Genomic DNA, 139,657 nt, shown 5'->3' with positions numbered 1-139,657 from the left:
CACACACACACACACACACAAACACACACATAGGCAATTTTCTCAAATGACCACAGAGAAAGTACTGTACCCTGCATATTAAAAAACCAGTAACATCACAAACTAACCAGTTTACACAACAAGTACCTATAAACACACACAACTGGGCATACCTGCACACTAAGCTAAAGTCAACACAGACGAAACCACCCTCTAGGAGAAGGGACATGTGTATGTATATTAGCCGAGACCAATGTGCTTGTTCATCTCAGCCGTTGGGATTAAAGTGAAGGCAATAAAACGTGACATACTTCACTTGAACTCCATGTAAAGTGAACTTCACATCTCCTTCTCAGGCGTTGCGGCCAAGATTGAAGAGGAGAGAAGGGGACGTCTCCATAAAGCCGAGCTCCCACCAACTCCTGCTTGGATCCACGTCTCCTTTCAACCCAAACACCAGATTGATAAGGCATGATGTCATTCCTCGCGAAGCGGGCAACCGCATGCCCATATAGGCTCCAGGTGTGTGGGACCAATCCGTGGCCATCCCAAACCTGGGGAACCTGAGCTTCCATTGGCTAAAGCAAAGTCAAGTCTGTCATAGATGGGGTCAGCGTCAAGGGGTTACTGGCCTGCTGACACTCATTCATTCAGCCTCTGTAACTGTACATGTCTGTTACCAAATATAGAGGTCGTTTGGCACAAAAATGTACACGCGGATCGGACAGCCAGTGGCGAGGCAGTTCCCGTTAGACGTGTCGAGCGCCAGCCAGACGTTGATGTGTCATCTGGTAGCGGCCATGTGCAGGAGGGGCGGGGCCAAGCTCTCCAGCCAGGAGAGCTGTGATGTGCTGACATGCGGCGAGGACACTTTTATGTGACTTTAATGAAGGTCTGTGGACACAGGGCTTGTTTATACTGTTGAGTGACGGTAGACTGAGCCTTGCCTGGCACCTCTTGCATTCCCGCACGCACACACGCACCCACGGACACACACACGGACACACACACCACAGTCTGCATGCACACGAACGCACACAGGGTTGGGCACACGCACGGTACGCATCCACACGTACACAGCCACACACGTGCCAGACGCATGTTGGCGCGCGCACACACGTTGTACATAGACAAGGTCGCACACAGGTGGCACACACACACACTCTCTCTCTCTTACACACACACACATAAGGAGTATAACCTCCCGTATAAATCAGAGCAAGCAGCATGGGCCAGTACAGTGACTCATTGACTGGTTTATCCATCCTTTATACAGGGTACCATGGAGGAGGCAGCATCAGACAGACAGACAGACAGACAGACAGAGAGACAGACAGACAGACATGGACCTGGACAGACTGACAGACAGACAGACATGGACCTGGACAGACTGACAGACAGACAGACAGACAGACAAACATGGACCTGGACAGACTGACAGCGCCACAGGCACCACAACATCATCACTCCACTAATGACGGCGCTGTACATTCAGGAAGTCGCAGCCACACCAAAATCAAACGAGCCACAAGTCCAATTTGTATTCCGCTTCTCGGCGCTTACAGAAACGGGGTTATTTCCAGAGCACAGCAATAACACGGTGTGCTTCCTGGAGGAGGAGAACGACGGTATAAATAGACGTGCAGAGCGGCAACAAACAACTGGTTCGTGGGACACTGCCATGCCACGCATGACATCACTGGCTGGGAAAGACGCGTCAGAATCTGGACCCCAGGCCCCTGTGAAGGCCAGCACAGGCTCTGACAATGTTCTGCTTTCACAGGCCAAACATCCTTGGGCCTGTCGTTCCCTCTCTCATTTTTGACTTATTTTCACTCTGTATTTCTCTCTCTCTCTCTCTCTCTCTCTCTCTCTCTCTCTCTCTCTCTCTCTCTCTCTCTCTCTCTCTCTCTCTCTCTCTCTCTCTCTCTCTCTCCTCTCTCTCTCTCTCTCTCTCTCTCTCTCTCTCTCTCTCTCCCTCTCCCTCTCCCTCTCCCTCTCCCTCTCCCTCTCCCTCTCCCTCTCCCTCTCCCTCTCCCTCTCCCTCTCCCTCTCTCTCTCTGTGTAGCAAAGCTGCCGTCAGACAGAGAAGACAAGCAGCCCTGAATGGTAGGACGAGGAGAGGGAAGAGGAGGGGAGAGGATGTGCAGACGAGAATGCTTCAGTACTAGTGCTATCCACTTGGCGTGTGTTGTGTGTGGGCTTGTACATGCTTGCGTGGGTTGTGTGTGTACATGGGTGTGTCTCTGTTTGGGTACGTGTGTGTGGTTGTGAAGAGGATGGCGAGGAGTGCAAGGAGACAGACCAGACAGGGCACAGGTTTAGGGACGTCTGGACGTCTGCAGCTCAGACAGACACCTTCAGTCTCGACCAGTCAGACACAAAGTATAGTGGAGGGGAGAACAGGCAGACACACACAGACACACACACACACACACACACAGACACACACACACACACACACACACACACACACACACACACACACACACACACACAGCCTCCCAGCCCATGTGGTTTCCATAGCTCTGTTCCCCATCTCTCCCCTGGCCCCTGGGTCCTTCTCATCAACGTTTACTGTGTGAATGCAGCCATAAAGGAAAGCAGGTTGGCCTGGGGAATAGCAACATAAACCCAGTAGGGCAGGAAGATCCAGGATCCAGCCGCTGAGATCTCAGCTCTTATGAGATTTGAGTGATTGTAATGGAACCACAGCGTTTATATGCAAATCTATAACAAACTGTTACTGTGTGTATCTGACAAGTTGGCTGGATTCAATCAAGTGTGTGTGTGCGTGTGTGTGTGTTTGTTCAACCGATGCCAATGGTACATATCAAGCTCTCGGGGGGTTTTGACCTGAGAGTGCAGCAGACTGCCAGGGTAGGCTGTTACTGTCTCAGCAACCGCTGTGTGTGTTTATGGGTTAATACCGTAAAACACACAGAACAACATTCTGTGTGTGTGCGTGTGTGTTTACATTACACAATTACAGTATATACCCCAATGCAGCAAGCCTGAAATCCACACGGGTCAGGAACAGGGTGCCACACACACACACACACACACACATACACACACACACAAACACACAATCAGTAACTGTTCTGCCTTGTGGTTTCCAAAATTGTGCGATCCACCTAACCCTAACCCTTACCTCTCCATACCCTACACATCTTCCCCCTCCTTTCCCCCATCCCCCTTCCCTGCCAACATTAGTGCTATTTATGCAATGTTCCAAAAGTCAGGTTGATTTAGTCTCTTGTGTTTTTCTGGTCCGCTTCGGTGATCTCTGCTCTGTGCAATGGCTGTCTTTGTAATTCACTCGCTCAACCACTAATAACTTATTCCACACCAAAATCCTGTTATATCTTGGACACAAAGCATGTTTTCTTAATCCGCTCAATGACTTTGCGACTCCTAATCGGCTGTGAAAACACAATCATCTCTTCACTCTAAACGGCTGTTGAGGACTGTCTGACGAGGCGCATTTTTGACGTTGTTGAGAAGAAACTGTAGGAGGTTATTCACACCGGTGCAATGGCGAACGGCCGGGGTACCGCACAGTGAACGCAACTCTTCAGCCTCCGATTCGCCTCAGTCAAACGGTTTGGAGAACAGGGTGGTGACTGTATGCACGCGTGCGCGAGTGCGTGCGTGCGTTCGACTCCGAGATGATTAGTGAGCTTCTAGAACTGCATGTTCCAATTCCATGTGGTGTTTGTGAATGCACCACAGCCTGTGGCTTCTCTGGTTTGGCGGAACGTAAACGGCAGGAGAAGAGCCCCCCACACACACACACACACACACACACTCACGTCGACACAGTCTCCTCATGTTCAGGAAATTCAATGCTTTTTGGAGTCCTTTGCTTTTCAAATGTATTCGAAATGCATTCGGTAGGAACTTGTAGCCTACACTTGAATTGGAACATTTTGAACATCATGTTACTCTAAAAAAAATTGATTGATACTTATACTTCACTTGATCCTGAAGAGCTTTACTGTACAGTAGGAACACACAAGTGTGTGCCCTTATGATGAAACATTGTTGCAGCAAACGACTGATGGATGGAGGGAGAGAAGGAGAGGAGGAGGGCCGAGAAGACCGAGGCGGGAGAGGGAGCCTTTAGACAGAGTGAGAGAGGGAGAAAGAGGAAGAGAGGAGGACGGGGGGACGGGGGACGGGGGGGCGACAGAAAGACAGGAAGAGAGAGCGAGCGAGCGAGAGAGAGAGCCCAGAATGAGAGGAAGGTGAGACCACAGCGGTGTTGGAGTTCCTCACAGGCGTGCCCTTCGTTCCCGGCATGAAGGCGGAGCACGGCCAGCGAGGGGCACGCACGGCCGGACGCATGCAGGGGCAGGAGGGCCTGGTTGGCCTTGTGCCCCACTCCGCACTGCTGGGGGCATGCCAGCCATTTCTGCTCCAGGCCATGGCTGTCCGCACATGGACAGCTGGGCATGAGCCCCGAGGCGTCCAGCGCAAAACACACACTCACCACGCATGGGTCAACACACGTGCTCGCGCCCACCTCCTCCCCACGCGCGCGCGCACGCACGGCCGCAGAGACACGTGCGCACAGTCGAAGGCAAACGCTCACACGCACGTCCAGGCGTGAGCACACACACGCGCAAACACACATGCAAAGCATGCACACACACATAAAACCATCCACAGAACACAGCACTACCCCCATATAAGAGGCCCCCCACACCACCACCTAACTGCTTAGTCAAGCTTACTGCTGACTAGAAGATATGATCTATTTTTATTCTGTGAGAAACCGTACCCCTCTGTCCCCTCCACTAACCCACCCACCCCCCCCCCCCCCCCCCCCCCTCTCTCTCTCTCTCTCTCTCTCTCTCTGCCACGCTGTCTGCTTCCAATCAGCGTCAGGCTGCAGATCAGGTCTGATTAGGGAGTGCGGGGGCCAGCGGAGCGTTCTGGGGGGACACAGAGCCTTCCGTGTGCTCGGCGCTCTCTGCCGGCACGCCAGGAGCAGACCTCGGCCCGGCGGCGCCCACTGCATCGCGTGGGACGAGACACGGAGCTTTTACGGCCTCGCTGGCCCTCATCTTTACGGCACATGTGTCCCCATCCCAGAGTGGGATTCCATTCCCGTGGGATTGAGCATGCACACACACACACGCACACATTGATGGGAATATTTGCACGCGTTTGCCCGTTCTCATACGGAAACAAATACATAGGGAGACATGGATACACACACATACACACACATGTTCACAATGACACACACACACACACATACTGACATGCAAATACAAAGGTACAAAAAAGATTTGACCTGACACACTTACATGCATGTATCACATCATGATTATGTTTACAACTTTATATCTTTAGATGAGAAGGTTGTCTGTGTCTGATACAGGTGACAAAGTATATAACAAATGCATTGGACGACTAGTAATACTTTTTTTCTGGCACTAGTTTACAGCCTGCCAATGATTGAAAGCTATTTACTTCCATTCATATCCTCCACGGTCTATTTTCAGCAGATGTTGTTTAAGTCTGGCTGTATCTAAAGATAGACTCTGGAGAGGAGTGCATTGTGTGGGCGTCTGTTGAGGTTGAGTGGGTGGTGTGGTTGAATGGATGAGTGTGTATGAGTGTATATGTGTGTGTATGTGTATGTGTGTGTATGTGTGTGTATGTGTGTGTATGTGTGTGTATGTGTGTGTATGTGTGTGTATGTGTATGTGTGTGTATGCGGTAGGGCAGGGTAAGATCTGACAGGAAGAATTCATACAAACGCCCACGGGTGATGTTCCGTAGTTGCATTGCGGTCTTTCAAAACTTTATCCCTGCAGTAAATCAAATAATTACTCATCCAGAGTGTTCAAATGACCCCAACAGGGGTCAGGAAGAAATTCTGTACTGTACAGCAAGCTACCAATCTAGACAAACATACTTTCCTCACTCCCTTTAATGGCTGGCTTAATGGCTGACTGGTTGGCTGGCTGATTGGCAGGCTGGTAGGTTATAAGAGTAGCTGGCTGGCTGGCTGGCTGGCTGGCTGGCTGGCTGGTTGGCAGGCAGGCTGGCTGGTTGGCTGGCTGGCTGGCTGGTTGGCAGGCAGGCTGGCAGGTTGGCAGGCAGGCTGGTGGATGTAAAGTCCCATGACAATGTCCAAACATTGTAATTTCAATTTGCAAGGCCTGAATCATTACACAAAATGAAGGTATTTAAGGTTAAATTGTTTCATTATTTTTAACACACTAATTGCAAGGCAAATGTCTTTAATTGGAAACCCAGCCTCAGAAATAAACCAGGCCGAAGGGATTTTGGAAGGGATGATTATGGTCCTGTGGCCTGATGTGGGATTGGGGAAGTTGGTGCCAAGCTCGTTTTCATGTCACTATGTTTTGAGTTCCTGCCCAACATAGACAGATTGAATCACTCATCACAACACAAGCCTTAATGGAATAGTGCTGGACTGCTCCGTCCATTTGCTCGGGTGTAGGGATGGTTAAGGGGGAATCTGGCCACCCCCATCATTCCTCCCTGGATGGAATGTTCCATACAGCGTGCCCTCCACAATTACTCTGCCCTCATGATAAATAGTGGAAAAACATGACATGACAAATAGCATCTATCAGTGCTGCTGTTTTTACCCAGAGAAAATGGTTAAAATGTTATTTTACAACCAGTGAGAATGTGCAAACCAACATATAACATGTTGTAAAGATGTCAAGGTTCTGGTCCACTGGGTTTATTGTTTTAGTGATGTCCTGAAATGATTTTCCATATGCTACAGCCAGTCCATAACTGTGGAACAGGGGAACTGTACCCAGACCACCTGTAACGGTCCAGAACCTAGCCCCAGGTTTAGCCCCAGGTAGAATACTAATGATAGGGCTAGACCCTGTCCCTATACCTGGAGCTAGACCCTGTTCCTATACCTGGAGCTAGACCCTGCCCCTATACCTGGAGCCTAAGTTGTCTTGACTTAACCAGCTCTAGATGGTCTCTCCGTGGAAGCCCAACACAACATCTAACAGCACAGGATAGGACAGCACGGCCCAGCCCTACACAGCACAGAGGTAGGTGGAGAAAGGGGCAGGAGCTGGTGGAGAGGGGGCAGGAGGGGGTGGAGAGGGGGCAGGAGGTGGTGGAGAGGGGGCAGGAGGGGGTGGAGAGGGGGCAGGAGCTGGTGGAGAGGGGGCAGGAGGGGGTGGAGAGGGGGCAGGAGGGGGTGGAGAGGGGGAAGGGGGCAGGAGCTGGTGGAGAGGGGGCAGGAGGGGGTGGAGAGGGGGCAGGAGGGGGTGGAGAGGGGGCAGGAGGGGGTGGAGAGGGGGCAGGAGGGGGTGGAGAGGGGGGAGGGGGCAGGAGCTGGTGGAGAGGGGGCAGGAGGGGGTGGAGAGGGGGCAGGAGGGGGTGGAGAGGGGGCAGGAGCTGGTGGAGAGGGGGCAGGAGGGGGTGGAGAGGGGGCAGGAGGGGGTGGAGAGGGGGCAGGAGCTGGTGGAAAAGGGGAAGGAGGAGGTAGGGGGTCCGATGTGGCCTTCTTCAACTTACAAGATTCCATGTTCCTGGGCCAGGCCTGCTCTGGACATACTCCTGCCCACTGCTAGTTCGACACAGCCCTGGCATAATGCCAGTGTTGTACTTGGCCAGATGCTGGGAGCACTGCACTCCTGGCAACACACACACATGTATGTGTACACACACACATTAATGTGCACACACACACACATTAACGTGCACACACACATATTTTGAGAGTGCCAAACCTGTCACATAGAGGGGTAATGATTTAGGGCCCAAATTAGGTTTTACACTGGGATCTGTCTGTTCCAGTCAGTTTATGGATAATTTGCTAACTACCATGCCCACTCTTATGGACACACACATGTACACACATGCACACATGTGCACACACACACACATACACAAACTATTCTGCTAGTCCTCCATTCCCAGCCCACCCCCCCATTACCTTGCTATTGCTCATTCTCTTCTCATGTCTTGGGTTAAGTGACACAGCAGATCAGATGACCTTCAGTGACTAGTTCAATTACACAAATAAATGAATCTTTGAACAGCTACTAAGCCAGCCAGTCAAGAGACTGGCATCTCAACAGTCAACTAGCCAGTCAGTCCAGAGACTAGCATCTCAAGACTTTTAAGATCCTTTCTCGTCCCCTAAGATCTTCTTCATCTTGATTGGTGGCCAGGGAGATCTGACTCTAAACTGAACTAAATTGAAACTGTTCTTGAGGACTTCTGAGCTGAACCCTGGCTATGTTTTCTCCTAACTGTCATCCAGTCTATGATTGTTTAAAGTACAGCCAGCCAGTATTTTGTGTGTGTTGACAGTCACAGTTGTGTGTCGCCCTTCATTTAACTCCCAGCCTGCAGACATTGCAACATATTCTCCACCGTGGAACCTCAGCTGCCTTTGACAAACACACACTCACAATAAATGAAGTATCAAGCAGGCTTGTACTCACGCACACAAAAACACACTCACACCAACGCACATTGTTTCTCACACACATGCATGAATGCCCCACACATACTCACTCACATTTTTGAAGGTTTATATGGGGAGGTTTATATCAAATCAAGGTGGCTCCTTAAAGTGGTGGAGCAGGTTCATCTTAGGAGAGCTATTTTTATGATGGAACACTGGGGTGCCACCCCTCTCTCTCTCTCTATCTAAACTCTCTCTCTCTCTCTCTCTTTCCTGTCTCATTCCCTTCTCTCAGTCCAACATGCGAGCCCCCTGTTTCTCCTTTTCTTGGCATCTTCTCCTCCTCCCCCCCTCCGTCCTGGCGTCCCTTACCCCCCAAATAGCAGACATGGACCCATGTATAGGGACACACAAAGCAGCCAGTCCCATTGAAAACCATTCATGGATAACATCCCCCTATTCCAGCCTCTTGGCCCCAAACCTCTATCTAGCAACTGAAAAAACACTGGGGTTTGGATTAAATAATCTGGCTGGTCAGGAATTGTAAAATATGGATATGGCATGCTGGGAAAAAAAAGGTAGCGTGTGTGTTTCTGAAGCAGAGAGAGAGAGGGAAGGAGAGAGAAACGAGAGGGAGAACAGAGAGACAGAGAAGGGGGATAAAGGGTTTACAGGCATGAAGATTACATTTGGCATGATGGTTGCACACGCGAAAGGTTTTGACAGCAGAAACCAAGAACCAGCAAGCCTCTGGTTTCCCTCGCTCTCTGTTGTCACTCGCGGGGTTTTAAATGGTCCTTCAGTTCCCACAGTGGAGAAAACCCAACGCGAGGCACTGGGAGAGCCTCTCCGACTAACACAGGCTCTGGAGGCCGTCCTCTATGATGAAGAACAATTCCATTCACTCATGCTTTCTCCCTCAGATGTTAGGACTGTCGTGAGGTTCACTCCACTTCTCACTCTCTTTGTCTCTCTCTCTCCACTTTGTCTCTTTCTTTCTCTTCTTCCATCTTATTTCCATCCATCCAAAAGTCACAGTCATGTTTGAAGGAGAAGACCTCCGGGAAGGTGATCGTGTTTCGGGAGGTGAGCTCTACGCCATCTGAGGGTGAACCGTGTCAGACAGGGCCCTTGTCTCCTGCCTCGTCAGGGGGGCAGCATCTCTCCCCGACACGCCACGGACACAGACCGAGTGACCCGGGAACGCAAGCAGCAGCTCCTTGGATGAGAACATGCTCAAATAAAGATTTATTGAAGATCCCTTGAATCTATTTTTATTCTTGCTTTTTCTTTGCCAGGGCCTTAACAGCCCAGACTTATCTACTGAAACCTCTACTTGAGACACACACACAAAAGTAGCCAAATTGAAGGAGGCATTCCTGGTCCTAGTAGATTGTGGTCTGGTTGAGATACCGAAAACTCAAAGAAAATAAATTAAACAGCTAAGTATGATAGATGGAGAGAGAGGGAGGGAGAGAAGGAATGAGAGACTGCGGGAGGATGAGCGGAGAAAAACAAAGGGTGAGAACGAGAGGGAGAGAGAGGGAGAGAGAGAGAGACAGCATAAGAAAGCGAAAGAGCGAACGAGAGAGGGAGAGAATAGGAAAGAGAGCGCGGACAAAAGAGCAAGAGAGGGAGAGAGAGAATGAGAAGGGTGCCACTGCGAGGCTTGTCATGGTGTCAGGATGAGGCCCCGGGCGTGGCGGTGCTGTTCCGACGGGCTGCGACACACTGACCACTACAACGACCCAGAGAAAACAGCGGGACTATAAATGAAGGCACAAAGGGGCTAAGAATAGCCAGACCGTGAGAGGAAGGGTGCGTGGTTGCAGTGATAAGACGTGCGCCCTACGCATGCTGCTGGGGTCACATGCGGCGGAGCACTCAAACTGGTACCAGCTGTGTGGCCCAGGGAGAATCGTGTTGGGGTTGCGAGACAGTGTCTGACTAGGAAGATGAATCACTTGCTTAGAAAATGCAGCCGCACAAGAAACCCCAGGCATTCGCGCGCGTGTGTGTTTGCTTGTGTGCGTGTTTGCTTGTGTGTGTGTGTGTTTGCTTGAGAGAGAAAAAGAGAGAAGAGAGTAAGAGAGCAAGAAACAGAGAAAGAGTGAGATAGAGAGCAAGAAAGAGAGAAAGAGTGAGATAGAGAGCAAGAGACAGAGAGAGAGAGAGAGAGGGGGGGGGGGAGAGAGAGAGCGGGAAAGAGAGCGGGAGAGCGAGAGAGCAAGAGAGCAAGAGAGCAAGAGAGCGAGAGAGCGGGAGAGCGAGAGAGCAAGAGAGCAAGAGAGCGCAGCAGCGCATTGACTACAGAAATTTAAGAAATTAAGTCAATTGCATGTCAGAGGATTTGCAAAGATGATGCTTGATTCACAGTAAATCCTACATTTCTGTCTCTGGTAGTGTTTTCTAAATCTAATTATTGTCAATGCAGTTGAGTAATGCACTAGTTCAGAAGTCCCCCCCCCCTCCACACACACACACACACACACACACACACACATACTCTCTCTCTTCTCCCTTCCACCAATTCCTCCATGGCTCCCATATGCTTTGCATCACAGTGGATATCTGACAGCATAGCAAAGATATATGTACGTGTATTTTCAAATAACTCCTGTTTCTGTCAATTCAATTCGAAGTGGAGATTTTATTTTCTAAGAATTGATTTGGCACACCTCATTTTTTGGTTAGTTCCAGATCATTATTGTTCTGTATTTTAGGAACACAATTCTGAGAATTTTCCCCACTGTGATTTGCACAGGAAAAGTGTGATTCAATTACTGAAAATAGCAGTGGCCAATATAAGTCCTTTCCAACAAATACAAGCTATTTATTGCAGTGAAAGAGCTGAGATGTCCATACATTTACCCACACATGGGGAAGAAATGCCATTGCAGTAACTTGTACACCAGCAGTTAGACTAGAAAGGTCTTTATAAATGATATAAAAAAATCTGTCATGACATATTCTAACAAACACACATACAAAGGCAAACACACACACACACACACACACAGAGACGGGTCAGAAACATTATATGTCACTACACTTTATAGACAGGGTCTGCAACAACAACACTCAGCCATGTGATGACTGGGTTCTCACATCTTGTCATACACTCACACACACACTCTCTCACTCTCACACACATGCACCAAAGCCTCTTTCAGTGGTGGGTTTATGGTCCGAGGTCCCTGTGTGTCGATGGCTGAAGTGTATGTTTGAAATGCTGTTTTTACAGGTCTGTAAAATATTAGTCTGACCAACTCAGTATGCTGTTATATGTGTGGAAAAGCCACATCTGTGGGCCACCGGTCTGTCATGGGAGTCTAAGGGGGTTTCAGCTCTAACCCTGTGGCTTGGGAAGCATCCTGGAACAACACACTCTCCCTGCAGGGTCCCACTCTCAGAGCACTGGTGTGGGCTGCACCCCAGGCAGTGCAGACTCACATACAGTAGACCCAAAGATGATCATTCAAAAATGGATTTGAGCTTGATTGATTCTGCCTGGCGCAGCAGATTAACGGGCTTAACTGGAACACATCATCGATAACTGAAACCCTGCCAAATTTATTCTGCTTGGTACACTAATTGAAAAGCACAAAAGTTACAAACCATACAGCGTTGAATACAAATGTACTACACTCAAGGCAAGAATTTCACCATCGACCGTGAATGGCCGCCAAACAAGTATTACCATTATTATTTATTTTTTCCGCTCTGCCCCCCTCTCTCGCCCCCTCATCTCTCTGTCCCTCTGTCTTTCCCTCTGTTTCTCTCTCTCTCCTGATGTCAGAGAGAGAGAGAGAGAGAGAGAGAGAGAGAGAGAGAGAGAGAGACAAAGAGAGACAAAGAGAGACAAAGAGAGACAAAGAGAGACAAAGAGAGACAGAGGGTTTAAAATATTGTGTCTTTCTTTGTCCCTGCAGTCCCACCAGCTCTCTGACAAATATTTTATTAACTTCCAACAACTACAGTACTACTCTTATAGCCTACAGGATGACAAGGTACTCATATAGCCTACGGTATGACATGGTACTCATATAAACTACAGTATGACAAGGTACTCATATAAACTACAGTATGACAAGGTACTCATATAGCCTACAGGATGACAAGGTACTCATATAGCCTACAGTATGACAAGGTACTCATATAGCCTACAGTATGCCAAGGTACTCATATAAACTACAGTACGACAAGGTACTCATATAGCCTACAGTATGACAAGGTACTCATATAGCCTACAGTATGCCAAGGTACTCCTATAGCCTACAGTATGACAAGGTACTCATATAGCCTACAGTATGACAAGATACACCAGTAAGCAGGCTTCAACAGCTGGCTATAAAGTGAGTGAATAACACATTTCTTTGCATTGGGAATAAACTGCTGGGATACAGAGATAAGAGATTGTTCCCTTCTGGTTACCAGTGAGACTAATGTGACCGGTGCTTAGCACATCATTACAAGGAAAATTTTAGGAATCCAACATATACACAACACATAAACAGAGTAAGGTTTGTTTATCCAGTGAATAGCAGCGTCTCAGAAATGTAAATAATACCCCAAAAGAGAAGCGGAATCTTATGAGGGGATATAAACCATGAAAAAACTACTTTCTGTTTATGCGTCTGTGTGTGTGTGTGTGTGTGTGTGTGTGTGTGTGTGTGTGTGTGTGTGTGTGTGTGTGTGTGTGTGTGTGTGTGTGTGTGTGTGTGTGTGAGTGTTGTTTGCTGCACAAGAGGGAAGAAGGCCTGGGGCATAAAATCTGAGACAATTCCACTTTTAACAACTGCCTCAAATTCACAACAACGCACACACACACACACACACACACACACACACACAGACACACCAGTGTATCTTGTCCAGCTCCCCAGCAGGAATGCAGGTCCAGTAAATGTGGAAGGAAAGATGACAGATGGTTCTTAGGAACACAATAATTACCACATATTTCCCACCGCCGTGCCTGTCTGCTAGACTGCTAGATCTCTTCAGCTCCCATCATCACCTAGAGCCTGGCTTCAACCAGACAGGAGGACAGAGACCCCTCTTCCATCTCTGGGATGAGCCCCAGAAAACCTCTTCCATCTCTGGGATGAGCCCCGTAAAAACCTCATCCTTCTCTGGGATGGGTCCTTAAAGACCTCTACGGCCCCAACCACCATCCCCCATAAAACCATGGAATTTAGGTTTGGTTCAACCTGCACCATGGCCAGCACCATTGTCTCTTTCTCTCCCTCCCTCAATCAGCTTCTTCCAAGCCTGGGGTAACGCCACAACTGAACCGGAGAAACCACCAGTGCCTGTGTCTCTCACCAGCCCCACCATGACCGCCTCTGCTCAGATCCATCTAGCTCCCACGGCATCTTTCTCACACGCCATAAACACCCCACCTCAATTCACTAACTCCACTGGCGCTGCGCTCCAACCCACAGATATGACCGGCGGGCCCTGGAACCATCACGAGTAACTGTCAGTAACTGTCGGCTCACAAGGGTTGGAACCCACAACCGTTTGGACGAATGGGGGGGTTTGCGATGTCATGAAAACTCCAAAGGCACGCAGGCTGCACTCCCGCTGTGCTGGCTCTCTGCTACAGCTCAAAATAGAGAAGATGCCGGCTTCTTACCCTCCCCTTCCTCCTTCCGTCTCCCTCTCTTTATTCCTCTCTGGTCCTCAGATCCAAACCGCTCACTAGCTAGCTACCGCTCAATCAGAAACGCCACTGCTCCAGCTGGCCTCGAAGGCTGAAGCACTGCTGGATTTGCCAATACTACATTTTTTGTTAGTCTACGGACACAACACACACACTCACACACACACAGCCGTCTACCTACAGCCTTCTCTCTTCCAAGGCCCTAGGTCTGTCAGCGCCAGATGAAGGATGAACTTGGGATTGTACAACCTGCAACTTTGACCGTTACAGGGATACATATACACACACACCTTAGCTTTTCACCATGTAGACCTGGCAGTGTCTAATTATACTTCATGTCTACTTGTCAAAATAATGGAAAGGTTGGGCTGATACTTTATTTTGTGAAGCTGTAATGAGTTACAGCTTAATAAATACATGCACCTGCCATGACGAGGTGCCTATTTCAGTTCAGTGCAAGGTATATTGGACTGGTTACAGTAGCAGCAATGTTAGCTAGTGCAAACAGCCCTGACAGTGCTACCCTAGTAAACACTAACACCCTGGCTAACTCACACCAGCATTGGCTAAGAGCCATGCTTTCCTAGCTAATGCTAACACCGCCATGGAGGATATTAGCTAGCTAGCATTGGCTAAGAACTACGCTAAACAGGCCAAAGCCTCCTCAAAGGTTTTATAGAGATCCCATTCTTAAACAATTGCCAATTTCTTCTTTGTGTTTGTGTTCACATACCAGTATTGTATTTTTATAGGTGGAATGACAAAGTTAATGTAAACAGAAATCTTAGAAGCAAACACATCATAAATCCATTACACCCAGTAAGTTGACATAATGACATCATAGTATCACTGTCAACGTTCCTTAAACGTAACAAACGTCTCCTGCCGAAACACACCGTTAAAGGTCCAGGTGTGTTGCAAGCACTCAAACGGCTGCTTCTCGCATGGAAGTCGGACAGTATGCGCTGTAGGCCGACAAGCTGACAAATGTCAGCAACATGGCGGCCGTGTAGAGGAATATCAAATCCAGAACCCCACGGGATTTACTGGACTTGTCAGTACCCTTGTTCCTCTTCTCCTCCTCCTATCCAACGGTTCCTCTTTCCCTAACAGCCCCTGTCTCTTTTCTTCTTTCGCCAACGCCCTGTCTCATCCTCCTGTTCTCTGTTCGTCCATCACTCGTTCTCTTCCTCGTACGCGTCCATCAGACCTTGGAGCGTGTTTTACTGGGCGAGGAAGGAGGAGGAGGGGGGAAGGAGGGGTGCGAGCACAGGCTGGTGAGAAGCGAGAGGAAAGGGAGGAGGGGAGGGGGGTTGGGGGGGTGGGGGGGGGGTAGGGTGGATGTCGAGAGCTTCCACACTCCGCGGATGTCATAATTATGAGGCAGAATTCCGGGAATTCCTGGGAGGTTTGGGGAGGAGCTTCTAGAGGTCTTTCCATGTGCTGGAGTGTCTCTGCCCCTCTCCCAGCCTCCCAGCCTCCCAGCCTCCCAGCCTCCCAGCCTCCTGCCCGCCTGCACAATCTCACAACGTGTTCCGACACACACATCGTTGCAGCAATCAATTACCTCTCACTCGAGTAACACTTATCATAAACAAACAGTACCAAACATTTGCATTCACAGTCTCATGTCACCGACGTCAACCAGGCGTCTCCTTCGTGCAAATCTTGTATAGCTCACATACACAGACAGCCCATTTCATTGGCCCACCTACACACACACACACACACACACACACACACACACACACAGACACTCATAGCTGTCAAATGGTTCAGTTCTTCATGTTCCTCACTAATAAGAGTCAGGTGGCTGAGCGGTGAGGGAGTCGGACTAGTAATCCGAAGGTTGCCAGTTCGATTCCCGGTCATGCCAACTGACGTTGTGTCCTTGGGCAAGGCACTTCACCCTACTTGCCTCGGGGGAATGTCCCTGTACTTACTGTAAGTCGCTCTGGATAAGAGCGTCTGCTAAATGACTAAATGTAAATGTAAATGTAAATAAATCAACATGTTATGTAATGTTTCAGGGAATACAGTATATTACAATAAGTTCATCATTTAGGCCTTCTCTAGGCCTATTTAATCATGGTTAATTCCTACTGTATAGCTCACATACACAGACAGCCCATTGTGTTTGTTGTAAACACAGCACCAGTATAGAAGAAACCCTCTCTGAACAGAGCACATCAGTGCCTCCTTCCTTTAATGAAATACCGGAGATTTCATTGTTCACATATGCAGAATCTTTCCACCTTCCAAAATGTGTAAGCGAGTGTTGTAAGACTGACTGGAGAAATCAAAAACAGCATTGGACATTTCAAAGTTAGAACATGATATCTGAATATAGCTCAAAACGTCCTTGTCAAATGTATTTGTTAAGTTACAAAGTTAGCATAATGTTCTTTTGGTCAGATCTCTGCAAATGAAAATGGGCCTGTCTGGATTAAACGGGATATAATTCTTTTAATTTATTTTAAAACTGTTTTGCGTCTCCTGTGGGTTGCGTCTCCTGTCGGATAGCAAGACATGCATGCCACAAGCCCTCTTACTGTTCCAATCAGTTGGGAAGATTTGCTTAGGGGTGCAGGAGTTGGAACAATTGCTGGTAGAATGAAAGAATTAATGAAAGGAAAGAATGAAGGAAGGAAGGAAGAAAGGAAGGAAGGAAGTGAGTCCTATTCCATGACCATCGATACCCCCTTGACTGGTCCTGCCAACACACCACACTCCCCACTTCCTCACTTCCTCCTACCCCCCCCCCCCCCCCCCCCGACACACACACACTAACACACACAACAAGCTTGTTGTCATGTAAATACCAGCATTACACATTGCCCCAGTGACTTTCCTTTGCATGCTTGTTCAGCAGCAGTATGGGTATCTGCTTGGGTATCCACTCCTTGTCTATGATGGGAATCGGGTGTATGTCAGGACAGAAACTCATAAAAGACCTGGTGAATCATGGGTCCAAAACATAATTATGGCTTTACTGCTATCTTCTAATCATGTCTATTTTTTTCTATGGTTTTACTACTCTATTCACTGAAACAAGGGCTCAGCCTCTCTCGATCTCTCTATCACTCTCCCTCCTCTCTCTTTCTCGCTTTCGCTCTCCTCCCAACTCCCATTTGCTTTGGGGCCCACATCTCAGCCTTGTTGTGGATGGAGCCATTGTTTGGCAGTGAGAACATGGAGAATCCTGTAAGCCAGCCTGTTGTCTGACACAATCTAATGAAGCTAACACAAACGGTTGTCCCCCCACACTCGCCTTGTTACTCTACGTGCACTTTGCTGAATATTGTCAATTATATCCCTCAAACTTTGGCAGCACTGACTCCCTGAATGTGGGTTGCAGGCTACACAATAGCCTGGTAATGACCATGAGTAATCCAGGCAGGTTCAGCCTGATGGGTTTTAATGATCTCCTGGGATCCCCGTTTCACCACAAAGGACCCTTCATCTCTAATGAGGGGTAAGTGTGTCATATTGTGTCGGACGGTCATTCTTGGTGATTCACGGGGCGACAAATATAGCATCTAGGGCTCCAATGTTATGGGATTGGGTCGAAATAAGCATAACCCAGAAAAGGCTTTGTTTGCCTCATTGCAACCCTCTACTGGCTATTACGTAATAAACCCTTTTCCCAATTCACAAAACTGACGATTAATTGCTCCCCAGTCTTTTCAGCGGCTATGACACTATGTGCCACCCAAGGAGCCCGCATGCCCTCATGTCTCACCCTCATTAAATGGGGCTTTTGTGTCCAAGCTGCTCTCTTTTGTCTCTGGCCCCCTCCTCCCCCACCACCAACCCTCCCCCCTCGTGCCCACCTACCGGAGAGGGGTCGACCTTGTACGTCTCCGTCCAGGATGACATCACCTCTTCGGGCTCCCAAGCCAAGGTGAGGGCTCACATGGAGAGCTTTGGTCCATCTCTCTCTGTTTACCGCTCAATCCCTCCTTTGTGCCGGCCAAGGCCAGGATCTCACACAGACTGTAATGAGATGGAGGACTTTGTTATCTGCCAGAACTGTAGCAATATAATTCACACAGCACCCAACTCTATAATAGCACATTGTTTGAGGCAAATCAAATGATGGGGGTTTGGGAGGTATGTGCTTTCACACTGTTTGGAGTGAGAACTCAAAGCTGGCACGTTTGTCTGGGCCAGTAAAATCCCTCTTTTCACGAGTCAGGTGAGTTAACAGACCAGAGAGTGCTTTAAAAAGAGAGTGAGAGTGAGAGAGAGTTGTGTGTGTGTGAGAGAGTCTTTTTGCTAACTCCACACTTACGCAAATACTTACATATGAGCAAATGTATTTGTGGAACATATACACACACAAACACATACTCTCACACTGAAATAAGTCAGTGCCAAGACATCATTCTTGGGTTCCTCGAAGACAACCTCTGACTGGTGTCACCTTTCCTAACATACACAAGGGCTTTGACCTCTGGCTATCTCTTACACACACAGAAACACGCACACAGACAAAGAATGAGATGTCCCTGTTCTGGTTTTAACGGTTGATCATTCTCCAGGAGGTCTAACTCAGAACACGTGTCGGCTTGCTGAAATGTTTTACTACACAAATCAATTCACGGTGTATGAATGTTTCTGGAGTCTATTTTGGGGAGTTTGTCACCGGAAAGACAAACACGCCGCCATGAGCATTTTATTGGAGTTCTAAAGTTTTGAAATGATACAGATGTAAACCCACCACACTCACGGACATGTACACTGCTGCTGCTCCGTAAGTCGGCATATGAGAGTGTTTTAAGGCAACAAAAAAAAAGGCACAATGTGTGCATGATAATAGGCTCAAGTCGAACGGTCTTGACCTCCACAGCTCTCGTAAGCTATAACAGATGTCAGAACATTCATGTTCTGAATGACATGCATCTGGTGTCGGCTCATTTCACGCCATGCTTATACTGCGGCTGCTTGCCCCACATAGTGAACGCTGCGCTCCTTTCTGACTGATAGCTCATCGTTCTGCTTCAATCGCACGCAATTCACCGTCAAAAGTCATGTGGAAGGGGGGAAATAATGCCTGTGTCTGTCTCTGAGTTTGAAGACCAAAGTGTCACACAGCACAGCTGTACCTATACTAATGTGTTCTGTTGCTGGTGCGTATTGACCGAGCGTTTCTTTCACAGCCTTGCGCTGTCATGTGCCTATTCCAGTGCCATATACAATTACTAGCCTGTCGTTCTCTAGTCTGCGCTGATTGGACCAAATCGAGGGTGTGTTCGCTGCGTGAGTAGCCATCGTTTCTTTCACCAGACTTGGATCTGAAGAAGATTCCAAGCATCGGTACGGTACAACTGACAACTCGGACTACTGTTTCTAAAGGTGTGCCACGCCTTTAGGGTGTGGGGGGTAGGACACCCCCGCCTAAAGCCACAGATAGCCACATATAGTATAGCATTTTGCCTACAACACAGTGAGTTTAATTTGTTAGCCCATTTGGCACTTTCTCTGACAACAAAAGGCTTTTTTTTTTGGCTCGCTGCGTTGCTGGTGCCCCGGAGCTATACAAACCAACGACATTCCCAGGAGCGTTTCCAAATTCCTCGAGATGGCCTGCAACTCATTGCGCCGTTTATCTCACAGATGTGGTCAATATTGCACGATTCCTCCCGCTGTGAAGCCTAATTTAAGACCATAAAAACTGGAGTCAGACGGAAATTATCTGCGAGTTAGGGCATTCTCATAACTTTGGTCAACAATTAAAAGGCGACAGTCCAGATGTGGTCGCCCTAATGTGGACCTAATTGAGGTTTCTTTAAATATAGCCTGGCTTCCTATACCGACCAACCTGAGCCAAAATATAATATACAACTGCATTTGTTGATATATTTAGAACTAACAGAAGATTCAACAGAGTTTACAAATTAAGAGATGTGGTTGTATTTGTCAAATTGAACGACTCCGTGTAGGATGCGCATGGTTCGGTAATGTAGGTCAGAATAAGCAATGTTTGAAATCCATCCATCAGACAAGATATTTTCATTCAATATGTATTTACAAATAACAAATGTAACATGACTACTTATTTGGCATACATACAGACACAAAATGTGCTCATCTTTCTACACTGTCCCAAATGTGCTGGCTTTAAAATGATGCTATCTCTGCCAACTATTACCAGTTATGTGGATGCAGCCCCGTCCTCCTTTCCTCTGTTCTCTTCCTCTCCTCCCTCCAATCCCACCACCCCTTCTATCCTTTCCTGTGATCTCCTGGTCTCCTCTCTTCCCCTCTTTGTCCTATTCTTTCTTCTCCTCCTTTTTCCTATCCCCTCCGTCTCTCTTCCACCTCTCCTCTCTCGAGTCTTGGCACATTTGTACACCTTACCATCAGAAGGCAGCCTTTTTGGGGGGTTTGACAGCATCAACACTTAAGTACAAAATATGTTTATTGGTTTGTTTGAACAACTATATGTATGTCTCTATCTGCATGCCACCGTATGCCAGCTTTGCAAAAAGAACTTTATAGGCTATAAGTTGGAACAGATGACTAACACACACACACACACACACACACACACACACACACAGTCAGCTTACTTGTCGGGGAGAAGACTCACCAGTCTCATCATAATGTATACTTCTGGCTCATTTTCTTTGCTCTCTGACTGTATTTTCTGTATTTGCCATCACTGTAGATTGTGGCTGCGGTTTTAGCTAACAAGACAGTTAAAATCTGCTTGCCCTAGTCGCCTATTGGCAAACATTAGTTGAAATCGCAAGATTCCCAAACTCACTTCGAACATTAAGCAATGCCTGAGAATGATATAACTGACTGTCATGTTGCTCAGGTGTTGACTCCTGTCATGTAATATCATCGTAAAGGCCTGGACTAACTAGGCCTATCATACACTCGAGGTGTTTTCTTTAGTTTGCTTACAACAATTATTTTCCGCCAAAGTAGACTTAAGGTTTTCATACATACACAAATACTTGTAAAAGCCACGAACATTTTTACAACTTAAGTTTTATGGCAAGACGGGACTTTCACTAGACACTCCCCTAAACCTTGGACGTGGATGTCTTCTTCGCTGATTGGTCGCGAAGCCCGACTGACAACACCTGCTTAACTCCTTCATCAAAATTGACACCCGCGCTCCGGGAAATATAGCCAGCATCCCTCCCGTCTCCGCTCTCACTCCCAGCCCAGCCCGCAGACTAGGCAACCACGACACAATAATTAGGCGAAAGGTAAGCGGCGTGTTCACATAAAGAAGTGGATCATTGTTTTTTTCAGAGGTCTGCCTTGCTCCTTGCAGATATAATGTTGGTCAAATTGGCAATAGCGCTGTTGGTTTTGTCAGTTTTTGAGCAAGTAGTGGAGACGGATAATATGGACATTCATGACAACCCGCCAGAAAAACCGGCAAGCCAGAAAGGACGTCTTTCTCTACAGAACACAGGTATGTAGAGCCATAGGTAGGCTGTACAATTGTAAATACATGACATGACTAACGTGCTGTGGAAAGTGGCTCGAGGCTCTGTATGTGCGTGTGTGTGTGTGTGTGTGTGTGTGTGTGTGTGTGTGTGTGTGTGTGTGTGTGTGTGTGTGTGTGTGTGTGTGTGTGTGTGTGTGTGTGTGTGTGTGTGTGTGTGTGTGTGTGTGTGTGTTATCAGCTCACTCTCACACACATTTCTATAACGATGTCATTGCAAACGGACTTGTGTGTGCACGTGCTCCCCCTGGAACTAAATTAATTGAGACATTGATCAATCCATATTCTCAGGCTGTTCAATAACGTTTATGAATGTAAATATTGTGCTTTGTTTTTGCAAGATTGCGTTTTCTAAATAGAAAGATATATATATTGTAAACATTTGCAGATATAAATTAAATGTTTTAGTACGGCACAAGATAAGGATAGGTGCCATTGCATAGACTACCGAGTAGGTCTAGGATAATCACCCATTGTGCGTGTGTGTGTGTTGAAGGTGTTTAAGGTTAAACTTTCTTTTCTGCCATAAGCTTGAGCATTTTACAACACAACCCACATAACATTGTGTTTTGCATTAAATGCAGCTTTGGCATTGCTAATTATAATTCCATTCCATCTCCTCTATCATCTTGGATATGTGTCTATTAAGGCCGAAGCCAATGGGCTATAAGAGTTTGCAGCAAGTTATCAAAATAAGATCTATTTTTGAAGATTTTACCATATAAAGTTAATGTTCCTGCATATCTCTATTTGGTTTGCCTGTCGCGAAATGGGGACAGCGCCGAGTGTTTCACAGTTGTAGTTGCTCAGTCGGTCACACCACTGTGTAATTCAATGCACGTTGCGGCCAGCTCGTACGATCCAAGCACATTCCCGTACAAATGCCAACACAAGCATTGCCGACAGCGGCTCACTTTTCCTGCGCACTGAAGTTCAACTCAGTGCCTACATAGTCCTCTCTCTCTCCCTCGCTCCCTCCTCCCCACACCCCACACCCCCGACAGAGGTCCCTTGTTGACAACCATCATTTCTCAAATAAAATAGCTATTTGCATTGACCCTGAGCGGCATGCATTTAATCAAATGCATAAAAATGGAAGTTCCAGTGGTGGCCCTCCCTGACAAAACTTGGCAATGCAAATCGAATTTGTTTAGGGTAATGTGTGTCACTCGTCTCATTTTAATTGTTTGTGTTTATCAACAGCATGAATCAACAACACAGTTTCCATAGGCGTCATCACAACATTTGTAAAAAATGCTCAACATTGTAATAATAGCTGGCCTGACCTGGCCTAAGATTCAACCCCACCTCTAGGATCTGGAGAACAACTATGAAAATACAACAGTCAGACTGCAATTAGATGTCCCAGGCAAGACTTTCTTAGATTTTTGCTCCGTCATTTCTGGTCTCTATCATTAGTTTTATTCCTGTCATCCTTTGCTGCAGTGGTTTTAGAGGACAGCTGAGGGCACAAGGAGGCCAGCCAGGGGACTGTCCTCAGCCAGGGGACTGTCCTCAGCCAGGGGACTGTCCTCAGCCAGGGGACTGTCCTCAGCCAGGGGACTGTCCTCAGCCCTGGACAGCCTCGCTCCGCCTTCCACACCTCACTTCAGTGAAATGACCACTGGCTCAATCACCTCCACTCTCTTTGCTTCTGAAAGGTCTTACCAGCTTAACAGTGTATAAGGGGGGGGGGGGGGGGGGGGAGGATGTGTGTTGTTCGTTGATGGAGAATAGATATGCAATGGACAAGCCTAACCTTTTTTTATCTTGTGCAACCCTTAACCCCACACACACACATGCTACACCAACATGCCAACAGACACTTGTTGATGGACACTCCTCCACAGACCATGGAGGAACCCTCGAGTGTGTCTCTCCTCCACATGTAGTCAAAGCTGTATCTGCAATGCACCATCCCATCTCCACAGCAGGCAATGCAGGAGAGGGTTTTGACGCAGTCAGAGTGACACCGTAATCTCTGTCTTCCAAGTTTTTTGTCGGCTGTCTCGCTCTAAACCCACTTAATTTCTCTCTCTCTCTCTTCTCTCTCTCTCTCTCTCTCTCTCTCTCTCTCTCTCTCTCTCTCTCTCTCTCTCTCTCTCTCTCTCTCTCTCTGTCTTGTTGTCTCTTTCTCTGGTGATAATGTGCTGCACGTTTAACGCAGAGAGATACTTTTTGGATGATTATCCTGTGGGCCTGTACCGTATGATTGGACCATTCCACTGCGGGTGTCATTGACGCATCCTAGTTACAAGTGACGGAAAGGAGATGCCTAAGCGTGCCCCCTCCCCCCGCCCCCCTGCCCCCCTCAACCTCTTCCGATCTGTGATTCAGCATTTGTTATACATTGAGGCATGAAAATGATCTCTCTCTCTCTCTTTGTCTTGCTCTTCCTGTCTCTCTCTCTCTTTGTCTTGCTCTTCCTGTCTCATTCTCCAGCTGAGATCCAGCACTGTTTAGTGAATGCGGGGGATGTTGGCTGTGGTGTGTTTGAGTGCTTTGAGAACAACTCATGTGAGATCCGAGGACTGCAAGAGATCTGCATGACCTTCCTCCACAATGCTGGCAAATTCGACTCCCAGGTAAGACATACAGTGTGTGTTCAGTCCATGTTAATACATCTATACTGTGTGTGTTCAGTACATGTTAATACATCTATACTGTTAGTGTGCAGTACATGTTAATACATGTACTGTTAGTGTACAGTACATGTTAATACATCTATACTGTGTGTGTGGGTTCTATGAACACCTTCACAGTGTAGCCCAGTCTGTGTCCTTCTCTCATGGCGTTCACATCCCTTTCCCCTGGGGACCAGGGGCAGGGCAAGCCAGCTGGCTCCGTGCCCAGCCTGCTCCTCTTTCATAAGGGTACAGAAGGCTCAGGCCTCTGCCTCTCAGGGCCAGGGCCAAGCCTGACACTCTCAGAATGTCTATCATGCTCAGGTCATAGAGGGACATGGGTGACATGAGAGCAGGCCCGATGAGGGGTTACGTTTAGGAGTTTTTTGTTAAATCACGATCGTGGAATAATGCTGGTTTGTCAACATAGCCCACCACAGTCATGTGAGCCATAACCGCTGGCACATGCCCTCGCTCACACACACTCACATTCCTGGAACGAGCTGTCTCCCTCTCACCTAAACATAGTTGGCATGACGATGACAAGCAGTGTGACAAACTAACTGGGCCTGAGGCATACGGAATTCCAGTGAGCCCTCCGTCCCTCCCCTCCTCCCCTCCGTCCCTCCCTCCCCCGCCCGCCTGCCTCCTAACGGGGTCGGGTCCGTCCTGTGTGTGCGTCTGCAGGGGAAGTCTTTCATCAAGGACGCCCTGAAGTGCATGGCCCACGGCCTGCGCCACAAGTTCAGCTGCATCAGCCGCAAGTGTCTGGCCATCAAGGAGATGGTGTTCCAGCTGCAGAAGGAGTGCTACATCAAACACAACCTCTGCTCCGCCGCCAAGGACAACGTCAACGTCATGGTGGACATGATACACTTCCAGGACCTCTTTCCCAAAGGGTGAGGAGAAGCCCCCCCCCCCGGCCGCTCACTCAAAGACCCACTTGCTTTTTCTCCCCCCCCCCCCCTCCATCTCTGTCACTCTCTCGACCGTGTCTGTCCTTCTGCCTCCGTCTGTGTTCCTCTCAACTTGTCCTCTGTCTTAACTGTCGCTGGGTCCAGGGGAGCAAGAGAGATGGAGGTAGAACGGTCGTCACACAAAGGATGAATGTCATTAATGGCATTGTATGTAATCAACGTATTTGTGTGTGTGTGTGTGTGTAGTCCGTACGTGGAGCTGGTGAACATTCTGCTGAGCTGTGGCGAGGAGGTCAAGGAGGCGTTGACGCGGAGCGTCCGGCTGCAGTGCGAGCAGAACTGGGGGGCGCTGTGCGACAGCCTGAGCCTCTGCACCTCCCTCGCCTCGCCCCCCGGCCCCCCTCCCCCCTCCCTGGACCAGCGGCGCCCCGCCCCCTCGCACCCCCAGCCCGAGAACTCCCGCCCGCCGCGGCAGGGCGAGAAGGACAAGCCCGTCAAGGGGGTCTTCAACGGACACGCCCGCTCCCGCGCTCAGAGCCCCCGACGCCAGGTCCCCGACGTGGGGTTGGTGTCCGAGCAGGAGGACCCCGAGGCGACGGACATCCGGAGGTGAAAGAGCGGGAAAACATGCCCTCCCCCCCCCCCCCCCCCCCCCCCCACAACCTCCTCCCTCGACCACCCCTCCTCACAACCCCCAATCACTATGACCACCAGACACGCTCATGCACACAGAGCAACATACTCTCACACACACACAGACTGAGCAGAAAGAGAAACAGAGCCCACCTTTCCTGTCCTGAAGCCTCACCTCTGTCGCCATTCCAGCAGTCCCAAATGCTAAACTTGCAGGGTAAATGGGTAAATGTGGTGTAGCTTGTGTTGTTACTCCAGATTGTAGGCCAAGTTTTGTGTTGTTTTACTATGTCTATCGTTGAATAATATTCTTATCGTTGTTATTTCAAGTGTTAGATTTATTTTGGCTCTAATATAGCATTTCTCAAATCGTACATATGGTAAGATTTGATTATATTTGTATTATTTATTTCATTCTTTATGCAATGTTAAAATATCAAAATGTACATAGAAATATACCTATCTATATTTATATGAACATGTATAAATATAGTCGCCATATGCAATGCTGATATACTGTCGATTATATGGTGCGCTATCTTCTTGTATTCTTCACAGTATTGAACCCATCACCCGTCTGTATGTAGATATGTAACATACATCATTTGTTTTTTTTTTCAACGTGGGAATGTGTAAGATCATTCTAGATACTTGATGATTAGATACAAACTGTACAGGTTTGAAGTCCAGTCCTGGCACATACATTGACAAATGCTCCGGTACGTTCTCTGTGGGTCTCTGCTTGCCTGTGCTTTTAACCCGTAGAGGCAGAGAAGACACTGTCTGGAGCAACACTAGGTTAGGTTTCGGTTTTAGTCTTCGTCTTCGACTCCCCCATCTTTTCTCAAATGTGAAATGACATGCATCAATGTGCCTAAACTTTGCTTGTTCTTAAGTTTACGGTTTACTGTGCATTTGACAGACTGGAGATAATGGTTGTATCATAGTGGTGAATACGAAAAGAAAATCATAAAACTGTCTCCAATGAAGTGTCCTTCAAATCTGGGGGTGTGGAGAATCTCAGTTGGGGTGGGTGTTTTGGTTCGATATCAACACTTTGTCCATTGTAACATGTTCACATTGTAACAGAGCTTGTTATCGATGTGCTATATCTCCGGGCTCTGTATAAAGCAGCTTTGACGAAGCTCTCCCCACACTGTGTCACGGTCACTGAGGTGAGGAGAGGGCAGAGAGAAGCACCACCCTGGTCTCACTAGCTGCAGCGCAGTGGCCCTTTGAAAAAGAAAACATGTCCAGTTGTTTTAATTACCCTTTAGTCACTGGAACCCTGTAGCCTGACCAGAGAGGGGGGCATGAACACCCCCCTCCCCCCTTCTCCAGAGCTGAGTTGTGTCCATGTGCGGCGGGGCCTCCGCCACTGTTAAACTCAATGTTAGATTTACCAAGGCCACTCGAGAATTCCTCTGGGCTTTGTCCAATAGCCAAGGGAATGCAGAGGACGAGAGAGAGAGAGAGAGAGGGAGAGAGGGAGAGAGGGAGAGAGGGGCAGGGCGAGAGCTCCTCTCCATGGCTCTTGGGGGATTTACTCTTTATCTTGTCTCTCCTCCTTTGCATCTCACTTCATCGTGTCGTCAGTCTCCTTTCTCAGTTGGAAGGAGACTGGGGCTACCCCAAACAGCACATGTCGTTGGCCAGTCGGGTTCTGCTTCAGGAACCATGATTCCAGTGAAGTATGAAATCCTTTGAGCACCATGTTGTGTGAATGTAGAATCATTGACAGCCTGTTAAGCTCCCTGTCCCTAGCTGTGACGTGTGTCTCTTGTTATGCGATATTGAATGGCTTAGAGGACTATAGCACATGGGCAAATCCTATTTGTTTTTTTGGTATGTTCTGTCTGTGTTCCACTCAATTTCCTTTCTCCAGTTGTTCCCACAGCCTCTTTCACCAGAATAAATGTGCAGAATAATTGTCTGGAACGGCTGTTACTCACCTGTCAGAATTTAGGTGTGCAGTACTAAGATTTTCTGTGGATTAATGAAATCAAATTGTCAAACCATGTATCTTGGTATCATAAAAAAGTATTTCTTTTCGTTTTGGACTTCCTGGCTCTTTATCCACCACTGATAACATGTCACTTTAACCAGGTGTCCAAACAATCAGAGGGCTGTGATTGACAGCTTTAGTTTAGTTTCTGGGTAAGACTAAGGATAGGAACGTCTAAATGCTCTATCAGTAAGTTTCACCTCATTGAATGCATCTCTGTGCCAGTTTATGGATGACCTCAAGGCTATTTGCAGTTGCAAAACCAAAGTAGGAAAAAAAGAGAAATGAACAAGGTTATGGTTATAAATCAGGTCACGAAGCAGGTTAGCTTAGAAGGATATCTGGCCTCAGGTATGCCTCATGCCAACAGATGCCTTGATCTCATTTGACACTCAGTGAAATACAGGCTGTGTTTAAAGTTTCAAAGACTTGGAAAGTCGGCTCTTCCACAGGAGTGCTGTGTTTACGTCAGAGAGCGTGTCGGCTCCGTTCTTGGGGCACGCTGGCAGTGTCCGTGTGTCTGCGGTGCCCCTCCCACACTGTATACACAGCGCTCGTAAACATTTAGACAGGGACAAAGATTTGAGAGGAGGAGACTTCAAAACAGCTTTTGTCTGGCCGCCATTTCTGGAGACATTTTGCAGGCCGAGGCTCGCGTGACCCTTCGAACTGTGACCCTGGTTTCACCATGGATATAGTAGAAAAAAGAGAAAGGGAGAGCTGAGTGCTCTGATAGGAGCCTTTATTTATGCAGACTAATGTATTGGGGCCCACATGAAACAGTCACATCAAACACAGCCTTAATGTGCTTCTCTACAATACAACCTTGGCTTTTTGCCGTCTCCCAAAATACGCTAACATGACATGATTGGTTCAAACTTGAACATGTAGAAATGATAACACCTGTGATGCCTCGTATGTCCCCGTTTCAGGGCACCGTCATGTTTGGGACGGAGGGATTTGTAGGTGATCACAATGGATGTGTGTTTCATCGTGACGTTATTGCGGGTGTAAGAACGTTTTCAGCATCTCGTCTTCATTGTAGGTTTTGAAAACCTCAGGAGTGTCTTGGTACTGTTTGTCCTCATAGGGACTAGAATTGTGCTAATAATGTGAAGAAAGCCATTATAAGGCTGAGAAATAAGAAGAAAAACGAGAAGATACACAGGAAAAACCTAAGCTTACCTAATTCTACTGTTTAGAACAGTTAATTAGGTAAATTCTCACCATAATGAAGAAAAAACCCAGTCCGACAGGTCAGGAACTCTCTTCAGGAGGCTGGTGTGGATGTTTTAATGACTGCTGTCCGCAGAAGACTTCATTAACAGAAATACAGAGCCTACACTGCAAGATGCAAACCAAGTCTTAGCCGAAAGCAGCTTGGCCCAGTCCACAGTTTTCCAGGAAATATTTAAAAGAGCAAGCAGAGTTCTGTAAAAATGTGTTGTGGATAGATGAGACCAAGATTAACTTGTATCATAGAGATAGCAAGAGCAAAGTATGGAGGTGAAAAGAACGCTTTAAAATGTGAGAATGTGCACTTTAACCGCTTGTGAATTGTTTGATTACTAATCTAAAACTGTGGAGTACAGAGGGGAAAAAAAGAAAAAAGGATGGGCTCTGTGTTAGTTTCCAGAAGGGACTTGGTTTAACATTTAATGACCACCGGGTGGCGACATAACTCCACCAATAAGTCAAAATGCACTCCAGGAAACCGCATTGGCTATTAACAAAAACGTAAGAGTCAGTTCTAAACTTTGAAACAGACTTGAAATTCAACTCGCGGGTCTTGTTTTGAATCAAACGGACCAATGAAGCCATTTTGAATCTAATCCGAAGAACGAATGAAAAAGGAACACAGAAAAGATTGTAGCCTGCTTGTGTCATAGAGTACTCACCACTTAGCAGTGTTTTTAGAGTGGAGGCGAGGGAAGAGATAGGGAGTGTTTGATTCGGCAGCACAGGGAGATGACAGGGGCTGCGTGAGCAACATGCTGACACTCATGCCACTGTTGCCCCTTGCTCCTCCCCCCTGTCTCCTTCTGGAACTGCAAGATAAGATAGATCAGAGGGCTGGGACTGGTATGAACCACTGACAGTGTGGCCCTGTAACTCACTGCACACACACACACACACACATGAACACACACAGGCATACACCCACACACAGCATACATGCAATCTGATGCATGCACAGAGACACTCAAGAGCCATCTGATCATGTGACACACACACAGAGCAGCTGAACTGCTTTGCCTTAGGTTACTTACTAACTAACACAACATGAATGACACACTGTAACTCTAAACATCGTCGAGCCCAACGCTGACATTAAACTAATGATCAGGTGACTAGCTGCCCCGGATCGTATATTAAAACATATTTCAAAGAGAGAAACAACATGAGCGCTGAACCACAACCAGACGGACAGGCCGGCCGGCCGCAGACAGGCAGAAACGCCAGGCGGTTGGTATGGTAACAGGGACTGACGGACAGACAGGCAGGCTTGGTGCAGAGCTGAACAGTAGCTGGACCCTCTGGGCCTGGTAAGGTTGGAAACTGGAGATGGCCGCTTGCAGGAGCCCTGTTAACTAAGATATGAATGATTGAGGGACTGGGCTCCATGGATGAATCATTAAAGACGTGGATGAGGGAGCCGTAGCTGGATCTTATCTGCTTCTGTGACAGTACGTACAGAAGCTTTCGGGTCTTGGCCTACAGTGTTTGTCTATATGTTTGCGCTAGACCCCATAGTAAGTCCTAAAAACAATACTGATGATTTTCCTTCAGTGAAGTTCAACATAAGTGGACCATACTCAAGCTGTTCTATAAATGGAACTTCTGTCGCTGGGTTTTGTTTCCATGGGGAGGACTGAAATTGACACACTCAGGGAGAAAACTGCTGACACGGCTTGTTGTGCTCAGGTTACTCTCCCCCTTTGATGGACTGCCACTGAGCAGTTTTTCTGTAGGCAGCACTCTCTTTTCTCCCTATCCTCTCACACACTCTCTAATTCTCTATCTCTCTCTCTCCTTCTCTCTCTCTCTCTCCATGGCTGTGGGGTTAGAGGCTGTCTTGGTCATGTGTTAAGGTAACTGCTGGCAGGGTGACAACAGCTGGCTAGCTTCCCTCCCCTCTCTCTCCCTCTCTCCCTCTCTCGTTCTCTCTCTCTCATTCCCTCTTCCTCTCTCTCCCTTCCTCCCTCCCTTTTTCTTTCTCTCTCTCTCATTCCCTCTCTCTCTCTCCCTCTCTCTCTCTTTCACACTGGCCAGGACACAGACTCACATGTCCAGAGAGTGCCAGAGAGCATGTCTCCGAGTGATGCCAGCAACAGCTTTACAACCCCCTTACTCTCTCGCAGGAGAGCAGAGAACCTATGACAGGGGGAGGAAGAAAGGAGAGCGGAGAGAGAGAGAGAGAGAGAGAGAGAGAGAGAGAGAGAGAGTGGGAGAGAGACAGAGCCTTAGCATAAAGAACACCCTGTTCAGTTCATCTGCAGTCAAACCTAATGAGGTTTCTGTCTTATAAACGTTTTCAAACATTTATTTAAAACAAAATTGTGAATCTGCGTTCATGGTGTGCTGTGCGGTCAGACACGGTGTCCTACGTCTGTGATGCTCACCAGCACGACCAGACAGTGACCTCGGTGCCAGCTCAGTAGCCCTGCATGAACAAAAGACAAACTCATGACCTAGGCTGTCCATTGTTTGCTAACACCCACTGCCCTAGCAGGAACTGCATCCCAGGAAGGGGGGTAGACGTCAGGCTGTGTGTGTATGTGTGCGTGTGTGCGTGTGTGTGTGTGGTTGGGGGGGGGGGCAGGCCCAGTGAGGCAGGGTGTGGCTGTACACACAGTAGAAGCGATGACATGCAGGCACAGATCATCTGAAGAGAGGTGCTGAATGACAAGCTGTTGGTGGGTGAGGGGAATCTATTTGATCAAACTGCAGAAGGGTGACAGTTTCATTTCACAGCATATGGTTCAGATGCCACAGGGTGTATGCAATGTATGCACTGTCAGTTTGCGAAATAAAATGGGTTGGTGACTGTATTTCCACCACTGTACAATCATGCTCAGTACTAAAGCTTTGGTTAGGAAGGGGCTCAGTACTAAAGCTTTGGTTAGGAAGGGCTTTATGGACATCTCTGCAGATAGAAGGGATAAATACATTGGACACAGAAAGTGTGTGTGTTGGAGGGGAGAGAGAGAGATACGGAGAGAGAGAGAGAGAGAGAGAGAGAGAGAGAGAGAGAGAGAAAGAGAGAGAGAGAGAGAGAGAGAGAGAGAGACGTTCAGATATGATAAGGCGAGATTAATCAAGCTTTCAAGCTCGATTACGAGCTGAAAATAGCGGCAGCTTATTTTAATGAGATTGCTATGCAGTTGCTATGCTGTGTGCTCAGCTTCGAGCTGTATGCCATAACAATCTGACTTTCTCCAAGTCCCCTCCACCACCCCTCAACTCCCCCCTCACCACCCCCGCCTTCCCTGTTTCTGTGTCCTCCCTCTACAGCTTTAACAGCCTTGGCGCTTGCAGTAGTTGTCTCAATTTCTCACTCTCTCTCTCTCTCTCTCTCTCTCTCTATTTCTCTCTCTCTCTCTCTCGCTCTCTCTCTCTCACTCTCTTTCTCTCTCTCCTTCTCCGGCTCTCGATTGTTTCTCTGTGTTCTTTCTTTCTCTTCATTTTCAGAACAAGGTCAACTCTGCAGCAAAAAAACATGTCACCAACACCTGTTCACTGTTTACCATCACTGTGACTCAGTACAAGGTACATGACCAAGGCGGCTTTTGATTTGCCACATCATAGTTATTAGAAAATCAATGTGTTGTAGGGTGAGGAGAGCAGGAAAATATATGTAATTTCATAATTCGAGATGTTTTCAAGAAAACTGCTTTGGGAGATAACTGTCTTAATATGTCAATATTTCAAGACTCCTCCCATGAATTTCTAAACATCCTTATTTGGGAGGAGAACGTCTGGAACGCATGTGTCATTCATTGAAAAGGAGTGAGATAGGTGTGGTCTGCTCAGAAGTATCCAATTAAATGCGAGTCATCTGTAAAAGTGGGCGGGACTGGAAAGGGAAACCCTTGCACTTTGTGGATGGTGGTTGATGGACGGGGCGGGGCTATGAGACGGAAGTGTTTCCCGACTGGCCCAGCTGTCATCGAAGAGAAGAGACCATTTACACCGGCTCCCTGGGAAATGCAGAAAAAGGAAAAAAGCTGAAATATGGCTACATCAAGAAACGATAAGGTCATGTCACCAAACTAGAGGTATATGAACGAAACATTCTCAATTACTTATATTTTATGTTAAACCTTTAGTAGCACTAAGGTTACGTTCGTACTTTGAAATCTAAAAAACGATGATGACAACGAGTGGAAGGCTGTATGACATTGAACATACAGGACACGAAACCGACGAGGTCGTTTAAAGAGCCATACACCATTTGCGGCTACTGCTATCCGTGCAAATTCTGCTGGTATACCGCTCTTGATTTTCGGGTACATTGTTTCATTTCTGATTCACTGTTGCCAATCTGCGTCAAATTGTCTGTCGATGGTTTGCAAATCTGCTACTATGTATGTGCTGTAAGCTAGTATGCTAGCCAAGCAGCTTGTATAAGGGGAACTACCCTACATTCAGAACAGACAAGAGACGTCATCAGAATTTTCCTCTATTTAAATGGTAGCGTCGGAGGAGGTCATTGCAGAAAAAGGAAGATATTCGGTATGTGCTTGTGCTTTACCCAACTATAGCATTCGAGCATACACTTATAGGCCTATTGAGATGCAGTGACCGACGCTGAAATGGATCATTGCAATCATATGATTTACGGGGCACATGTAGGGTAGCGGAGCAGCTGTTAGCTTGCTGTTAGCCACATAACGACCTTTGGAGACGTCAGCTACACTGTAGCCTGAGCTATTTGCTGCTTTCGCAGTTAGCCTACGCAGGTTAGGTTGGGTGTTTTCCGTGGTGGCTGCTGCTATGCTAGTGTAATATCTCATCTAGGCCTGCCGTGGCTCAGCGAGTCAATGATTTAATCTCATTGATTACATCACAAGACCAAGCATCCAGGGTGCAGCCACAGCAAAGTCATTGCAGTTGGCCTGGCTTGTGTTTTTGAGGCCAGATCAAATTGTGGTGTAACAGCCTTTTGCATTAATGCCCTCTTCTTCTGTGCTGTCTGTCTCTCTCGCTCTCTTCCCCCCCACAGGAAAAAGAAGACACAACCTAGAAAGACAAAAAGCCAAGCAAGGATTTACTGGGTTTTATAAATGGGGGACTACGGGTTCGGAGTCCTGGTCAAGAACAGCAGTGGTAATAAATCTGCTTTCCCAGTAAGGATCCCCCCCCACCTCCAGCCCCAGCCCCACCACCACCCCTCCAACCCCCCCAGCCCACCAGCCTTCGTCAACAACGGCTCCACTAATGGGGGCAGCGCCTGGCTGTTCCCGGCCGTAGCCCAGCACACTAACATGCAAGATGAGATTCTTGAGTCAGACAAGTCCAAAGCCCTGGACCTCCAGGACATGCAAGACAAGTCACAGGCTCAGCCTCAGGCCCTCTCCCCGGGCCAGCAAGAGACCGGAGGAGGCCTAGGGGAGCTGGATGGAGCTCTGCCCGAAGAAGGCTCTCTGGAGAAGGGCTCCCTGGAGAGCAGTGGTGGGAAGGAGAAGCTAAGGATGGAGTCACCCGTGCTGGGGGGCTTCGACTACCAGGACACCCTGGGCATAGGAACCAGCTGTGCCCAGTCCACCTCCTCGTCCTCCTCACTGACCAGCTTCAACAACTGGTCCCCCGCCGTCCCGTCCAACCCATCCCCCGTGGTGGGCGAGGATGTGGGAGGGTTCTTCAGCGCGGCCGGCTCCAACGCCAACGGACCTCCACTGCTGTTCCAGAACTTCTCCCACCACGCTGGGCCCGGGTTTGGTGGCGGAGGCAGCTTCTCGCCCCAGATCGGGCCGGTCTCCCAGCACCACCCTCCTCCCCCCCCGCCCCACCCCCACCACTATCACCCCCACAGCCAGGGGGTGCCCCAGCAACACCGCCGCTCCCCGGCCAGCCCCCACCCCGCCCAGCCCTCCTTCCCCCCTCACCCCCACCGCTCTGGAGCGTTCACCCAGCTGCCCCACCTCACCCCTGCCCAGAGCAAGCCCCCTTCCCCCTGGGGGAGCTACCAGAGCCCCTCCACCCCCACCTCTACCTCCTGGAGCCCTGGCGGGGGCTATGGAGGCTGGGGAGGCTCCCAGGGGGTTCGGGAGTACCGCAGGGGGCTCAATGGAGGTGTGACAGCCCTAAACTCCATCTCTCCTTTGAAGAAATCCTTCCCCAACAACCAGGTACGAGCGTCATAATTCCTACCCAATTGGAACATGGACAGCAGACCCCCTAAGCCCAAATAGCACAGCTATTGTGCAATAAACTTAAGTTGCAGCATGTCTTTTGTGTGCTTCAACTAGTTATCTTGTTATTCCAGGATCTTCCTTTTCGTAAATTGATTGTTCTCCACACTGAGGAGCGAGGACTTATCAGTTAGCCCAGTTAGCCACAGATTTCATTTTCTGGCACATTACCTTAGCAAGACATAGCATAGATTACATATTGTATTTGACTATAGCATTGCAGACTCTCCTGTCTGAGTAAATGCGATTCGGACACTATTGCATTAGCGTAGTGCCCACGACTCTTACAAGATGTCTTTTACCCAGGTGCCCTCCCAGAAATACCCACGTAACAGCTCTGGCTTCAACCACAAGGGCTGGATGGAAGATGGCATGGGCCGCAGTGACGGCGTCTTCCCTTTCCAGGTGAGGCCTGGATATGTTCACTGATGCAGTACATTAAACCTGGGGGCTTAGGAGAAGGCGGAAGCTTGCAGTGCAAACAAAATGGAGGACATGTGGGGTAGTTCCCCTATCTTATAACCTAATAAGCTTTGCGCAAACTAGTGCTGAGTCATGCTAGTCTTGTCATGCAGTCGGTTTAAAATAACTGTTTGGTGAAATTATCACTGCTTTGCAAATTCAAATGCCATACTAAAGTATATTATTCTCTGTCTCCCGAGATGGTACATGCTAATGTACAACAATGCTCAATGTCAACAGGAAACGGGCAATTGTGTAGAGCACCTGATAGGATTGGTGAATATTGTGTGTGTACGTGCATAGAGTATGCGTGTGTCCAGGTAATGCCTTTCTTTGAGATCATTTGACCTAGTAAGAACATGGTCTAATCTGATTATGGCACGGCCTTTCTGCCGTCCTTGTTTGGGTGGAGCTGCGTGCCTGGGAGGTTGCAGTGTTGTGTCATAACCTCCCCAGGCTCTCTTGCCTTGGTCAGATGCCCAACAAGACATATTTTCTTCCTCTTCTCACCTCCTCTCTCATAAGTTCAGTGAAAGATGATTTGGATTTAGGCGGACATTTTGTTTTCACAAGCTCCACTGAAGGACTAGCCAATGAAAAATTCATTCAGTGAGGACGAGTGTATGCTAAATGAAGGCTTGAGGGATGGACACGTTTTTTATGCTTTTAAACAGTAAGCCTGGCCCAGTTCCCGGCCCTATATACGTTTATCCCTGCGATTGCGTGCAGATCTGAGAGGCTTTGTTGGGTGGAAGCAATGCAGTTGCTGCATCTTATCCTCGTGTGTCTGTTTGGGATGGCAGCCATCTTGTCCACACCTGATCAGAAGATCTTGAGTTTCAGCAGAGCGCTCGAGGGCAGTTCTGGTTGCTTTACACTTGTCTGTCTGCTCGTATGAAATTTAAAAGCCAAAGCAATTACATGACTCATGTGGATATATTTGCTCCAGATGTATAACAATAAATTAAGAGGGTTTAGTTTTTGGTCAAATAACAGCGATGAGCCCCTGTGAAGGTTTGCCATATGGTGGTGGAGGAACACCAACACATGATCTTGAGCCGTTTGATTGTTGCGTTGCCGTCACGGCGACCTGTCAAGAGGATCGCCCAGCACCTGTGGCTGTTTTGTATCAGGCGGTGTCCTCGGTTGGAACACCAAAGGCTAATTGTCTTTCTGCCTTTTCTCAGCAGGAGAGAACCCGATCTTTTGATGGTTTCAGCATGCATTCTCTGGAGAACTCTCTGATTGATATTATGAGGGCTGAGCAGGATTCTTTGAAAGGTTGGTTTCTCACTCGCGTCTACACGAATGTAAGAATTTCTTGTTGTTGCCTGGATTATTAAGGTAGGTAGCAGCTTGATTTTGATTGGCTTAATACGGCAGGTTATGAGTGTTTCAGTCAGGAAGCCTTCTATAACATATGCACACACACACACACCTGCTATATTCCTGCTGTGCTGGCACTTTGATCTTTCTCCTCCACTCATTGTCATGAATAAAACATTTTGGTTAAGTTTTGTCACATCCTGTCTTTTGAAGTACGCTCTTTAATCTGTAAAAATCTGTTTGGACCAGTTTATTCACACTATCGAAATTCTCATCTCTGTACATTTGTATCATTCATTTCCAAATGATTAAGAACTCTCTTGATGCTTATGGATAACACTTGTTTGTTTTTAAACTTATTTCCGTATTCACATTATTTGATCACGTGTAATTAACTGGCACTGGTTCAGAGTAATTGTGGGACTTGTAGTTGGAACAGACATTGAGCTTCATGGGAGGATCCTGGCTCCTGTGTGAAACTGAATTCCTGTCTCCACCCCCCATACAGGTCGCTATGGTTTCTCACACCAGGGCGGAGACGGGTCCCTACCTATGAATGGTATGTTGTCCTTAACAAGTGACAAGATTATGTTTTTAGATGTGAGTGGGGGGGTGTATCGTGACAAAGCCCTGTACTGAAGTGTGATGCATAGTGTTCTGTCTTGTTTTACATGCAGCTAGGAGCTATGGCAGACGACGAGGTAAATCTATTGTCAATATGTTTTTATCTTGTTTTCACTTTGCCTAACTACATTTGCAAATTTGCAAAGCCAAGACGCTTTCATTCTGACTTTACGGTTTGGCCTCAGTTCTCTTCCCAAAATGCTGACTGCTTCGGGCTGCTGCTTCCTCTGTTCACCACTAAGAGGTGCTCTTTGTGTGGGGCCTGTTTGCTGCTGGGCCAAGTGTGTTTTGCGCCAGGGTCGCTTGCCATGAAGAGTGACATTCAAATAACAATTATCTTGTGATTGATGTCATACTAAATCACAGTTGATGCAGTCATCATCCACATGAAATCCCTGTCGCCTCTCGTTTATCCATGTAGCGTTATTGCTTCTGTCCACATTATGGAGACTGCCCAACCACCTTTTTAGTGATGGGTAGATTCAGAATGGAAACGAGCACCTGGGCTACAGGGTTAGATGATTCTAATAAAGGGTTCGGGAGACTCGAGATCATCTGATTGGTTGTCCATCTGCGTTTCGACAGGCCACTCCTCCCTCTTCCCCATGGAGGATGAACGCTCCTTCGGAGAGGAGGACTCAGGTGACCAGGGTCTGCCCGGCCTTGGCTCCGCCCACTGTTTCCCCCACTTGAATGGGGAGCGCGTGGAACGCTACTCACGCAAGGTGTTCGTGGGCGGGCTGCCCCCGGACATCGACGAGGACGAGATCACGGCCAGTTTCCGTCGGTTCGGACACCTGTTTGTCGACTGGCCCCACAAGGCGGAGAGCAAGTCCTATTTCCCACCTAAAGGTGAGTCTTTTATTCTACGACGACACCATTTGATCCCAGTTAACATGATAGAACGCCACAGCTGAGTGGAGACTTGTGACCCAGTGGATGGGCGTGTGTGTACAGTAAGAGGATGGGATGTGAGCGCCCCTCTCTCCTGGCCAGGTTATGCGTTCTTACTGTTCCAAGACGAGAGCTCAGTCCAGGCTCTGATAGATGCCTGTATTGAGGAGGATGGCAAGCTTTACCTCTGTGTGTCCAGCCCCACCATCAAGGACAAACCTGTGAGTTCTGTGTGTGTGTCCTGCATGTGTTTTGTAAGTTCACGTTATAGTCATGTAGCGGATGCTAAATCAACTGATTATAATCGAGCTCCAGGGAGTTTATAAACCTGTGTGAGGGGCGATCTTAATCTTCAGGGTCAGAAGTTAAGACGTTAGACGTTAAGAAGTTAAATGGGTAGTTTGGGGGTGGTGGAGTGGGGGGGGGGGGGGGGGAGTAAACGAGAGCGAGGTGAGAGGGATGTAAGTTCAGAGAGATGTAAGGTCTCAACACGTTTCCTACACTGTGGCCGTCCTCCAGGTCCAGATCCGGCCCTGGAACCTGAACGACAGCGACTTTGTGATGGACGGCTCTCAGCCCCTGGACCCCAGGAAGACCATCTTTGTAGGGGGCGTGCCACGCCCTCTACGTGCAGGTACTGGATTGCGTCTTGAGGGACATGGGGGCAAGGGAATGAAAGCTGGAAAATATTGAGGGACTTAAAAGAGGGATCTAGTACTGTTTGTGGAACCAGGTCAGACATGTGTAACTGTCTGTTCCAGTGGAGCTGGCGATGATCATGGACCGTCTGTACGGGGGCGTGTGCTACGCCGGGATCGACACCGACCCGGAACTCAAATATCCAAAAGGGGCGGGGAGAGTGGCGTTCTCCAATCAGCAGAGCTACATCGCGGCCATCAGCGCCCGATTCGTTCAGCTGCAGCACGGGGAGATTGACAAACGGGTGAGTCCGGTTGTTGTCTTCGCCTGCTCTCACCCAGCTACGGGGGAAATCAGCTGGATACCAAATAAATTCACAAAAACAAAAACGCCCACTGGCTTGTTCTTCCGAGTGAGATTCCAACCCTGGTCCTGGACAGCTTCCGTTCCTAGAGAGCTACCATCCAGAAGTATTATTTTTATTTTTTCGACAACCCAAATCTAGCACACCTGATTCTAATAATTGGCTGTTTAATATGATCAGTTGGGTTATTTCTAACTGGAGTCAAATCCCACAGGAGGGATAGCTCTCCAGGGTACAGACTCTCCACCTATCCAGATTACGTTGTTACATCTGATGTCATCTTGTTTGAGAACGTGTCTAGAGTTGGCTGTTTAACCCCAGCCCTCCCTATCTCTCTTGACTCTCACCCCCTCCCTTTCTCTCCCTCCCTCCCGCCACCTTGTCCAGGTGGAAGTGAAGCCATACGTTCTGGATGACCAGCTGTGTGACGAGTGCCAGGGGACGCGCTGCGGGGGCAAGTTTGCCCCGTTCTTCTGCGCCAATGTCACCTGTCTGCAGTACTACTGTGAGTACTGCTGGGCCGCCATCCACTCCCGCGCCGGGCGTGAGTTCCACAAGCCCCTGGTGAAGGAGGGAGGGGACAGGCCCCGGCACATCTCCTTCCGCTGGAACTGAGGATGACGAGGAGAAGGAAGGGGGGGATAGGGGAGGTGGGAGGGAGAGGGAGAGGGGGGTGGGATGCTAGGGTGGGAGGGAAGTGGACAGAATGAGGTAGGGTTAGGGGTCGGGTGGGTCTAGAAAATAAATGCACTTTTCTTTTTGCTCGTTACTTTTAGTTGGAGAAAAATAACTTAAAATCTTAATTTAATTTTTATTTTCATGTTTTAAATTGGGCCTTCTAAGATAAGTAAATGCTAAGAAAAAAAAGTGAATCCCATTTATGTTTTGAATTTAAGTTAAGGTGTGCATGAGTACTTGGATGCATTAGATTTGGAAAATAGATGTTTTCTGACTTGACTGTACTTTCTTTTCTCGCATTAGCTGGTGAAGCTGCTTACATTTGTTGTCAAGAGTAACATAATGAAATTTGAGTGAGATTCGTGTCGCACCTGAAATGGTATGTGGCTATAAAAGTTGTGTTTAAGAAGGGTGCACTTATTTTGTTACTTTTCGCATGCAGGATTCGAGAACAACTATATTGTTAACCAAAGGTTGAGTGCAACTGGTTGGGTTTAACAGGTAGAAACACTATGGCAGTGGATGATTTCCTTCTTCAAGCCGTTCAGAATACAGCATCAGGCTACTTCACAACACACAAATCTCCTCCCCTCAGTCAGGCATGCCGTTTTTTAGATTGCTGGCATGCGTTTTTAGGCCTTGGTTGAAAATGTAACACTTTGTAACCAGAATGGGGTAAAACCAAAGATGGGCCTAAAAAAGAATAAAATGATCAGAAGGAAATCTTGATCTGAGGGATGTCTGGGGGTCATCCATGTCTCCACTGGCAAGCAGAATAGGAAGGGTAGAGTGGCTTCAGTTAAAGAGATGTGGAGAAGCCGAAGAAGGGGGGAAAAAAAGAAATGTAGACCAAGGTTTCCGCTGAGTAAGACATAGCCCTCTGGGCTCAGGTATTGGCAGTAGTATTTGCTCACTTTATATTGTCAGGGATATTAGCACTGGAAGCTAACATGCTAATGTAGTACAACCTAAGGGGAATGCACGGTCCAGTCTCCCAGAGCTGTCTTCATGGTGCTCCACTGTACTCTCCACCATGACTGGAGCTTCTATCATAGAGGTTGTGGTGGGATGTGGTAGCAGCAGGAGACTCTGAAGAATTTGCTGTCACAGAGATAAAGATATTATTTTATACATGGCCTGCTGATTTTTGTACAGTGTTTTATAGCTGATTATTTTGTCATGAACATATATACATTTATTATGCACTACTTTTCTAAATATTTTTTTCAATAGTCATTTTAGGCACATTTTTCACAAGATGGGAGACTCCTTTTGCAATACCTCATTTTTTTCACTTGGTGAAAAATAATTTTGTACCTTTGTTACTAAGAGATCTGCATTTATGGTAAACTTAATTTAAAAGAAAAAAATGAATGATATTAATATAATTTTCAATTTAGCTTTTTATATATTTAAGTGCTGGTAAATCTTATTGTTGGTGCATTGGTGTGATTCTGTAGATAAAAAAAAAAGAAAAAAGGTTAACATTAACCGATCATATACAGACTTTCTTCTGTCCTATTAGACAAGTACAGGATCTTAAGGCATGACGAGACCTTTCTAAACTCATTTTGATAGTCTTGAACATATATTCAGATATTCAGCTTCTAGATAGTAGTCGGTAACGATAACATAGGGTAAACGTTTTGGCTTTGGTCAATGTTCATCCTCTCCCTTGTATTGCCCGAATGAATGACAGGTGTTGAAATATTTAGATTCTCCCTGGAGCCACTATAGGCTCCACATGTTCTTGTCACGCATGATGTAATTCAAAACACCGTGGCCTAGTGTTAACGCAGGACCTAATGTAATGTAACGCACTAGATCTCTTATTTCTCACCCTCTTTAAGTTGTTTCTTTTCCTTCTCTCTTTTGGCTCGCCTATCTCTACATGACACTGTCTGCCTTCCTCACACAGACATACTGTACATGCAGGCCACACGATTGAGAACACTTGGTTGAGTTTTGTCATGTAGAGGACACTCTATAGGACCCTTGTTGAGGATACTTGACCACTTGCCCCCCCCTTGTGATGTGGCATGCTTTGGGACATAGACTTGAATGTGATTAATGTTGCAAGTTAACTTCGAGCCATTATGTGCAATACTTATTCTTTCCTGAAACAGTCTCTGCAATGTAGATCATGTAAACAATAGAAACCATGCAAACCATAATTTCTGTTCACAGTTTCCTATAGTACATACTGGTGTCTGCGAAGAAAAATACTTTCTACTAATGTATACCTAAATTTATTTTTAAACATTAGTTTTGTGCTTATTCACTTATTTTGCTACTACCATGCTACTGTGATTGAAAACATTGTAAATACTAGGTCTATAATGTATTTAGCATTTGCTATATTTTCAATTGAAATGTATAACTATCATTTGATCAGATTTTTGTTCTATTTTTTGGGTGATGTGTTAAACTTGTTGATGTGTCTAGTTTTTCTAATTGCTGTATTGTGCTTCACCTTTTCAGATGAAAATAATATTGAAATGTCTGTTTAGTATTACTTGATTGCAAAATTTCAATAGTTTTTAATTGTATGCTGGGAAGGTTGTATTTATTGATATAACTTTTTTTTACTTGAGATATCATCTTGATTTTTATTATGTCATTTCACATTTATAAGTTTCCATTTTTATATTTTCCTCCTGATTAAGTTATGCTATGTAATACAGACAGTCAGTTTTTATAGTTGGTTTGTAGTACTGAAGTAAAACAAAGATCTAATGTCATATAATCATTTGCAGCCAACTATTTATAACTGTATGCATACATTTGAAGTATTTGTAATGTGAGATGTTGAAAGAATAAAACGACTGTGAGGAAGACACAAGTGTAGGTTATTTGTACAGGGTACAACCAAAGGCTTCTCATTTTTACTTACCCTTTTTCCTCCTTTTTGTTGCACTCTTTCTGTTGCACTCATGCACTAACACATTGACAATCAGTGTTAGTCCCTCACTCGGATGTGGAGGAGGAGAAGTAATGTGTTCTATGTGAAGGATATAAATCTGGCAGTAAAGGGAACCAGAGTGTGTTACAATATAAAGAAGCTGTAGATGTGTATAGGAAGTGTGTAGCAGTAATTTATGCTGTGTGTATCTGCGATTTGTTTATCTGAGATCTCTTCACGCACATCTGGCTGGATGAGCTGAATCAGGTCAGAGGTATTTATAGTGCCAGTCTGTTTCAGGGGTGGATGTTTTTAATGAGTGGAGAGATATTGAACCGATTCTGGTGCAGACCTCTTGCCCTCTAATATCAACAGTTTTATCAAGCACAATCAAATTCTGTAATGGCAAGTGTACCCTAATCTGCTGCAAATATAACTTTGCGTTCTCCACAGTTATGGAGTGGGTACAGTCTACCATGGTGCCCATAACACTCCACTGTTTACCCTCGCTAGGCTTACTGGTTAAACCCCATTTCATAAGCTGCTTCATAGTACTGAGTACAATTACATAAGATTTCACAAGTTCAAGATATTTTGTCATTTCACCTCAATCAGTAGGCCTAGTACAATATGTTGGCCTCACAGGCCCACAAAAGGCCTCACAGGCCCTACTGCACATAATATGACACATAATGACACATGTTGTCTGTTCAACACAAAAGCTACATTATTCATTTGGAAAATATATCACAGCTCTAGGCTTAAGCTACTTTGTTTTAGGCTGAATGCCTGTGAGCAGGTTTTATAAACACTGCCTGTTCCACATCGCCACCTGCTGGCGTGGACTTTGCTATCAAGCATATAGCTCTACTGTCTGTACTACAACTCCGTTCCCAATTGAACTACAGGTAGTTTATTTTGGACACGACACAGACGCCACTTAACTGTTGTGAGGTGTTCACTTCTTCGTTCTAACACGTTTTTCAAATTCATAACGTAAACCAAAATGGGTATTTCTCCCGCTAGGACCTCGCAGCCGCGAGAAGAGATCAGATCACATAGAAGTTAGTTAGCCAGATAAACGGTCGAGCAACAAGCTTACTATTCTGTGGGCTTAGTTAGAGAGACAGTGACACCGAAGGCAACCATCTGATTTAGCAAACAACACTTTACAACCAGAACAAGATGCCAGGCGCTAAATTCAGAGCTGTGTATGTGCCTAGGTTTGCCACTCGGTCTTGTAGCTCTACTCAAAAGAGTGGTAGACAACAAACAGATGAGTATTTAATCGAGTTGCCCAGTGAACAGAGAAAGCAAGGGCGTCTAGATCTTTCAACTAAAAAGGTTAAACTGACCAAACACACCAAGCCTGTGATCACAATGAAGAAGAAAGTGAAAGAGGCCGACATATCGAAGCCCAATAATTCCCCTATTCTAGAGGTCAAACAAATAAATCACCGGCGCATTCATTCATCTCAAAGACTAAACCTGTCAAATTCCAGAATGTCAGGTAATCTAAAACTCCCGCTGAGGAGAAGCGAGTCTAGAAATGTTTCACGCTTGCAGCAAGACTACGGCACTTCAGCCTTTAACATATTTCAAGAGATAGTTAGGCCTAGTTGATGCTAGAAGATGTTAGGCCTCACTCAATGCTCTTCCGTGGAGTGACCATGTCAAATCGGCTTTGGATGTTCCTTCTCTTCAGGTGGTAGTCCTCACACAGTGAACGAAGATGTCTTCACTTTCTCACAGAGGAACGAAGCCATGTCAACATGTGAAGCAGTAAGTCATGTTTACTACCAGAGGGGGATCGATAGAGATCTTATTAGCTCCCTAATACGTAATAGTCCAAATACCCTCTCCATACTCCCTCCTCGTATATAGAATTGTAGTGTTTGTGTTATTTATTTAACATGCACACGTTAAATTAGCTAGCATCTCTAATCGATATGTTATTGTTGCACTGTAGTCTTCTTTGTTAACCGAGCTTGGTAGCTGAAATGTAGTTACTGATGTGGCTACTAGCATACATCGTTTTGTCTACCGAAATACTGTAGAACTACGGTTAACTACTGCGCATCTTATCTTTGATATTCTGCTGTGCACTATTGTATGTAGCACTGGATAAAGGTGTGTGCCTGCTAAATGAATAACATGTGAATGTGCACATTAGGCCTACCCCTCTCTGTTCTGCCTTCTGCCCCAGGCTCCACAGCAGTCCAGGGCCAGACTGTCTGTGCTGAGAACCATCTCCCGCATGCTTCAGGAGAACCAGGGCATCAGAGAGAGACTGGTGCCTCTCACGCAGAACAGATACTGCAGACTGGAGGGACACTGAGATAGTCAGATCTAGTCAGTCACCAGCAAGGCCAGTTCAAGTGTTGCAATGGCCTCATTTTATATCTGCGATTTGACTTGGTCTTCAGTTACTCTTTTCGTCAATGGTGGTGTTTCCAAAGGATTCTTTTGTATTCGTACTTGATTGTTAACATATTGTATGTAGTTTGCATATCTTCTGAACAATGTCTGTTTGGAAGGATAGTCAGTGCTTACAAAGTTACGTTCCTTTTCCTAATGAAAATACTGAATGTTAATTAAAACACCATGTCATGGCCTCTGGGCCCTTATTCTGTATCCTTTGTCCACCAGAGGGTGCTATTTCCTCACCAGTAGTAGACAAAAGGGGACCACCAGAACTCCCCTGAGGGCAGTAAGACTACGGCAGTTTTGTATTTTAAAACGTTATCATCACGGTTTCAAAACACAAACACTATCAAACAGATGCATACATTTGGATTAGACAGAAAACCGTGAACAGCATGCACGTGCGTTTTAATTGAACCAAAAGTAACAATGACCAAATGTTCCGAGGAGCCTCCTCACCCAGGTTGACATCACCTCTGTACGTGAGCTGCACTTCAAAACTGTTATTCAAGTTATCGGCCAGGCATGTTTGTGTCGACCACTGTCTCTCGCCCCCTGTTTCTCTTGAGACATCTCCCTCTGGCTCCAGCCTTGAGACATCCTCCCTCTGGCTCCAGCCTTTCTTCCCCTCTGAGAGCCCCGTCAGCCAACATTTTAGTTTGCTGAGTGGGGAGCAAGAAAACAGTTTAAAGTGTTCTTACTGTTGGCCGTGACCTGGCCATGAGGCGGCTTGGCCTGCTGCCCCTGGTGCCGGGAGGGCTGGGAAGGATCTAACTCTCCTGGGATGTCACATCAAACATGCACACACACATATATGGATGCAACACACATACACGTTAATACTTCACACATACACAAGTTAGTATGTTCCTTGTGGCTTATGCTTCCTTATCTAAGCTGTTTATTAGCAAATTTACAACTACATGCCAACATGTGGTAAAGATTAAAAATAATTGCTGTTGAACCATGCACAATTTACTTTGGTAATTGGTCGTCAGTTTTTATAATGTTTTGATTGATGGAGCTCACTGCTTTCTGTGTAGGCTCAGTGTAGGTTGTTCCTTGATAGCATAAGAAAGCAAAATCCTTTAACTCTCCACAACAGGCTGCATCACATGATAAACTATCACTTCCTTATTGTCGAAGTCTGAGCTCCTCTGCAGCTTTTAGTGGTTTATGAAACCAATAAACAAGCAATTTTGTTGTGATTGCTATTACAGTGTTGTGGATTTAATGGCTTTTTAGGAGGTGATTAGGAGCTAAATGTGCCTTTTAATCAGAGCTGTGGTCAGAGATGGAGACGGGGAGACTATGGCTGCCCTGCTTCTAAGAGGCTCTCTGCTCTGTTTATGTGGGGGCCCAAGGCGTTGTACACGGCTTCTCTTAAACTACCAGGGTTTGAGGTATTCTGGAAAACACTGCCGTCAACAGAAAGGAGAGGCTTGTTGGAGACTGAATGGCAAGTCACCAGGGAAAACATGGCTGGTAGATCTAAAATGGCAGACTTTGTAGGCTAAATTATTAGCACAAGTGGTTGTCAATGCAAGACACTTGACCAGAAACATTGTCCATTGGATGTGTGTGTGTTTCCTGGTGCGTTTGTGTGTTTCTTGACTTGGTCTAAATAGCCCTAATTTCACAGCTGAGTACACTGTGCTAATCAGATGCTTGTCCGTGTTAAAAGGTCATAGAAATACGCTGTCGCTGGTTCTATCCGTTTCTCCGCTGACATCACAGACTCTCTGCCATATCTTCATGTCCGTGGGATGACAATCCATCCATATCCTGGACTCTTGGTTTAACAACTAATCTTACTGTTCATCAGTACTGTGCATCTGAATACTTGAAAAGAGCTTGGGGATGCTAATGATGACGCCAAAACACGAGGAATCCAATTTAATTAAGATGGCATGAACATTTAGCTCACCTAATAATATTTAAGTGTAACCTTTAGAGATACTGTAACGATAACACGAATCCTGTACTCTTGCATGTCTGTTAACCACAGGGTGCTAATGTCGGGTGCATTTGATGCCAGCTCTAGATTAGTCTGTAATTATTTTCATGGCCTACTCATTCCAGGGCCTGTGAGTTGAGACATGCAGTAACGAAGCGCTCCCACCTCTTGAAGACCTTCAGAGGTACAAGAGGAGAGTTCTATTACAGGTCCATTACCAAATGATGCAGAGGAAGAGAAGAAACAAGCCAAAACAAAAACGAGTAGTAATTACTTTTTTTCTCAGAAGGACACAATCAATGACAGATTCTCTCTAGTCACAGGGTTTATAGCCTAGCGCACCTTAAATACTTTTTGGAACTGGTTGGACGAGGGTCATGAAGAGAATACAAGTCATTTTTAGTTGTCCAGTTTCGTCTAGTCGACGTGTCTGTGCATATGCATGTGTTTGTCTGTGACCATAGGAACGGCCATGTCAAATGTCTAATAAACAGTATTCCATTTGATCTTTTTCAAATGGCGTTCACATCTGTAACCATATTTTATATCCTAAATGCTATAATTTGTAAGATTAGATGCCCTCAATCATTTAAAACGAAGCCTTTCCTCTTTTAAATAGTGAGCATCTCACCTACCTTGTAATTAGCTTAGCTTCAAATGGCATAACAATTGTCAAAAATTACAGTTCTGTCGTTAAAACACACCAAAACATGGCATACAAATTAGTTGCTTTTGGTGCAAGTTTTTTCCCCTTAAACTCCTTGTGCTTCAGAGCAGTTTGGAGTGTGTGTGTACCTGTGAGTCACCTGGAAACAGGCAGACTATAATCACTCCCCTAACTGCAGCCTGCACAGCCATGCGGAAGGCGCCAATCTCTCAGGCACTACAGATGGTGTGTGTGTGAGTGAGTGAATGTGAGGGAAAGAGATACAGCAGCACTGTGTTTAGTGAGAGACATAGAGCACTTTTAGCAAATTCTTTTTTTGTTGTCGTGGTAAATCACTTGTAACACAAATATTAAATAATACGATTGTTTGACTGACGGACGATACTTCTCTGAACCATCGCCAGCACGTAGGGTGTATCACTTTACTGTTTCTCTTGTGTGTGTCACTCAATACTCACTGTGTGGAAGGGTGTCTCCTCATCAACACACCATTCAGTTAAAGAAAGTTTAATGTTCTGTCCCTGGTGAGTCAAATAGTGTTAAATGGTTTGCTTCCATTTCACAGTAGTCTTCTGAGGTTTTTTTAAATGTCAGATTGTGAGAACCTTAATCTGCATGAATAAAATTTTCAGAACAAACTAGTCCTTTGGGTGCTCAATGTTCAAAGAAGTGATGCATATTCGAAATCATAAGCTTCTAAACCCTATTTTATAATACCCCTTTAGTTGTATACAAAGGATGTGCAATTATAGATTTAAAGAGTCTTAACAACAAGGAAATGGGAAAGTTCTAACTTCAAGGAGACACACACATTACACACATGTAGACGACTGCAATTTGGTGTGGTGAGGCGGGAATTGAACTTTAAACGCTTTCATCAATCAAGGCATTTGTTTTGTTTGGGTCTAGTACATTATTGATGGCCTTTGTGCCATAAATGATAGTATGTGAAGCTAAGGCAGAATCCCAGTGAGATCAATCAGCTAACCATAAGACAATAAATGCAAGAAAATCTAGGTTCTCCACACCCAATCAGGAGCGAGCACATCCGACCGACTCAACTCTTCCATGAGATAATTACCATCCAAATTGTAGCTTGTTCCCTCTTGGTCCACCCAAAATCTTAGCTGGTTTTCATAGCCAGTGTTTTAAGACAAGCAGCAAATCAAAATAAGCAAATGACTCAAAGGCTTTGCACTGCACAGTCCATTACACCCTACCTTTGTCCAAACACAGTAATTGCTTTGAAAATGCTTATTGGGAATTCATGTTTTCACGTCCGATGTGGGGAATTTGTGTCTGATTTTGTTGACAACATGAAGCCGCGGGTGTGTCTCTGGCCTCGCTCTCTGGACTCGGGTTCAGTTTGATAAACCGTGCCACCAGGCAAACTCTGGGGAAATGATTCTCGCAAAACAAGAACACAGTCGATTCCTTCATGAGTTGAAGATTGGAAAAAGAGGACCAAGACCCACCAAGCACACGCAAGGCTTTAAGCAAAGTAACACACGCACAGTGGAGTCCGATACACACACAATGTACTTCGTTCAGTGTGATGAGTGGTACTGTAAATCAAATAAAAATGTAGTCCCTCTATAGAGTGTTTATTCACTGTGGTCCATCTAGCAAATTGCCTTTTGGGAGTGGTGGAAGTTAATCTTTATAGCAGGGGAATTCATCCCAAAGCATGTATGTCACTGTGTGCCCCAAATGACCCAGAACGTGTTCTTCCCAGTAAAATTTCTCCAGCACTTTGGGAAAGAACTCTTCTCTGCACTTCTTTCACTCCTGAGTTCCAAAGCTATACTTTAACACGGGCTGTCTTGATGTTAACCTTTAGTCCCCTTTTATTTTGACAGTTTCCAAATGAAAAATGGGATCTACTGTCCCTTTAAGTCTTTAAACCCATGCAGTGAGAGAGGCTGTTGGGTCTGTCTGTTGAGAGTGTAGTTATTTCGCTTTGCTGGCTCCTTTAAAACCTGTCTCCAAACTTGTGATTACTCGAGACACCACTCAAGATCCCAGCCTCCGGGAGAACACAATGGGGTCTCAGACAGGATTCAGCCAGGCTATAAACCCCCCTCCTAAAGCCTTGACAGCTCAGATTGGGGGTTGTCACATGAACAGTTGGCTGCCAACGAGGACATGATGTTGGACGCCGGGTCGCCGACACAGGGCCTCTCGTTCAGCAGTCGCTACATTTGCAGTCGCATCCTTTTGTCTTGACGGGGCAAAGGTATAAACCACTGTGTGTCAATGTTGCCTTTCAAGGGGAACTGAGGTTAAGCATGTGAAGGGAGAGAGGAGCCTCTGATCCTGTCTCACGCCCCATGTCTTCTCAGCCTTTCCACCAATCCATACTTCATTACTAGGAAGGGGTTTTCGACAATGAGTGCATAAGGTGTGATGTTTTAAAAGAGGGGAATGATTACTTTTAGCACGCGCCCGCCCTCTGTGCTCTTCTCCGGCAAGCCGACATCAGTCAGCAGGTCTAATTGCTGTCTAGGGTAATCAATGAGGCGGAAGACCAGGGGGCCTGAGCTCAAAGCAGCTTGGCTGTCCACCGGTCCTCACGCCTCACGCAGGGACACTGACACGCTGACCTTTGGCTGGACGGTGGGGGCTACCTGGGGCTGTCAGCGACTACTCCCCATGAGGCTGTCCATCTACGGGTCTGTCCGTCGGTGTGTGTCTTTGAGTGCGTGTGTGTGTGTGTTCAGTCTGAAATTGTCCGGCTCCTCACAGACAGACCCCTGCTGTGCTTGGCATGTGTCTGGCTTTGCCACTCATGCAGGGTTCGGAGGGAAGGCTCTGAGTGGGATGCAAGGGCAGTGTGGACAGGAGAGGCCAGCACTAATAGGGACTCACTCAAGGTCTGGGAACTAGACAGATTACACTGTGGCAAATTACAGTGACTACTCTCTGTCATTGTGCTGCCTGTCCCCCACCCCCCCCCCCCCCCCCCACCCCACCACCAACCACTGACTTTGAGACTTGACTGTCCTGAACCGTTGTGTGGCATGGAGTCGTAGCAGCGCACATTGTTAAGGGTAAGAGAGCATCGGTACTGCAGTTTGTGTATCTTGCTTCAGTGTCTGACCTCTTTGCTCGGAATTGAAGTAATCATGGATGCGTGATTGTTTTCACTGCACCACCTAACTCATCTCTTTCTCTGTCTCTCTCTCGCTCTCTTTCACTCTGTCTCTGTCACCGCTGAATAGCATTTCTGAATAATTACCTTCTCTCTGGATATTAAAAATGTAATTATGCTCATTACCTGATTATAAATATTTTTCCACTTTGCCCCACCTTTTTCCAACAGCTCCCCAACGGAATGATGCACACAGACAAATACTCACTGCAATCATAAACATGACCTGCTCCGGAGGAAAGTGGGAGAGGCAGGGCCACCTAATTGATATGCATGTGTTTCGAGAGCCCATGCTGTGATACACACTTGATTCGTGAAGAGCCTAATGATGGCAGGCCAGTAGTGAGAGGGGAGGATGGGGGGGAGGAGAGGAAGGGGAGAGGAGAGGTGGTCTCTTGACACTGCTCTCATACTGAGTGTCGAGCCTTTCCGGGTACCTGATCATGAAGTACTGGTGTGTATGTCTGTCTGTGTGTGTTGTGGTGAGTGTGTATGTGTGCGTGCATGCGAGTGCGCAAACGTGCGCCTTTTAAAGGACAGAAAGAGAAAGAGAGGGCTCCCAATTAACCAGTACTCGACCTTGAGTTAAGTGAGCTCGGGTCTGAGCGAAACTTTGATGTTGCAACAAGCCTTTGATGTGTCGACAAGCGGTGTGTATCCGTGTGATAAAGAAATATTGATGAAATTAAGCTACTGACCCTAATACAATCAGTTAAACAAAAATGTGTCCAGCCCAAACACACGTACAGCCTTCTCTGAATTTCGGATGTCGCGTGATCCTGATTTGCACAGCCCTCAAGCGCTTTTGATGTGCCGCGAGTTGTGTAGAACAAGAGACAGGTGATGCCGTATAACCTGCTACTGTCGTTTTCCGCCTTATCGCAGCTTGACAGGTAGGCTATGCGTGTTTCGGGAGAGCTTCAAACATTCAGTCACCTGACAAATCCTGCTCTGTCTGTGTCTCTGAGACAGAGTCTAATCACAGCGGGCGCCACACACCTCAGAAAGGTAGCAATTTTCCATCATTACCGTTAAGTCCTGCTTAAAAGAGCCGGATTCCACAGGCCTAATTACAAGGTGTTAATAATAACAATGTAATGACAGTCATTTTCAAGCCTGCCTAAAACCATAATCCTTCTCCAAGTGCCTCTCGCAATGGAGTGTATTGGGTAGAAGTCTATGGGGAGATCTGAAGTTTTAAACCGCCATAATTCTTATTGATTACAATTGTGATTAGTCCTCTCTCTTAAGTGGTGTGTGTGTCAGGTCATACAAGTTTCTACATGAATCAGGTGCAGAGTCAGGCACCAGAATTGCCGTGTGTGTGTGTGTGTGTGTGTGTGTGTGTGTGTGTGTGTGTGTGTGTGTGTGTGTGTGTGTGTGTGTGTGTGTGTGTGTGTGTGTGTGTGTGTGTGTCAATAAGGAACCACAACAGCAGATTCAGATGTCACCCTGAAGTGCTTTCATCAGTGGTGTCATCGATGCCCTAAGCCAGTCTCTCACTGCCAGACCAGACCAATCAATCAGCCTAATAGCACAGGCACATATAGGAGACAGAAGGGCAGGTAATTTTCAACACACTCAAAGACTCTACAATCAGCATTCCACTGACAGAGAACATACTGTCCTATGTCTTCTGTTACAAGGCTTTCCGTCTAAATGTTAAATTTTAGATGAGGCTTGTCATTCATTGGATGAAACACATTTCCTTTTTCAATTGAATGAACTATTTATCATAGACCCATGGAAGCAGTTAGACCTATTTATGATTTTATGACTTGGGGTATAGCGCGCATTTGAATGAAAAATATTTTAAAAACCTTAGAGGTTTAGATGGTTTTCAGCACATTTTCATCTCCTCGCACAATTAGCGCTAAATTAGGCAGGTGTTTACCTGACCTCGCATTTATACGGCTGCACGGTCCCACCATAGGGTCCCACAGGGCTCCTTAACCTCAGGACCCCGCCCCATGAGTCCAGAATCACACTAGCCAATCAAGACGTTTCTCTGAGGCAAAGGTTTTGGCACACTTGTGATTGGCCAAAAGTTACAGTACTAAGCAAAAGTTCTATCCTTGCTTGTTTTACAGTTTGAAAGGCTGTGTTCGCTCTCTGCAGACATAATTTAAGAGATGCATCTACTTCTACATATCTGACCATTTTAGTTTGTCTTTGAAGAGTAGTTTATACACATTAAGAGTCATGGGTTCGCCGCTAAATACGAAAGGTGCGTTTGCGGTTGATGAGGATGTACAAACTAAACTACCGCAGCCGAACGAGCGCATTGCTCAGGTGTCACCTCTGCCTTTCAGCGTGGAAGCTCTGATGTCAGACTCAAGGCCGCAGAAAGAAGTCGTGAGACACCAGGGTGGAAAAATCCCATCCGAAGGAAACTATTCGTCTAACTCCAAAGAGTCGTACAGTCTAGAAGGGTCGCACAGTCCGACCTCTTCAGTGAAATCAGAGAGAGTATTTGGGGATTGTGCGTCTTGGATGTCACGGGTGAAGCTGTCACCACCATCCCGTAAGTATCTATTAGTTTAGATTTTCATGTTAGATAACTCACTTTTAGCTATAAGAAACGTTCAGATGTTTCGTCGTTTTCAACGCAGCATAAAATGTGCAACAGACCAAGATGGCATATTAAATAGGTTTTTGTCGGATGAAATAATTTCGTTTGGAGAATGCAAAATAGTTCTGCGGAATGAGTTGACATGATGATTTCTCATAATGCATTTATTCTATTCAGTCCAATCCTACATTTTAAAATAACCACAAGCTGTTGAAAGTCCAGTTTCAAGTTTTCAGTCTCTTTGTTGATGTGTTGGTTCTTCTGGACTGTCCGCAGGTCAGCTCAGCCCCATTCCCTGTCCCCTGAGGAAACACAAGACCAACCGCAAGCCCCGCACCCCCTTCACCACCTCTCAGCTTCTCGCCCTGGAGAGAAAGTTCCGGCAGAAGCAGTACCTGTCCATCGCAGAGCGTGCCGAGTTCTCCTCCTCACTGTCCCTATCTGAGACCCAGGTGAAGATCTGGTTCCAGAATCGCCGGGCCAAAGCCAAGCGACTGCAAGAAGCAGAGGTAGAGAAACTCAAAATGGCCGCAGGCGTTGGAACCAAACCTATGTTACATCCGGCTGGGTTTTCCCCCCTACCCTTCCCTCTCAGTGTAAGTCTTCAGGCCGGTGCCCCTTCTCTATATGGACCAGTGTACCCCTACACCCGCAGCCCACTGCTACCTGCAGCACACCTGGGGCTGTACGCCTCACCTGTAGGCTACGGCCTCTTCCACCTGGCCTGAGAGGACACCATTGACTGTGTGTGTGCGCGAGAGTTAGTGACTGAGTGTTTGAGTATGTGTGTGTCAGTGCGTGTGTGCATGCATGTAGTAGATTGGGTGGGATTGATGCACCTTACTGAAATCCAATCACACATTGTCTTCAGCTGTGTCCTGAATGAATGGACTAGCGTGGAAACCCTAGAAGAAACTTTGAATTTGTAAGGGGACTGTCCAGTGTTCCATACCACTTTATTCTGTTTCTTTTTTCAACTTTGTGCATAGTTACAACCCAGGACATTCATTGCAGAATACCTAGGGGTCCTCAACAAAGTCTAGTACATTCTAAACTCTAATTTAATTTGAGAGGGATATTGATTTATCTCTGTATCCAATTAATAAAATAAAATACAAGATTTGTTTTATGATATATTTGATTGATTTTCAGCTTTTTCACAGTGTGTATGATGTAAGGTGCTCTGAGTGGAATTAAGTTCAATACATGCTAAGCCTTCAGATCTATATATATTATTAGATTTTGTTATTTTTTTATACATTGAAATGAACAGGGTTCATAGATGTATATGGAAACATTTGAGTAGATTGTGGACCTGGATTGAATGATGAAAAGAGGAGTCTTTTCATTTCTATTTCACATCAATCTTAATTACATGCTCACATATTGGTGTATACTTGCAAATTCCATATAGAGCAATATATTTTGTAAATAAATTTAATTTATTATATTTTGTGATATAGTATGTATCTGCCTTTGTTGAGTGTAAATATTTGATTTGCTTTCACTTAACAATTAAATGCCAATTTATATCTGAACTTCTGATCAGATTTGTGCATTTCCTGCTTTTCAACAGAAAAGTATCAAGGTGCTTTTTATCTGAAAGAGTCAATTTAGATACAGTAGAAGTTTAGTAAATGTCAAGAAGTTACAGTATATACAATGCTTTTTGTTGCTGAAAAAGTACTTTACAGTTACAAATTGTTAAAAAAAAAACGAAACATGGAGAGATTTAAAGTGTAGTCACATATTATCCACTGGAATAATTCAGTTTAATAATTTCATAACTGTAATTCTATTTAGATTGTCTTTGCTCCCAGTTCAGCAGTAATCTGTGGAGAGGGTGGCCTCTGTGGCACTGACTTTCATGCCGCAGGTCTTAACAAAAATTAATTAAACGCTGTCATTACGTGACGAACCATAACATATTAGTCAATCTGCTGAGCTATTTAGCTCCCTAAACCCCTGCTGAAGTGATTAAAAATGAAAGAATGTGTGAAAGCCGGGGGTTGTACCATTTTGACTTCAGCTTAACTAACTACATTGAGAACATTAAGGAGTTTGGTGGCAATATTCACGCATGACAGGAGCAAAATGAAATTACTTAGCTGTTTACAGTTGTTGGGCAGACTCAAAATACTGTGTTGTTGGACCCATGTACCAGGGGTTCTGCCCAAGGCCCAGTTCTGGGGACATCAAGGTTAGTCTTGTTCTAAGTCTGATTACTGCAGGGTGGCCCAAAGAGGAGGCGTTGTAATGGATATTTACACAGACAGATTTACTTGAAGGGAAACACTTAAATTTATGCAGAAAATTGTGCATTTTCCGCAAATAACACGTCTCACAGTCTCTTAATTGTTAGCGTATGTTTTCATCCTGGTGGATGTCAGCAGAGACTTAATTTTGTGTTCTGAGCCGCACTCATTGCACTTAAGACCTTTAATGAACTCTCACACGCAAAACAGAAACACACATGAGCATGGCACATTTGCATGTACGCACAAACATCTCTCTCTCTCTCTCTCTCTCTCTCTCTCTCTCTCGCTCTCTCTTTCTTTACTCCTGAAAGTAGTTACTCTGCTGGATTCCAGATTGTATGTTGACCAAACCCAAACCAGGCTTAAATTGTGCTTATCCCTCTGATTCTGACTCCGGAACTGTGTGAAATTATATGTGTTTGTACTTAAGCATAATTAACTTGGTACATTATATGAGTTGGCTTAACCTACCCCCCACCACCACCACCAACCCCCCCCCCCCCCCTCTCTCTCTCTCTCTCTCTCTCTCTGTCTAAGCCAGTCAGAAGCTATTGGCAGCGTAGATCTAAACCTTGTGGAGCCTCGTTACCATTAGCACATATTTCACAGTCCATTTCCTTGCCTTCATTTTGAAATCAAACCCAGCATTAGAGCGATAGCGTGTTCTTTTGATGGCTTAGATTGCCCCGGCACCCAGTGGATAAGTAAGAAGTCTGCGAGAGCTGAAACTTAAGTTGAAGTGCCCCACACATTCTCCCAGAGTCGTTTGAATCATCTCTTGCTGGGCTCCTCTGTCCCTAGCCTATTAAGAGACAGAGAGAAAAAGTGACAGAAAGAGACTAAACCACTATGACCACACATATATTGTCATATTCAGAGCACAGCTTTGGAAACCAAAGTGGTCAGTCACAACATCCACGACTTCAGCTCAGCCATGGCAGCTTCTCAGATCAATGTAGGTATGCATGCTGTATCCTGTCGGTAGTATGCTATCTGCTTCCCTTGGGTGTTGTTGCAATGCCACACACAACACACTAGGTGGAGTACTGGGCTATTTGGTTCCCAAGCAGTTCTCATCACATTTATCGTTTTCTCAGAAGGAACAAACTAGAGAGGAACACTGAATACACGCCTGCCTCTCTGAGATGTGTCTGGAGTATGTCGTGTGTGTGTGTGACTTCTCTTAAACATCCAAAGTACGCAGAGATAGCTCGTCCTCGTAAGCGCCTCCATCAATCAACAGCGGAGGGCAGGGGAGCGTGCAGTTTGTCGTGTGCTCTGCATCACCCTACCGCTCCCACCGGTAGGGGGCAGCAGTGAGCAGAGAGGGCCTAATCAGATCCCTGAACAGCTTGCCAAGAGAGCTGTTAAGGCTCCTTACTCATGCACGACTGAGCTCGGCATCAATTAGAGACTACACAACACTCAGAACGGTACTGTGCCGGCCAGGGGAGTCCAAACGCGTTCAAATCAGGCGACCTCCGTCTCTCTCTCCTCACCTCGCAGCTTCCTTCGTCACTGCGTCAAACGCACCGTAAAAACACTGTCGAACGCTAATGAGATCAAGCGGGAACACTGCACCAAGCCGAACGTCGAGCTGAATCGAGTTCAGTCGCTTCTCCGTCGAGGCATACGGACAAATATGTTTGCAAACATCTGTGTGAGGTATATGACTTGCAGAAATGCATCAATGCCATTTTGGCAAGGCTGAAATGTCTCTCTGACATCTCTTCAGTGTGTCTGGTCTAATTCCGATGCATTAGTAACACTTAGTGACACAACAACTTTCCATCGTGAAGACCTCCTAAACCATGATTTACAAACTCATTATAAACTAATGGTTTGTAACTGGCCGTGAGTGATGGGTATACACAAAGCTGCTGCTGGCATCTCAGATTCAGTCTGACAACTGATCTGGCTTGAGGGACCCCATCTGAACATCACAACCATGACACATGGTTTAGAACTACAGAAAGCTGTCTGTGTTTCTCGCTCGCTCGTTCTCTCTTTGGCTCTCGCTGTCACACAAACACACACACACACACACACTTGAAACACAACCCTCACAGGGGTATCAGTATTTTTGTACTATAAAACATGACATAAAAGGAAATAGAGTCAGGTTTACTTTTCCAGCCCCTACCTACTCTCCAAGGGCCAGTCAGACAGTGCAGGAAGACACTGTTGTTTTAAGTGCTATCATTAGAAGAGGGGCTTTGATCTGCTCTTCAAAGCTGTCGAACAGGTGTGTTTTCACTGAACAATCCCATCTTTATCCTCCAGCGAGAGATTTGGATCCAGGCTCTCTCCTGCTGCTGTTACTCCAGTCTTGTTTCGCTCTAAAGGTGCCGCTTCTAGTGAATAACCCTCCAACCCTTCAACACAATGTCTAGTGTCACATTAGAAAACAGTGCCCTTTTACAGTATGCATCCGTGCTGACACATTTGACTGTGTCATAGAGGGAATGTACAGGATCCATACTAAATCGAGGCTGGCAGTTTGAGGTGACGATTGAGCGTCACAGCAGTTGCCTGGCGTGACCCAGAGAGAGGGAGTCACATGACCAAGTCACCGACACTTCGTTACACATTCCGTTCAGCCATGTCAGTCTTGTAGGAGAATGTTAGATTGGGTCTCGTTGGACTTGGTAACCAGGCCTGCTAAGGGTTGAGGAAGTCTCCTTTATCTCTCTACCATCTCTATATGTTCTCTGTCTCTATCGCTGTTCTATATCTCATCCATCTTTCTCTCTTCTATCTCTATTCCATCACTCTGTTTTCTCTCTATTGCTCTTTCAGTCCTCCCCTTCCATACGCACATCCCTTCTATCTCCATCTCTCTCTCTCTCCCTTCTATCTCTCACTCTTGTCTGTGACGGGGACACTGCTCCGCTCGATGGCCTCTCGCCTCGAAAGGACCCCCTCCCCCTCTGTCACCCCCGGCGACCAGCGTTCACATGTGAACGTCCTTCCTCCCCTCCGCGACATTGTGGAGGACGGCGGCGAGATCCTAGCCGGGAGGTTGCGATCGTTTATAAAAAATTCACCGACCTAAAAATAAACCAACAGTAGGCGCACGTGAGTGCGTGCGCGGCTCTCCGAGAGCAAACGGCGAAAGGACGCGGGCAGTCGGAGAACTCCGTGACCCATTGTCCGCTGCAGACAAAGACGTGAAAGCTTTTTGTCTTTGGGTGTAGGTGGGATGAAGGTGGAGATGAAGAGTCCGGCTCTGAGGAGGTGGGGCGGTGGGGGGGGGGGGGGTTTGGGCTGGCAGAGCATCAGAGCGTTGGAAACTCACCGACCTAACCGCCACCACCCCCCCCCCACTCCATCCCAACCCCCGCACACTCGCACGGACACACACAACCACTATCTCTCTCTCTCTCTACGTTTCTTGTCTCCCGTGGATTTGTCATCATGTTCCAAAGGGTCATAAAACACAAACAGTATCCCCATCCCCCCCCCCCCCCCCCCGTGGTGACAGGTCCTCTGTGCTGGTAGTCGACCCTGTCCTGTTTTTCTTTGGCATCCGCGCGTGCACACAGACTCTCTTTCAGCTCTAGCCCTGTCTTGAACCTGCGAAACCTGACAGAGCATGAAATGAAATCACGTGACTTCTTTATGGCTCAGGGCGGCCTCGGTCTTGCATGTAAAAGCAAACATGAGGTGAAATAAAAAATACGAATGCGTAACCCTTTTCATACGACTGTATGTTTGTGTGTATGTATATGTGAGGGCAGCCGAATGGACTACCTTAAAGATGAAGGACCTTGTTTGCTTGTTTGAAGATCTCTGCTGGAGGGGACAGGTCAACGTCAAGCGAATTAGTGTCATGCGGGTCCACACGTTGACCTGTAGGTGGCGTCTCTCTCGGCGGAGTCTCTCTGGGTGTGCAGCCGTGTCCGTCCTGGATGTCTGCTCGCGTCCGCGACGTCCGCTGTTGCCTCCTGAGATCACATGACTCATCGATCTCCCTCATGGGATCCATTGGACGGAAGCAGGCCTTGCCTCACGGTTTCCTTTTGAATAGCATGCACACACACGCACTCACACACACACGCACGCACACGCACACACACTCACATACACACACACATACACACACGCACACACACGCGCACATACACTATAATACATCCACAGACCCCCACCCCCCTTGGCCAGCACCCAAATCCTTACACACACAGACACACACACAGACACACACACAGACACACACACAGACACACACACAGACACACACACAGATACACACACAGACACACACACAGACACACACACAGACACACACACACACAGACACACACACAGATACACACACAGACACACACACAGACACACACACAGATACACACACAGACACACACACAGACACACACACAGACACACACACAGATACACACACAGACACACACACAGACACACACACAGATACACACACAGACACACACACAGATACACACACAGACACACACACAGATACACACACAGATACACACACAGATACACAGGCCAGAAGAAGAACAAAGGCATCTGGCATGCCTAGGTGTCGATAAGCAACAGGAGACAGAGTCTCAAAGAGCTTGTCAGAAGCAGTAATGAGAAACGATTGCATTTTAATCGAATGCTTTCTAAGTGGCTTAATCACACTTTGTTCACATATTCTGATTCAAAAGATTAGTGGTTGGATGTTTTTCCAAATTAATAGGCCTGCCGTATTTAGAGCAATCACAATGCTGGTTGGCGGTCTTTCGTGGGCACACTTCCTGCAATTACACGTCAACAAACGCAATATTGTGTAAGTGTATGTGCGTGTGTGTGTGCGAGTGTGTCTCTGGGTGTAAACTGCTAAGCATATGATTTAGCGAAAGCAGGGTAAGCCTGGGAGTTTATCACACGCTGCATTAGGGATGAATGGGGTCGTCAGATGAACACAGAGCGTCAACGGCCTGGATTAACAAGCTGCTGGGTGAACCTCTCCCCTCCTCTCTCTCCACCACCCCCTCACCCCCCACTGTTACGTCTCTGCCTGCGGATCATCAACCCTTACAAGACATAGTGTTTGTGAGTGTGTGTGTGTGTGTGTGTGTGTGCGTGTGTGTGTGTGTGTTTGAAATGATTTTTTTGGTGTGCTGGCCAATGGGGGTGGGGTTGTGGGGTGGGGCTGTAGTTGTGTGTGTGTGTGTGTGTGTGTGTGTGTGTTGTGGAGTCTCAGATCTAAGTGATGGAGGATCCTCCGGGAGGTGGGAGTGGGGAATTTGTTTTAACATTCGGGACCCGGTGCGCATCGCCTTCCGGCTATGCGCGCTCTGTGAGCATGTGTGTGTGTGTTTGTGTGTGTGTGTGCGTGTATGTGTGTGTGTTTGTGCGTGCGTGTATGTGTGTGTCCCGTGGAAAGTATGGCGCTCATCACATTCCCTAAGAGGCTTCTGCACGGCCGGACAGATACCGCACCATCACCACATCCCAAACAGACGCTGTCTGTTCAGCGTGGTAGCGCTGTGATGGACTGTTGAATGAGTCCTCCAAGATGAAGTGTAATTAACAAATGGTTTTGTGTGTGTGTGTGTGGGGGGGGGGGGGGGGGGGGGGTAAGGGGAATGTGCAAGGGGGCAGGGTTTGATCAATCGTGTGTCTGCCACTAAGCCACGCCCCGCTGCCACTGGCAGAGGGGGGTGGGGTTTGGGGCGGGGGCAAAAGGGAGAGGGGGGGGGGGGGGTGGCCCTCTTCCGAGCCAGAGGCAGACGGAGTGTCCCCCGCTTGGCTGATTCCCCATCAGCCCGCTGGATGTAGTTCGGGGCTTGTGAGTCCGGGGTCTCTTGACGTGATGCGCTGTGTCACATCGCCATTAGATCGAGCCGGCACCGGAATAACACGTGAGGTAACAGGTCATGACAAGTTAAGACGACACACTAAACACTTGGTCAACTACCACAGCTTTTTAGGGAGGTGTGTGTGTGTGGCAAACTAGCTGAGTCATACCATTTTGTCACCAAGATGTAAGTATTGTGACAGCGCTCGTTTATTAGGGCTCTGAACCTGCACCGTAGCTCTTTCAGCTTGCATCTCATTGACACGTCTTAATTTTCTTATCTTGTTTATCTGCTCTCTCCCGATCTGAAACAACCGGACAGGTGTGAGCACATTCTCATTAGACGTTGCTCATGATGTTTTATCCCTGTTGTTGTGTTTCTATTCTATTTTAAGAAGGCAAAGAAAAGGAGAGAGGCGAGGAGAGGAAAGGAAAGGAGAGGGGGGAAAGGAGAGGGTGGGGAGAGAGGGCAGGAGGACAGACGAGGGATTGAGGAGGAGAGGAAATGGAGTGAGGAGAGGAGGAGGAGGGGGAGGAGTGGAGAGGAAGAGAGGAGAGGAGTGGAAGAGAAAGAGAGGAGAGGAGGAGAGGGGAGGGGAGGATGACAGCGTGGGAGAGACAGAGAAGGCAGACAGTGAAGTGTTTACTTTACTGGATTGGAGCACATCAGGGACTGGTTCAGATATGGTATTGAATCCAAATCCTTGATTCCGACATTCTCTACAGCTGTGGCCCCAATGTGTCCTGTGTTTCCCATCTGAACCCCCTTTCTCCTTCAGAGGGTCACAGGCTCCCACTGAGCTTCTGTCAGGCAGGACTTTCTGCTGGCTCCAGAAATAGCTTCTCGTCTGCCGCCTGCCGCCATGTCTCTCATGGAATCCAGGATTTGCTCAGACACACCAGCATCAACAGCTATGATGAATGTTTGGGCTGTTTCTATTCCCAGTCCATCAAAGCTGCTCCCCTCCCTGCCTCGTACTGGCCCCCACTTCTCTCTCTCTCTCTCTCTCTCTCTCTCTCTCTCTCTCTCTCTCTCTCTCTCTTCTCTCTCTCTCTCTCTCTCGCCACCGCCACACCTCTCTCTCTATCTCCTTCTCTCTCTCCCTGTCTCTCTCTGTCTCCCTACTCTCGCCTTCTGTCCCCTCCAAGGCATACTGGCTGTTTGTTTAGCTTGTCGGAGCGGCGAAACTAAAACTGAGAGAGAGGGAGACAGAGAGAAAATAAAGGGAGAGAGAGGAGGAGAGAGAGAGCAGGAGAGAGAGAGAGCAGGAGAGAGAGAACACGAGAGAGAGAGCAGGAGAGGTGAGGGTGGGGGGGTTCTGAAGCTAGACAGCGTCTCCTGCCGCTCCGGTAGGCTCCTGTTCAGAGGCACAGAGCAGAACTGAAAACACGCACAGCTTCTGGCAATTATTCTGCCCTCGTTTAGCATGGCAACCTCAAGTGGCAGACCTCTCTCTCTCTGGGATCTGTGGACGGATGCTATGGCCATGTCTGTGTGTGCTTACATCCTATATATCTTGAATTGAAAGCCTGGTTGTCTGCTTTCGGGCAACCTCAAGAAAGAACTTTGTTTCCCATAATGCATTTTTCTCACAGGAACATTCACTGAGAAAATCCAGGGAGGGAGGCCATCTAAAGAAAGGTTGTCTCTAGGAACGAGACTGTTGAACGAGACGATTATTTATTCCAGTTTGTTTGCTGTCTGTGTCAGTCTCCCTGCCTCTGTATCTCTCCCTTCTTAACTCTATCTTTTTTTTTACCTCTCTCTTCCTCTTTTCTCCCCCGTCCCTCTCCCCCTCTTTTTCCACTCTATCTCTTCCTCTCTTTCAGTCTTTTTCCTGCCTATCTTTCTCTCTGTTTCTCTCTCCCCCCCCTTCCCTGTCTACACCAGTGTCAAATTCTCTCTGTGTCTCTCCGTCTCTGGGGTTACCATGAGTGACAGCGATGATTCATGCAACAAGGTGGCCACATGTCAGGCCTTCGTTCCTCCCCAGAGTCAACATAAGCCGGCAACAAAGGATTGCTGCGTCCGTCCGTCCTTCCTTCATTCCTTCCTTCCTACATTTCTTCCTCAGTACCTTCCTACCTTACTACCTTCATTCTTTCTGTAGAATGTTGTTCATTCTTCCTTCTTTCCTGCCTGCCTTTCTACTTTCCTGCTCCCCCCCCCCTTCCTCGTTCTTTCCTTGCTATTGATCATCAGACAGTGAGTAGCTTCCTGTATCACAGTCACCTTCAGCAGGACTGATCTGTCCCCAGGCGGCTGCTGTTTCCCTCCTCCCTCGTCGAAGGCACACCTTGAGAAGATAGCTCCTAGTTTGATAGCACGCTTCTCTCTTTCTGTCCATCTGTCTGCTTGTCTGTCGTTGGCCAGTTGGTCAGTCTGTCTGTCTGTCAGTGGATTTCAGTAGATAGTTTGGCATGATATACAAGTACAATACAGGAAGTACAGTACGAGTACAGTAGAAGATGACTTGGTCGTACTACTTCTCTTCCTACCCACCCTGTCCTCTGCCCCAACCCTTGCCCTAGCCTCAGCCCTAGCCTCAGCCCAAACCTCAACCTCAACCTGCCCCTACTTGGGGAGGTTTAATCACTTCCGCTGCTGATGTGAAGGACTAGAACAGACACATCCCTTTTCATCTGAAGCCCAACCGATCACCGTTCATCCGTGGGGAGGCGGGGTGGGGACGTAGGGGGTAGGACATTAGCACTAGCGTCATTAGCATCACCTCCACTTTAGACCTGTCACTGCCAGACTGCCCTTCTGTCTAACTGTCCTTCAGGTACGCCTGGAGTGCATCTGCACTGGATACGCGTTAATTTATCGGCCCCTCGCTCATTTGCACAACGTTTTGCTATTCATTGTATTCATCGACTTGGCTTAGTGTCGATTTAACGTGCTACAAATGATAATGGTGTTTTTATTCTGCCTCAATGACACGGTTTAATAGGCCAGAGATGAGGCCGATATGAGCAATTATGCGGCCAATACATCACATACGTCTGCATGGTCATGGGGGATGAGGCTGGTCTGGAGTGGGGGGGGGGGTGTATTCAGGTCAAGTCATTAGCATCTGTCATCTTTCGGAACCGAGGTCAACATCTTGGTCATGACTGTCTTATTCACAGCACCACAGATTTCCACAAGTCTCTATCATACAGACGGAGATCTCTTTCATTCTCCCCCCTCCCCCCCCCCCCCATGGCTCTCTCTCCTTTTTTAATCTCTCTCTTTCTTCTGCCTTCTTTCTCTCTCTCTCTTTCTCTTAAAATCCATATCAAAGCAAGTGTCAGTCGATGCCGTTAAAGACGACAGAATGAGAAGAAAAAAAAGGGGGGAAACTGGTGGATGAAACGAGGAAGGAAGGAAGGAAGGAAGGAAGAACTGAAAAAGACACAGAGAGAATACAGAAATGGAGGGCGAGCGCAGATGAAAGAGAGAAGGACAGAGAAGGACAGAGCTGAGAGGAAAAGGAAAGAGAACTGAGACTCGGCGGGCGAGTGACAGTGTGAGAAAAGAGAGGGGATGGAAGGATGATAGGGGGGGGGGGCGGTCATGAGGTTTGAGGAAGTGGATTAATGAGGAAGTTGGGGTGACATCCTCTCTGGTCTTTGTGGTAAGTGGGGCCTGTTGCTTTAACCGACATGTGACACTGCAGTAAATTCCCCCTCCTCACACACCCCTTCTCTCTTTTTCTGTCTCTCCCGATCCCTTTATGTATCTTTCTGTTTCATTCCTCCTCTTCTCTGTCTCCTTTATCCTCCCGTCCCTCCCTCCGTCCTCAGGGCAGAGCCACTGGGACACTGCGGCCCATCCTGCTTCACCCCGTCTGATGGAAGCCTGGCAAAGCGGGCAAGCCTGCAGGCAGCTGGGGTCACCATAACAGCAACAGGGATGGAGAGAGTCAGAGAGAGAGACAGAGAGAGACATAGGGAGAGAGAGAGAGAGAGAGAGAGAGAGAGAGAGAGAGAGAGAGAGAGAGAGAGAGAGAGAGACAGACAGACAGACAGAGAGAGAGAGAGAGAGAGAGAGAGAGAGAGAGGAGAGAGAGAGAGAGAAAGAGAGAGAGAGAGAGAGAGAGAGAGAGAGAGAGAGAGAGAGAGAGAGAGAGAGAGAGAGAGAGAGAGAGAGAGAGAGAGAGAGAGAGAAATACACAGAAAGCTACAGAGGAGAGAGCCAGACAGAAAAGCCAGAGAGGGAGAACCAGAGCCAGATAGAGAGAGACAAAGAGAGAGACACAGAGAGAGAGAGCCAAAGAGAGAAAAAGAAAGAAAGAAAGAAAGAAAGAGAGAGAGAGCGAGGTGTGAAGGGGTGACAAACATTTCTCATCACCAACCTTCTAGCAATGCCAGTCTATCTAATCATCTCAGCGGCATCCACCCCAGTTCCATGACATTAGGTTCAGCTGGCAGGCACATCGCATATCTAATTTGAAATCATCTCCGAACCTCCAGAGAGATCAAGAGAGAAATATTACTCGCTTGATTTGCTTACACTTTATTTATTTAAGAAAAAATCCATTAACAACCAGTTCCTTTTTTCAAAGACTGCCTGAGTACTCATTTAGAACAAAAGGAGACTATCAAAAACGTTGATATAATTCAGTGGCGGTGCAGTACTGGCTTGTTGGGTGTCTGCCTGTCCTGTCTATCCCTCCTCAGATGGAGAGAGATCCAGAGAGCCTGTTTTTCTTCTCCTCACAGCGATTAGACGGAGAACAGCAAAGGCACAGTTCTTCACAAGCCACCCACACCTGTGTGTGTGTGTGTGTGGCCTTTCAGTATGCATTGACTCCTTGGCGGGAGTCAATACCACACACACACTCTCCATCCTAATCTCGCTGTCGTTTGAGACATTAAAAATGCATTAGCTCCAACGCAATTATGATAGCTCCGCCAGTAGTGAATAATACATATTAAACAGTGACTAACTCAGATTAATGCAAACTCTTTAATTGCATTTTCATACCCAGAGAGCCTTACAGAGCCGCGTCTGAGGAGAGAGCTGCTCTGGGGAGGTCAATACATCTCACCTCTCCTCACCAGTTCACCTGTCTCCCTGCCTGCCTCTCTGTCTGTCTCTCTCTCTGTCGGTCAGTCTGTCTGCTTGTGTGTCTATGTTATGTATGGATGTCTGTCTATCTGTCTGCCCATCCACATGCCTGCCTGTCTGCCTGTCTGTCTGTCTACCTGTCTGTGCCTTCTTACCAGTCTGTTTGTGACCGGTCGGCTAGTGTGTCTTTCTGCATCGTCAGCCTTGCATGTCTGTCTGTCACGTATACCTTTTATTGGTATTTCAGCTTTGGACTCACAGATACCAGACTGTGGCTGCTGTCACTGTAGCGTACCCTCCATAGCCGTCGTTCCCCCTTCGACTGGCTGTTAGGTTCAGTCCAGTGCCCTCCTCTGACATCAAAGTTGTACGCGAGTACACGAGTTCAAGTCACTGACTGCTTATGTAAGGCCATTTCTCTTTTCCCTAGTACCCTCTTCTTACTCTTGCCATCTCTCTCCGTCTCTCGTTCTGCAACACACGCGCACAGACCCACATGCGCACAGTCGCACACGCACACATACAGGAAAACGAAAATCCGTTCCCTCAGGCCGGTCATTAACATCATCTGAGTTGTCACATCTAACTTCCCTTTTCCGATGCACTGATCTGAAAAGACAACCCTGCTTGGAGAGAGAGTCCCATCGGGGTTGAGAGAGGGAGACGGAAGAGAGAGAGATAGGGATGGAGAGATACGGGGACGAGAGATACGGGAGAGAAGGTGCGATGGGGTCGGGCGAGAGAAAGAGAACGAATCACAGCCTGGCGGAGGGACAGACAGACAGACGGAAACGACGGGATGAGAAACCAGAGAGGGAGTGGAGGAAGAGTGGAAGATTTGGGACAGATCGGATTGAGTTGCAGTGAAGAGGCAGGGTGACATTGGGAGTTCAGTGCTTCAGCGTTCGACCAGGTGATGGAGGAGCGACGCTAGCTGCTGCCCTGGACCTCAGCCATCTCTCTGAATGATGTCAGTCAAATTAATTGTCGTTCTCTTCCTGTGGCACGCTTGGGGAGCTTTGGCTGAGGCAAGGACAGTCCTGAGCTGCGGGAACACACACAGACTGCAGCCGCGCGCGTGTGTGTGTGTGTGAGCGCCCATCTCTGGATTCCACTTTCGTAACAAAGTAATGATTCTAACAAACCCAAGGAGTTGTCAGCCTTCGTCAGTGTGAGCAAGATGATCATTACCTGATTGTGTCCTCTCTCCTCTTATTAGAGACACAGGGACAGAACTGGGTTCCCGTCTTTCTTCCCTCCTCTGCGTCTGGGACAACATGATTGATACAAGCAACTAATGAACCCAAGGATCATCCACGGAAATCTCAGAGCTTTGGGGAAGATCCTTCGGCATGACACGCCTGAACTCCCGTATCGTCTTAAACGTCTGGACTTCCAGGCGGCAGCAAGGATAGACAAATGCTTCCGTCTGTGGCGGACTGTCTTCGGGTCCAGCTTATTAGCTGTGTTAACAACAGCGTAGCCTCACAGAACACTGAGGTCCAAAACGGATGAAACTTTAAGGAGTGCACGCACAAACACACTGTCCTGGTGACACACATGCACACACACAACCCCCCCCCCCACCCCCCCCCCCGTACTACACCCCAAATTCTACTGCACGCAGCTGTGGCGGAAGAAGGCTTTGACTACAATGCTCCCTTAAAGGGGGGAGTTTAATATGTCCTGTGGTATTAAATGAGCTTCAGTGAGATTTAACTGTCTGAGTTCATTGGAAAGGAAGTTTGTACACTGTATGGCTAAGGATAAACATACCCGAAAGACGACGTCATGAAAAATCAACAAAAAATGATTTTATTCAGGCGTGTACAGATACATTTTTACTGTGAGGCAGACACTTGACTATACTGTATTTCCACTGTAACTGTACAGCTACTGCGTGTTCAAGGTCTACAGATCACTTTGTCCGCGTATAAAAAGTGAGAATGGATATTGCACATTACGTTTGATGGTTGGCTACATACCACATGACATTCCCTTAAGCAAGTTCCACTGGGACATTTGACCTTAAAGCTGTTTATGAATCAAGACGCAGTCATTAAATGTTGAGGTAGGGGAACACTACGAACACTGTAGTCATCACTGAGGGTGAACAATCAAAGTCTAAATATTACTGGGAGTTGTTTTTTCTGTTATATATGAATACTGAATTTGTTTGGCTTTTGCCAGAGACAATTTTTAAATAGTGCAAAATATAATCATAATTCTAACACATCATTCTGTCTTTCCCAGCTCACAGCAATTTATTTTCATAATCATAAACTTTCATAATCATAATCATAAACTGGAGGATGTGAATTCTATTGTGTACATCTGTGTTTTTTTAAAGCAGCTTCACACGTCTCGTATGAGTGTCTTTATAGTATGAGCTGCTAGCAGACCACCTGGTCTTGTGTCAGACCGGCAACAGGACAACAGACGGGCATTCCCCCAAAAAACAGATTTGGACTAGCCATCTAAATTAAATTAATCAAATTCCAGTAAGCAATTCATGAGGTACTGCTGTTATTATGGTTCCAGCAATATGTTCCCATGCAGCCATGGACGAGAAGATAGCAAACAAAATCAATGGCAAAATGCACTCCAGATTGAAGTTCTTGAGAAAAAACACAGAATCTATTTTCAACATCCTCTGCAAGAGTGAAGTGTCCTCTATTTCAACATTCTGTGGACCCACAATGCAATGCCAGATCTAAAATGAAATCTCCATCGGACAGGCTGCAATCATTCTATCTTTGATACAGCAGGTTTTAGGTCACTTGTGGATTCATTTACATGTTCAACTGTACAGCATTTAAATGTGATTTGGTTTCACTTGACCCTGTAATGACATTTGAGATAAAGAATTTGTTGTAACACTACAACAGCCTGTGGTTGTGACTGTATGTGTGTGTGTGTGTATATGTGTGTATGACTGCGTGTGTGCGTGTGTTTGGCTTCTGAGTTGAAGGGAGCAGTGTCCTACAGTCTACGAGTATGCTGCCCAGCCTCTGGATTATCTTGTCCCAGAGGGATATCAGCACTGCTCCCCGCAATTCTACTCACAGCAGCCTTAATCTCAAATCGCACATCCTCCCTCTTCCCTACCCAGCGTCTCATCCCAGCTGGGAACAGCTCTCGCCTCTTTCCCATAACATCATTGGCAGTGGCAAGGGCACAGTACCGGCATGGGGATGCCACTGCTTTTGGAAGTACCCTTCCCCCAACCCCCACTGACCACATTGACAAAATACGGCGTGATCAAGTTCCACCGTGGGGCCCCCGGGGGGGGGGGGGGGGGGAGACAATAATACAACCTTGTGTGCCGAGGCTGAAGCCCGCCTGGGGAGTGCCGAGTCAGTTCTTGTTCAGACTAGCCGTCTCAAGGCCGTGCACTCCCGGACACAGCCTGTGGCAGCCGAGGAGGATGGAGAAGGCCTTTCTGAAGTCGGCGTTGAAGGCATAGATGATGGGGTTGAGTGAAGAGTTGGCCCAGCCGCACCACACAAACACGTTGAAGGTGGTGGGGCTGATGCAGGGGAAGGACTCCCCGCCGCCGGAGGGCGACGGCTCGCAGAAGGGCACCATGCAGTTGAGGATGAAGAAGGGCAGCCAGCAGCACACGAACACTCCCATGATGACCGACAGCGTCTTCAGGACCTTGGTCTCGCGCTTGAACGTCATCTTGAAGGAGCTCTCCGACTCGCCCATGCTGGATTCTCCGCCCATGCTGTTGTGGCGGTTCTTGGCGCTCTCCGCCGCGCGCTCCAGGGCCGAGATTCGACGGATCTGCCGGTGGGCGATGCGGTAGATCTGGGTGTAGGTGGCCACCATGATGCCCACGGGGATGTAGAAGCTGATGAGGGAGGTGGAGATGGCGTAGGTCCGGTTGAGGCTGGAGTCGCAGTTCTCTGGCCCCTGGGCCGCAGCTGTGCCGTTGGGCCCCAGGGGCCCCGCAGAGCCAGCAGGGTCCAGGATGGAGGCTTTGGTCTGGGCCTTGTGCCAGTTGAGCTGGACGGGGATGAAGGAGATGAGGACGGACAGCGTCCAGGCTACGCTGATCATCACAAACGCCACTCGAGGAGTCATCTTCCTCTCATAGCGGAACGGGCTGGAGATGGCCCAGTAGCGGTCCACGCTGATGACGCACAGGTTCAAGATGGAGGCCGTGGAGCACATGATGTCGAACGCCACCCAGGTGTCGCAGAAAGAGCCGAACGGCCAGAAGCCTACGATCTCAGTCACCGCCTTCCACGGCATCACCAAGATGGCCACCAGCAGGTCCGACACAGCCAACGAGATCACAAAGAAGTTGGTGACCTTGGAGCGCAGGTGGCGGAACTTGGTGACGGCGACGCAAACCAAGGTGTTGCCCAGCAGCGTGGTGAGGATGAGCAGAGAGAGGAAACAGCCAGTGAGGACGCGGCTGGAGGAGGCATCGTCCAATAATCCACTGTCGATGACCATGGTGAAGTTCATCAGATCCATGGCTTGGGGGAAGGGGGTTGGGGGGGGGGGGTGGGGGGGGGGGGGTGGCGTTGGGGAGGGGGCTTGCGAGTGGATAGTGGATGTGCTCAATCACCTCATTGCTTGGAGGGAGGCTGCATCAGAACCAAAGCATCAAATAACAGCATCCTCATCAGGCTGGAAGACCATTCTCCTGATTTGTGTGGGCATGCAGCTCCGGATGAATCACGAAACGCAAGGTGTTCAAGGCAACCTCTCTCTGGGAGAGACATTTTCTTTGATTCCATTTTCCAGTTTTGACATCCTGTGTTTTGTAGGGCAGGGTTAGGTGATGGTAGTGCATGTTCCCTGAAGGGAAAGAGTGGATGTAAAATGTCCTATTCCACCCTCTGTGGAGGAAGCAACATATCCCAGGGTACGAGATATTCCATAACTAGCCGTCCATTCTCTCCAAGCTCATCTCCTTACACCATTGGTACTGGGGAAGAGAAAGATTCTGTCTCAGTACACCATGTAGAAAGCTTTCATTGTTTACACATTTGTAATGGATCTCTTTTTGTGCCACATTTTATTCTATGATCAAACTATTTGTGCCTGTCTCGTGTGCTTTGCCTCTTTCAACAAGGACCTATTGAGGTTTTTCTCTAAGCGAACCGTTTTGCACTTATGCACATGCAGTAATTATTTGAAGAGTTTTGCCAATTGTAGCTTACAGTTAAACCAAAAACGCATCATCATGTAAGAGACACTCATCGTCTACTCCATTCTGTTTAAAAATATCTGCACACATTCAGTAATATAGACTTCTGTATGTTAGGAAATATGTGATTTATAGTTTACTCACATGATACTGTCAATCAGGACATGGCGTTTGAAATCCGTCTTCAAAAATACAATGGAAAAAAATAATATCCGTTATAAATTCGTGGCACAAGCTAAGAGACCGAATTTATTCTTTGGGGCCACGACTACGAAAGTAAGCCCTAGTTGTTACCAGTAGGCTACACTGCAAAATTATCATCATATACTACTGTATGATGCTTTATCTTGATGTGCCCGATTAGACGTTTTGCGTAACGCTTATCTAACGCGTTATACTCGCCAAGTGCGTCTGTCCCCTCCAACACCAAGCGACGTCTACCGTAGCCTAGACTACACCACCGGCGACCCTGTCTCACACCCGACTCCTGACGTTGACCCATTCAAAAGAAAGCGAAGTGAGGGTGATACCATGTGACGGGTTTCGCGTTCGTCCCTGCTGCGCATTAACCGGCATAGTACTGCAAAGCTAGTACCGGTTCATTTGCGCGCCCAATGCACCATAACTCATCCAGACGCTAAATATAATAATATTAGCTAAATCTAAGAGACTTCGTTTACAAACGCATAGCCTACCACTCATCCTACCACAGCATACCACAATCACTGTTGCTCGATCAATTAGTATTGGGCTCTCTTTGGGAATGCATAAAGGGACAGGCTAGCAATGAATACATGAATAAATAAGCCTACCTGTATTTAATTCACAATGGAAAGTGAGAAAATCAGGGACTGGGTCTCTCGTTAAATCTCCGATATTTGTTTGCAATGGTGAGCGGGTCGCTGGGGCCACCTAACGGAGAGAAAGAACAGCTTCGGCAACTGGCAGAGCGAAGCTGGAGAAGTGACAATAAACCCATCCCCCCATCCATAAGGGGTGACCTGAGGATATGAGCACGTGCCCATCAATCAGTCAAATGAATGGATTATGCCGCCAATATATCTACAATATAAGGCATCTGTGCCGGGAAGTTTCTCTCTCCATCCTTGTCAGGATAGCATGCCAATGTCACCTTGCCTCTTTTCGTTACAGCGAGCACATCTAAAATATTTCTGTCTCTAATGTCAAATTGTGTAGAACCACATAGAATTGGGAGGGTATCTGTCAACCTGGAATTGTTTTTCCTCGGCGGGAGCTGACATATCTCGTGCAGCGCTGCTCTATGATTGTCAAGCAAGCACAGGGAGTTCCTGTATAAAAACTCCTCTCCAACGTTTGGTTCACTCTTACAAAGAACTCTACTTTGCGTTTAATTGATTTAGATCAACTTCAAACTCACTGGAACTGGGCAGTACGGTTTGTTCAATTTTGCATAGTGGTGGTGATTTGTAGGGCCTGTCCAGGGAATGACCCTGCATGTTTTTCATCTTATTCTGACATCTGAGGATGATTTCACTCTTAAATTACTTTAAAATCGTGTCTTGTCTTATCATGTGGTGTTAGTCTTCTGCCTGTCAGAGTGAAGTGTGGTTGTGTGCGTGCCTTTTCCCGTGTGAGTGCCCACACATTGTGACAGAGGAGTGATGTGCTTCTCAAAGTAATCTGGAATTCATTTATCATCTCTGCGTGATGGCTAAGCTGTTCCTGTAGTTTTCCCTCAAGTGCCATCTATTCTTTGTTGTCCTTTCATGCCAGTGCCTGGTGTAGTGGAAGGCAAACCAAGGGACATAAAGTATACACACACCCTTACCACCATCATTGTGAAATAAAATCTTCAATTACCTTTTCAATTACTTTTTCTTTAGCCTTCCTCAACACTGGGACTACATGCTAAATATACACCTGCATGTTCACACACTCTTAGGCTCAGCTCTGTGGACAACATTGCCAACAGATCAATTTAGCTTGAAACCGACTTAACATAAACGATGGCAGGGGTGGGGGGGGTCTGACGCTTTTGTAGCCAAAATAGTAAAAAATAAATAAATAAAGTGCAACAAATACATGAGTGGTACAAATCTAGAGAGTGACAACAGTGTGCAACGGATCACAGCACATAGAGTGTTCCTACCCGGCATGGAGCCAGGTTTATAGGTGTGAGAAGGAGCAGAAGGGATGAAGCAAGAAGAACAAAACATCTCTGAACACACGTTTGGCACAACGTGTTATTGTGAGTAAAGGTGCAAAAGTCAATTTCGAGTTTGCATTTAGACTTGACCAGGAACCATGACAACGAGTCCTTCACTTGTAACCAGCTTTCATCCAGGATTCATTCAGGTCAATCCTGCATGTAAAAGCACGGACAAGGTCAAAGTAATAATGTTTATTGTCCCCGAGACACCATTTCTTGCAGAGCCAGCAGTAAATACAGTCATCATCAACAATCAACACACACCAATCTACACACACACACAGCTCTTTTTTTGTTTGTTGAATCGGATCATGTTATTCAAAAGGCCAATGGCAGCAGGGACAAAATGAGTTCTTAAATCTATTGGTCAGCCATCTTGGCATATTATATCTGTGATCAGATGGAAGCAACCTGAACTCACTAAACAAGGGGTGACGGGTCTGACTGTGCAGTTGGGAGATCATTTATATTTGTGCCTCTACTATTTTCCTGCACATTAGAATAATTCCATCTACAGTTACCTGTTACTTTGGAGCTTCTGACAAGTGTGTCTGCTGATGAGCCCATGCACAAACAACATCACAGGTTAACTTAAAGTTTACTGTTCCCAGATACTTGTACTTTTGACTGTCTTCAACAGTCTGGTCATGTTGTGACGCAACAATGTGCAGACCTGAAAACGGACTCGAGACATGTAAGGATGAGATCTCTGTCTCCAGGGGCCTGCATAGACCTATATATATGTCTATGGGGGCCTGTACTACGAATCAAGATCAACATGCTCTGGATCACTTTCAGTTACCCGGCTACGCGAAGCGTCGCAATCACGATAAGTGGTATCACGACGGCAGTTATCAACTCTCCAACTCAACTCAGATCTTTCCCATCTAGAGACGTTCGCGTTCACATAAAGGGCCGGTGTTTGCACCGTATGTCCAATCGCAAACATTGACAAAACAAGAGACGCATATTTCACGCAGGAGGAGCCGACAATAATCTTCCAAACTTTGTCTACTCCTCCTGCGTGAAATATTGTAATACAAACATATCAGGAATGCAGACATATAATACAGACAAAAATCAACAAAGTCGCTGCTGCCAAGCCGGCAGAAAATAGCAGACGCTGTAAATGCGTAAGTTATGACTTATTGATATCTTGTGGCCCAGGCACAAGATGTGACCATAATTACACGTGTGCATTCCATAACGTTAAACTTTTGTTGCTGTATTATTTTAGTTGCAACCCTGGCAGTGGCAAACGATCGTAGGAGCAAATAAAAAATAAATATAAAACCATAATTCAAAACGGTAAGTAGCAGTAGGCAATACTTGCACATATTTTAAGGCCAACAAGTACAAGGCTGAATTGCCTGAGTCAGTCCTTTTTGTAGGATATTGGTATAGCTACAAAGGGCCTATAGAACAATGAAATTGTTTCAGGTTGGAGCAGACAATGTGAGGGCCCTGTATAAGAGAACCCTGGAGCTCGATATAAAGTATAAGGGGCTTTTAATTTAAAAAAACAAGGCTGGCTTTTCTGTGTTCATAGGGAAGGGAGAACACATAAGGATGTATTTGTCAAACTTTTTTCGACGTTTTGGTCTTTTTATACCTTTTTGTGGCTTTTTTGTTGTGCATTTTGAGTCTTTTGTGGGGGTTTTCACCATTTCTTTCTTTCAATGTCCTATTTATTCTTTTTGAAAAATGCTATAAAAGTGAATGAAATATCGAAATTCAATGAAAGTAGTGAAATTATTATTTATTTAACTTGTAAAGAGCATTGTATGGTACCATACACATTGTTCTTTTTGGTTTGAAATGTTTTGGTTGAAAGAAACACACATTTCTGATATGGAAATGATTATAAAAATGCACAAAGCAACCCAAGGACAACAAAATGGGTTAAGGGGAGACACCCCAGTGAATAGGGATAACATAACATGAAACCCCCCCCCGTTTATAACTAATATTAGGTAAAATATTGTTTTCATTACTAGTTTCCTGTAAATGTATGTTTAAATGAGCAAATGATGCATTACGTTGTAAAATATGATATAATGTGCATACATTTCCAGAACGGAAATCCTGGGAGTCAGGTGGCTGAGCGGTGAGGGAGTCGGGCTAGTAATCTGAAGGTTACCGGTTCGATTTACCTTGGGCAAGGCACTGCACCCTACTTGCCTTGGGGGAATGTCCCTGTACTTACTGTAAGTCGCTCTGGATAAGAGCGTCTGCTAAATGACTAAATGTAAATCAGAACATTGCATGAAGACAGAATGAAAATCCTTGTTTCATTTTGAGTCCAAAGTTTTTACAAAGGGCACCTTGGAAATCTCTTTTTCATCACTCCATTAATCAGAATATGGTGGCAACAGCCATTGAAGAAAATCCTTTGCAAATTGCGCGGCAGACCGTGTTCTTGCTCAGGTTCTCTGCATCACCCACAATATAAAAGTAGGTAGCGAAATAACGAAACGGTATATATAGTCTGTGGGACTGTGAGCTCACGGCTTCGATGTGTCGCATTGGCAACATACGGCTCAAGAAGCTGGCAAAGAAAGTTACGTAATTCCCTCTGCTGAGAATCTATATCTTTCATAAAGATAGTTATGAGGGAATGCGAAAGGGTTTTGTCGGTCTCTAAATGTTCTGGCTCTTCTGAGCGCACCTCTCACTATCCGCGCACCAAGCTCCACAGGATCTTCTATGAACGGTGACGGTTATCCTCAAGAATGAGTTAGTGGGCGGGGATTTTATACCGGTTGATCTCTGATCTCCAATTTAACCTGCTCCCGACCAGGTTAGCCGTTCAGCATGTGTTACCATGGCGATCTACCCCGGTAACAAGTGATCCTCCGTCGTAGTACAGAAACCCCTGGGTTGAACCTGAAGTTACGGAGCGGAGCGTTGCAAGTTGGATTTTCTCAACTTTATGTAAATGAGGAGCGTGAAAACGCTAGTGTTGGCCAATCGGATTGGTTTCTTGTTTCTTGTAACGTAGCAACTATTCGTCATGGTAAACATTTCTAGGTTTGACAATTTCAAGATGGAGGAGAAACTTTTCGTATGTGTCTGCACACCCAGTTCTGTTCAGAACAAAGTTACTAATGTGACGAGCCTGAATTTAAAGAATACATTAAACTAATAATGCATGGTGCATGGTTGCCGATGTCGTCATTGTTCCTAGTGTGTTTTTATAGCCTACTTTTAAATTTAGTCTCGTTACATTACGTGACTGTTCTGTGCCACTGCTAGCTCGCTAGCCCAGCCTACAAACGACTGGTTGAGTGACCGGTGGCGTAACATGTATTCTATTGTAATCTTGCACTAGTAAAATCTTGCACTTACATAAATTTTGTGTAAAAGTGGTATTTTGATCGATATTGTGAGTACATGAACCCAAATCTGCACGCTTTGCCATGACTACAACAGTGACCTTCGAGAACTACAACACTGTATTAACTTGTCTAACACGCCCCGAGCGTGGTGTACTGCGGGAAGGGACGCGATGCAGAGCGTTAAAAAACGCTGCATTGTGTGAGATAAATTGCTTTTCACACCTCCCGCACAGTACATTTCCCCCTAGATGAGACCATGGTGGAGATAGAAAGTCTAGTCACACATAGCTTGGGTTTCCTGTAAAGGATCTCCTGGTGTTGGTGATGTCATTTCATCTCAAAAGGCCATCATACAATGAAAATGCCCATGGAGTTTCTCTGAGTCATTGGGGTTTCAACCTTTGAAGACTGCGGTCACTTGGTCAGTGGGTTGGTTGAGGGTATTGGTGGGTCAAAGTGTGGTGGTCCATTTGAATATAAATTGGACAGCACCATGTCTATATTCTTCTTCCAACTCTGCAGTAATCTTTCACACCCCATTTGAGATCTAAGGGGAAATCATGCCTTTTCAGCTGCAGCTCTGGAATAGTCTTCCGCTCCATGTTAGGTCCTCTCCCTATTGATGTTTTTAAATCATAGGCCTATCTTCAGCCTGTCTTATCTCACTGGCCGATGATCCTGTAGAAGTGCAGCAGGTGCCTTGTGTTGCCTGGCTAATTGTACAGCACTTTGACTAAGGAAATGATTGTGGACTATAGGAGGCGGCAGGAGGAGGAGCATGCACTCCTACACATCAACGGATCCGAAGTGGAAAAGGTCAGATGCTTCAGGTTCCTCATGGTGAACATCAGCAAAGACCTCGACTGGTCTTCTCACACGGACACGGTGGTCAAAGCGGCCCGGAAACGCCTCTTCTTCCTGAGGAGACTGAAGAAGTTTGGCATGGACTCAGTCATCCTTACTAATTTTTACAGATGCACCATAGAGAGCATACTGACTGGCTGCATCACAGTGTGGTATGGGAGCTGCACAGACAGGGACCGCAAGGCCCTACGCAGTGTGGTCAGATCTGCTGAGTTCATAATTAACAGGAAGCTCCCAGCTTTTAAAATAAAAGCAAGAGGAATATGAGTACATATTTGTCCAGATAGTGTATTAATGGTTGTCTGGCAAATATACTCTGCGTGAAGCTGTCCTGTCTCCAATCTTTTTTTTTTATTATTCTTATCTTGCATCTAGAAAAATGTCTGTCTTTGGTGAGAAATTAATAGACTACAATGAAAAACATTTTGTCCTTGTTTCCCCTTGTACAAATACAATGATATCATAAAAATGGACTTTATTTGAAAACATGTTGAATACAAAATAAGCTTAATTCTGTTAACATTTACTTTGACTAATTCATAATTTAAATAAATTGAATGCAGGAAATAATAAATAAATAATAAATAGATGAACAACAAATATTATAGAGATTTCATCGTAGAAACTGTCCTTGTCATAGTAAAAACTTTAAACATATTACTAAAACATTATGTAGCACATGCAATGTGCTAGCTGACATTGCATTGAATAAATAGGCATCAGAATGTTCAATGAGTACATTAGTTGTTTGACAAGACATTTCGTAAAATTTTAGCAATCCTTAGCATTCAATTCCTTGATGAAATTCTTGTAATGGCTGAAACATATCTTTATACTCTTGTTACATCGTTTGAATGGTGTGCAACTGTTCGGATGTTTGTCCTGAAATGTAAACAAATATTTTTACAACTCAACCTTAACTCCCCAAGGTCTGAAAAGAAATTAATAAGTCAGTGGAATTCTACTGGGACAAAAAAAGTGGATGGTTTAGATTCCTGTGAAACCCATAAGAAAATGTAGGTAAAGAGTCATGAGAGTGATTTTCAGGACACATGTCTAGTCTGTATTACTGACCTTTGGCACAATCAGATGGATTATGTTTCCCCGTAGCCTTTCCAGTGTATTCTTATCTTCTTCAGACCCGGGATTCAGGTTTTCCACAAACTTTAAAAGCTCCTCTTTAAATTGCGTCTGACAGCCACACTGCAATGACACACAGTTAGACTAGTTCAGTCCACACACCGTGTCCCTGTCTGATCAAACTGAGAAACCTGTATCCTTGGATGGAATGGTAATAGAATGCTAAATTACTTACAGCATACTTGTAATTGCTGGGTGCCATGATGGGCAATGTTTCATTGTCCTGTGCAGGGGAGAATTAATAACAGTTAGTACTACATCACTGTCTAACAAATGACAAACTGCATGTTTTTGGAAGCACATGTTTTCTCTGTAATGGCTGAGAAAGAGCTTATTGATATTGAACCACAGAGGTCTGAGCCATGCTTTTCTTTGAGAATGGGGCTCCCTATTGCTAGCCCTCCTGAACCCTGAAAAGGCTGTATGACAACACCAACGAGACAAGGGGCTCCAGTTACATTGCATAATTTTAGCTTGGTTTGACTCTGTTCTCCCAGTTCTGGAGGAAGACCCACTTGTTCTCTACATGCTCTGTGTCAACTGGGAACACATTTGTAAACTTGGAGAAAGTGATTACTTACCCATCTGAAGGAAGTTTCATTGAGCTTTCTCAAACCATCCAAGATCTCAGCACGTGTTGGGGTCCGAGGGGCACCACTGCAAAGTGGCAACAGGATGACAAGGACAGCGATGAACATGGTCATTTTCTTCTTTTGCTGTGTTATTTTTTCTGTGTCTCTCTGAGTCTGCATCTCTCACTCTCTTGATTGTAATCACAAAATCTACTTATAACGCTTCTGTTAAAGGAAGTTGCACAGGGGGAGTGAGAAACCATGATGTCAGTGATTGGTGGAAATGATCATCAACGGGAATTATGGGTTAGGGTTAGGGTCATGATCATGAATTTATTTCTAAACTTAGGAATTACATTCGTGCAAACAAAATACATGTATAGAAAAGAATAAGCTTGTCCTTTTCACAGACAGCAAGGAAAGATACCTATAGACATGGTGGAAGTTGTCATTGTACCCTGAAACTAAAAAGATAGTTCTTGTTTTTTTTTTTACATTCTACACCATATTCACGTGTAGTAATACCACAATAACTTTCATACACAAAACAACAAAGTGTTAAACATTAAGAAAAAGGATCTACATACGCTAAATCTGAAAATAATCCAAAACAATTATGATTATTTGGTCACAAACTGTATCCATATTTTCTTGAAATTACATTTTTAAAGGCAGATGTGGGGGTCCTGCGGATGCAATTTTCTGTTATCACCAGCATTTCTTTTAATTGCCAGGTGAAACTGAGTGAGGCTGACAACATGAGACTGGTTGATTGCTATCGGATATTTGAATAAAGTTTTGACTTTCACACAGTATGTGTGTGTGTTGCCTGTCTGAGCAATCTTTATTAATAAATTGCTATGTTTATTGCTGTTGTGTCTTGTGTGAGATAAATTGCTTTTCACACCTCCCGCACAGTACATTTCCCCCTAGATGAGACCATGGTGGAGATAGAAAGTCTAGTCACACATAGCTTGGGTTTCCTGTAAAGGATCTCCTGGTGTTGGTGATGTCATTTCATCTCAAAAGGCCATCATACAATGAAAATGCCCATGGAGTTTCTCTGAGTCATTGGGGTTTCAACCTTTGAGGACTGCGGTCACTTGGTCAGTGGGTTGGTTGAGGGTATTGGTGGGTCAAAGTGTGGTGGTCCATTTGAATATAAATTGGACAGCACCATGTCTATATTCTTCTTCCAACTCTGCAGTAATCTTTCACACCCCATTTGAGATCTAAGGGGAAATCATGCCTTTTCAGCTGCAGCTCTGGAATAGTCTTCCGCTCCATGTTAGGTCCTCTCCCTATTGATGTTTTTAAATCATAGGCCTATCTTCAGCCTGTCTTATCTCACTGGCCGATGATCCTGTAGAAGTGCAGCAGGTGCCTTGTGTTGCCTGGCTAATTGTACAGCACTTTGACTAAGGAGATGATTGTGGACTATAGGAGGCGGCAGGTGGAGGAGCATGCACCCCTACACATCAACGGATCCGAAGTGGAAAAGGTCAGATGCTTCAGGTTCCTCATGGTGAACATCAGCAAAGACCTCGACTGGTCTTCTCACACGGACACGGTGGTCAAAGCGGCCCGGAAACGCCTCTTCTTCCTGAGGAGACTGAAGAAGTTTGGCATGGACTCAGTCATCCTTACTAATTTTTACAGATGCACCATAGAGAGCATTCTGACTGGCTGCATCACAGTGTGGTATGGGAGCTGCACAGACAGGGACCGCAAGGCCCTACGCAGTGTGGTCAGATCTGCTGAGTTCATAATTAACAGGAAGCTCCCAGCTTTTAAAATAAAAGCAAGAGGAATATGAGTACATATTTGTCCAGATAGTGTATTAATGGTTGTCTGGCAAATATACTCTGCGTGAAGCTGTCCTGTCTCCAATCTTTTTTTTTTTTTATTCTTATCTTGCATCTAGAAAAATGTCTGTCTTTGGTGAGAAATTAATAGACTACAATGAAAAACATTTTGTCCTTGTTTCCCCTTGTACAAATACAATGATATCATAAAAATTGACTTTATTTGAAAACATGTTGAATACAAAATAAGCTTAATTCTGTTAACATTTACTTTGACAAATTCATAATTTAAATAAATTGAATGCAGGAAATAATAAATAAATACTAAATAGATGAACAACAAATATTATAGAGATTTCATCGTAGAAACTGTCCTTGTCATAGTAAAAACTTTAAACATATTACTAAAACATTATGTAGCACATAGTGGTAGGTGTTCTGTAGGGCTGTCATTGAACATTCTGATGCCTATTTATTCAATGCAATGTCAGCTAGCACATTGCATTGAATAAATAGGCATCAGAATGTTCAATGACAGCCCTACAGAACACCTACCACACACGATGCCTCAAGAAAGCTGGCAGGATTCCACCCATCCTTCAGTCTTTTTACCCCGTTGCCTTCTGGCAGGCGATTCCGAAGCATTCAGTCTCGCACACGCAGACTGGAAAACTGTTTCTTCCCAAGGGCCATCAGGCTTCAGAATGGACATTGATATGGACATTGATACACTACTCACTAGTGACTTTACACACTGTCACTTTATGCTACTGGTTGCACTATCAGCAATATTGCACTATTTCACTAATTGTACCCCACTGTCTCTAGGTTAGTATAGGTTTATAAGGTTAGTATAGGTTATTATGTGTATTAGAGGGTTAGTATACTGTACTGTATATTGTATTATTTTGTATATTTAGGAGGTTTATTATATTTTAGATGTAATCTATGTTAAACTGAATACTTATATGTTATGTTATGCCAGGTTGCTTTGCGTTGTCTTGTCCCAAGAATTTCAGTGTCCAGTCTGACCTTGTGTTGTTCTGTGCATCTGACAATAAAAGACTTGAACTAATACTGGTGGTTTTTCAAATGTGCTGATACATAGGACCTGACTTAAAACTGCTCACACAGATCATTGAATGGTAGATGACTCATTCAGAAATGAGGTTGGAAAGTTGTTAAGGCACACATCTCACGACGCAGAGGACGCGGTTAACTTTGTCTTGACGCCATCAGGTGCCAAGGGAAACAGATGAGTAAGAAGGTGTATCAGGGATGCTTGGAAAAAATGAAGAAATTATCATCTTTCAAAGAGGGGATTTTGCTTTGTTTGACTAAGCAGCAATGTATAGTTGATATGTATAGTCCAAATGTAACATTTCATTCTACAGAAGGTCATTGCAGAGAGAAAATTATAAACAATAATTATGAACATAAATGTTTGTGCTTGTATGGCCAGCTTTACTTATATAAGGACGTTTCATGCAATGCTTTTGCCAATAGCTAAGCTGACAATTTTTTAAGACTTGTGTGACTCCTGTTCAACCTTGACACTAAGTCACCAGGGGAAATTATATTTATCACCACACTGTGCCACGATGAGGGGACCTGAGTTACTTCAGTAACTTATGGAACTCTTGTCTCTTGTTCACGTTGCGTAGTAGAAAATGCTGGTGCAAAAATGTGTGTGTATGAGTGTGTGCGCCTGTCTGTGTGCAGGAATGCATGCGAGGGAAGGTTTTTCACTGTGTGTGTGTCTTCTTTTTCATGCACGCAAGGGAATGTGTGAGTTTGTGTGTGTGGCCGTGTGCATAAGCGAGATACATACTTACATGAGATTGCGTGAAGATAAACCTGTTCGACTTTTCCGCTGATAGTTTTTTTTTCAGACATTGTGATGAGAAATGTCTCACGCATGAACCAGATTCTAATTAAGGTAAGGATTTATGTACATGGCTTATAAATTGTTGCCAAAGAAAACAATTACATAAAAATGTACTAAGAACCTATAACTAGAGAGGATACAATTTCTGGGGAAATTGTAGGGTGTGCTTGCTTGCGTCGGTTGCACAGGGGTCTGTATATTTTATATAAAAATGCATCGGGCCTACTTATTATTTATAAAGATTACATAGATTTAAAAGCATCTTTTTTTTGCTGCTCATTTACAACTCAAAATACGAGTGAAGTGTAGAATGAAATATGATGTCTTCTCATTTCCCCTGCAAGAGGCAGCTGACAGGCTGAATCAAAACGAATACATTTGGCAGACCGGTGTAAAAATTGACCTAATCTCTATGATTTAAACGTCATTTTAAGTTTTTCTCTTTTCATGATATTTTCAGGCATTTAGCCTACTCATATTGCATTCATTCATGAATAAACAACCCCTTTGAAGATTATTCTACGACGTTACCCGGCAGTAGAAGATGGAATCGCGATTCAAACGGTACCATCTGCTAACTGAAAATATGCCCCCCAAAACGTAAATAAGCTTGACATTTATTTAGTGGAAAATTGCTCATTCATAAAAAGCTCACTGGTAGCGATCATGGTCAGTAACAACGCAAAATGCGATATAGCCCTGTGTGGAGAAGCTGCCCCGGTAAATTGTACTACTACGGTACAGTACTAGACTACTGCTGTGTTCGTCTTGGTAGCGATTGCGTTGGTTGAATTGGATTTAACGTTCCGTTGTACGGTTTAGGCTGAAATTAATTATTTTCATGAACAGATTGACAACGTTTAGGCTGTGGCAATGAAGTTCAGGTTAGTAGTTAGATAGACTTTTGATTTAAGTAAGGGGAGTGCCGAACATTTTCTGTCGCCGTTTGACTTCCTAAACAGCTGTGTACTGTAGCTAGATGTTTTTGTAGTGTGTCTCGCGTAAGCTACAGCGTTGCAGTGAGCTACACTGGTTTGAAACCACAGGTAATGGTAATTTCACCAACAAATCGTTTTCTAATGTCATAATAAATCCTACAACGAAAATGTATATGTGAGGAATGTTTATTTTAACGATTGAAAACAGATAACGCTACATCATAGACCACTGTAGTATGTGTTGCCCGGGCAACACAGGCTAATGTCATGATGCTAATACTTCAGTGAAATAGTAGACTACTGTTTCCGAAAGTAGATGTACTTCCTTAATAATATCAGCTTATATTGTACATTACACATCACAATTGTGTGTCATATCACAAAGTAAAATGAGTAAATAGTTATCACCCTGGCCTCTTTTCTTGTGGCGTTTCTGCAGCTGCCTTGCAGTAAAGCTATAGTTAGCCTAGCTATCCCCCAAGTTAACAGATGCTAAACGAATGTTCTGGCAAAGGTAGTCACGCGTGTTTTCGTGACGTTAGTGACACAGTGACGTTAGTAACGTCAGTGACTGTGGCTAGCAAATTAGCCACCGTTAGCTTCACTTTTCGCCACAAAAACTTAACTTACGCTTAAACCATGCAACGGAACGTAAATTCCAATAGAAGCAACTCAATCGCTACCAAGACGAAACTTTTGACACCTACGTTGTCTATGTAGGCCAAATATTGACTGAGTTTTAGGGGGGCAAAAAGAAATAAAAAAAATAATAATATATATGTGAGAGAACAAAGGTTGTGCTCTCGCCGAAGGCTTGAGCACACCCAATAACCTAACCTAATAATCTAATCAAAAAGTGCAATCTGCAACTTCTGTAAATCCAAAACAGTGTTGCCTAATGTATTACACATACTATATTACACATATTAAAATCAACCCGTTGGCCTGTTTAAATTAAAAATATATATATATTTACAATAATGCGCAGAATGATGCACATGATATTGTGGATACAGTCATCTTCAAGGCCTGTGCATCGTTTCCATTTACTCACAAATGTCGGCATTATGACAACTACATGTAGAAAGACTCAAGGAGAAAGTACAAACATAAGGAATACGTAATAAGGCTAGTTGTCACAGCCACAGCCGTGCCCCCCTGTTTTTGGTTTCGCCCTGCCCTAGTGTTTCCCTGTGTCTGTCGTTGTCTTCACCTGTTTCGTGAGTGGTTTCAGTTCTCGTTTGTCTTATCGTGTCCAACTGTGTCTTGTTTGGTTCTGTGTATTTAGTCCAGTTTTGTGTCCAGTCTTTGTCTTTTCCTTATCCTTGTTAGTGTGAGCTCCCTGTCTGTTCATGAAGAAATAAACCCTTTGTTTGAAGCAATGCCTGGCTACTCTCCTGCATGTGGGTCCTACCCCACCTCACACTGTAACACTGGTGCCATTTTGCAGAGAAACAGGAACTAAGTTTCTTAATTACTTAAAGCAGCCTTATTTTCACCGACTTAACAGTGTGTTTAATAGAAATGGGTTTAAAGAAAGGGACATCACCAGTGTCTACCAATGTCAAAACATCCCTCTCGTGTATGGTATGTCAAATAATTTTAGGTTGTATGTAAAATGAATGTAGTATTGTGTTATTGTCTTATGTTTGTGTGTCGATGATGGTGACGTTGGTATATTGGTTGTGCTGTTCAATAAACTTGACTTTATAATTTACCCAACTCAGTTTAACGATTGATTTTCTTATAAATTCCATAACAACATACAACATCTCTGTTATTAATTCATTTTGGGTCAGATACATGATCATGGCTTAGGGTTGTACAGCCAATAAAATAGCCCTGCCATTCTAATGTCAAGAGACACTTTAAATGTCATTTTATGATAGGGTGAGGTCATCCTGTGTCCTGCTTAGTTTCTTCTATTTGCTGTCAGTGGGGCTGTTCTACTCTGCCTCTTGGTCAATAGTGAATATGAGATGGCAAGTCTCCAGTGTGTCTAGTCTGAGTGTGTGCTCAAACTGTGGTTTCAGGTCTTGGGGACTCAAGCCATTCTCAAAGTGTTCTCTGATTTCCTCATAAAGCGAGAGGCCGACGTCATCTGAAACACAGACACACATCAATAAAAACGTCTTTTCTGTTGTTGCTTTGAAATCTTGTCATTATAAACCCCCTGACAACATGAGTACTTTTCTAGAACATCTATTCATTTCTTCCTGGCATATGAATGATGTGCTTACCCATGATGCACTTCTCCCTAAGTGTCTTCAGAGTGACGGGCCATCCCCCGGCATCTCTCAGGTGACACTCCTCCTCCAAAACATCCCCACATCCATCTGCCGTCAGCGCCAGGGCAGCACGGGCACTGTGAACAACACCCATGGCATCTTCCTCTTCCTCCTCTTCAAAGTCATCAGGATACTCCCCCCGCCCGGCTCCGTCAGGACTAACTGAAAACAGATCACCACAATTTGACAATGTGAGTATTATCGAGACAACAACATATCAGAAGGACCCAGTTTGTGACGATTACAATGCACCAGAACAGCTTGTGTGAGTTCATGTTCCAGATCAGCTCTGACACATCAGCTCATCAGAACTCATTAGACTCCTGCTAACTGAATCAGGTATGTGTCTGCGGGCGGAACAATGGGCAGGGCGCTAGGTTAAGCCCCAGGAGCAGAGCTGGTTCTCCACTACTTGAAAGCCTAGATCCCAACCAGAGGACCGTCTCAATAGTTTTCCTCTTTTTACCATCAGATTCCATAGAGAGGTCTTCCTTGGGAGAGTTCCCGGGGATGCACTGGCCCTGATCCCCGTGCTCCTCTACAGACGACACGCTCTGGTCGTCATCAAAGTCCGACGAGTAGTCAGATCTTCCCTCATCGCTGACGTCGTCCTCCGTGACTTCAGCCTTGCGGAAGCAGGGCTCCACTGGGATGCCTGTCCCTTCCTCCTCATGCTCCTCACTGTGCTGCTCAGGACCCAGTTTGAGGGGAACAGAGGCTGCTGTCCTGTCCGTGGGCCCTCCTTCCCAGGCTTTCCTCCCGCTCTCCTCAACACTGAAGGTTGTGCCTGGGGAACCACAGTTCCCAATCGAGGGCTGTATGGATTCGGAATCCACACCCATTCGGAACTCTGTCTCCCTCTCTCTGAGGAACTCTCTGAGATGCTCCTGGACGTAGGAGGTGCCCAGTATGGAAGCGGCGCTCGGTCTGCTCTCTGGAGCAGGGCAGAGCATCCTCTGAATCAGGGAGGAGATGTTGTCTGAGAACACGTCTGGCACAGGCCTGGACTGTCCTTTGATGATCTTGTAGAACAGACTCAGGAGATTAGAGGCCGTAAAGGGCGGACTGAGAGAGCAGAGCTCGAACAGTAAGCAGCCAAGAGCCCAGATGTCTGACTTGGAGCTGTATGGGACTTCCTGACACAACTCCGGGCTCAGGTAACTGGGCGTGCCAACGCACGTAAGAGCCATGTCCACTGTGTTGGTCATTATCTTAGATATCCCAAAGTCACCCACCTTCACCACATTTCCCTTTGTCAGCAGCATGTTGGAGGTTTTAATGTCCCTGTGTAGTATTTTGGCCATGTGTATGTAGTCTACGGCCATGGCGACTTGTACAAACCATCCCATGATAATATTCTCTGTGAAATAGTTATCCGTGCTTCTCTCTTTGACTTTGTCATCCAATGTTCCACCATCACAGTAGTCCATAACTATATAGATACAGTCATCCTTTGAGTTCAGAAAAGCCTCTTTGAACTTTACAATGTGGGGGTGCTTCAGTCTCCTGATGATTTCAGCTTCCTGTAGGATTGCCCCCTTTGTCCTTGTCTTGTGAGAGTCATCAGTTTGAATTCTCTTCACTGCATGCAGGTACTTGGATTCTACATGTTTCATTAGAAATACGTCTGCTGATCCCCCTCTGCCCAGACAAAGAATGCTCTCGTACATTTCCATATCAGATCAACTTTAAACTATTTTAAGGTACCATTTTATAAAGAAATAATCGAACGGGTGTAAAATTGGAGGAAGCTTTGGGTGCTAATTGCTAAATAATAAAACGTCACCTGTCTGTGTTTGGTGCCATTCCCATAGTAACCCAGTTTGGCTCATCCCCTTTATAACTCTCATTTCTATTGGTCAAAACGTTAACAGATAGAAAAACTCCTGGGAAAACAATGTCAGAACTCTATATTAGACATTCTCTGACAATGTTTTATTTTTAAGTTACTATGTAAACTTGTATGTACAGCGAAAATACGCTGATGGGTGCAGAATAGGAAACACGGCTTGTTGGCAAACGTAAAAAATGCGGTGGCGCGCTCTGCGCAGTTGTGGCGAGCTGAGCAACCGAGTTTACAACCAGTCCAACTGACAGAACAGCACAACCTGAATAGCTTGTGCCCTTTACTTTGCTTTTACACTTGTTCAAAATGCCACCAAAAGGAAAAGGCGGAAAGGGTGGCAAAGGTTACTGTAGGACTCTTAAATAATTTGTCTATTTTATTAGTAGTTTTTAGGAATATCTAGCACACTGGAGCCAAAGTATCTCGCAGAATTGTCTGGTTCCCAATCTCAGGCTAACTACTGTAGCTAGCTACTCGGCTAGTAGAAAGCTGCCAAGTTAGCTAGCAGTAGCACACATGAACAATGTTACCTACTGCCATATGTTGAATGAATGTAATCAGTGACAATTACAGTTACTGTTGCCCAGGTGCTGGTGCCTCAGGAGGCGGGGAGACAGAAAAGAAGGAGAAGACTCCAAAAGGAGGTACTGCTGTGAAGGTAATTTGTTAGCCAGTGTTACAGTCTGTACATGTGATTGTGATGTGAATAGCTTGTAAACGAACGCCAGCTCCTATAGCTCCTGGATAACCAGTATAACAGCCCAGGAAAACGGTACAGTGGGTAGTTCCCCTGGAGCAGGTTTGGCAGCCCTGATCATTGTTTGGTGTAACGTTGGGTGTCCAACGTTGTTCCTGGAGAGCTATCTACTGTACGGTAGGTTTTTGCTCAAACCCCAGTTGTAACTAAATTTAACACATCAACTAGGTAATTATTAAAATCAGATAACTGTTGAAGTGAAAACCTACAGAATGTTAGCTTACAGTGAACATGTTTGGAGACTTAGTTTGAAAACTTGCTGTTCTGTTTCCAAGTTTTATAAATAGTTTTTACTGCATTAAATCCTTTTTATAGATGCATCCCCACATTGTAAAAGTGAGGGGATATCTGGTGCTTCCGGCTGTTTCCTATCTTAAAAATAAGAATGGATCATATCATGTATTATTGTGTTTCACTCTTGTGTGGTGGTGTGTCTGTATTAGGTGCGACATATCTTATGTGAAAAACATGGCAAAAGTATGGAGGCAATGGAGAAACTGAAAGCAGGGATTCGATTCAGCGAGGTAGCATCCCAGTACAGCGAAGACAAAGCCAGACAAGGAGTAAGATTGCCAGTACTCGCATATCACACACATCCCGACGTAGGACATAGATGTTTATTCATTCTACTGTGCTACTGTACCCACGTGCACCCTGCTCTTCCTCTGCCATATCCGGATACAGCGTACGGTATCCTTGGGTGTGTGAGGAATGCACCGCACATCCTTAGAAATGAAAACACTGCATCCAGATGTTCTGCTTACCTTCACCTCCTGGTGTGTTGTGTGTAAATATGCTGCACCCAAAATGTTCCACTAGATGGAGTTACATTCCCTTTTTGTATGAAACCATATTGCATTGCGTTAACTTACAGATCATCTTGAAATAATCCGTGTTTTATTGTCTGATTGGCTTTCAAACCATGTCAATCTTTGGTCAGAGATGGGAGTGTGTGACTGTTGTTCATGTTTATGACAGGGTGACCTGGGGTGGATGACGAGGGGATCAATGGTTGGGCCCTTCCAGGACGCAGCGTTCGCCTTGCCCATCAGCTCTATGGACAAACCTGTGTACACAGATCCTCCTGTCAAGACCAAATTTGGTTACCACATTATCATGGTAGAGGGCAAGAAGTGAGAACAGAAAGACTCCACATCAGGACACCTGGATTTGGGGAAGAGGGGTTGGACTGAATCATTAATTTTTTTGAGGGCGGAAAAACGCTGCAGTTTTTCATTTCTGCAAAACATTATTGCAACGTGTGTTTTATTGGAACAGGAAGGCGGTGCTTTGGAAGGGAAACTTGTGCTTTCAGAATTCTGATGTACCATTTACATTTGGTTGGATCTAAAGCAATAAATGACACACAGTGTACATGTCAAGATTAAGAGTCGTCAGATTCAAAGAAAGTACAATAGTTTAATGCTCGCCAGCAAGGAGACAAATCTGATCGCAATACAAAGTTTGTCTGGTTCTCAAGTCTTCATGTAAGACTATTTAAACATATTGGTGAGATGTCCCCTCCCCTGCATATCAGCTGATCGATCCCAGAGGTAGAGCGCGTGTGCATGTGTGTGCGTCCTTAGCAGTAGAAACTTAGAGTTCTCTGACCCTAGGCTTGACCAGATGGTTTACTTAATACAGATAAGGTTAAACACATTTATGGCACCTCTAGTACGATAATGGTCAGCCTAGGTCGGTTTGTTTTCGTAAGCCTATTGTCTTCTATAGGTCATCAGGGGAGGGGCTCCTCTGCTGACAAGGAATGCTATAAGCACCAGTATTTTCCGAATATAACCTTACATTCTTAATTTCTCTGACAGTACATCACATTTGTTTGTCTTGTCTGCTTATCTAGAACACAAAACATTGTAATTGTGTAAGCATTACAACATAATCTGGTGTAGCTCTATTGTAGAGCTTTGAATTGCAGACCCAGATTCTGCTAAATTAATACATAACTTAATTTGAAAAAAGCGGTCATGATAAAACGATCATGGCATCAAGATATGCGTGCATGAGTAACTAGGAAGTAGGAACCATGCCTCGATTGCTGATTGGCTGAAATATATGGAATGAGATGACGTTGTATTTCCGGGTTCCCCTACTACCCGGTCTGGCGAGGTAACTTTCGGTCATTTCCCTTGACAAGACATTGGCTGATCTGTATTGGCGAACATTACCTGAGGTAAGAATTTAACCCAGCCAGATAATCCATGTATCACTGGCACGTTAACATAATCGTATTAATGCCGCTGTTATCCTTTAACAGATAAGTGGCTTTAATTGAATAGTATGCATGTGGTCTGTCAATGACGTCTTCTAACATCATCAAGGGGGCTGATAACGTTGCCTGCTGTACCGGCTAATTTGTGTGTTAGCTAAATATAATGTATCTCACCATGTTACTTCAATTCACTTCCACTCGAATATTTGGAGTCTAGCCAGAGCTATGGTGTATTGATTTTCAGCAATCTACGTACTGTAATGAACTATAAGTGAAAGCAGGATGTTCCATGCTAGTGCCTCAAATCTGCTTTCACTTTGTCGTATGACAAATTTGACAACAAACATTAAATACTGACGCTTTTTTCCGATTTTCCACTTGTTTGTTTGCTAAGTGTTCAGTACTAAATATTATGGTAATGAAGAACCGGCTGCTGCATAGGTCCAACTACATGCATTTGCCTCACTATTGTGCAATCCTTTAAATTTTTATATGTAATGGTGTCTATCCTAGAAACAGGTTTGAATTGATGGGATTACAAAAACATCGATAATTGGATCAGTGCTGTTGGTTTTCACCCGGTTGGGCTATGTATAGCTGAGACTGGATGCCCCAGAGTGGCCTATCATATGGCCTGTTAGTGGGGTGAGCTGGGAGGCTGATGTCATTGGTTGACAGGCTCTATCCTCTTCAGTCCAAAGGGCTTGGACTGTTGGCCATTGGGGTGTGTCTCAATGTTGGTACGGCTATACCTTTAGCTTACTATGACTGTTAGGTCAACTGTCCTACCTCTGCTGCAGGGGGCAAGGACTGGATGCAGGGGAAGGAAGCGAGTCAACACTTTTGAGGTGTATTCCGTGTATATGACCAGGAAAGTGAACTTGGTCTGACGTAGAAGGTGTTGATGCTGGTGTTCGGCAAGAGAGGTGGGTATGTCACTGAGGAATCTGTTTCCTTGTAGTGTTTCTGTAGTTTAAATCCCACTTGTTTGAACCTTTTCTGCAGCCTTCATTCTTATATTGATAACAGTGTGTTAAAGTGTGTTAAATCTTGCGTATGACCTTGTCTTCTCTGTATCTAGCTGTGATACTGTGGAAATGTTAATGTTAGTAATAACTAGACCTAGCGTGGATCTCTGTTGACCTCCGATTGTTGTCTTTGAGCTGAGTTATTGTGCCCATGGAAGTATGTCGCTTCCTCTTTACTGCGGCATGGATATCACATGATATTTTCAGCAGAACATTGAGTCAAAATACTGACGCACACAATAAATAGCTCGCTCCACATGCTTGCTGTTTGTTTTTACTTGACCCTGCTTCATCGTTGATGACTTCTTTCTCTCATCTTCCAGCATCAGGTCTAAGTCTCCTCCAGGTGGACGTTGTCTAGAGATCTTCATCCCAAAGTCAGCCCCATTTTGAAGTTCCCCCCCACAGCCCTCGCTCCTTGCTGTGGCTAGCATGGACCTCCAGACTGACTCTCCTCTCCAGTCCCTTCTCCTACTTCCAGTGCACCTCCTCGTGTGGCTCTACTCGGTGATCTCGTTCCTGCCCTGGTACGTCCTATCAGGCGCAGCCCAGAGGAAGGCCAGGGTGGGCGCGGTCAAGGCCCGCTCCACCACGGGCTGTGCCCAGGGGCCGTACCGTACCGTGGATAGCTTCCAGACCCTGGTTAGGGAGGACTTCCCTGGGAAGGACACGCTGGATAAGCTGTTTGATAGGGCAGTGCAGCTGTTTGGTCAGGCGGACTGCCTGGGCATCCGAGAGGTCCTGAAGCACGAGAATGAGACTCAACCTAGTGGGAAGGTGTTCAAAAAGGTATGCGGAGAGATGATTTCTTTTTCGAAATGTATTTATTTATACGTTCACCATTTGATTTGATCTGTCGTATTGTTGGACAAAATGGTCGAAAGTACACCCTGAACACAAACGACTCAGCTGTCCTTTGAGTGTTGGTGACAGCTCTTCCTTTTCTGCCAGCTCATTCTTGGAGAGTACAGCTGGCTCTCCTACCAGGAAGTGGAATCCAGGGTGGCTCATTTTGGCAGCGGGCTGGCAGCGTTAGGTCTGGAGCCCAGGAGCACCGTGGCCATCTTCTGTGAGACCCGAGCGGAGTGGATGATAGCCGCCCAGGCCTGCTTCAGACACAACTTCCCTTGTGAGTTCAAGTCTTTTATTGTCAGATGCACAGAACAACATGAGGGTCAGACTGGGCACTGAAATTCTTAGGACAAGACAACACAAAGCAACCTGGCATAACATAACATATAAGTACACAGAACATAGATGTTTCCTTATCTACGATAAGCTCAAATATAGTAGACCTAATATACAATATTCAATACAGTATACTAAACCTCTAATACATATAATAACCTATACTAACCTTATAAACCTATACTAACCTAAGACAAGTACAATATTGCTGATAGTGCAACCAGTAGCTGAAAGTGACAGTGTGTAAAGTGACTAGTGAGTAGTGTATCAATGTCCATTCTGAAGCCTGATGGCCCTTGGATAGAAACTGTTGTCCAGTCTGCGTGTGCGAGACCGAATGCTTCGGTATCGCCTGCCAGAAGGCAACGGGGTAAAAAGACTGAAGGATGGGTGGTAACAGTCTCTTAGAATCCTGCCAGCTTTCTTGAGGCATCGTGTGTGGTAGGTGTCCTGTAGGGCTGGGAGTTCAGAGGGTTGATGGGAGGGAAACGACTGTTGAACCACATGAACTTGAGCTGCTTATCTGAGGACCACATGATTTGCTAGGTAAACAGCAGCCTCCTCTTCTGGTTCTATCTCCTGCAGTGGTGACGTTCTACGCCTCCCTGGGTGAGGAGGCGGTGGCGTTTGGCCTGAACGAGGCCCGGGTCACTCACCTCATAACCAGCGTAGAACTTCTGGAGACTAAACTAAAGGTGAGAAGGAACTTCCACATCACTTTCAATCTAGAAGAGCAGGAGATTTATTTATATAATATTATATTATATATATTTATAGTTGTATTTATTTAATGGCGGGCATTTTGTTTATGCTATAAAAAAATCTAGAGAGTCTGCTAAATGTCTCTATTCAACAGTCATAATGAAACATGTGCATGAGTAACAACTAGGAAGCAGGAACCATGCCTCGATTGCTCATTGGCTGAAAGCTATGGACTGAGATGACGTAGTATTTCCCGGTGAAAAGCAAGTGTTGAGCGAGAGTGCTACAGCACAAGCGTGTCGTCTCACCGTGTGGTGGAGCTGCTCGACAGCACCACAGCGGCGTGGTGACAGGTGCTTCCTGTACAGCTGGTGTTCTGGTGTGACCTGCGACCTTTCCCTCCCTCCCTCCCCCAGGGCATGCTCCCTCAGATCCCCGGGCTGGAGCATGTGATCTGTGTGGACCAGGCAAAGCTCAGTGCCGAGGGCTACCCGCCTGGACTGGCCCTCCGCAGCATGCACGCCGTGGAGCAGCTGGGGGCGCAGCCCGACAACCGTGAGTCCCCAAACGAGACCCCCCACCCCCACCCCCCACGTGCGCTCATGTGCAGTGAGCTCTCAGGAGCTCTGCGCGAATTCTGCCGAAGCTTCCCTTCCTCTCCAGAGACTGAAGCTAATGAAGGCTGTCCGGCCAATAGGTTGCCTGCGTTGCTGTGCCGGCTGTTTCTATCGTGTGGCTGTTTGTGTTGCAGTGAGCAGGGAGGTGGTGAAGCCCGAGCCCTCAGACCTGGCTGTGGTGATGTACACCAGCGGCTCCACCGGCCGGCCCAAAGGAGTCATGATCATCCACAGCAACCTGATCGCTGGCATGACAGGCCAGTGCGATCGTATACCTGGACTGGGGTGGGTAGCATCACGCTGAGCATATATGCATATGAATCCAGTCCAAGGCCTTCACAGTCCGGCTATTGCGCTATTTGTCTTGGCATTTGTTTGCTTCTGTCGTTACGTCCATCAGCTTGCTGTTCCCCGCCTCGAACAATCCCACAATCTCTCACTCTTTGTCCCCCCCCCCCCCCCCCCCCCCCACACACACACACACACAGACCTAAAGACACGTACATAGCCTACCTGCCCCTGGCTCACGTGCTGGAGCTGACTGCAGAGATCTCGTGCGTGGCGTACGGATGTCGGATCGGGTACTCCTCCCCGCAGACCCTGTCTGACCAGGTAATGAACGCCAGCAGAGTGTGTCCGGGGGCCGGAGCTGACCCCTGCAGCACTCCGAGCTGATTGGGTTAGCGTCATGTTTGTCCCTCTTGTGTCCCTCCAGTCCACCAAGATCAAGCGAGGCTGCAAAGGGGACAGCACTGTGCTCAGACCGACCCTGATGGCCGCTGTACCAGTAAGACCTCACCCATCCCTCTCTCTCTTTCTGTTATTTTGTATCTCTTCTCTTCCTCTCACTGTATCTCTCTCTTCCACTGTATCTCTCTGTATTTGCTTTCTGAACACCGCTACTTTGGTTAGTCACTATGTCTGTTTGCTTGAAAACCAGGAAATCTTGGACCGCATTCACAAAGGTGTGATGAGCAAAGTGGAGGAGATGAGCTACGTTAAGAAGACTCTGTTCAAACTGGGCTACAACTACAAGCTGGAGCAGATGAAGCAGGGCTACGACGCGCCGCTCTGCAACATGTAAGGACTCGTGGGACACAGAAAACGCGGTAGACACCCAGTAAACAACAGATGCATGTTTATCATTGTGTGTGTTGACCGGGACGGTTGTGTGGCTCTCTGTCTCTCCGGCTGTTCTGCCTGCCTGCCTGCCCGCGCGCCCGTGCGTCCAGGCTGCTGTTCCGTAAGGTGAAGAGCATTCTGGGAGGCCGGGTGAGGTTGATGCTGTCCGGCGGGGCTCCGCTCTCCTCCGCCACCCAGCTCTTCATGAACGCCTGCTTCTGCTGCCCCGTGGGCCAGGGCTACGGGCTCACCGAGACCTGCGGCGCCGGCACCATCACGCTAGGTAGGGGGAGATGGGGGAGGGAAAGACAGAGGGATGCTGGGGGAGGGAGCTCATGAAGGGGGAAGGAGTTGTGAAGAGGACTTAAAAGCAACAACGGGCATCCGTTGCGTGGCCGCGACCGTAGGTGTTTTTTTTGGGGGGGGGTTCACGTTCTCATGTGCGTGTTCCGTCTCTGTTCGTACAGTGGAAGATTACAGCACAGGACGGGTGGGGTCGCCGCTAAAATGCTGCGAGGTCAAACTCAGGGACTGGCTGGAAGGTATCGATCGTTCACTCAATCACACAGGCTCACAATGCTCCTTGATGATTGAATTTGATTCGCTGTTGATTAAGATGACCACGAAGATGTCCTAATCTGTCCTTCAATTACTGACCCGTTCCCCATGTCCCCCTCCAGGAGGCTACACCACCCGGGACAAGCCCCACCCACGCGGGGAGATCCTGATTGGTGGTCACAACGTCACCGTGGGTTACTATGGGAAGGAGTGTAACAACCAGGACTTCTTTGTGGATGACAGTGGACAGAGGTGGTTCTGCACTGGGGACGTGGGAGAGATCCACTCTGACGGCTGTCTGCAGATAGTGGGTACGTACCGTGCACGACCGCTTTCACACTCGCATCACGTCCATTCAGATGAAGCTCAGGCTTCTTTCTTTCTACGGAAAGACGCTTTTTATACTTTCAAAAAAAGTTGTTCCAAAGATGGGCTTTAAGCTCTCCTTCCTGGTCAGTGGGGTGATTTAGCGTGTCTTGTGTTGAGTCAGACCGTAAGAAGGACCTGGTGAAGCTGCAGGCTGGGGAATATGTGTCTCTGGGCAAAGTGGAGTCCTCTCTGAAGACATGCCCGCTCGTCGACAACATCTGTGCCTTCGCCAACAGGTGAGCCTGGCACCCTGCGAGTGACATCCCTGGGCCATGAACTATGCCTTCGTATCTCTAACCCTTCACCTCTCACCTTTGCCCCCCCCCCCCCCACAGTGATCAGAACTATGTGATCAGCTTAGTGGTGCCTAACCAGAAGAGTCTGACGGACCTGGCCAGGCGGAGGGGTGTGGAGGGGAGCTGGGAGGAGCTGTGTACACACCCTGACATGGAGAGAGAAGTCCTGAAGGAGATTCGTCAGGTCGCCACTTCCAGTAAGAACAGCCACGAGTTAGTGTATAATATGAGTAGCAACATTATTATCTGGTTATAGAATTTCTTTTTGAGGTGTAAATCTAAATTATACAATAACTAGCCACTAATTTCCCGCCGCTAGTAATTTTGTTGTGTTATTATAGCTATTTGTGTTGCAGTTGTTGTGCTATTGCTGGTTCTACTTTTATTGCTGGTTTTTGTATTTTACATACATGGCTGTTACCTTGCCTTGTTATAAGAATTCCATTGCCCTGAATGACCTGTGTTGTACTTTGCATATGACAAATACACGCTTCACTCCAATCCAAGATGGCACATGACCTGCATTGACTCTTCACACCTTCCCTCTGTCCCCCTCCTCCAGTCAAGCTGCAGAGGTTTGAGATTCCCATGAAGGTCCACCTGAGTCCAGAGCCGTGGACCCCAGAGACAGGCCTGGTCACAGACGCCTTCAAGCTGAAGAGGAAGGAGCTGAAGAACCACTATCTCCACCACATAGAGAGAATGTACGGGGGGAAATGAGGAGCATGCCAGCCTAACGCATGACTCACCATCATTTGTTTTGTGTGCACATGTACACGTTTCAATCTTCACTGCACGCCTTGTATATTTAAATAGGATCACCGCCCGAACATGAAGGTCCCTCATTTGCTGGAGACTTGAAACTTGATTTAATCTAAGTTTACTTGGAATGCTGCGAAGTATGATATGGATCTCTTAAAACCTTCCATGCGGAGATCCTAATCATTGACGGTTTTGTAAACTTATGTTTTTGTTCTCCTGATACGAAGGGTAATTCCAGCTCTGTGCTGCCCTTCACTCTGTGTTTCTGTACAGTCTGCCCTTGCTAGTAGGTTGGAAGTGTGTTGTTGAATATGACATATCCTTGGAGCCTGATAAGAGATGCAGTAGTCCTCAACTTTCAGGGACGTCAAGTGGAACCTTCAACGTTCCATGAAGGTTTTAGAAACACACACACCGGCCATCCTCATGTAACTTTATTGTATTTTGAAATATTTTCTGCCTCTGCTTAGTTAATCTTTTCCAATTGTTTGCCGCCTGTCGTTGTCGTGCGTGGGTGGTGGCACAAGACCAACTGAGCTGGAGGTGTGTGCTGCCCCCTGTTGGTAGAACAGGAGTGGGGACGTTACTGTGCCTTCCAACACCCTCACTCAGACTGCAGTACACATGTATCTGTGTGAAGTTTAGATAGGGTTTGACTGGTGAAAGGACGGAAGGATTTGAAGTAGTGTAGTATTTAAGAGGTGTTTTCTTTTTCTTCATGCATGGCCTGTAAATCAGCTGGTCCACTATCATGCTGGTAAAGTGCTAAGAACAAACAGACCTTCAGACCTTGAAAAAAACAGGCAGGATGCATTGTCAACACTTTCCAGCCTATTTAGCACTACAACTGAAGAACCATATATCTGCATAAAAAAGCCACACCACCAAATTGCACTATTTTGTTCTGGCCAGCCATGATATTATTGCTTATGTGTGTATTGTGTTTTTAAAATCCTAAGTGACTCAGGAAGACTATATTTAATATATTTAATTGGCAATGAGTATCTGTATAGGATCTTTCTAGACTTATTTATGTGCATATTTGTATCTAGACTATTTATGTGCATCTAAAATTGTTACAGCACAAAAAAAGGCATACTACTATTTGGTATCCTACTCAAGAAGTTACAAGGAAAACTGTGCTACTGTGAAACAGTCTTATCAGTTAGATGTGCAATTTTGACCCCAAAGATTTTTTGTTCTTATTGTGAATGTCGTGAATGGGGTTTTCCCACTTGTGTGGGTCAAAAGACAGGTATGTAAATGTATACCCTCAAAGTACAGTGTATATTCTTCACTGAGCATTTCCTGTTTTCCATAATTTGTCAAAGGGTTACATTGTGATGAATAAATGTTTTTTTTTTTTTTATTATACCTCTTTGTATTTTTTTATTAAAAAAAAAAAATTATATGGGCACACAGTATACTTTACATATTACAACTTGAAGCTTTTCACAAAAATGGGATATGGGTACATACAGAAAAGAGAGAAATGAGAAACAGTGGCCACAGGTTATTTCAGCTGTTCCAGTCTTGGAAACGGAAGCAGTCACTTGCTATCTTCCAAACAGGTTGATCGCTGTTGGGGGAAGCTTGTGCCGTCAGGAGAAAGTTCTGGTTAAAGTATCTCTGCTTGTTCCCATCAAACTTCACCATTCCCACAGTGACCACAAGCAGCGTAGTCTGCCCTTGGGTTGCTTGTTCTGTGAAAGCCAAGAGGAAGAAGAAACGGCATTACAACTACATGCAAAAGGCTTCCAAATATGGTATGGTTGGATGTGTATAGCCCACTAGTCAATAACCTCAGCCTTACCATGTACTGGCTGACAGTCCAGTGTGTGGACCTGGAACTCGCTGGATGGAAGTGACTCAAAGAATTCTCCAAGAGCATCGTGGCCTGACACTGCGTTTCCGTTCCACACCAGAGTTGCTTTGTCCAGATACAGACGAGTCAGGTTCTATATCAAACAGCACAATGGTCATAAACCTTGGAGCAACACGTTTAACAGGACAAGGAGATGGTAGCAGAATAGTTGTCGGGATGCTGTCACTTACCCGCCTCTTCTTGTCCATGCAGTCATAATAAATGTTGACAAATTCCTCTGAGTACCTGCATGACTGGTCAACATGGGTCCTGAAGTCCTAGAAGGGAGATTTGAGGAAAGGGTTTAGCTTTACTGGACTGTTACTCGTCTACTACTGAACTCAACCATCCATGTCCTGGAATAGGGCAGGAATGCCCAATGTGTATATTTTTAAGTTAACTCAATATTCTGATCTCTGAATAAAATAGTTTCAGGCAAGGACTAGCCCCCGGGGGTTTGTTTGGCAAAAAACGCAGGCCATTGATAAGTGATAGTGGCTATTGGCAGATAAGGTTGATAAAGCCCTGTGTGTGTGTGTCGCAAATTATAGTAGCGGGATATCATAAATGGGTCAAGGGGTTGATAGGGCAGGGGAAAGACTGTAGACTACAACAGCAGTTAGCTACATTTGACACTAGGAATATCAGCTATTTCTAACGTACCATCTCAACATGAGAGCAGGCTTCTAGCGCATGTAGAAAAAATAGCTTAGCTCTCTAGCAACCCACAGATGCGTTGCTGGTTAGCCAGCCTAGCTAGCTAGCTGCCTAGCTAACATGGCTAGCTCTAACGTATATACTCGAAACGGGAGATTTCAACTAGCAAACTTACAACTGTTGCCGCCATGTCTGTGTGGAATTTAGAATGACGTCCCCTTGTAACTAAGAAAGATGTGTTTATTTGTGTAAAGGTTGTATTTTAAGAAACGCTGGGGTTGGTTGGTTCTGTGCCCAGCTAGAGTGGAAATGTGTTGATTGTAGTCGTAGAAAAAACATCTCGATTGGTTGTCCGGACTTTAGACTTTCATCAAAATAAAGGTTCTATGACAGCGCAGGATGCATGTCAGCAAATGAACAATCGCGATAACGCTTTTATTTTGAAATGTTACTCAGGTCACAGCCGTTTAACTTACGGAAGTAAAATCTCGCAATATCCTGAGTCATGTTGATGACTTTTTGTCTTTAAAATAGTAAAGGATTCAGATCAGATAGCCTAGTGGTGCAATTGATGACAATGGCGGGGTCAGTATCAAATGTGGAAGTCTGCAATCTGGCCTATATAGGTCAGTTTGACCAACTGAAGAAATTAATTTTAACTGATAAGTCACTCGCATCTAAAACGGACCAAGTAAGTCATCACTTTTTATTCCAAGTTCAGGCAGAATCATGTATCATTACAGTATGAGCAATGTTAGGCATTGGAAAGCTAACAGCCAGATGTCAAGCTAGCTAGTTTATTTTAAGTAAAAATTCTGACCACCGGTATCATAAAACCGTTTATTTCTGATCCTCTCTAATCAGGATCACAGAACAGCTCTACACTGGGCATGTTCTGCTGGACACACCAATATTGTGGAATTCCTGTTGGATCTAGGAGCTGAAGTGGACCTGCAAGATGATGTAAATTCCATGCAAATGCATCTCTGGTTACTTTACATGTGGCAACTATGACTTTACTGGGCAAAAAGCAAATTATGAGGTTATGACCAGCAAGGTTTGACAGCAATGGTCCTTGTTGTTCCAGGCCTCTTGGACTCCCCTCCACATAGCAGCATCTGCAGGCAGAGAAGACATAGTCAAGTCTCTAATATCCAAAGGAGCCCAGTTGAACTCGGTAAACCAGAATGGCTGCACTCCTCTGCATTATGCAGCCTCTAAAGACAGATATGAGGTACTCCTGGCACCCCAGTGCCCTTTCACCAACATACGTCAACCTATAACATATTATTATTCAGCAGTATTGTATAAACACCTATCACATTTTGCTGTAGTTTAGTATAAATACCTGTATCTCTGATAAACTAGTCTCAATGGTCGTGACAGTTTAGAAGCCTATATTTGTATAGATACAATCCTTAACACTGTCGTGCTTCTTATCAGATAGCCCTTGTGTTGTTGGAAAACGGGGCTGACCCCAATGCCACAAACAAGCTGGAGTCCACTCCCCTCCACAGAGCTTCAGCCCAGGGCAACTACCGCCTGATCCAGCTGCTCCTACAGCAGAGTGCCTCCACCAACATCCAGGACTCAGAGGGCAACACAGCACTGTAAGTTCAGGAACTGAAGCCGTCTAATTCAATTTACTTTAATGATCCAGAAGAAAATTCTAAAAGGTAGGTAACACTTGAATTGTCTTTGGGATCGATAAAGTCAATCGAATGGCATCTGATTTTAAGGCACATCTTTTTTTTTAAGCGCACACACATTATAACCATAGGAAGTGGAAGTTATTAAGAGCCGCAGAGCATGACGCTTTAGAGACAGCAACATAAACTCTGGGAATTGTAGAGTCAGGTGGCTGAGCGGTGAGGAAATCGGGCTAGTAATCAGAAGGTTTCTAGTTCGATTCCCGGTTATGCCAACCAAATGACGTTGTGTCCTTGGGCAACGCACTTCACCCTACTTGCCTCGGGGGAATGTCCCTGTACTTACTGTAAGTCGCTCTGGATAAGAGCGTCTGCTAAATGACTAAATGTAAATGTATTGTAATGAATTGGCTCATGTCCAGTAAGATCTGGGTCTTGTAGAGGTGTAGTATTACTATTCATGTTGAGAACCATTTGAAGATGCAGTTCTTGATTGAGCGTCAAAAATTGTTTGAATTCTGCTCTATACCACAAACTGTGTGGGGGTTTTCCTCAGCCACCTGGCATGTGATGAAGAGCGTGTGGAGGCAGCCAAGCTGCTGGTGGAGCACGGAGCCAGCATCTACATCGAGAACAAGGAGGAGAAGACTCCTCTGCAGGTGGCCAAGGGAGGCCTGGGCAAGCTGCTGCGCAGGATCGTCGAGGGATGACCTACAGGAGAGCTTCACAGATCTAGGTCTGGTCACGTCGAGTTTCTCTCTTCTCTCCTTATCTTACCATGTCTACTCCCTGTCGACCCTCTACCCTTTCCCTTATTTGTCTTTCATCAGCATAAGATTTAGCTTGCATGATGGTTGAAAGTCAAGTTGAGATCTGGTTTCTCTTTACCATGCAGGACTATTAGATCAGTTCAAATGAAGGCCAGAAGATGAGGGTTAGCCGCTGCGGGCTGAGTTGGACTCTTCGCTTGAAAGAGTATTCCTGACAGGAGGAATCTGAGGTTTAAACCTGACCTTGGTGATGAGAAATCTATTTTGTATGAAGTTAGAAACTATTCAAGTTTAGTCTCTAAAAAGCATGTTTTTAAATATCTACTGCTTCAGGATGTTATTAATGGCTTGATTAAATTAATCACCATATATGTACATGTTGTGTGTTGTTGAAACAATAGACTTCTCTTGAAAACAGTTTACGTGTCATTGTTTTTTCATTCCAAGTTGTGTGTTCTGATCCTTAAAAAAATATTTTATAATTTTGTCCAATAAACAGGCCTGTGCTTCTAAAGTATTCCCCACATCTCATCTTTAATTATCTCATGTTGTATTTGCTCTGGCAGATTGGTCTGGCCACCCTCCTATTCAAAAAGATTTCCTCCAACCAAAATGCGGTTGGGCCAAGCACAACCATTTACTTATATGGAGTGTGTTTAATACAATAATGTACATAGGAGTACATTACAATTTTTTATTTCCCCTTGGAAACCCCTTACATTTTTTATTTCCCCTTGGAAATAAAAAATGAACTGAGAGGTTGCAGACTAACATGTTGGTCTGGCAATGCCAGGCTACAGTACATTGCCATTTAAGACTATTACAAAGGTCTGTTTAAAGAAGTTTTGTTCAATGAAACAATTGTAACAATTCAGTAATTCATCAATTCTGAAGTAATAAAATTGCATTCAATAAAAGGCCAATATTGTTTCTTTCTCTTGGTCTCACTTTTGCATAGATAACGTTGCATGCCATATTTTTGTAAGTGATAAGTCATTTACACCCAACTAACTATATCTGTAAATAATATACTATGGCTTGGCTAACTGACTTGTTGGAAACCCCAGCAGTATCTTCTTATTAGGCCTTAATATTCATTTGTGTTTTAGGTTAAGGTCAGACAGTTTATATCAATCTAGGAAAAAGTGGCAGGTTTGAGCAGGTTCTGAAATGAATATGGACGCTTGTCATGCTTTCTGGTCCAGCACTTCAATTGTTAATCTACGACGTGAACTCAGTGTTTGGTTGGGTACACCATTAATGTCAGTCAGTCATTGAGGTAAACGCTCTCATTTTTCCATACTCTAGAGCCAGCTTCTTCCCATTTCCTCTTGGTCATTATCTTCAAAGCCCCTTCCATTAGTTCAATCCAGTAGACGAATTTATGCCGAGTGTCATGGTCGTAGACGGTCTCTGAGTATTTCCCTCGGTTATTGTTTGCAAACCACTTGACTGTAGACCACGCACTGTTCAGAGGACTCAAGTGTGCGCATTGGAAGGGCAGCTGGAGAAGCTCGTGGCCGTAAGAACGAGCTACTGAGGGGCAGCAGGTTATGAGTGTAAGTTCCACCGGGCCCGAAGGCAGGTGATGAAGAGTCATCCAAGAACCCCATGCATACCCACGCATCGAAGCCCTTGAGTTGTGTGGATTGACCACAATTGCACATTTTCCGTAATTCTCTCTCAAACTGTAGCATAATTCTTCAAATATCTCAGCAGATGGTTTAATAGGTGAGACCCCGTTGCAGTGAAATACAAGTTTGTAATTCCACGGCACCCATCCCTTATGGCCGCCTGCATGGAGGATGCTCCAGGTTTGTCGGTTTTCAGTGATATTCATTGATGTAGGCCTAATGATGTCCCCGGTGATAAGACTCTCTGGAATCTCAGTCTCGCCAACGTAAACCCTATAGAATCCATTGCTTTGCAGCTTTCTGATATCACGGATGTATGGAGTGCACTGAGAGCCGCTATTAGTAGTCCTGTTCCACATCAATTGTAGAAGTTTACGCAGCCTCAAGTGCATTTTCAAACAAATGATCATTCCTTGACAGGCTGTATAAAGGCCGTGGTTTTTCGACGCGACATTTTGCCCGAATTTCATGATAGACACAATGAGTTTCTGTTACCTCATAATAGACGACAAACTCCTAGGCCGTTAGGCCTCTGTGAGGGTTTTGATAGGTGACAAATTAAATTAAGATCATTATATTTCAAGTAGGCTATATCCTATAAAAAAAGGTATATAAGTGAAATCGTAAACATTTTTTAAATGATCACATATTGACTACAAATGCACAGTTCTGTCAGTTCTGTGCTGTGATGCGATCGGATTCTGAGATCAAGCTAACTTAACTGGGCACAGAGGAAACGGACGTGTACGAATGGGGAAAAACGCCATGATAAGGCCACAGAATCGGATGTATGCCAACAGTTTCAATGCGGATCTGAGTCTCGCTTGAGCCTTTCACGAATGAGGTGTATAGGCTCAGATCCCTTTAAAATTCAAACCCCAGACTCTCTGTTGAGATGAGTAGTTTCCATTCATGACCATTTCCTCTTTTTGCCTTATAAAATCCCCTGCACCTCACTATTAGATTGGATTCTATTGTTTCCTATATTACTCAGAGAGTAGTAACCTGTGGATAATCTTACTTAGATCTGTTCGATGCAGAATTGTTGATTGAGAGGTGAATATGCAATTTGTTATCAGAATTCATTTCAATGAAGATTAAGGTGTATTCTAAGCACATGGTTTTATCTGTATTTTATCGTTAACTTTTGGAATCTTCAATCCTTTTCTAATGATCTGACTTACGTCAGAAATGTTTGGGATCAGATGAGTTGCGCCGAGACTGGTGCGCACTAGACTGCTAGGCTAAATGTACTTCCTGTCTACAGGGTCGCAGCAACATTTACTCTTTCGGAGATTGCTGTCCTAGAGGACACAGCTGAAGTCCAAGGAACTGTTTTGGACCAGGATTAAATTCAACAGGCGCAGAGCTTATCGAATGTAAGAATCTATATATATTCCTATTATATTCAATGTTGTTTGTTATATTGCTAAATGCCTAAATGTAAAAATGACTAAATGTAAAAGCTAGCTAGCGATTTTCTTTTTGCTAGCTAGGCTAGACTACCTAGCACAAACAAACACATTCGTTCATGTTGGCTCACCACCCAGGCAACTGTCGTAGCCAAAGCGACGATCAAGGGGTATACATATGGCAAATAGTAAAATTATGACCGTTTTAGTGAAAACATATAGGCAACACGATGTTATTTTTGTACATTAAGTCAGGAATAGCATTGAATAATGCTTAACGCTCTTATCAGATTTAGCAGGAATCGTCCCAGCTGTCACTATTTAGTCTGTCATTTACTCTGTTGACACGCGCATCTATTGTACTATATCGTTTACCCAGACTAAAAGCTTTGTGATCCTTCTAGATTTTTCTTGTCCAGACCATTCAGTTTGAGTGGTCATCATCACATTGACTACCCCAGTGCCACCTCCACGACTAGGCAGGCTTCCAATTGGCTTGTTAGTCTTTTTTCTTTAACCCTAGTTCGTCTGTTCCATCGTGGAGGTCCAAAAAGTAATATTGACAAGAGATCAATATGGAGTTAGCTGATCCATCTTCTTATCTGGGTTCAGTTGGGATTGGTTGCATCTCTAGAAGGAAACGGAAAAGGAGTTTTGCAAAGTGTGGACCCGTGGAAAGCCCTGATTCTGAAGTATTAACTATATAGTTCTTTGTTTATTCATCCGACTCACTGAATGAATGCCAACAGGATGCCAGGTTCTTTATGGGGCATTTCAAGATCAAGAGATCACAGGTTTAAGTATTTCCTGGATCACTCATTGGATAAAAGCATCTGCTTAATAAATATATAATTATTTATCATTACCCTGGTTTCAGCCAAACTGTTCTGTGTCATTCACACCCTCAAATTAATGCCAACCCCCAAAACTGTTAAAGGGAAACTTTATAGAGTGACATTGACAGACCGGGGAAATCCCCCAAAATAAAACAAATTCTGCAGAAAATACCTCATGCTGGAAGGGAAGTTTAGCATTAGTTCAGTTCAGCATATTCCGATGGGGGACTGTCCCTCCTTGGGTGGGTATAAACCCGTCTGAGGTGACGTGTGTCAGCAACATGAACTCTGTACATTGTCCTTCTGGGAGGAACCTTCACTTGTTCTGTGCCACTGTCTGCATCACATGTTTATAGTGCTGTCATGTTTGATCAAATTAAGCTAGCGTCACTAGCTTGTATGCTTGTATAGCTTGTAGAATGTATACATCATATATACATCTCTCTCACAGCCCAGATGTTTACCGTATCAATCTAAAAAACGGATGTGTTTTTAGTCATAAAGATAGAATCCTTTCACTGCTCAGGAATTGGAAGTGTCCACATGGCAAATTGAAATCACTTGTTAAATTCCTTTCAGGGGAGCATGCTCGATAGGATCGTAATGTTCCCGGCACGCCCCATACCCACACATTGTTTGACAGGATAGTCATTGATCTACACAGGCTCTAGTGAGAATGAAACCTGCTTTTTCACTCCCCCCCCCACCTCTCACATGCAGCAGCCAACGCCTCCATGTGAGCACAATCCCTCTGCCACTCTTAAAGGCACAGCGCCCAGAATCCAGGGCAGTGTTGCAATCTGCAGACAGACACTATAGCACCCTCACCTGGGCCCCGTTCGTCGTAAGGGTTGAAGCTAAGTTAATCAATTGTCCCTTTAGCCCGTTAACATTAGCGAGATGAGTGAGAACAGCAAATATCGGTTCGTCAACGGCTGATCCGCATCCAAATCATGTGGTTAATTTCAATCAGGCTAAACTTATCAGGGAAATTGCACGTGCACGTCCTACTTCAAAAGGCAGGAAAGGTCGATCACGAAAACCGTGATTTTCTAACGGTATTATGGCGGAAAAGACGAGAGAGTGGTGATAGGCTATTCTCGCCATCCGAGCAAACTATTATAATGAGTCTCTAAGAAGACAATAAGCATATTATCATGGCTAAGTCAAACACCGCCACCGCTGCCAGAGCAAGACAAGCAGCTTGGCAAAAAATTGCCGATAAGCTAAATGCGAAAGTTTTGGGGAAATGTATAGGCTCATCTTAAGTGCCTCATTACCCCAATCAATCAGATCACATTTCTTTAAATGTGCCTGCTGGTATAGGCTTGATGGAAATTAATAATCGAATGAGATCTTGCTAGCAAAAATAATGATCTCAACTCTTTCAGAATAAGTAGGCTAGATAAAAACAAGGCCAAAGAGTATCTAATTGATACGAATTCATAGACAATTATGAGGATATATGTAGGCTACTGCGCTTATATCATGTACTATATATGTGTATATGCATGTAGGCCTATGTGTAAATCCCTCTTTGATTTCATTGACTGGGACATGGCCAGGGAATATGATGAATTGATTCATCAGCTGGTTAAGCGGCAAGTACACTTTTCTTACAGCAACTCATGCTGCGGCTTTGCCAATGTTTTCTGCATCGCCTATACTGCATAAAAATTTATATATAGCCTACCTGACGCAAAAAAACTCAAGGCTATGCAGTCTGAAGCACAGTTAAAGTTTCAAGTAGCTTTATTGTCAATTTCTTCACATGTCAAGACATAAAAAGGAATCGATATGACGTTTCCCACTCTCCCACAGTGAAACATATAAAAAGCACAGGCACAACAGATAAGACAAGACATTTCGTAAAACATAGCGTTACATATTCACGTACAGCAGCATAAGCTAATAATAAAGCATAAAGCCTGCTGCGGCATGTGATATTTGCAATGTACGGCCCGAGAAGGTCTTGCAAATAAATGAGTCCTTGTCGGCTGAATCGATATCGCTCAAACAAGAACTCATCCGTGTGAAATAAAGGATCTTGGCAATCGCGAAGAACTCTATTGGTATGGAAAGCTAATCTAACTAAAATATAGCTCCTTGGTCAACTGGGTCTCTCAAAAAGAGAGCTGCCATGTTATTTTCCGGGGGTGTGGCAAGCTTATCCAGATACACTTACGTTAGCCTGCTCTGGAGCAGGTTAGTGCTAATTGATATGTTACTATGGTGATTTATCGAAAGTTGCTTCCACGAACCAAAAAGAGGGGCGTTTTTTTTTATCTTAGCCTGAAAATTAGCTCGCTAAACCGCTTAGCGAGCTACGACGAATACCCCCCTGACCTTTTGCATTTTTTTATAAACAATTTACACAATTTATTTTTGTTTTTGTTTGTTTTGGGGACTGGGATTTTTTTTATTAAAGTGGTCACAGTGTCCTAGAGCATCAACCTCAGATCTGTCGTCTGTGTAGTTATTTATAAAATTGTACTGGATTGTACTTTCTGCGTCTTTGCTCTTAAATCATCAAATTCTATTTCCGTAGCTCCCTCCCCTGACTGTCCTTCAGAATGTCAGGCCTCAGAGGAGATAGTGACCTGGAGGCAGACCACTCCATTGACTGGTCCATGATGGACTCTCGTCTGGACTCGTTCCGCGGTTCCACCTTGGCCCAGCAGGTGTCAGTAGAGAGGCTTGCCCGGGCCGGGTTCTACTTTACGGGCCACGCCGACCGGGTCCGCTGCTTCAGCTGCCAGAAGACGGTGGAGAACTGGTGTGGCGGGGACACTCCCATCGAGAGGCACCTGGAGGTACCGCTGACGACGCTATAGCGATGATGACGACTCCGATGCTAAGGTGCATTCCGAAGATTTGTTCTCTGGGTACAGCTGGAAAACTTCTTTCCTCATCCTCTCTGCTCTAGGTTTCCCCGACCTGCAAGTTCCTTAGCTGTACCTACCGATACAACGTCCCGGCGCTCACCAACGGCTCCCCCTACAACGAGGAGGCGGAGGACAGGGAGTTCCGCCTGCGGACGGGAGAGGTGGTGGACGAGTCCACGTACCCCATAGCCCCCCAAATGAGCAGCGAAGACTGCCGCTTGAGGACCTTCGACGCGTGGCGCTCCGAGACCCCAGTGAGGCCGCGCGAGTTGGCCCAGGCCGGCTTCTACAGCACCGGGGAGAGCGACAGGGTGCTGTGCTTCTGCTGTGGAGGCATGCTGTCGGGCTGGGAGGCCGGGGACACGGCCTGGGGGGAGCACTCCAAGTACTTCCCCAACTGCTACTTCATCCTGGGGCACGATGTGGGGAACGTGCCCTCCCAGGGCGCTGCAGAGGAGGAGGGGGTGAGCAGGGGGCGCACTGGGCCCCAAGTCCCCATGGAGAGCTTTGAGGAGAGGCTGGGCAGCTTCGCCTGCATCCAGGTCGCCGTTGACCCGGAGAGGCTGGCCAGAGCAGGCTTCTACAGCACAGGTAGCTGATGCCGAGTCTGAGCCAAGAAGGATGATTTGCATACTAAAATCAAATCCTTGCTCTGTAGAACGTGATGTATGTGTGTGTTTGTTGCAGGAGCTCCAGACAAAGTGTCATGTTTCCGCTGTGGAGGCGGTCTGAAGGGCTGGCAGCCAGAGGAGGATCCTTGGGAGGAGCATGCGAAACATTACCCTGGGTAAACACACACACCACCACTGCCTTTTATTAACCCTACATCCTACAGCTTTATGCTCTGAGTGGAGCCCACAGCTCTTACAAACTCTAATGGCGAGAGTCTTTCTTTTGTATTTGAACCAGGTGCAGCTTCCTTCTGGCGGAGAAAGGACCGGAGTTTGTCAACAATGTTCAACTACAATCCCCACAAAGGAACACTGTAAGTCATCGGATTGTAACACTAACTGGAGCCCAAACCACAATTTTACAGACATGATGTCAACAGATTCGTTGTTATTCATCACCCAGTTTCAATACTGTCAAATCATCTTTTTATGGAATTCCCAGGCATCACGCCATCACAATGGATTTTCAAGCCATGGCCACGGTGAGTGTGGATGACCTTTGCTTTCCGCATGAGTCAAACCCGTTTCTCTTCATCCAGAGACTGTTCCCTCCCATGCCTGAGCCTCCGCCTGTGTTCTGTTGGCTGTGTTCCCTGTAGATCCCCAGGTGCTGCTGTCACCCATGGCCCAGAAGGCACTGGAGATGGGCCTGGAGGGTTGTCTGGTGGAGAGAACCATCCTGGGGCAGATCCAGAAGACTGGAGATGGCTATAGCACCCTGGAGGCCCTGCTACATGACTGCTTTAAGCGCGCCCCAGACAGCGAATTACCGGTGTCCAACGAACAAGAAGGTGTGTGTCTCATGTGGTGCACACACAAGCAAAGGTCAGGTCTCAAGGAAATGCCACGTGCTCTACTTACTTTCGATTTTCCCCCCTCTATCGTCTTAACTGTAGCATGCAGCACAATAGGAGCTATGCCTTTAGGAAGGCTTGTATTGAATAGGGTTTTCAGAAAATCCCCAATACCACAGGTACAGTAAATGCTAAATATGTCAATTACTGTATGTCTCGTTCAGGTGACGACCCCCTCGAGAAACTACGGAAGCTGCAGAGGGAAAAACAGTGCAAAGTGTGCATGGACAGAGACACATGCATCGTCTTCATCCCCTGCGGGCACCTCGTCACCTGCAAGGAGTGCTCAGAGTCCCTCAGCAAGTGTCCCATCTGCTGTGGGACCATCACTCAAAAGATCAAGACCTACTCCTAAGAGTCCCTATGAGACTCTCTTTGAAAATGCTGCTCCTGCACTTATCTGCACCTATCGACAATAACACAGCCTACTGGAGCTGCAGAGTTGTATGTGCTGACTTGCTATGTCTCTCATCTTGTGTTTGGTTTGAAGGTGTTGATGATGTCAGAGCTAGTTGGTTGAAACACATACAGTTCTGCAGCCAGGCTTGTCATTTTAAAACATAATAAATGTATATAGAGATGTATTATATTTCGGAACCCACTGTATATAGAAATTAAAATAATGAATATTTTGATTGCATTTACACTAATCATTTGTAAATACAGAACTGCCTTATTTGGAAGGCATACTGGGTATTAATTACTGGGTCTTTACACTACAATGTTCCACCACAGCTCTCGCCAGTTGTGCCTTCTCATTGCGTTTGTTTGTTGTGTGTTGTTTCTTCAACTTAACTATCAGATCATTTCTGTATACCATATAACCATATCCTCATAGATACAAGTTAATTGAAGTCTTTTTTAGAAGGGGAGTAACTAAGTCAGGGTGCATGTCTTCTACAACAGTCACTCCCAGTTGTGGGTTATTCATTTCTCACTGGCCTGCTGACAAGTTGGCAGAATCATAGATTTTTTAAATGTTTTATGTGCATTTTCTTATTTTGTGTTCTATATGTTTTAAGTAGCTTCCTCCACTTAATAATTTGTATATTTAATTTAGTGTGCATCATCAGACAATATGACTGGCTGACTTTCATTCCTCGTTTCAAATTATGTTCCAGAAATGCCCCTCTCATTTGTAATATGTTACTTAATCACTTGCTTTACCAAGAGTTTACAATAAACAATCATGATTAAGCAATTCTTTGTAACATTTTTACTGGCTGGGCCTTTTCCACAGGTTAGTGATGGGTTAGTGGATTAGTTGATGAAATGACAACAGGTCACATTGTTTTAGCATACTGTTGATAATAATGTTTAGCTCATATGGGGAGGATTGAATTAAATATAGGATTAGGATAGACGCCTAGGAACTTGATAGAAGAACCAACAACGACTATACCTGTACATGTACGGTATGTGTTACTGTTATTCATGACTGTATTTATTTCAAATGGCAAATTGGCAAAAAACTTGTACCAGAAAGTGTTTATCAATTGTCTACCAAGAAATATTCAGCCAAGAAAAGGGAATACATAAACACAAAATAAATGAAGAACATAGATGATTAACAATAAAGATATATTTTGGTTTTCTATACATTCAATTATCCTTATAATGGCTTTTTGCTTTTATTAATACTATCAGAGGATGTGTGGGGTCCTTGTCACCAGTATTTTAACAGTTGTCCCTAATCACAATGAACCTTAGGCCTATTTATGTCAGTGGAAATAACCCCTCTAATAGATTTAACACGTTTTGTGTTTTGGCAATGATTCCACAGCAATTCATACAGTTGACTTAACTGGCAGCAGCGCTGCGCGAAACTACCCACTAGATGTCACATTACTCACGAGGCATCAGACGTGCAAAGACTATTTTGGCCAGTAGGTGGCAGCTCTGCACCACAATTTCCACCACCGTTTCCCCCTCACAGTCGTCGAAACAACAATCCGTACTACGGAGCAAGCGGGGTGAGAGAACGTCCAAAACCGCTTCTGACCGCCACTTTCAAACTCATTTAGCTACGGAATTGTGTCGAAATTGCGCTGATATCTCTGCAATAACTTCCAAAGTTAGGATTCTGTTGGAACTACATTCTGATAACGAGGTAAGTTAGCTGTAAAATGGCGGAGAGCAATCTAGAAGTTTGTTGATTTGTATTTTGGTTGCTAGCTGCTAGCTAGTTGGCTAGCTCCTGGTTCCAGCTAATAGCTTACTCAGTTAGCTAGCAAGCTAACTGAGCTCCCGAGGCAAGATGGACGACGCAAGGACGAGATGTTTTTTATGTAAATGGACAGGAATATGTTTACTTCTTGTCTCTTTATATATGGTCTTGCATTACGATAGCAAATGTTTTTTTACATTGTGATTGAAATTTTGCAATCTAAGGGGAAGTAAGCGAGTAAAGGTTTGTTGGGTCAGCTTTTACTGTACATTACCTAGCTAGCTACGACAGATCCGCTGTTTTGCAGGGAAGTAGCCAGCTAGCTATTCGTAGCTAGGATAGCTAGCACCAAGATTATTTTAGGCCTTGAGGAAAGCTAGCTAGTTAGCTAACCCCAGTTTACAAATACATTGAGAAAGTTGCTAAATTGCAAAGTAGTATTTGTGTTTATGTTATAGAAGTGGTTTGGAACCTGTTATACCGGTAGTGTTTTGGTGAAAGTTTTCTTTCTATGAACAGGGCTTTCTTTCTCAGATTATATCCGGATGGCTAATGTTAGCAAATAGGTAGGCTAGCTATTATTGTCGGTCTCCCCGGCGCTGAGCAGCATACTGCTGCTGCCTGGCGTCAAGTAGTTTGACAGGCGGCCACAGCAGCCCTTTGCCAACGCAGTAGGGGGAACGTACTAACGGGAACTTAGATTTATCATTTTACTTGTTAGCTATCTACTGGCTGACGTTAGGATGTGCTTAGTTGACGTGCTTTGTTGTTAGCTAGCTGCTCTCATTTCTTGGGTGGCTTTCTTATTGCATTGCTGGTAGTGGTTGGCGCCACTTTTCAGCCGATACACAGACAGTAACCAGCCAGAGCAAATGAACTGTAAATTAGCCTCGAGATCAGTGGCAGTGTGTAATTTATGTAAGGAGGCGGCTAGTGTAAGATTACTTTACATAACGCTATCTAGAAAGCTGTTTGTTAGCAGCTTGGCCTTCACAGTTAGTGTTGTTATGGATATTATGACAATTTCATATAGCAAGGCACGCCGCTGGTTAGCGTCATGATTTTGCAGGACATGTAGTCTACTTAGCGACCTAAATCAATCGGAAGTTAATAGTTGACTTCACAACCGTGCGTTACCCGAACATAAAATATGTTTATTTTTTTGTGCACACCTAATAGATGTGGACGATCTCCGCTCTTGATGGTGCATGTCAGTTTTTTTTGGCGTTAAAGTTGATTAATGAACAGTTTGTTTCTGTGCAATGCTATGTCAGTGTTCAATAGAAACTTGTGAATGACACGCTTTCACTACTCATGGGCACTGTTGTGTCTGTCCTCGCTAGCTTGTGGTGGAAAGACACACCCTGTTTAAGAGCAGGTTTGGTAATTGGAGGAGTTTTTTTTTTTTCTTCCTTGCCTCCCATCGTGGACGTTGCCACCTGGAGTCTACAATCTGTGTCCCTTATTAGTAAAGACTGTAGTCAGTTGGATTCAATAAGAAATAGCTTTTTAGGGACTTTTTCTGCACGGTATGTCAATCTCATGCTGGATGCGAATGTTATTATTTCATTTATGATTTTGTAGGCCTATGGGATCTACTCTCTCCTTTAATCCCACTGTTTCTCTTGTTTATGTCAGCCAGTGTTGATAACTAGTTTTTATTGGTTGAGATGTACATCGGGGCGGATTGCACACTTCCATATTAGGGCATGGAGGCAGATCCTCTTTCCTGCCTTGGGTGACGTTTCCTGGAAACCAGGGTGAGGGTAGATGAGAGGGAGCCAATGAGCACGCATCTGAGCCTACAGGAGCGCTTATGTCCGTCTTCTGTTACCATGTGAAAACACTGCTTTAGATTTTTGGGGAAATGTAGAATAACTGAATCTATAGTTTGCTGTCCTTTATCCAAATAATTATTAACCTGTACAACATGCATTGTCCAAAAAGGTCTATTTCAACCTGTTTTCACCCCTTTTCTGGCTGTACCAGAGCCACCTGTTCTTCACCAGAGGAAACTCCAACGTGTTTCCTTGTGTTCCAGGTCTTATGCGAAGGCTTTGTCGCCCGGTGCTTTGCGAGGATATCAAGTCAGTCATAAGTTGAGGTTGTCCAGAAGATGTTACAGAAATGATAGCGGCACCAGAAATACCGTCAGAGTTCCACTACCCTCAGTAAGTGGCCAACATATCGTTTCACCCTGCGTACAGGGACCCCCTGCTGACTTAAGAGGGGGACAGTTTAGGCCGTGCGTGTCGTCCTAACAGCCGTGTGTGTGTGTCACCAGGGATTCAGACACGCGCTTCTCCTCAGACACAGACTTCTCCGAGGATCCTGATGGAAGAAACCCAATCCCGGCCAAAGGAAAGGTACGCCGTCATACCCGCCGCGGACCCTAACCCATATTCAGTGATGCGCTGTTTCTCGTTCTTCTTGTGCTTGCCTTCCTCATCGTTGTCCCCTCTCTGTCTCGGCCTCGCGCTGTCCGTCCCAGGGGGGGAAGAAGGGGAAGAAGCCTGCGGGGGAGAAGGGGAAGGGGGGGAAGGGCGCGGGCAGGATCAATGGCCACCACCAGGAGAACGGTATGGAAAACATGATGCTGTTCGAGGTGGTCAAGCTCGGAAAGAGCGCCATGCAGGTGAGTGTGTGTGTGTGTGTGAGGGGGCGGGGGGATGCAATATATTGCTCAATATTTTGATCCTTTTGCAAGCTAACCTTGTATCCGTCACCAGTCATTTCTACCAGGTGGCAGCACTTTTGAAGCATAGTTAATAGTGACTGTGTGTCCTAACTGCTGTTGTTGTTGTTGTTGTGGTGCAGTCAGTGGTGGATGACTGGATAGAGTCCTACAAGCACGACCGCGACGTCGCGCTTCTAGACCTCATTAACTTCTTCATCCAGTGTTCCGGCTGCAAAGGTGTGTGTGTCCCCCATCTCTCTCCATGCCTTATAGTGGCCTGTCTGCAACTGTAGTGTCCGTTTACCACTAACACTCCACAGACCACGTCAGTGAAGATACGATGACCATCTGTGTCTCTCTCACCGATCCCTCTCCCCTCAGGTGTGGTCAGCGGCGAGATGTTCCGAAACATGCAGAACTCCGAGATCATCCGGAGAATGACAGAGGAGTTTGACGAGGTACTGAGGCTCATCCCACCTCCTTCCTGTTGCTCTCTTCCTCAAGTCTCCTCGAACTTCCCAGCTCGGAGGAAATCTGGCCAGCCGCGTCCGCCGGGCGCGTCCCGAACGCTAGACCTTCCTTTTGCCGATCGGTTTCACCACAAGGTCCCTCCTCTGCCTTCCCCCCCCCGCAGGACAGCGGGGACTACCCCCTGACCATCGCAGGGCCGCAGTGGAAGAAGTTCAAGTCGAGCTTCTGCGAGTTCATCGGCGTCCTGGTGCGCCAGTGCCAGTACAGCATCATCTACGACGAGTACATGATGGACACGGTCATCTCCCTCCTCACCGGCCTGTCGGACTCCCAGGTCCGAGCCTTCCGACACACCAGCACGCTCGCAGGTGAGACGAGGGGGAGTGTGTGTGTGTGTGTATTAGCCGGAACAGTAAACGTTTCTCCTAAAGGCGTGAGGAAGGTTTTCTAACTGGCCTGCGTGTGTGCCGCCGGCAGCCATGAAGCTGATGACAGCCCTGGTGAATGTAGCTCTCAACCTGAGCATCAACATGGACAACACCCAGCGGCAGTACGAGGCGGAGAGGAACAAGATCGTGGCCAAGAGGGCCAACGACAGGCTGGAGCTACTGCTGCAGAAACGCAAAGAGGTGAGAGTCCGGCAGTAGGATAGTTGCTTGCTAGATAGTAGTTAGTTTGCACTCCACACCGGGACTCCTAGCTTGCTCCCTAGACTCCTTGCTTGCTCCCTAGACAAATAGCTAGCCTTAATGATGATTTCCTCCTGACACCATAAACACATTACCCACACACACTCCAGGCCAATTAAATGCAGTGCAGTCCTGGTGTTACCTTTTACCTGCCTCCCCCAGCGGGTCACTTCTGCTCTGGTGTGCATCACCTCTGACAGCAAGAACACCTCTGCAGCCCACTGCAGGATGGCCATTTAGCTAGCCTTCCTGTTCAGTGAGCTGAGTGTGTGTGTGTGTGTGTCTCCTGTGGTTCCGCTGGCAGAGACTGTTAACTGGGTTATGTAAGACCAGATCCCACTGGGCATCCATCTGCTGTTCCTCTCCACACAATCGCACGCATGCACGCGCACACACTCATTCTCGTACCACACTCAGTATCTCAGGAAACCTCTGTGTGTTGTGTTTTAGGGTTAATGAACATTTGATTTGTATTTGTACTGTCCTTCTCAGCTCCAAGAGAACCAGGATGAGATTGAAAACATGATGAACGCCATATTCAAGGGGGTGTTTGTCCACAGATATCGGTAAGTGCACACACACACACACACACACTTCTCCCATGGCCAAACCGGTCTGTTTCCCCCCTGGTTACAATTGATATGCAGTGTCATCAATAACGTTCCCTCAGCGATGACGGTTGTGATCATGTTGATGAGGATGATGACGGATTGTCGACTGTAAGGCTGTAGGGTGGCTTAACCATGACGACGGCGTTGAAGACAATGACATCACCGAGTGCATGGTCACCACGGTGACGCCGGTCTGTTCTCTGGTCCCCAGTGATGCCATAGCAGAGATCAGGGCCATCTGCATAGAGGAGATCGGCGTGTGGATGAAGCTGTACAGCGACGCCTTCCTCAACGACAGCTATCTGAAATACGTGGGGTGGACCATGCACGACAAGGTGAGCAGGACGTGGCCAAGTCAAGAGTCACTCGGGCTTAATGGCGTCCTACATCAGGACCGGGACATCCTCGTGACCTGGCATGTAACGTCTACGCAGTGGCATATCAAAACATATATGTATTAGGGCTGGGCGATATGGGTAAAAAATGATCACGATAGATATTTATATTTCCGTTCGATAACGATCATTAAGACGATATACCACAGATCCGTAGTAGTAGCAAAATAAGTCTTCCTCAACTTTTCCCCCACACTCGGCATAAAGTTTAGGCAGCGTGTGTGTGAGAGAAATGTTTGCGGTCAGGGAGCACGTACCTGGGGTCAAGTAACTTAAGCTTTTTTTCAATACCTTGGCGCAAAATCGCACTTTCTGCATGTTCCAACGAGTGATTTTGCTTCAGGTGGTAAACAAAAGGTTTGTCGTATTACCAGACTTGGTGGCCACCTGTTTACGACACAATGTGCACCAAACATTGCTCTGCTGTTTGTCGGATTTCAAAAATCCAAACCACTTCCAAATAACTGAAGAAGACGAACCCTTTTTAATGAACAATTTCTTCATTGGAAGTTGCTCCCTCGCCATGTCTATCACTGCCACTGTTTTTGGCAACAAGGCTCATTTTCCGCGGTTAATATTAGCTACTCCACTCGAGGTTCTCAGTGTATTTTAGTGGGCGTAGGCTACCATTTCTCCGCAACTTCCTGCTGCATCACAGACATTAAATGGACTGCTGTTCCTACTTATTGTCTATCGACGTTATTGAAAATGAATTAATGTTACGCTATCTTTATTGAGCGAAGGAAGTCATTACTTCGATAATATTTTTTATCGCCCAGCTCTAATATGTATCATCAAAAAATATAAAAATATTGAGGAGAAGCAAAATAACACAAGCATCGTGCGGTGCTTGTAGGTGGATTAAGCACTTTTCAAATAAAAATAGAAGTTTGAGTCTGATACTTCTGTGGTGAGATGTCTCACACGTCTTAATGTGTGTGTGTGTTCCCAGCAAGGTGAGGTGCGGCTGAAGTGTCTGACAGCCCTGCAGGGTCTCTACTACAACAGAGAGCTCAACACCAGACTGGAGCTGTTCACCAGCCGCTTCAAGGTGAGACCGCGCCACCTGCTGGACAAGACGCCTCACGACACCAAGCTACACACCTGAACCCTCACGACACCAAGCTACACACCTGAACCCTCACGACACCAAGCTACACACCTGAACCCTCACGACACCAAGCTACACACCTGAACCCTCACGACACCAAGCTACACACCTGAACCCTCACAACACCAAGCTACACACCTGAACCCTCACGACACCAAGCTACACACCTGAACCCTCACGACACCAAGCTACACACCTGAACCCTCACGACACCAAGCTACACACCTGAACCCTCACGACACCAAGCTACACACCTGAACCCTCACGACACCAAGCTACACACCTGAACCCTCACGACACCAAGCTACACACCTGAACCCTCACGACACCAAGCTACACACCTGAACCCTCACGACACCAAGCTACACACCTGAACCCTCACGACACCAAGCTACACACCTGAACCCTCACGACACCAAGCTACACACCTGAACCCTCACGACACCAAGCTACACACCTGAACCCTCACGACACCAAGCTACACACCTGAACCCTCACGACACCAAGCTACACACCTGAACCCTCACGACACCAAGCTACACACCTGAACCCTCACGACACCAAGCTACACACCTGAACCCTCACGACACCAAGCTACACACCTGAACCCTCACGACACCAAGCTACACACCTGAACCCTCACGACACCAAGCTACACACCTGAACCCTCACGACACCAAGCTACACACCTGAACCACGCTCCCCCCGAAGCCTCTTAACTCACCACTGTCCCCCCTCCCCCCCGTGCCCAGGACCGTATCGTCTCCATGACGCTGGACAAGGAGTACGACGTGGCGGTCCAAGCAATAAAGCTGCTCACCCTCGTTCTGCAGTAAGTCCGTCCTGTGTCCGTCCTGTGTCCGTCCTGTGTCCGTCCTGTGTCCGTCCTGTGTCCGTCCTGTGTCCGTCCTGTGTCCGTCCTGTGTCCGTCCTGTGTCCGTCCTGTGTCCGTCCTGTGTCCGTCCTGTGTCCGTCCTGTGTCCGTCCTGTGTCCGTCCTGTGTCCGTCCTGTGTCCGTCCTGTGTCGTCTGCCTGTCCCCCTGGCCGTCACCTCAGTCACGTCCTGAGATGCCTGCCTCTGTGTGACTGCCTCTGTGTGACTGCCCCTGTGTGACTGCCCTTGTGTGACTGCCCCTGTGTGACTGCCCCTGTGTGACTGCCCCTGTGTGACTGCCTCTGTGTGACTGCCCCTGTGTGACTGCCCCTGTGTGACTGCCCCTGTGTGACTGCCCCTGTGTGACTGCCTCTGTGTGACTGCCTCTGTGTGACTGCTTCTGTGTGACTGCCTCTGTGTGACTGCCTCTGTGTGACTGCCCCTGTGTGTGTTGGTGACGCTCCTCAGCGTGTGTGTGTGTGTCTTGTCTCTGCAGTAGCACGGACGAGGTGCTGAGCCCTGAGGACTGCGAGAGCGTCTACCACCTCGTCTACTCGGCCCACCGGCCCGTCGCCATAGCAGCCGGGGAGTTCCTCTTTAAGAAGTAGGCACCATCTCCTCCCCCCCTCCCCGCCCTCTCCCATCCAATCAGAAATCACAAATGGATCCTTAAAACGTAGCCTCAGGAGTAGAGTTAGTGTCGTCAGTGGAGATGATAATGATGATTATGATGATGATTATGATGTCGTCCACATGTTGTTCTCCCACAGACCATGATGCAGAGCTGACCAGATTAGCTAGGTTAGGGAGAGAGGGAGGGAGAGCGATGGAGAAGAGAGGGAGAAGAGGGAGAGAGGGAGGTTGGTTAGAGATTGAAGACAGTCGTCCATCGGTTAGGCCCTCATTCAGATCCGTCCAAGGATGTCCTGGCTGGACTCTTAAAGCTGAAGCTTTGTGTGTGGTGTTGTTCCCCCCCCCCCCAGGTTGTTCAGCCAACGAGAGGCGGAGGAGGAGGGCGCCCCCAAGAGGCGGGGCAGACAGAGCATCAATGCCAACCTCATCAAAACCACAGTCTTCTTCTTCCTGGAGAGTGAGGTGAGACAGACCCCCCCCCCCATCTCTCTGTCTGTCTCTCTCGCTGTGTCTCCATCTCTCTCTGGCAGAGAGACCCTCAATCTTTTATTTTATTTTTATTTTTTACAAATTGTCTCCCTCTCTCCGTGCCCCCGCAGCTCCACGAGCATGCAGCCTACCTGGTGGACTCTCTGTGGGAGAGCGGGGCGGAGCTGCTGAAGGACTGGGAGTGTATGACCAGCCTGCTGCTGGACGAGGCCCTGCCTGGAGAGGAGGGTACGCTGCCCCCACACCACACCAGCCCTGACTCTACAGCCCTGACTCTCCAGCCCTGACTCCAGCCCTGACTCTCCAGCCCTGACTCTCCAGCACTGACTCTCCAGCACTGACTCTCCAGCCCTGACTCTCCAGCCCTGACTCTCCAGCCCTGACTCTCCAGCCCTGACTCTCCAGCCCTGACTCTCCAGCACTGACTCTACAGCACTCCCTCCACACAGCCCCCAGGGGTTAAGATGAGTAGCTGTAAGAGTAGAAGTTGTAACTTTGGATTTCTTTCTGTCTTTCTTGGTGTGTGTGTGTGTGTGTGTGTGTGCGCAGCACTGACAGACAGACAGGAGACGGCCCTCATTGAGATCATGCTGTGCACGGTGCGCCAGGCGTCAGAGTGCCACCCGCCTGTCGGCCGCGGTACAGGGAAGAGGGTAAGACACACACACAGCCTAACTGCCTTGCGTGCGGTGCAGCTGGAAGCTCGTGGCTCTACAGCCCTAAGCCTCCCTGTGAGGCTTAGGGCTGGCTGAGCAGGGCCTAGAGAACGCCCCTATGGAAGCACACCACACCTCCAGCCCTCTGCCTTCACTGACATTCTCCTGAGTCTGCCTCCGCCACGACCGGCTAACCCTGGAGCCTGTGTGTGTGTTTGTGTGCACGCAGGTGATGACGGCCAAGGAGAAGAAGACCCAGCTCGACGATAAGACCAGGATCACGGAGCTGTTCGCTGTGGCACTACCCCCCCTGCTGGCCAAGGTAGCACACTGCCCCTCTCTGCCTCTCGCTGTTTCTCTCACTGCCTCTCTCTCTCTGCCCCTCTCTGCCCCTCCCAGCCTCTCTCTGCCCCTCCCTGCCTCTCTCTTCCCCTCCCTGCCTCTCTCTTCCCCTCCCTGCCTCTCTCTTCCCCTCCCTGCCTCTCTCTGCCCCTCCCTGCCTCTCTCTTCCCCTCCCTGCCTCTCTCTTCCCCTCCCTGCCTCTCTCTTCCCCTCCCTGCCTCTCTCTGCCCCTCCCTGCCTCTCTGCCCCTCCCTGCCTCTCTCTGCCCTTCTCCATTACTTTGTCTCGGCCTCTGTCTGTGTGCAGCACAGTGGCCTCTGGTTACCTTACCCTGTGTGTGTGTTCCTCCCACAGTATTCGGTAGATTCAGAAAAAGTCACCAACCTGTTGCAGCTGCCTCAGTACTTTGACCTGGAGATCTACACCACAGGTCGCCTGGAGAAGGTAAGAGCTCTCTCACACACACACACCTAGCAAATCATACCATCAACCTTCTAGAACTAAGAAACAATTCCGATGGATGACATTGAACTTTCCTAACCCCCCCCCCCCAGCACCTGGAGTCCCTGCTGCGTCAGATCCGGGAGATCGTTGAGAAGCACACAGACACGGAGGTGCTGGAGGCCTGCTCCAAGACCTACCACGCCCTCGCCAACGAGGAGTTCACCATCTTCAACCGGGTGGACATCGCCCGCTCGCAGCTGCTGGACGAGCAGGTGGACAAGTTCAACCGGCTGCTGGAGGAGTTCCTGCAGGAGGTGAGGAGGAGGGGGCGGGGGGGGACGGGAGCAAGCGAAACAAAGTCAGTCAGCAAGACGGAGGGAGAGCTGGAGGGGGTAGAGGCGAGGCAGGAAAGGAGGGGACGGGTGCAGAGCGAGCCGAGGTTACAGGGAGATCAGAGCGGCCGAGTCGGAGAGAGACCCAGGAAGGAAGAGGCGGAGAGAGAAGCGCTGGGGCTGGGAGGCCGAGAGACGGGTCAGCTGCGAGGGAAAGGCCGAGGCGGGGGAAGCAAGACTGACTGGTGTTGTGTGTGTTCAGGGGGAGGAGGTCGACGAGGACGACGCCTACCAGGTCCTGTCCACCCTGAAGAGGATCACAGCCTTCCACAAGTGAGTCCTTCACATCTGCTCCACATTATCGTGTTGCGACCGTCCGCAGAAGGGCGAGCTTTCTCAATGTGTGCGCGCCGCGCCGACAGGCTGCCGCGCGTCCGCGTTTCCGATTGGTCACTCGCGTCAAACCCGCTTTTCGAGAGCGGTCCGAGTCCCATGGCGCATAGGGGGTCACACAGACACGTGACCCCCCCCAGCCGTGTGAAGGTCTGTGCTGTAGTGATGAAACCTCCTGTCTCCTCAGCGCTCACGACCTGTCCCAGTGGGACCTGTTCACCAGCAACTTCAAACTGCTCAACACGGGCATCGAGAACGGAGACATGCCCGAGCAGGTCGGTACACGCACACACACACACACACACGCTGGGTCCAGTGGACCTCCCTCCCAGAGGGGGCACAGCAGTAACCCCTCCTCCCTGTGGTAACAGATAGTGATCCACGCGCTGCAGTGCACACACTACGTCATCCTGTGGAACCTGGCCAAGGTGTCGGAGGGACACAACTCCAGAAAGGTCAGCCTCCCCCGCTCCCCCCCCCACACACACACACCACCTGACCCCTGTCACACCTCGCTCACACCTGTCGCACCGCACAGAGCTGCTCGCTGACTTGCTCTGAAAGGTCGACTAACGGCGTGTGTGTGTGTGTGTGCGCGCCAGGATGAGATGACCACCCTGAGGAAGCAGATGAGGGCGTTCTGCATGATGTGCCAGCGCTACCTCACCAACGTCAACACAGCCGTCAAAGAACAGGTAGGACTCGCTCGCACGCGCGCGCGCACGCTAAAAGGTGTTTGAAACGTGTCGTGACTCTCTTCCCCCCTCCCTCTCTCCTGGGTTTGGTGCGCGAGTAGGCGTTCACCATCCTGTGCGACCTGCTGCTGATCTTCAGCCACCAGATGGTGTCTGGGGGGCGGGAGCAGCTGGAGCCGCTGGTGTACTCTCCTGACGAGGCCCTGCAGGCCGAGCTGCTCTCCTTCATCCTGCACCACGTGTTCATCGACCAGGACGAGGACACCAGCAGCACCGGTACGCGCGCTCGCTCGCTCCTGGTGGCCCTCACACACACACACACACTGCTGTTGTTTGGCCGCGCCCTGCGGTCTGTACCACCAGTAGGATCGAGTTCAAGTCTTTTGTTGTCAGATGCACAGAGCAACACAGGGTCAGACTGGGCACCGGAAAACAACGCAAAGCAACCTGGCATAACATGACTTATAAGTACTCAGAACATACTGTAGGTTATACCTATGATAAGCTAACATATCATATAATAAACCCTCCTAAATATACAAAATAATATACAATACAGACTACTCAACCACTAATACACATAATAACCTATACTAACCTTCTAAACCTATACTAACCTAAAGACAAGTAGGGTACAATTAGTGCAGTATTGCTGATGTTGGATGTGTGTGTCAGCCCTGTGGATGACGTATTGTGTGTGTGTGTGTGTTTGCAGACGGCCAGCAGGACGACGAGGCAGGGAAGATCGAGGCTCTCCACAAACGGAGGAACCTGCTGGCGGCGTACTGCAAGCTCATCATCTACTGTGTGGTGGATATGAAGACAGGAGCAGACATCTTCAAACAGTACATGAGGGTAAGACACACACGCACGCACACACAGAGCCTGACGCCCCAGGCCTCACACACACACACACCCTGCTCTCTGTGCTCGGACTGGAATCATGTCATTATCCCTGCCATTTGTGGTTGTGACACTGAAAATAATCCAGACTCCTTCTACTCCTCCTCTGTCTGTCTCTCTCTCTCTGTCTCTCTCTCCCTGTGTGTGTTCCTGTTTGCTCTCTCCCTCCCTCCCTCTCCCTGCAGTACTATAATGACTACGGCGACATCATCAAGGAGACCATGAGTAAGACCAGGCAGATCGACAAGATCCAGTGTGCCAAGACCCTCATCCTGAGTCTGCAGCAGGTCAGACACACACCACACACACACAGGAGTTACTGAGCACTGAAGTCGTTAGTGAAGGCTCGCCCGGCTCCGCGGTGTTGATGTGGTCGTCATGGTGTTGATGTGGTCGCCATGGTGTTGATGTGCGCGTGTCTCCTGCAGCTGTTTAACGAGATGCTGTCGGACCTGGGCCACGGCTTCGACCGCTCGTCCTCGTCCTTCTGCGGCATCAAGGAGCTGGCCCGCCGCTTCTCCCTCACCTTCGGCCTGGACCAGGTCAAGACCCGGGACGCCATCGCCATGCTGCACAAGTGAGGCTCCGCGCGCACACACACACACCTTTCCAGTACTGTTCATTGAAGCTCCCAGACTATACGGCTGACTCTTCTGTCGCCCTCCGTCAGGGATGGTATCGAGTTTGCGTTTAAGGAGCCCAGCCCCCAGGGAGAGGGGAACCCCCCCCTCCACCTGGCCTTCCTGGACATCCTCAGCGAGTTCTCCTCCAAACTCATGAGGCAGGACAAGAGGACTGTGTAAGTCCACACACACACACAGTGTTAAGCCAGCTGTCGGACGGCGTGCGCGGGAGAGAGACTGTGGGTCTCGCAGGTTTGTCATGTGTTTGTGCATTGACCTGTATGTAACTCTCTCTCTCTCTCCACCCCCCCAGTCACATGTACCTGGAGCGCTTCATGACCTTCCAGATGGCCCTGCAGCGCGAGGACTGCTGGCTGCCCCTGATCTCCTACAGGAACTCCCTGCAGGCGGGCGGGGACGACGACACCATGTCTGTGATGAGCGGCTACTCCAGCCGCGGCTCCTCGGTGCGCTCCAAGAAGACCAAGCCCTCCACCGCCGGCTCTGTCGCCGGCTCCTCCGTCTCCTCCACCGCTGCCGCCAAGCGGAAACTTCCGGAAGGTACAAAAAGCCCCCCCCCCCCCCCCCCTCCCTCCCAATGTGGCGCCCCCGTCCAACACACACAGACACCTCGGCGAAGGTTCTGTCAATCCATGTTTTGTTTAGTTTGTCCAGGACCACAAACGGTCGTCAACTTTTCGGGCCAGAAATGGATGGGTTGACTCTGGATATGCCGACTCACTCCCGCTGCTGTTAGCGGCGAACTCTGTGACCTCAGAGGTTTGCTGTTCTGGTAGGGGTGTTGATAACAGAGGGTGCTATCACATATACCAGACATGTCCCCCAGGCATGAGGACCTCCCACCTCCTCCTGGTGGTGTTCATGGTACCATGGGAGCCAGAGCTCCATAGCTGGATTAACCCAGATGCTGAGCCAATCAGAGCTCATGCCCCTCCCCGGCCAGGCTGCTGGCTGATGGGAGGGAGATTAAACAGCAGCAGATGGTTGGGGGGGGGGGGTGGATTTAGTGTGTTAAAACCTCATTTCTGATATAGGCTGTTAATGGTATCACTACCCCACATATGTTGGAAGTTTAGAGTCTAAACCCGAGGTGTAACGGTGTGTGTGCGTGCGTGCCCCCTCCAGAGGAGAGCAGCAGCAGCAGCGAGGTGTGGCAGCAGAGCATGCAGACCCCGGTGATGATGCCCTCCCCCCACCTCACCTCCACCGTCATGCGGGAGCCCAAGAGAGCCCGCGACGACAGCTTCATGGGGGTGTACCAGCTCCCCCACGACCAGCAGCAGCAACAGCAGCAGCAGCAGCCCCTCCCTCACCCGCACCCCCAGACCCCCCAGCACCACCAGACACCCATGGACTACAAGTAAGCCCTCTGCCCTGTTGGCTCACGGACTACAAACATGGCCGACGTTTTTTTTTTTGTTGCATGCCTCACACGTCACAACACAAAATAAAAAAGAAAGCATTGTCAATAATGAGGGGTTCCTTGTGTGCGCGGCGCAGTACCCAGGTGACGTGGATGCTCGCCCAGAGACAACAGGACGAGGTTCGACAGCAGCAGGAGAGAGCCATGAACTACGCCAAGCTCAGGACCAACCTGCAGCACGCCATGTAAGAGCCCCCTCCCCCACCAGGTGGCGCTACGCTGGGCCAGCCATGGAGCCACAACTGCCTTGGTGCAAAGGTGTGACTGGGTACTGATTGTGTGTGTGTGTGTGTGTGTGTGTGTGTGCGTGCAGCCGTCGTGGAACAGGGCTGATGGAAGAGGACGAGGAGCCAATCGTGGAGGACGTGATGATGTCATCCGAAGGTCGTATGGACGACCTGAACGAGGGCATGGACTTTGACACCATGGACATCGACCTGGTGAGACACTGCTGATATGTTCCACCTTTAGGGAATAGCCTTCCAATAACCTGCTCTAGTCGCCTCACTTTAGGGTCGACTGTGGGAATGTGGCTTTCAATGTGTGCTTTGTCACTGGGCTGCAGTCTGGAGGCAGCTGATTAGCTGTACAGACCTGACCTCTCTGTCGTAACAGAGCTTCTGCCAAATCTCCTGTCCTCTCTTTCTCATCATCTCTCCCTCCGTCCCTCCAGCCCCCATCCAAGAACAGGCGAGAGCGATCCGAGCTGAAGCCAGACTACTTCGACCCCGCCTCCATCATGGACGAGTCGGTACGTACCAACAGGACTCTGGGGCTCCTCTTGAATTGGGAAGCGTTTGTACTGCTGCCAGTAACCCTGTTGAACCCGGTCTGCTTGCTTTTGTGTCTCCAGGTTCTTGGGGTGTCCATGTTTTAGTCTGCCAATCCGCGGCTGGGAGACGAGGAGAGGAGGCGCTTTGTATTTAAAGAGATGCGTGACGGGGTTTTCCTCAGAAGACAGACGTCTGCTTGATACTCCATGTGGACCAAGGACACCCACACTCAGTGTTGCTTGCTCAGAGAGGACTTGATTTCAAAAAAACAAAACGACAAAAAAAAACATATACTTTTATTATTATAATCCTTGGGTAAGCTGTCCCTGTTGAGTTTGTAGAATGATGGGCCACTTCCAAAACCATAAGGAGTCAGACATTTTGTCTGTAGAGAAAAATCCATATTTGTAGATTTCTTTGTTTTGTTTTTTATTTCCATATGGGGACGGATTGATGTGTCTAACTTAAAAAATACTTTTTTTTTTTTTTTTCTGTCTAACCCTTTCTGTGATAGTAGTTAGAACCAGGTGTGACGTAGTAATTTATAAACAGGTTGTAGTAGCTTGCTGTACCGTTGTAGAGGTGTGGACGGAGGTTCGTTTTTCCAGTTTATTTTTCAGATGTTGTTTTTGTTTGTTTTTCTTCCTCCTCCCCTTGATGTTGGACCTGCCGGAACGGTCCGGAATAACCACTGTTGGTTCTGATGGTAGAAATGTGGAATAGTCCTTTTTTCTCTAGTGCTGTGAAGATAGTATCCAATAACCCCCTCCCCTACCCTCAAGTCACCACAGTAAAGCAGTGAGTCCCAAGCTTACCCACAGATTTGGACCACAGCACCCACACCTCCTGCCAGAAAAAGCCCCCCTCCCTCCTCCCCCCCCTCCCCCAGTGCCACTGTGCTGAGATGGGACAAAAAGAGCAGCAACGCATTCACAAACGGTTCTCTCTCTCTCGTGAAACCCAGCATATTAGAGTGTTGAAATAGCTATCTCTACATTTTAAATAAAGTTATATATGAATCGGTGCTGATTTTATAACTGTGCTCTTTTTTTGTTTTACCTCTTGTTTTCCAAAATTTTCAACCTAAAGTCATAAAGTTTCAGAAATGTGTAAGTAAACTGTTATAAATGAGAGCATGTGTAGTCATGCGTCGAGGAAGATTTCTAAATTTGTATTTTTATGGTTTTTCTTTTGTCTTAATAATGTCTTGGGGTTTCTACCTGTTTTCCTACGTGTAAATTAGTTTGGATAACAACATCGACGAACAGATTTGTGAGAATTCAGCTTTAAGGTTTTTCCGACACGGAACAAAAAAAAGCAGAAACAAAACGCCATCCATGTCACATGATATCACGTCACATGACATCAGGTCACATGACAACTTGAGTTCCAGCAGTGTTGTTCTGACACAGAGCCAGTCCTCTCAGTCTCCCCTGGAGGTGAAGGTTCCTCTGCTACTACAGCAGCCCTGTGGCAGCTACGCAAGGCTTCCATCTGACACACCTGGCATACATACAGTTTAAACAGAACCTGTTTTGTCTACTGAGGTATATATAGATATATATCTATAGATATATATCTCGTCTACTTTGTAATCATTCCATGCCTAAGCCTTAAACATGCATGTGAAAAGTCATCTTTCTCTCCTCAATCTTCCATGTGTGAGGAACGGCCATGTTTTAAAGGTAGTTCAGTGGGTTGGTGTGACACAAACCATTTCCGTCTGCCGGGTGATAACGAAGTAGAAAAGCAGCCTGTGTGTGTTTTACCTAATTATTTTATGTAAGTAAATATTTTGGAGAAAAGTACTGTTCATTGTTTGTCACTTACCACTACATTGGTATGGTTCATTATTAGATCATGTATATAAAACAAAACTTTAAGCTTTATTTTCACGTTTTCCTCTTTTCTCTCGCCATTTCTGTTTTCATTTCTCCTCGCCACACTTACACACACACATGCGTGCACACACACACACACACATGCGCGCGCACACACACACACATTCTGAGTTTCCCCATCCCCTGTCACTCACTGTTTCTGATTTGTACTTGTCTCGAGACAGTAACTTTTGAATAAAAGTAAACCAATTTGATTTGTTTCTTGTGTGTTATCTTGAGTATTCTTTATTTATACATCAAAATGCTGCGTCTACCATAGAAATCTATATATATGTATTAGATTAGATTGGTGAAAGTCATCTAGACAGCTGTTACAAAACCGATCCTTGTAAGAGTAGAACATCATTTCTCAGACATCCACCAGGGGGCAGCCTTTAGCCGTACAGTCACAACCAGGCGTCATGAGACATCCTAGTGAGTCCCTCACTATTCCCATGTTCACCAGTACCAAAGCTCTGTGTGTGTATGCTGCCACAGCCCACAGGACGTCATATTTCAGTTCCAGGAGCGACAAACACACCTTGTGTTTTTCATCTAAATAAAGAGTCTCCCTGCCCTTTCTCTGTCTCTCCAACCCAGTGTGAGAGGAAACCAGGGAGAGGAGGAGTGGGAGGGAGGGAGGGAGGGAGGGCGGGCGGGCGGGTGTAGCGTAGCTGTTATCATGAAAGAGTAGAGGGAGCCTGGCAGATGATGAAAGCAGAGCAGGCCTGTGTATTAAACGCAGCATTAAAGAGAGGCTCAGATCAATGCAGCTTCATTAGAAAAGAACCAGCAGTGAGAAATCCATTCACTCCCGCTTCCTGCGCACGAAGGATAGAGAGGTCAATGCCACGTCAGACCCCCAGGGCCAAATACTATTTGAAATCTTTTCAAATACTTTTCTGGGCTTGGGCTTCACTGGTCTTTCGTGGGACGGCTGTGCCTTTGGGACAACCCCCCAAAACATCATTTTTGGCTAACTTGTTTCATCTAACAGCTGGCTGGCAAGTTGGAACGATTTCCAAAACTGTGTATCCCTTCCAGGACTGTCACAGTTACAGTTGTCTGTCATCTCTCCTGTCTGATTGGCTGTGGCCCAGGCAGAGTCCTCTGTGTTAACCACATCTGAGGGTGTGAATACATTGAAGAAAAAGAAGAAGAGTGGCTTTCTATGTGGAAGTCCACGTGACAATTTTCATAATCTGTGTTAGTGAAAAGGGGGTACGGTCCAAAGTGTGTGTGTTTGTGGATGTGTGTGTGTGTGCAGTGTTGGCCAGGTCAGGGCTGCTGAGGGAGGTTGAGTCTGTGTTGCGGAGGCCCCAGATAGGCCCGTATTTACTTGTGATAACCCTGGGCTCTGGCCTGCCTCTATCAACTCACCTGCTGTTTGTAGGCAGGGGAGGGTCAAGGAGAACTAGCAGTCAGGAGGAGAAGTGGGGGAGGTGTGTGTGTACATGTGTGCGTGTGGGTGTGTACGTGTGTGTGTGTTTATGAGTTTAAATACAGGTATGACCAAACTCAGCCCATCAGAAAACTCGCCTTAAGAAACAACTTCTGGCAGCCTGTGCTCTGTCGAGAACAGACTCATTGATCTGCCTTCTCGTGCCAGTGATTTTCCATCAGTTAGAATGTTGAGGCAGAGAAAAGGGGAGCTGTGTTCCGTCTCGGTTACGGAGTGGGCTCAGTCTGCAGCGCTCTGATTCCACGGTTGAATCATTAATGATCATATCAGTATATCTCCTCAGGCCTGCGGGGGACAGGACAAAGAGGAGAATCATTCACCAGGTCCTCTGTCCTCCAGGTTTAGCAGACAGACAGACAGACAGAGGCAGGCATAGAGGCAGGCAGACAGACAGAGGCAGGCAGAGAGGCAGGCAGGGAGCAGGCAAGCAGGCAGAGAGGCAGGCAGGCAGACAGATAGATAGGCAGGAAGAGAGGCCGGCAGACAGAGGCAGGCAGGCAGGCAGACAGACAGACAGAGGCAGGCAGAGAGGCAGGCAGGCAGGCAGGGGCAGGCAGAGAGGCAGGCTGAGAGGCAGGCAGGCAGACATACAGACAGAGGCAGGCAGATAGGCAGGCAGGCAGACAGACAGAGGCAGGCAGGCAGACAGACAGAGGCAGGCAGAGAGGCAGGCAGGCAGGCAGACAGACAGAGGCAGGCAGGCAGGCAAGCAGGCAGAGAAGGGGGTTGGAAACCAAAACCTTCTGTGGCATGCACTCTCTCAATTACTTTCTTCCACAAACTCTTCCACCGAGGCAGCAGAAGACCTCTCTGGGATTAACGAGCGAAACCTTTGCAGAACAAAGAGGTGAGCGAGAAAGAGGCAGCAGGATCGATGCCATCACCGCAACAGAGAACTGCTTTATGAGTATGTCTGCAACAACAGGTCGGAACAGGTCCGAGATTCCTGCTGCTCTGAATATCCCACCGTGGGAAAGCGCTCTCTCAGCACCCTGTCAGTCCACCAGCCATCCACAGAGGGGAAAGGTGCGGCGAACAAGGACACAAGTGATAGGGCAGTTGTTGGTTAAAAGTCTTTGGTTAAAAGAATGAAATGGAGGGATTAGCCTGTTGTCACAGGAGCAGGACAGACAAAGTCCTCTGCGTGGAGGGATTCTGTCGACAGCAGGGTCAGGTCAGGCTGGATGGGGTCGAGGGTGGCTGACCGATGAACGTGAACCACTGGGTAACAGCGGGGGACTCTGCCTGTTTGTGTGTGCATGTGTTTGTGTGTGCGTGTGTTTGGGTGTGTGTGTGTTTGTGTGTGTGTGTGAAGTGAAAGAAGCTTGACCCAAAGGTGGGTGGAGGAACAGAGAGCGCAGGTGATGACAGAAAGAGATAGGGCCAGTCAAGACCTGGTTTCAGCAGGTGTGTGTGAGATACGACTGCTCTGCCCCCATGGTAAGAGAACTGGTTTATTCGAGGAGTTTTCGCAACATCAGCATAGACTAAATCGGGGTCCTTTATCCATCACAGTCTCGCCACAGTGAACAATTCACCATGCAAACTCCTCAGATAAGGGACAACAGCTTCCCTTCTCGTCTCTCCATATCATCCCCTTTCCTCCCTCATCCTTCTCTTTCTCCTTCTTCTCTCCTCATCCGGCTCCTCCTCCTCCATCTTCTCCTTCATCTACTCCAGAGGTGACTCAGGCAGACAGGTTCCTGGACAAAGTCCCTCCAGGCTAATCAGGGGAGCTTGAGTAAAAGTTTGGACAAGTGTATTAAGGGCGTGATCAGACAGGACTCATAAAGATGACAGAGCTTACCCAAGTCCCCGCCCCCCCCTCGCCACTCCCAGCCCCCGCCAGTCTGCGCCAGCCCCTGCCAGCCCAGCCCACTGATTAACGAGAGGTCCCAACACCCCGCCTAATAAGACTCATCTCTTTAATTGGCTGTGTGATACGAGTGTATGTGTGTGTGTGTTGGCTTTTTACTTCACTTAACCTCTGCCCCCGCCCCAGTCATGGATGAGGTAAGGAGCTGTGCAGAGAATAAGTCTAATCTGCTGGTTGAGATTTAAAACTTTGATACGTAACCATTATTCAATCTGTTCTGAAGTGAGGTGGTAGTGGTGTGGCAGGGTCAGGGTATGTAAGGGTAGAAAAGAGCAGATTTTAGTGTGATAGGATGATAATATTTGTCTGGCAGTGCTGACAGATGGGAAGGTTCAGCAGGTATAGCTTCTCTTGCAACAGTGCCAGCTCACTGTCCTCAGATGGGAGGGGGGAGGGCAGTCTCACACACACTCACACACACACACACACGTGCACACACACACGTGCACGCTCACATGGACAAAGAGTGCGAGCCTGGTTGTAGAGAGGCTGGTCCTTATTAACACTTCATTCATCAACTCCTGGAGGTCAGAGTTCAGAGAGGCTTGAGGGGAGGAGTCTGACCCCTGACCTCCCCCCCCCCCAACCCCCCAGACAGCACCTGGAGTGGAACCATTTCCTTGTATCATCTTCTTGTGAAACTGAGATATAACATGGAGACTGACTGATGAATAAAACATGAAAACTTCTCTGGAGCAGAAAAGTTGACGGTCATGGGTGATCTCTTGTGAGTCATGTGATACCTACAGACAGCACCCCTCAATCCCTCACATGCCCGCACACACACACACACACACACAGACAATGCCAAAAAGATCAGAAGAAGGAGAATGCTTCACCCAGGGCGTGGAGGAGTAGAGGACGAGGCGAGAGGAGAGGAGAGAAGGGGGGAGCATGTAAAGGGAGGAGAGGGGAAGAAAAGGGGAGGAGGAGAGAGAAAGAGAGAGAGAGGGAGGGAGGGTCAGGGTCACAGCTGCGATAAAGAGGGCAGTCTGAGAGATGTTGGTGGGTACACCGGGAGAGCAAAATAAACATCCCCCCTAAAAATAGAGTGTGTAGATCTGAGCTCATCTGTCAGGGCTGGGTCCACAGGCCCCGGCAGGTGTGAGCCAACCTCTACACAGCTCTCAACGATGCTGGGATCTGCTGACCTTTTCCACAGCCGAGAACAAGGGAGAACACAAGGCTCCATCCAGGCTCTGCTCCAGGGCTGCTGATCCCTCAGGTAAACAGAGAGGGAGCGTTCCACCTTGACCTTCTCGGTAAACACAACAACCGCGGGCCGAGGCTCACGCCGGCCTCGAAGCTCTGACCTCCTAATACTACACTCTGACCTTTCTGACCCCTCCCGGTCTCCTCCGCCTCCTAAGGACCTCTGGTGTCTGGTTCTCGCTTTCTCGTTCGTCTTTCGTTGCTCCTGCTGGCCTCCGTCACCTCAGGTGGTGCCCTCTGAGGGCAGGGAGCCCAGAGGTGGACCAGCGTGGTGAAAGGGCTCACTGACAGACAGGAACTCCTGACGCACGCTCGGGCCCCAGGGTCTGCAGAACAACAGTGGAGGGAATGGTTTTTCCAACTCTCTTTCTGTCTTTCTTTCTTTCATTCTTTCTTTCAGTGCCACTGTTTGTAGGGGGACCCAGGTACACAGTTCCGGAGAAGAGGAGAGCATGCCTCGTAAATGTCTTATTTGGGCAGGCCAAGCTTGCAATATGGAAGATGAGAAAGAGTAGGTGTTTTGGAGTGGGGTTGCTCGATGCAAGAGCAGTGTTGCTGGGGCTGGTCACGGCAAGGTTGCGAATTGAGTTCTTGTATTGTAAGCCTGTGGGAAAGATGAAGGAGTTTGTTGATGTGGGGTAAAGGGTGCCTTGCACACAATGGATGGGGAGTTTTTTATTATAATTTTTGGTTTGTTTTGGTTTAGTTTGATTGGAAAGTAAAATTTTGAAATTTGAAAGTGAAATGGGTTTGTTTTGAATAAGAAAAGGCTGGTGTGGTGAAACTGCTTGGTTAGCTGGCAGTTCTAATTGCCCAATAAAGGTATCATTAAAAGTCAAAGTCTATCTTTCTCTCTCTCTCTCTCTCTCTCTCTCTCTCTCTCTCTCTCTCTCTCTCTCTCTCTCTCTCTCTCTCTCTTTCTCCCTCTTTCTAGTCCTCTTCATCTCCCTCCCTCTTTCTCTCTCCCGCCTCGCTCTCCTCCACTCCCTCTCCCCCTCCTTCTCTCTCCCTCCCTCTCTTTCCCTCCCTCTCTCTCACACTTTCTCTCTTTACCTCCCCCTCCCTCTCTATCTTCCACACCACTCCTCCTTTTTATTTATGCCCACAGAGCCACTTTGTTGTGCTTTTAGTGGCTGGGAGAGTAGATGGGGTTGATACTCCCAGATCCTGCAGAGAGGGGAGATAAGAGCAGATTTATGCTGGAGTGAAGGAGCATGGGAGTAATTGTGCCGTCTTTGATGATGTGCCTGAGAGCCGCCTGTACCCATGGCTGCTTACTAACAAGGACACCCTCACACTCAGTTCCCCCCCCTTCGTTTTAAGCATCCGTGTGTGTGCGCGTGCATGTGCTGGAGAGTGTGTGTGTGTGTGCACAAGCTAAACAATGAGACATAAATCCAGGGTCATGACAAACAGCAGACTTGTGCTGTTCTGTTTATAACCCCATTATTCCTGACGCCATAGAAACACGGTGTGATAAACACCACCCCTCTCAGAGTGACAGACATCTCTGAGTCCTTGATAAGGTTATCTGGCTGGGTAATGCACTGGGCCTCTTTGTTAGTGTTTTGGGTCTGGCTTCCTGGTCACAGATTGTGCCAAGACTGGACCGGTCATTCACCGGACATCTCCCTGAGGACAAGGCTTCACTTCACTACCTGACTAGTTTTGTGGTTAAGAGAATGACCAGGGCCGTCTAAACCTAGCCAACCCCAACCCAACAATGGAACCAATTTGTATTGGTCACATGACGGACCTATACTGGTCGACCAGAGCAACCGGTGGTCATCACCTTCCGTTTCAAACAGGATGTTACTATGGTTACTAGGATAAAACCAAATCCGTTCCTGGAATTAGAATGGACCAACTGCTATAACAGATCTTAGAACAACACAGTAACTACAGAAATGTTTTCACGTTGTGTAAAAGGAGTGGTTACAACGGGGTCAATGTGACCAATGGGAGTACGGGAGACTGATTTGTCCGCCCTTGAGTGATGATGTCACTGAGGGTTGTCACAGACACTGGGAAGTGACTCTGACATGTTGATCTGGGGAGCCTAGGACCTCGACCTGACGCTTGATGGGAGCAAGTGGGCTTCGACAGGCCCGATATGATAGCACACACACACACATTCATTACCTCAAGGGCCACAGTGACCTTCACTCCAACTTTTCCAGCTATCCATTCCCTCTCGGAACCCCTTAAACTAACAGAACAGGCCCAGAGACAGCAGAGTGAGAGAGCAGAGAGAGAGAGAGCAGAGAGAGAGAGCCGAGAGAGAGTACAGGGAGCAGTGAAAGGAGATCTGATCCGAGCCAAGTCGCGGAGACTTCCCACACTTGTCTCCTCATCCACACTCCTCTCCTCATCCCCACAATCCTCTCCTCATCCCTACACTCCTCAACTCATCCCCACAATCCTCTCCTCATCCATAATTTTCGCTCCTCATCCCCGCACTCCTTTCCTCATCCCTGCGCTCCTCTGTTAATCCCCACACTCCTCTCCTCACCCACATTCCTCTCCTCATCCACACACTCCTCTCCTCATCCATACGCTCCTCATCCACCCTCCTCTCCTCATCCACACACCACCACACTCTGCGGGGCCTCTCTTGTCTCCCCCCTCCGACCCTGTTTTCCGGAGCCAATGTTCTCTCTCCTCAAACACTTCAGTGGGAGAGAGCCGTGAGTCAGATCCCCTGGCCCAATTATAGCATGTGCATTCTGCAGCCTCTTCTTTAACACATAAACAACACCCTCACCGAGTGAGAGAGGGAGGGGGAGAGAGAGGGAGGGGGAGAGAGAGGGAGGGGGAGAGACAGGGAGGGGGAGAACACTGATTAGCAGACAAACAGATGCCCAAATAAAGAATCCAACCCCCACACACACATACACACACAAATGTCCACGTCTATGCAACATGCACCAAAAATGCCCCAAAGAACATGCTCACACACACACACACACATACACACACACAGACACACACACACAGCAGCAGGAGCTTGCTGACCGGCCCACAGGGTTGGTAGACTGTGGGAGAGAGAGCGCTCTGAAGAGGCTTTGAAGTCTCCATTCAGGCCTTTGTCTCATTCAAGCCTCTGGCAGTAGACATCTCTACCAGAGCGGGGTCCCTCCCATGGTCACACCCTCACACACACACACACACACGCACGCACACACACACACACACACACCAAATAGAGACACGTCCACAGGTCCTGTCCATCACGCAAGGCTTAATTAGAGTGGATTAGGATGCACGCTTTTGTCCCTGTCTCATTCTCCCCTCTCTGGTTCTCCAACACCCACCCATTCTCTCTCTCGCTCCCCTCCCTTTCACCAAACCCCTCTCCTCCTTCTCTCCCTCTCTCTTTCTGTGCCCTCTCTTTCTTGGCAGGCGGTGGGGTCCCTCTGCCCCTGTCTCAAAGCACTGAGCCCTCTCAGCCCTCCCCCCCACCCCCACCCCCCCCCCCTCTCCCCACGTCTCAAAGCGGAGTGTGACCTAATGTTTGACAGACAAGTAGCCTGGGAGAATGGCCTTAGCTATCAGAGGCTTGTAATTCTATTAGAATGGACAGAAATCCCTCAGGCAAGTGTTGAACGCATTCTGTCTGTCCATTGAGCGAGCTGCTTTATACTGAGGGCCTCGTTGCACCGACCAAACTGCGGTAAATAATCAAGAAAATGTTTGTGTCTTGCATGTATGTGTGTGTGCGTGCGTGCGTGTTTTTGTGTGGGTGGGAGAGTGTGGACATTTTAACGGCATTCTCAGAACCAGGCTCCTTCTGTAGCATTTCTTGGTCCAGTGTGATATGTGAGATTTTGTCTCCTCAGCGACCTCTTCTCCCATGGAAAGACCCAGGAGGATGCCTACAGATCTGCCCCGGCTCTTGTCATGGAAAGGGACAACTCCTACTTTGAAAGCATCACACACTGATCATTACAGACAGTAGTCAACATTGACTGTTATCAAAGTGAAGGGTTTAGCTCAGTGGTTAAAGAATATGACTGCTGATCAATGGGGGTTGCAGGTTAAAAAATCTCCCCTGTGCTGTACATCGCTTTGGATCAAAGCATCTACTGAACACATTAGATGATAAAGTATGTTTCTGTAGCAGGTGGAGAGAAGAGAAGATGATGGAAAGGGAAGGGGAAGGACGCAGAAGACGAGAAAATCAAAGAGATACGAAGGGCAAATAAGGAAGGCGGCCGGGACAGATTCTTCCACAAAGGTTAAGCAGGAAGTGTGAGAGTTGATTGCGATGCTTCTGTAATCAGTACTTCCCGTGTGACACTTGGGTGTGGTCAGGAACAGAGGAAACGGTCTGGACAGCAATCAAGACTCCCACAAACAGGAAATGTTTTCTGCGCAACGCACAGCTGTTGCATGTTGCATTCTTGTTATTGCGGTGGCATCAAAGCAGTATGATTCATGCATCTGAAAACACTCAGTCCGTCAGCGTGGAATGGAGACAGTATATAGGATGTCTGTTTTCCCAGGAGGCTAAAGTGTGTGGGTGCGTCTACTGGTTAATGGGTGTGTTATTGATTGCATGTCGCTAGTCCTCTCCTTTAGATAATGACGGTTAACCACTTGACCCTGTGCATGCCTACATTCCTCAGTCATACCTACACGGACACATGGACACACACCACACACTGCTCACCTCTCAGAG

The 139,657-nt window shown here is 46.8% G+C and overlaps 12 protein-coding genes and 1 long non-coding RNA gene across 19 annotated transcripts; 9 read left to right on the top strand and 4 right to left on the bottom strand.

Moving 5' to 3' along the window:
- The first annotated feature begins 21,377 nt into the window (after positions 1-21,377).
- stc2a (stanniocalcin 2a) lies at positions 21,378-25,703 on the top strand. Its single transcript, XM_067248230.1, has 4 exons — positions 21,378-21,516; positions 23,992-24,134; positions 24,861-25,072; positions 25,337-25,703. The coding sequence occupies exons 1-4, from the start codon at positions 21,378-21,380 to the stop codon at positions 25,701-25,703; spliced, it is 861 nt and encodes a 286-aa protein (XP_067104331.1).
- Positions 25,704-32,880: 7,177 nt separating this feature from the next.
- LOC136954619 (cytoplasmic polyadenylation element-binding protein 4-like) lies at positions 32,881-40,096 on the top strand. Of its 4 annotated transcripts, none has more exons than XM_067248251.1 (11): positions 32,884-33,007; positions 33,955-35,080; positions 35,450-35,548; positions 36,796-36,886; positions 37,440-37,490; positions 37,609-37,632; positions 38,141-38,407; positions 38,552-38,670; positions 38,969-39,083; positions 39,211-39,392; positions 39,840-40,096. In XM_067248251.1, exons 2-11 carry the CDS (start codon positions 34,016-34,018, stop codon positions 40,065-40,067), a joined length of 2,241 nt encoding a protein of 746 aa, XP_067104352.1. In that variant the 5' UTR covers positions 32,884-33,007; positions 33,955-34,015; the 3' UTR covers positions 40,068-40,096. The 4 variants fall into 4 exon arrangements, with proteins under 4 accessions (XP_067104353.1, XP_067104352.1, XP_067104349.1 ...); XM_067248248.1 differs by having other exon boundaries at positions 36,793-36,886; XM_067248250.1 differs by lacking the exon at positions 32,884-33,007 and adding an exon at positions 33,394-33,464 and having other exon boundaries at positions 36,793-36,886.
- Positions 40,097-44,323: 4,227 nt separating this feature from the next.
- LOC136954754 (uncharacterized) lies at positions 44,324-45,501 on the top strand. Its single transcript, XR_010878130.1, has 3 exons — positions 44,324-44,542; positions 44,738-44,814; positions 45,239-45,501. It is a non-coding gene; the product is annotated as an uncharacterized lncRNA (long non-coding RNA).
- A 7,924-nt stretch (positions 45,502-53,425) lies between these two features.
- Positions 53,426-55,320, top strand: LOC136954295 (homeobox protein MSX-2-like). Its single transcript, XM_067247892.1, has 2 exons — positions 53,426-53,755; positions 54,080-55,320. The coding sequence occupies exons 1-2, from the start codon at positions 53,434-53,436 to the stop codon at positions 54,529-54,531; spliced, it is 774 nt and encodes a 257-aa protein (XP_067103993.1). The 5' UTR covers positions 53,426-53,433; the 3' UTR covers positions 54,532-55,320.
- Positions 55,321-70,286: 14,966 nt separating this feature from the next.
- drd1a (dopamine receptor D1a) lies at positions 70,287-71,417 on the bottom strand. Its single transcript, XM_067247778.1, has one exon. The coding sequence runs from the start codon at positions 71,415-71,417 to the stop codon at positions 70,287-70,289; it is 1,131 nt and encodes a 376-aa protein (XP_067103879.1).
- A 15,361-nt stretch (positions 71,418-86,778) lies between these two features.
- Positions 86,779-88,796, bottom strand: nek12 (NIMA-related kinase 12). The gene is made up of 3 exons (XM_067248189.1): positions 87,587-88,796; positions 87,073-87,282; positions 86,779-86,933 (listed from the first exon to the last, which is right to left on the bottom strand). Exons 1-3 carry the CDS (start codon positions 88,794-88,796, stop codon positions 86,779-86,781), a joined length of 1,575 nt encoding a protein of 524 aa, XP_067104290.1.
- A 413-nt stretch (positions 88,797-89,209) lies between these two features.
- Positions 89,210-91,092, top strand: pin4 (protein (peptidylprolyl cis/trans isomerase) NIMA-interacting, 4 (parvulin)). Its single transcript, XM_067248156.1, has 4 exons — positions 89,210-89,309; positions 89,554-89,624; positions 90,167-90,286; positions 90,702-91,092. The coding sequence occupies exons 1-4, from the start codon at positions 89,273-89,275 to the stop codon at positions 90,858-90,860; spliced, it is 387 nt and encodes a 128-aa protein (XP_067104257.1). The 5' UTR covers positions 89,210-89,272; the 3' UTR covers positions 90,861-91,092.
- Positions 91,093-91,852: 760 nt separating this feature from the next.
- acsl4a (acyl-CoA synthetase long chain family member 4a) lies at positions 91,853-99,981 on the top strand. 2 transcript variants are annotated; one of them, XM_067247479.1, is made up of 16 exons: positions 91,873-91,911; positions 92,751-92,876; positions 93,302-93,767; positions 93,930-94,107; positions 94,752-94,861; positions 95,285-95,423; positions 95,620-95,770; positions 95,974-96,097; positions 96,201-96,272; positions 96,426-96,565; positions 96,718-96,890; positions 97,075-97,149; positions 97,288-97,476; positions 97,656-97,770; positions 97,870-98,027; positions 98,393-99,981. In XM_067247479.1, exons 3-16 carry the CDS (start codon positions 93,411-93,413, stop codon positions 98,548-98,550), a joined length of 2,139 nt encoding a protein of 712 aa, XP_067103580.1. In that variant the 5' UTR covers positions 91,873-91,911; positions 92,751-92,876; positions 93,302-93,410; the 3' UTR covers positions 98,551-99,981. The 2 variants fall into 2 exon arrangements, with proteins under 2 accessions (XP_067103581.1, XP_067103580.1); XM_067247480.1 differs by lacking the exon at positions 92,751-92,876 and having other exon boundaries at positions 91,853-91,911.
- nxt2 (nuclear transport factor 2-like export factor 2) lies at positions 99,966-101,459 on the bottom strand. Its single transcript, XM_067247482.1, has 4 exons — positions 101,289-101,459; positions 100,648-100,734; positions 100,406-100,550; positions 99,966-100,295 (listed from the first exon to the last, which is right to left on the bottom strand). The coding sequence occupies exons 1-4, from the start codon at positions 101,301-101,303 to the stop codon at positions 100,111-100,113; spliced, it is 432 nt and encodes a 143-aa protein (XP_067103583.1). The 5' UTR covers positions 101,304-101,459; the 3' UTR covers positions 99,966-100,110.
- A 128-nt stretch (positions 101,460-101,587) lies between these two features.
- psmd10 (proteasome 26S subunit, non-ATPase 10) lies at positions 101,588-103,949 on the top strand. The gene is made up of 6 exons (XM_067247634.1): positions 101,588-101,804; positions 101,978-102,076; positions 102,201-102,347; positions 102,557-102,723; positions 103,319-103,498; positions 103,658-103,949. The coding sequence occupies exons 1-5, from the start codon at positions 101,685-101,687 to the stop codon at positions 103,470-103,472; spliced, it is 687 nt and encodes a 228-aa protein (XP_067103735.1). The 5' UTR covers positions 101,588-101,684; the 3' UTR covers positions 103,473-103,498; positions 103,658-103,949.
- Positions 103,950-104,799: 850 nt separating this feature from the next.
- Positions 104,800-105,834, bottom strand: LOC136954562 (uncharacterized protein C21orf140 homolog). Its single transcript, XM_067248188.1, has one exon. It carries the CDS (start codon positions 105,634-105,636, stop codon positions 104,800-104,802), a length of 837 nt encoding a protein of 278 aa, XP_067104289.1. The 5' UTR covers positions 105,637-105,834.
- Positions 105,835-106,433: 599 nt separating this feature from the next.
- On the top strand, positions 106,434-113,021 carry xiap (X-linked inhibitor of apoptosis). 2 transcript variants are annotated; one of them, XM_067247604.1, is made up of 8 exons: positions 106,434-106,545; positions 109,963-110,227; positions 110,341-110,890; positions 110,987-111,086; positions 111,209-111,284; positions 111,413-111,452; positions 111,570-111,761; positions 111,989-113,021. In XM_067247604.1, exons 2-8 carry the CDS (start codon positions 109,988-109,990, stop codon positions 112,177-112,179), a joined length of 1,389 nt encoding a protein of 462 aa, XP_067103705.1. In that variant the 5' UTR covers positions 106,434-106,545; positions 109,963-109,987; the 3' UTR covers positions 112,180-113,021. The 2 variants fall into 2 exon arrangements, with proteins under 2 accessions (XP_067103705.1, XP_067103706.1); XM_067247605.1 differs by having other exon boundaries at positions 111,570-111,795; positions 111,989-112,127.
- A 769-nt stretch (positions 113,022-113,790) lies between these two features.
- On the top strand, positions 113,791-130,641 carry stag2b (STAG2 cohesin complex component b). 2 transcript variants are annotated; one of them, XM_067247220.1, is made up of 34 exons: positions 113,791-113,934; positions 116,033-116,162; positions 116,276-116,357; positions 116,483-116,626; positions 116,809-116,905; positions 117,050-117,126; positions 117,303-117,507; positions 117,617-117,768; positions 118,321-118,394; positions 118,651-118,774; positions 119,787-119,885; positions 120,698-120,777; positions 121,316-121,423; positions 121,803-121,914; positions 122,052-122,169; positions 122,491-122,594; positions 122,827-122,919; positions 123,294-123,383; positions 123,494-123,697; positions 123,978-124,048; positions 124,296-124,383; positions 124,480-124,563; positions 124,711-124,803; positions 124,905-125,079; positions 125,519-125,658; positions 125,892-125,993; positions 126,135-126,283; positions 126,377-126,505; positions 126,643-126,890; positions 127,476-127,710; positions 127,851-127,958; positions 128,087-128,213; positions 128,447-128,524; positions 128,627-130,641. In XM_067247220.1, the coding sequence occupies exons 2-34, from the start codon at positions 116,119-116,121 to the stop codon at positions 128,648-128,650; spliced, it is 3,858 nt and encodes a 1,285-aa protein (XP_067103321.1). In that variant the 5' UTR covers positions 113,791-113,934; positions 116,033-116,118; the 3' UTR covers positions 128,651-130,641. The 2 variants fall into 2 exon arrangements, with proteins under 2 accessions (XP_067103321.1, XP_067103320.1); XM_067247219.1 differs by lacking the exons at positions 113,791-113,934; positions 116,033-116,162; positions 116,276-116,357 and having other exon boundaries at positions 116,523-116,626.
- Positions 130,642-139,657: the final 9,016 nt, after the last annotated feature.

This window comes from Osmerus mordax, chromosome 12 (genome assembly GCF_038355195.1).
Source record: "Osmerus mordax isolate fOsmMor3 chromosome 12, fOsmMor3.pri, whole genome shotgun sequence".
Taxonomy (NCBI): domain Eukaryota; kingdom Metazoa; phylum Chordata; class Actinopteri; order Osmeriformes; family Osmeridae; genus Osmerus; species Osmerus mordax.
Note: the sequence above shows the minus strand (reverse complement) of the source record. Positions and strands in the feature narration are given on the sequence as shown.

Bases quoted from the DNA above. Each gene is read 5' to 3' on its own strand.
- stc2a (XM_067248230.1), top strand. From the start codon at position 21,378: ATGTTGGTCAAATTGGCAATAGCGCTGTTGGTTTTGTCAGTTTTTGAG. The intron at 21,517-23,991 runs GTATGTAGAGCC...CTCATTCTCCAG, and splicing joins TCTTTCTCTACAGAACACAG to CTGAGATCCAGCACTGTTTA. The intron at 25,073-25,336 runs GTGAGGAGAAGC...GTGTGTGTGTAG, and splicing joins CAGGACCTCTTTCCCAAAGG to TCCGTACGTGGAGCTGGTGA.
- LOC136954619 (XM_067248248.1), top strand. From the start codon at position 34,016: ATGGGGGACTACGGGTTCGGAGTCCTGGTCAAGAACAGCAGTGGTAAT. The intron at 37,633-38,140 runs GTAAATCTATTG...GCGTTTCGACAG, and splicing joins GAGCTATGGCAGACGACGAG to GCCACTCCTCCCTCTTCCCC. The intron at 38,671-38,968 runs GTGAGTTCTGTG...GCCGTCCTCCAG, and splicing joins CCACCATCAAGGACAAACCT to GTCCAGATCCGGCCCTGGAA.
- LOC136954295 (XM_067247892.1), top strand. From the start codon at position 53,434: ATGGGTTCGCCGCTAAATACGAAAGGTGCGTTTGCGGTTGATGAGGAT. The intron at 53,756-54,079 runs GTAAGTATCTAT...GACTGTCCGCAG, and splicing joins GAAGCTGTCACCACCATCCC to GTCAGCTCAGCCCCATTCCC.
- drd1a (XM_067247778.1), bottom strand. From the start codon at position 71,417: ATGGATCTGATGAACTTCACCATGGTCATCGACAGTGGATTATTGGAC.
- nek12 (XM_067248189.1), bottom strand. From the start codon at position 88,796: ATGGAAATGTACGAGAGCATTCTTTGTCTGGGCAGAGGGGGATCAGCA. The intron at 87,283-87,586 runs GTAAAAAGAGGA...ATCTGTTTTCAG, and splicing joins CCTCTCTATGGAATCTGATG to TTAGTCCTGACGGAGCCGGG. The intron at 86,934-87,072 runs GTAAGCACATCA...TCTGTGTTTCAG, and splicing joins TAGGGAGAAGTGCATCATGG to ATGACGTCGGCCTCTCGCTT.
- pin4 (XM_067248156.1), top strand. From the start codon at position 89,273: ATGCCACCAAAAGGAAAAGGCGGAAAGGGTGGCAAAG. The intron at 89,310-89,553 runs GTTACTGTAGGA...ACTGTTGCCCAG, and splicing joins AGGCGGAAAGGGTGGCAAAG to GTGCTGGTGCCTCAGGAGGC. The intron at 89,625-90,166 runs GTAATTTGTTAG...TGTCTGTATTAG, and splicing joins AAGGAGGTACTGCTGTGAAG to GTGCGACATATCTTATGTGA.
- acsl4a (XM_067247480.1), top strand. From the start codon at position 93,411: ATGGACCTCCAGACTGACTCTCCTCTCCAGTCCCTTCTCCTACTTCCA. The intron at 96,273-96,425 runs GTAAGACCTCAC...CTTGAAAACCAG, and splicing joins CCCTGATGGCCGCTGTACCA to GAAATCTTGGACCGCATTCA. The intron at 97,771-97,869 runs GTGAGCCTGGCA...CCCCCCCCACAG, and splicing joins ATCTGTGCCTTCGCCAACAG to TGATCAGAACTATGTGATCA.
- nxt2 (XM_067247482.1), bottom strand. The intron at 100,551-100,647 runs GTAAGTGACAGC...TGTTTGATATAG, and splicing joins GCATGGACAAGAAGAGGCGG to AACCTGACTCGTCTGTATCT. The intron at 100,296-100,405 runs GTAAGGCTGAGG...TGGCTTTCACAG, and splicing joins GGACTGTCAGCCAGTACATG to AACAAGCAACCCAAGGGCAG.
- psmd10 (XM_067247634.1), top strand. From the start codon at position 101,685: ATGACAATGGCGGGGTCAGTATCAAATGTGGAAGTCTGCAATCTGGCC. The intron at 101,805-101,977 runs GTAAGTCATCAC...CTCTCTAATCAG, and splicing joins TCGCATCTAAAACGGACCAA to GATCACAGAACAGCTCTACA. The intron at 102,724-103,318 runs GTAAGTTCAGGA...GGTTTTCCTCAG, and splicing joins TCAGAGGGCAACACAGCACT to CCACCTGGCATGTGATGAAG.
- LOC136954562 (XM_067248188.1), bottom strand. From the start codon at position 105,636: ATGAAATTCGGGCAAAATGTCGCGTCGAAAAACCACGGCCTTTATACA.
- xiap (XM_067247604.1), top strand. From the start codon at position 109,988: ATGTCAGGCCTCAGAGGAGATAGTGACCTGGAGGCAGACCACTCCATT. The intron at 111,087-111,208 runs GTAAACACACAC...TATTTGAACCAG, and splicing joins CATGCGAAACATTACCCTGG to GTGCAGCTTCCTTCTGGCGG. The intron at 111,453-111,569 runs GTGAGTGTGGAT...TGTTCCCTGTAG, and splicing joins ATTTTCAAGCCATGGCCACG to ATCCCCAGGTGCTGCTGTCA.
- stag2b (XM_067247220.1), top strand. From the start codon at position 116,119: ATGATAGCGGCACCAGAAATACCGTCAGAGTTCCACTACCCTCA. The intron at 117,769-118,320 runs GTGAGAGTCCGG...TGTCCTTCTCAG, and splicing joins TGCTGCAGAAACGCAAAGAG to CTCCAAGAGAACCAGGATGA. The intron at 118,775-119,786 runs GTGAGCAGGACG...GTGTGTTCCCAG, and splicing joins GGTGGACCATGCACGACAAG to CAAGGTGAGGTGCGGCTGAA.